This window comes from Capricornis sumatraensis, chromosome 5, assembly GCF_032405125.1.
Source record: "Capricornis sumatraensis isolate serow.1 chromosome 5, serow.2, whole genome shotgun sequence".
NCBI classification, from domain to species: Eukaryota; Metazoa; Chordata; class Mammalia; order Artiodactyla; family Bovidae; genus Capricornis; species Capricornis sumatraensis.
Genome location: NC_091073.1, coordinates 60,365,618 through 60,494,832, shown reverse-complemented (window position 1 = coordinate 60,494,832; position 129,215 = coordinate 60,365,618). Strand labels below are relative to the sequence as shown.

The 129,215-nt window shown below is 37.8% G+C and overlaps 1 protein-coding gene across 1 annotated transcript; it reads right to left on the bottom strand.

Annotated features, from left to right (window-relative positions):
- Positions 1-19,138: 19,138 nt before the first annotated feature.
- On the bottom strand, positions 19,139-95,111 carry SAMTOR (S-adenosylmethionine sensor upstream of mTORC1). The gene is made up of 5 exons (XM_068973457.1): positions 94,952-95,111; positions 79,254-79,395; positions 64,709-64,879; positions 29,156-29,270; positions 19,139-19,783 (listed from the first exon to the last, which is right to left on the bottom strand). Exons 1-5 carry the CDS (start codon positions 95,109-95,111, stop codon positions 19,154-19,156), a joined length of 1,218 nt encoding a protein of 405 aa, XP_068829558.1. The 3' UTR covers positions 19,139-19,153.
- Between the last annotated feature and the right edge of the window lie 34,104 nt (positions 95,112-129,215).

Here is a 129,215-nt window from a genome sequence, read left to right as displayed (position 1 = left end):
ATACCCAGTTTAAAATCTGACTTGTGTGTATCTAAATGGTAACTGTCTCTGGCTTAAAAACTCATCAGTTTATCCAAACAAAAATGGAGATTTGTTCCACTTATCCTATTCTAGGATTGTATGACTAGGTTGCCATCAACAAAAATTTTTCCAGAGATGGTAAGGAATTCACCTAATCTATTTTTATTCCAATAGCCAGTTTTTCAACAACGTGCAATGATGAGATATTCAACTCAGCTTAAATCTAGCAGATGGGTCTGGAATAGTGGAAAGCTAGTCAACTCAAACAAAATGAGGGACGTCATTATTACCTCTAACTTGAAAAGCACCAGTATCCAATTACAGGCTTCCCTCGTGGCTCAGACGGTAAAGCGTCTGTCTACAACGCAGGAGACCTGGGTTTGATCCCTGGGTTGGGAAGATTCCCTGGAGAAGGAAATAGGCAACCCACTCCAGTACTCTTGCCTAGAAAATCCCATGAATGGAGTAGCCTGGTGCAGGTTGCTCTGTCCATGGGGTCGCAGAGTCGGAAATGACTGAGTGACTTCACTTCACTCACGGCTTTCTTTAATAATAATCCAATAATAGCAACCATTACCACCTGCCTAAAATCCTCTACATCTTTTTACCAGTTACTTCTAAAATGCTATAAAACCTTAGTCTCAACACTGTTTCACTAATAAACTTATTGGAAGTTTAACTGTATTAAAGTTACTCAGTCACTAAAGTTGATCCATCATTTTCCCTGTACTTTTACCTCTATTAAGTTACTCTGATGATCAAACATACAATCTCTGTAGCAAACCAATTCTGGAACTTTCTAGTCAAAACTGTAAAACTGAAATGCTGACCAACATTTATTGTAAAGTAAATTTTAAAAACTATGATTTTATTTTTGGAAACTTATCACAACAGTTATTTGTTAAAGGACTCAGATAATTATTTCAATCTTAAGGACCCCTTCAGGTTGCACTTCAAACATGACATCATCAAACAAAATTATTTAACTATCTACTAGATAATTTTCTAGTATGCTATTTCAGAAAACATGATACATGCAAAGGTTTATGGTCACAATGAATATCCACTGAGAACTCAACAAGATTAAAAACTCAAAAAATAACTACTTTGCAATCAGCTTATTTCTGCTTTCACAGGACACTAAAAGAGCCAAGAGAAATATGAGATAACCTGAATTAACCCTGAATTACCCATACAGCTGCAGAAGAATGACATTGGATGACAACTTTAGGGTCTCTGGGAGGTTCAAAGTACTATTACTAACTTACAAGTTCAACAAGTATATTTTTTACAGCTAAGTTTATTTAATTAACTAAGAATTATGATTCTCCTCAATTGTATTTTCAATCATTCCTTAAGATACCACACACCACTAAAGAAAATATCTTCCTTTGGTATATTTAGGTTTTATCTTTTACTTAAGTATGAGAAACTGACACCATCTAGAATGCACTGAATTTTTAAAAACATCACTTGTACATGCTATATAATCATTCAACAAATATGCTGGAATACATGTCCTCTAAGGGTTGATGGTACAGTCTGGGTTCAAAAACTGAACACTGTGGGAGACCAAAAAAAAAAAAAATCACACACCAGACTAAATGGTTGCAACTCAACTCATGAGACATACTTCTGTGTTTCTCTAGTCAACACTCTCATTCTCTGGGGCTAGGCAAGCCTCTCTTCCCTATTCTCAAATCTCTGACATCCACTTCTGACCAAATTCTCACCAGATGACTTTGTCTCCAATGACGTCATCAAAAGGGAGATTACCTGAGTTTCCAACACCACAAACTCACCTATATCTACCATCTCCTGATTTAAGAAAAGAAGGCTCTCTGCTGGATAGAAGGCTACATCTTTTAGCTGTACATGTGACTCTTCCTCACGGTCTCTTCCAGAACTTCACACTCTCTCCTCTCTTCCAACTCCTACTACTCTTCTCTTATCCACTGGTGCTTAAACATTTGCAAAGCTCTTTTAAAAAATGATACCAAAAAAAAAAAAATATATATATATATATATACACACACACACACACACACACATATATACAGAAACAAAACTGAAACTCAATAATCCATCTCCTCCTACAAGTTCAGTCATCTGTCCCCTTGACAGCCAATATTTGATTGCTTTACTTCTCACATGAACTAAACCACGGTTTCCACCACACAACAACAAACTGCTCTGTCAAGTTCTAAAATAACCTAAATTCCTAAATCGCATAAGTACTTTACACTCATTATCTTGCACCTTCATCAAACAACCTTTGACATTTTTGACTCCCAGGGCTTCCCTGGTGGCTCAGAGGGTAAAGCATCCGCCTACAATCTGGGAGACCGGGTCCAATCCGTAGGTCGGGAAGATTCCCCTGGAGAAGGAAACAGCAACCCGCTCCAGTACTGCTGCTTGGAAAATCCCATGGACTGAGAATGGGGTCACAAAGAGTCGGACACGACTGAGCGACTTCACTTTCACCTTCTGCAACCTGCCCTCCCTCTAGCTTCCAAAGACCAGTCTTCAGAATTTCTTCCTAATTCACTGATCTCTCCTGTCTCCTTGCAGGTTCTTCATTCTGAATCTATCCTTTGGATGCTCAAACCCAAGCTTAGGCCCTTCTCTCACTATACACTTAAATGTGTATTAATATATATTAACCTGACAGAAATGAAAGCACTAGCTCTGTCCTGCACTGAGGTAAAAGCTTAGAAAAAATGTAAAGGAAAACATGTAATTAATAAAGTATAGCACATTCATAGCATGGAATATATGCAGTTACCCTGTTATGGGCCAAAATCAACATGGCAGAATATTATTTTTTTAAATGGCTAATTCACAAAGTCTTTCCCCATTTCGACCTTCTTTAAAAGACAAACATCCTCAATCAAGAGAGTAAAACAACAAAGCAGTGCAATCCTTTTCATTGGGTCTGCCAGCACAAATGATTCAGTGGGAATTACTTGACAGGCAGTTAAAAAAAGGAGCACAGAAGAGTCCACTGATACAGGAAAAGTTAGTAATTGTCAGGTTTGTTTTATAGCATCCTCTATACTATTCTAACCCTCCTTTCACCACCTATATTTAATGGTCACCAAGTCCTGCCCCCTCTTCCTCTTAGACACTTCTTAAACATTTCTACTTCTTTCCATCCCCAAGATCACAACCCCAGTTTTAGCCACCGTCATCTCATGGTTGAATGTCTCCTTGTTTCCACTCTTGCCCTTCTCCAAAAAGTATCTTTTAAAGCCAAAACTTGTCACCTCATTCTGTTATGTAAAAACCTCCAAAGGCTTCCCATCACTCTAAGCAATAAAGTCGAAACTCCTTAAAATGCCTTAGGAGGCTTTCCTCATTGGATGTGAATAACTCTCCCACCTCATCTCTTACCATTCTTTGTATTCTAGTCACAGGGATCTTTCAATTCTGAACTACACTAATGCTGTTCCCTCTCCAGGTGTACTCCTTTCTCTCCTCCAGACCCCACCAGAGGTCCTCACACCTGGCTCACTCCTACTCTTCAGGTCTCAGCTTAAATCACTTCTTAGGGCAATCACCTTGACTCATTTGTATGATCCACATACTTTCTGTAGAATAGGAAAAATACTGATTATCAACTGTTTAATATCTGCATTCCCCACTAGATCACAAGGTCTCTCAAAGTTTGTCTTCAAAACTGTACACCCAGGGTTTAGCAGAAAGTTTGATCCCAACAAAGTTTGACTCCAAGTAGATATTCAACAAATACCTGAAGAAATGAAGACTGATACAGAAGTAACTATATTTAATAACAATGTCAATCAGTTATAGGACGCATATTAATATACAAGGAGAATAAACAAGTTGTCTAATAACCCACAACTACGAAGTCATAGAGCGAAGGGAGATTGCATGAACGTTTGGCTTGTTTCTCTCTCAGCCTTACTCCAGCAGTCACTTATCTCATCCAAATTCCTCCAAACCGGCAAGTTCTCTTTTACATCCTTCTAGGGAATGGTTCACTGAGCCCAAAAAACACTATCACATGCATCGTCTTCTGACTCAGAAACTACTTACGTCCAGTCTAGGGGAAGTGTCAAAAGCTGAAAGAATCTACAGAGCAGCCAGGGTCGGGGAATTCCAGTGCTTCGGTTCTATGAATTCATGAGAGCTCTTCTTTGGACCCATCCCACATGAGGAGAAAGGCATCTAGAATATTAAACCCCTCAGCAATACGGCAGCAATAGCAATTCTTCTTCCATTCTGCTTTCTCCTAGGAGGAGGCCTAAGCAGCAACCTGGCTGTTGGGAACCACAAGTAGGCACCCAGCTGAGTGCGGAACCGCTGGGGGATACGGAGAGGCGCCCTGCCTTCCATCCTCCACCCCACACCATCAACTTCTCCCCAGGCAGATATCCCTACCTCCTTCCCGCGAGGCCGGGCGGGCGGAGCTCGGGGCCCGCACCTCGCCGAAGCCCTGCGCGCTGTCTGTGCCCAGGTCTCACCGCCCCGCCGGTGACCCCTTGTCCCGGCTTCGGCCGCTGCTACCAATGCTCTCTCAGCCCTCGGAGTCGGCCCTTGGGCCAGCAGGGGAAAGGAAGGGCCCTTGCGGCTGAGCCTGCGGTTCGGAGCGGGGACACGGCACTCCAGAGCAGTCGAGTGCCTCACGCCACACGCACTAACACAGGCCAGTCTCGTCGGAAACTTTCTCCGTTACTGGCCCGGCTGCGGCCGCCATATTCCCGCCGCCGGATTCGCGACGGTACGGAACGCCGCCGGGGTCAGGCCGCGCTACGCGCTTCCTCCGCGAGACCCGGCAGCCAGCCCCTGGCCCCGCCCAAAGCCGCCACACTGCCGCGGACCCAGGTGCTCTGCGCACTGCTCGAACGCAAATGGCTCCACCTGGGGCACAAGCCGTTGCCTTCTTAGACGTAGAATGGGCGGGGAACTGGTACCTGGACGACCACGAAGGATCGGCCGTGTCCATCAAGCATCTAGGCCGCAGCTTCGGGTTGGACGGAAACTGGGGCAGGACCGGCAGGCTGGCTACCCAAGGACGATAACTACTGTAGGAGGCGTTGCTGCTCTTTAGTATATATCGCAGAATATATGAATTTGTGTCCACTGACCGGCTAAAAGCCTAGGCTCTTTAGTCTCGCCTTCAAAGCCCTTCTGGCTTCATTTTCTAATTAAAGCCTCCCTTTAGTCCACCGGCTAGGTCTTAATTCCGCCATCAACGCTGAGCTCCCCGATCATGGCCTGCTCCATTCGCTTTCTCCCCCAGTCTCTTACACTTTAACCCGCCCCACAGCCCGAGGGTCCATCTGAGTGCACGGCTGATTCTCTTTTGTATCTGAACTCGCTGAATAAACGTAAGGGGTAGTACTCAGAGGCAGCGTTTCACAACAGCTGTGGAGCTGATGATTTGCACTCTGGTTTCTCCTATTCGTATGTGCGACCTCGGTTTCTCCATCTAAAAAATATTGTGATATTCAGGGACACTTTCCCCCCGCCCTGGAATCATAAGGTACTCAAAAAGTATGAATTCCCTCCTCCCTCTCCAAGAAGCACTTCCTGTTTGCCAGTCTTCTGTACCTACCATTATTTTCTACTGTTTATAGCTCTTGGTGGTGGCGGTTTAGTCGCTAAGTTCGTGTCCGACTCTTGGGACACCACGGAGCCTGCCAGGCTCTGTTTCACGGGCTTCTCCAGGGAGTGGGTAGCTATTTAACTTTAATCAGCACACTCCAGGGTAGGTAATTAGCATTTGAAAGATTAATCAGAACTCTTCAAAGTTGGATGCACAAGTGCCTAAAATGCTGCTGCTGCTGCTAAGTCGCTTCAGTCGTGTCCGACTCTGTGCAACCCCATAGATGGCAGCCCACCAGATCCCCCGTCCCTGGGATTCTCCAGGCAAGAACACTGGAGTGGGTTGCCATTTCCTTCTCTAATGCTTGAAAGTGAAAAGTGAAAGTGAAGTCGCTCAGTCGTGTCCAACTCTTAGCGATCCCATGGACTGCAGCCCACCAGGCTCCTCCATCCATGGGATTTTGCAGGCAAGAGTACTGGAGTGGGTTGCCATTGCCTTCTCCGAGTGCCTACATCAGTAAGTAAATCTTCACTAGAGGTATGTTAATTAGAATAAAAGATTAGAATTTTTCATTGTGGAAATAACTGGTGGTCAGGATATGTGGCTGGCTAGACTATTGGACCGCAGAAGGCAATGGCAACTCACTCCAGTACTCTTGCCTGGAAAATCCCATGGATGGAGGAGCCTGGTTGGCTGAAGTCCATGGGGTCCCTAAGAGTTGGACACGACTGGGCGACTTCACTTTCAATTTTCACTTTCATGCATTGGAGAAGGAAATGGCAACCCACTCCAGTATTCTGGCCTGGAGAATCCCAGAGGCGGCAGAGCCTGGTGGGCTGTCGTCTATGGGGTTGCTCGGAGTCAGACCCGACCGAAGCGACTTAGCAGCAGCAGCAGCAGCAGCAGCAGACTATTGGACAGGCACTTCTGTCTTTGCATAAATGTGGTATGTCTGTTGAGTCTAGCAGAGGGACACCCATCAGAGTGGCTCCTTTGGAGTCTAGACTTCTGTTTTGTACTTTGTCACAAAATATTGTCTGTGTGCTATTATTTTGTGGACCTGCTTGTTGATAAATATTTATGTAGTACTATTCTGTCTGAGATTTGCTTACATTGTAGAACACTATCTTGGGCCGAGGGAGGAGATGAGTACCTCTCACCCATCTTCAGTTGTTGAAATCTGCCAGCATTTACTAAAAGGACCTGACGATTGTGAAGGCCAAGTGCTGCTTATATTCATTCACGATATTTCTTGCATTTATCATTTCCTATCGACTTGCACTGCCACTATCTGAGCTGAGGTATTGACCCTGAATGACTTTAGTAACTTCTATGCTGGTCACTTCTCTGTCAGCCTCACCACAGCCTAACCCACCACACGGGGGCCCTGACCCCTGACAGATATACTCTGCAGACACTCTGTGTCACTTCTTGGATTAAAATCATGAGTTATACAAACTAGAAAAATTAAGCCCAAACTTCCTAATCTGGCAACTGAAGCCCTGAGGGGTATGTTCTAAGCCCCAAGCCCTCGCCTGGTGCCATTTATCTGGAAACTAGAACTAATAGGGTCAGTTCTTGGACGTCAGCCACATGGATAGCCAAACACTTAGATATGAAACAGCCACCTGGGAACTATTTCAGTGACAGAATTCAAGCTGCAGTTGCTGATGACAGTGTAATGATCCTAACTGGGACATCCATTCTTCCAACACTTGCTTCTCTGCAGGCAAGATCTGTGTGCTCCAGGCCAGGAATTTCACCAGAGGAGTTACTTCAGATTAAGAAAACCTGTTGAAAATAGAATCATAATTTTTTAAAAAAGAGGAGGGGCAGCACCCATGGCAGGGGAAATGGATGGTCTTGCCATTTCAGTCCTGTGTAGAAAGCGGGTCACAGATGGCTCCTACATTATTTCTAAGTTCTCGTTTATTTTTCTCCTACTTCTTTCAATTCTTCAATCCTGTTCTAGGGCTAAATCTCCAGTACTCTTGCCTGGAAAATCCCACGGATGGAGGAGCCTGGTGGGCTGCAGTCCATGGTGTCGCTAGGAGTCGGACACGACTGTAGCAGCAGTAGCAGCAGCAGGGCTAAATCAACTCAGGTTCTCCATAAGCAATCTTCTTGGCCTGATTCCTTTTTATTTCTGTGTAATACTTTGAGATTACAGTTATTTCACCTCAAACATATAATCAAATCTTTACAAAAACACAATGATGTAAATATTTTCATCACCATTTTATAGATAAAGTATCCAAAGTCCAGAGAAACTACACTGTCCCAGTGCAGGGACTTAAACCTTGGTCTTTGGGCTTAAAGTCCCAGGCCATCAAGTACAACTTTCTACCATTCCCCTTTACAGGAAACACAGTCTCATTGTTGCTGTTCAGAGTAAGCAGGGAAAGGATTACAGTGTTTAGTCCTGGTACACTTACTATAATCATCTGGAAGATCTGTAGCTTACACACCCATACAGTCCAGATCAATTAGAGTCTCCTCTGCAGTGAGTCCCAGGTAGATTGTGTGAGGTTTAAAAGACCCTCCCTTTCACCTCCCCAGTGATTCTAACATGAAGCAAGGGTTGAGAACCACTGAGTTATTAGTTTCGTTAGTGTCGTGATTCTCCAAGTGTTAGAAATGCAGATTATCAGGACCTACAGCCCCTCAGGTCAACTGAATCAGAAACCCAAAGCATAGACCCCAGATTTTCGGATTATGTTCAGACGTAGGTATCAGAAAGCTCATAACTGACTTCATGGAAGTTTATTTCTAGAAGTAGGTGTTCCAGAGCAGATGTGCTCCTCAGTGTTAAAGTTCCGGATTCCTTCCCCCTTGTTGCCCTTCTATTCAGGGCATAGCTCCCTCCTCAGTTCAAGATGGCTGCTTAATTTCCATCTGTCACTTCAGAATTCTCATCAACAGGAAGAAGGAAGTACAAGAGACAAGAGTATTCCCCCTCACCCCTACTTGAATGACACTTCTTAGAAGCTGTATAAGATATTTCGGCTTATGTCACACTGACCAGTATTTAGCATTTATAGAGTCTGGGAAATGTGCCATGTTTTTGAGTGGCCACAACCCCATCCAAAAACCAGAGTTGTCTTTCTGAGAAATAAGGGAGAAAAAATAATAGATGACAAGAAGCAGCCTTTTCCAGAGCTTAGCTAACTTAACTAACTTTGCATCTCCTGCCTCTCCTGCATTGCAGGCAAAGTCTTTACCACTGAGCCACCAGGGAAGCCCTCTCTACTGTATCAATGATGATAGATTTTTGATCATGTGCTTGAACCATGATTTAGTGAACGTTTTCCTTAATTTTAAAAGTTGAGGATGCATTTGCTTTTTACTATTGAAAATACTATAATGGTGAGCACTTAAGCTCATTGCATTTGTGATATTATTACATTTCTGATTATTATTTTGATAGATTCCTAGATGGGTTAAAGAATATGAATGTTTTTAGGACTCTTAACTAATACTGCTGATTTTCTTGCCAGAAAGGAATCATTCTGTGTTACTGCTGCCAATGAACTACATTTTCAGCTGCAGAATATTTTGTCTTTGAAAGTTTTTTTTTTTTTTGCTAATTTTCTTTTGACATTTAAAATAAGTTATTTTATTTTGGGCTGTGCTGGGTCTTCATTGCTGCATGGGCTTTCTCTCTAATTTCGACAAGCAGGGGCTACTCTAGTTCTGGTGCGTGAGCTTTTCATTGCGGTGGCTTTTCCTGTTGCAGAGGACAGGCTGTAGAGATTGCGGGCTTCAGTAGTTGTGGCGCACAGTCTTAGTTGCTCTGCGACATGTGGGATCTTCCTGGATCAGGGATCAAAACTTTGTCTCCTGCATTGGCAGATAAATTCTTTACCATTGAGCCACAAAGGAAGCCACTTCTTTGACATTTTGGAAATAATGCAGGGATGGGCATCACTTGCATTAAGTACTTCCATGATGAGAGATATCCATATTTAGATAAATTGCATCTAAGCTGGTTCTGAACAGTGTGCCACAATTTCATGAACAGATTTCATTGATATGTACCACTAGATGCAACAGTGCCAGGATATGCTATTCTTCAATTTAAAATTTTTTCTTTAAAGTTTTTCTGGCTTTATATTAATGCTAATGAATTTCTTTTCTTCAGTTACATTTTCAGTCCTAAAGAGCACAGACATTTATTACTTACAGTACCTAGTCTAGTGTAATAGTGTAGTAATGAAGCTTCAATTGATGAATCAAGCAAGGCTAAGGAGATGGTTTGACATTCTAACTCCTATTCTGTAGCTCATTCCAGTTGGCATCATTCTCCAGGTCACTGGGGTCCCTCCTACCTTGATAATATTTGTGCTTACACAAGCTCCAGACCTTTTGCTCTCTATCAAAGTATTATCTTCTTAACTTTCAAATTCCTGACTCCCTACTTTCCAAGTAACCTCTACTCTGGTACTTTGATCTATACTCATATTTCAATGAAACTAAAAAAACATGTAAGTTCCTTTTTACAGTCAAGCCATTAGACCCTCTGGCTCAAGTCTGTTTCCTAAGCATCTTTCTACTTATAGGCAGGCTCCAGAGATTTAGCCTGCTTACTTCTCTTCTTTCCAGCAAGCATGAATTTTTACTTCTAGGCCTGCTTTGGGAAACATGTTATCTCCTAGATTCCTAGTGAAAAGGCCTGGGGTGATTTAAAAACTATAATTGTTTCTGAATTACTTTATCTCTCCTACATGTTTCAGCATGTCTGGGCAAACTCACATCCAAACAGGGGACAGGAGTTTGAGGGAGAACTAAATTAATAATGGCCGTTGCCATGTTTGTATTCTTTTTCCTTAGAAGAAGAGAATGGGAATAGCTAAAGTGGCATTAGTTAACTGTAAGAAAGATTTGTAGGTCTAGGGTATAAATGTAAATAACTTATGGAGATCTATAATAGCCTCAAGCGGAATATATCTCTGTGACTAGTCAATCTCCTCAATATCTGAATCTCCCCACACCAGCTCAAAGGTATATGGAAAAAATGTCATAAGGAGACTATACTGATTTACTTGGTTGTGACTGCCCCTTCAACAGGTTAGATATACATTCAATTAAAAAATGTATGTGTATTATCCTGGCTCTTTGTGAAGAGTTGTAAATAGGCCCAGAGCCAAGAAACACTTTCAGGCATTGTTTTTGTCTTTTGAGTAATGTTTCCTACTACTGTTATGGTTTACATGGGCATTCGAATCCAACAATAAGAACAAATTTATGCTTTACAGTCTTCTAATTATTGATGACAAAGTCAAGAGATGGTTCTGCAAGTCATCTGTTATTGTTCAGTGGCTCAGTCATGTCCGACTCTTTGCAATCCCATGGACTGTAGCACACCAGGTTTCCCTGTCCTTCACCATCTCCCAGAGTTTGCTCAAACTTAAGTCCGCTGAGTCAGTGATGCCATCCAACCATCTCATCCCTTCTCGTCTCCTTCTCCTGCCTTCAATTTTTCCCAGCATCAGGGTCTTTCCAATAAGTTGGCTCTTTGCATCAGGTGGCCAAAGTACTGGAGTTTCAACTTCAGCATCAGTCCTTCCAATGAATATTCAGGGTTAATTTCCTTTAGGATTGACTGGTTTGTTCTCCATGCAGTCCAAGTGACTTTTAAGAGTCTTCTCCAGCACCGCAGTTTGAAGGCATCAATTCTTTGGTGCTCAGCCTTTTTTATTGTCCATCTCTCACATTCATACATAACTACTGGAAAAACCATACCTTTAACTATGGATCTTTGTAGGCAGAGTAACATCTCTGATTTTTAATATGCTGTCTAGGTTTGTCATTGCTTTTCTTCCAAGGAGTGAGCATCTTTTAATTTCATGGCTTCAGTCAAAATCTGCAGTGATTTTGGAGCTCAAGAAAATAAAGTGTCACTGTTTCCATTGTTTCTCCATTTATTTGCCATGATCTTAAGTTTTTTTGAATGTTGGGTTTTAAGCCAGCTTTTTCACTCTCTTTCACCTTTATCCAGAGACTCTTAAGTTCCTCTTCACTTTCTTCTATAAAGGTGGTGTCATCTGCATATCTGAGGTAATTGATATTTCTCCCTGCAATCTTGATTCTAGCTTGTGCTTCATCCAGCCCGGCTCGCAAGGTGTACTCTGCATATAAGCTTATAGCCTGATTCTTCATATTTTCTTTTAACTTCAAAAACAGGTTTAATTTTTGGTACTGCTGATAGGCCCAATCTTAGAAATTGTTAAAATATAATGCTTCCTTGGTAGCTCAGATAGTAAAGAGTCTGCCTGCAATGCAGGAGACCCAGGTTCAGTCCCTGGGTTGGGAAAATCTCTTGGAGAAGGGAATGGAAACCCACTCCAGAATTCTTGTCTGGAGAATTCCATGAACAGAGGAGCCTGGTGGGCTACAGACCCTAGGGTTACATATAGTCAGACACTACTGAGTGACTCTCACACACAGACACACACACACAATGGAAAACAGTTACCAATATATTCAATTATTAAAGACAATCAGTGACATTAATAATAAATGTTTTATATTATTGTAAAAAGTGGAATAGCTTTCTATTAATTGAGCAAAGGTATTATGTTTAAAAATAAAATTCACAGTTGAACACTGCTTATATAGACTCAAAATTACTACTCAGTAGTGCCATCTGTAAAAAAATTCTTATTTGAAAAATACATACTAAACTACCAAGCTCATTCTGAAACAAATCTGGGATGAAACATACATTTAAATCTGACTTTAAAATAAATTGACTCCAATTGTTATGGTTTGAATTTCTCTAAGACAAAATAATTCAAGGAATTAGATCTGGTAGACAGAGTGCCTGAAGAACTATGGACAGAGGTTTGTGACATTGTACAGAAGACAGGGATCAAGACCATCCCCAAGAAAAAGAAATGCAAAAAGGAAAAATGGTTGTCTGAGGAAGCCTTACAAATAGCTGTGAAAAGAAGAGGCGTGAAAGGCAAAGGAGAAAAGGAAAGATATACCCATTTGAATGCAGAGTTCCAAAGAATAGCAAGGAGAGATAAGAAAGCCTTCCTCAGTGATCAATGCAAAGAAATAGAGGAAAACAGTAGAATGGGAAAGACTAGAGATCTCTTCATGAAAATTAGAGATACAAAGGGAACAATTCATGAAAAGATGGGCACAATAAAGGACAGAAATGGTATGGACCTAATAGAAGCAGAAAATATTAAGAGATGGCAAGAATACACAGAACTATGCAAAAAAAGATCTTCATGACCCAGATAATCGGAATGTTGTGATCCCTCATCTAGAGCCAGACATCCTGGAATGGGAAGTCAAGTGGGCCTTAGGAAGCATCATTACGAACAAAGCTAGTGGAGGTGATGGAATTCCAGTTGAGCTATTTCAAATCCTGAAAGATGATGCTGTGAAAGTGCTGCACTCAATATGCCAGCAACTTTGGAAAACTCAGCAGTGGCCACAGGACTGGAAAATGTCAGTTTTCATTCCAATCCCTAAGAAAGGTAATGCCAAAGAATGCTCAAACTACCACACAATTGCAGTCATCTCACGCACTAGTAAAGTAATGCTCAAAATTGTCTAAGCCAGGCTTCAACAGTATGTGAATTGTGAACTTGAACAAGGTGTTCAAATTGGATTTAGAAAAGGTAGAGGAACCAGAGATCAAATTGCCAATATCCACTGGATCATCGAAAAAGCAAGAGAGTTGAGAAAAACATCTGCTTTATTGACTATGTCAAAGCCTTTGACTGTGTGGATCACAACAAACTAGAAAGTCCTTCAAGAGATGGGAATACCAGACCACCTGACCTGCCTCTTAAGAAATCTATATGCAGCTCAGGAAGCAACAGTTAGAACTGGACAGGGAAGAACAAACTGGTTCCCAATCAGGAAAGGAGTACGTCAAGGCTGTATATTGTCACCCTGCTTATTTAACTTATATGCAGATTCAGTTCAGTTCAGTTGCTCAGTCATGTCTGACTCTTTGTGACCCCATGAATTGCAGCACGCCAGGCCTCCCTGTCCTTCATCAGCTCCCAGAGTTCACTCAGACTCACGTCCATTGAGTCCGTGATGCCATCCAGCCATCTCATCCTCTGTCATCCCCTTTTCCTCCTGCCCCCAATCCCTCCAAGCATCAGAGTCTTTTCCAATGAGTCAACTCTTCGCATGAGTTGGCCAAAGTACTGGTTTCAGCTTTAGTATCATTCCTTCCAAAGAACACCCAGGGCTGATCTCCTTTCGAATGGACTGGTTGGATCTCCTTGCAGTCCAAGGGACTCTCAAGAGTCTTCTTCAACACCACAGTTCAAAAGCATCAATTCTTTAGCTCTCAGCTTTCTTCATGAGAAATGCTGGGTTGGATGAAGCACAAACTGGAATCAAGATTGCTGGGAGAAGCATCAATAACCTCAGATATGCAGATTACACCACCCTTATGGCAGAAAATGAAGAACTAAAGAGCCTCTTGATGAAAGAGGAGAGTGAAAAAAGTTGGCTTAAAACTCAACATTCAGAAAACTAAGATCATGGCATCTGGTCCTATCACCTCATGTCATATAGATGGGGAAACAGTTGAAACAGTGACAGCCTATTTTTCTGGGCTCCAAAATCACTGCAGGTGGTGACAGCAGCCATGAAATTAATAGACACTTGTTCCTTGGAAGAAAAGCTATGACCAACCTACACAGCATATTAAAAAGCAGAGACATGACTTTGCCAACAAAGGCATGTCTAGTCAAAGCTATGGTTTTTCCAGTAGTCATGTATGGATGTGAGAGTTGGACTATAAAGAAAGCTGAGTGCCGAAGAATTGATGATTTTGAATTGTGGTGTAGAAGACTCTTAAAAGTCCCTTGGACAGCAAGGAGATCCAACCAGTCCATCCTAAAGGAAATCAGTCCTGAATGTTTATTGGAAGGACTGATGCCGAAGCTGAAACTCCAGTACTGTGGCCACCTGATGCGAAGAACTGGCTCATTCGAAAAGACCCTGATAAGATTGAAGGAGGGAGGAGGAGGGGACAACAGAGGATGAGATTGTTTGATGGCATCACTGACTCAATGGACGTGAGTTTGAGTGAACTCTGGGAGTTGGTGATGGACAGGGAGGCTTGGCGTCCTGCAGTCCATAGGGCTGTGAAGAGTCGGACATGACTTGAGGGACTGAACTGAAGACAAATTAGGGTTTCAGTTCAGTTCAGTTGCTCAGTTGTGTCCGACTCTTTGCAGCCCCATGAATTGCAGCACACCAGGTGTCCCTGTCCATCACCAACTCCTGGAGTTCACTCAAATTCATGTCGAGTCGGCGATGCCATCAAACAATCTCTTCCTCTGTTGTCCCCTTCTCCTCCTGCCCCCAATCCCTCCAAGCATCAGAGTCTTTTCCAATGAGTCAACTCTTCGCATGAGGTCGCCAAAGTACTGGAGTTTCAGCTTTAGCATCATTCCTACCAAAGAACACCCAGGACTGATCTCCTTTAGAATGGACTGGTTGGATCTCCTTGCAGTCCAAGGGACTCTCAAGAGTCTTCTCCAACACCACAGTTCAAAAGCATCAATTCTTAGGCGCTCAGATTTCTTCACAGTCCAACTCTCACAAACCTAATTACTTTTCTCCCTTGGTAACATCTGGATGTCCTTCACTAAAATGCTAGCTATTGTAGCATGGTGGTTTGTTGGGTAGTATGTAATTTGTGTATGTGTGTGAGTGCTCAGTCTCATCCGACTCTTTGCAACCACATGGGCCACCACGAATAATCTTGGGGAGCTTTGTGTTCAGTGGATCATGGATTTGAATTTTTATTGTAAACTGTTATGGACGTTCTAGTTTTGAGGAAGAATAAAATTATCATGATACCAACATTCTTTGAATAACATTTGTAGTATGCTTTTTTGGACTGGTAATTTAGAGGAATGTTTTTCACCTTTAAGTATGTTATTTGCTCAGTCGTGTCCAACTCTTTGTGATCCTTGGACTGTAGTTACCAGGCTCCTTTGTCCATAGAATTCTCCAGGCAAGAACACAAGAATGTGTTGCCATTCCCCTCTCCAGGGGTCTTCCCAACCCAGGGATCAAACCGGATCTCCTGCACTGCAGGCTGAGTCTTTACCATCTGAGTTATTTGCTAATAATTTCCAACACCAAGGACCCAAATCTTGTCTACATTTCTTTTACATAGTATGTAAACTCTTGAAGAGGAATACCATTGCAGCCCTGTGATCAGAAAAGTGTGGGAAAATGGAGCAAAAGCTCAGTTCTATTTTTTCTTGCCTTTTACAATCAGAATTTTAGTTTGCACTCTTCTAGAGGGATGAACAACATATCCCTCTTATCTACAATATGTTTGTGATTTGCTAAACAGTTTTTGTCTTGTCTTACAACTTTTTTTTTAACCTTTTCAATTTTTATGAAGCAAATTAATGGAGTTAAGCAGGGGCAAAGGTATAGGAGCAGTAGGCAATCATTCCTAGATACTGATATTAACTCCATGTAGAATGCTTGTCATCGTCATTAGATCATGTTCCACGAAATTAGGGGCCTGTGAACATACCACGCCCTGCTATTTCCCCAGCATGTTGTACATGGCAGAATTTAAATGTTTCTTCCATGAATAAAGAATTCCTTCACATCATGAGAAAACCATCTGCTGCCCTAAAATAACTGATATACTTAGGTAATTTATCTTGGATGTAATTTTCAAGGAAAGTAGGATATGATATAGTTGACAAATAATGAACAAGAATTTATGTTGTTGGTTGTCCTTGCTCGTTGGTAAATAGTATGACAATAGGGAGGTCACTTTAGCTCTCTGAATCTCAGTGAATTAATTTATGAAATTAAGGGACTGGACTAGATGAAACCAGCTAGAAAATTCTAAGTCATTTAAGTTTCAAATTGCTCCCTAATTCTGAAATCACTTAGTGAGATTAGGTCAAGACCACAAAACTTTCAATTTGTAAATAACAGACAATGAATATTAGAAAATTTAAAATTTTTAATAAATGTGCTTTGTTCACAAAATGTGAAAAAATACAACAAACACAAACATACATTTTCAGGTAAGCCACCTCCCACCACTTGGCAACTACCATATAAACCACTTGATCTAGTCATAATCCTGAAGAAACCAAGCAAATGATCATTTGTTTTTGAAACATCAAATTGTTTTGGAGAATACTGTTGTGAATGTGACAGGAGGCCCTTTAACTTTATATCCAAATGAAATCATTTTCAAGAGTACCCATACAGTATTAGAAGGCTCTATGGACTTCTCTTGTCATTATGTAGAGAATCTGGCTCCAAGCCACAGGAATGCTTACACTTTAACATTTATATGTTAAATTGGCTTTGGTGGATATTATACATATTAGTTTAAATTCTGCGCCAACCTAATTTTGAAGATGAATTTACAGTAACAAATGAGATTTATATATCCAAATGAACTTATACTAAATCAGAGTATAGGTTTTTATAAAGAGATATTTCTTTAAAGTACTATTTAAAATACACCATGCACACTTTGGAGCATAAGCAGAATCAACATCTGTAAACAATCAGAAGATTTTATAGCACCAACATTTTAGCTGTAACACAAAGGCTAAACCCAAGGTCAAATACTTATACCAGTCTCTCAAAAGTACGGTTTTACTTTCAAAGCACTTTTGTTTCGTATGTTGTTTTCTTTGCCCTTAAGATGGCATTTAGCCCAATCACAGAAAATGACTGTATGCTAAAGGGGGTACTACCAACACACATTTCTATGTTACCCTGAACACAGTACTTTTTTTTTCCCCCTCCTTCTTTTGGGTGAGCTACAAGATTTGACCTGTAGTACTTAACTGGAAAGAAAGTCCTAATTTTTCTTTATAATTAAGTAATCTTAGTTATTGAAAGTAAATGCAAAACTTCAAGTTACTTCTGGCACATTTGAGCAACCAATATTTATTGCATTTACTCAACTGACTTTTAGATTAATTACAATCTTGTTACTTTCATTAATTTAGAATTTGAAATTTAATTTGAAATACTGGGTACACACACTCAGCCATTTATATCTTACAGGGTAAATTTTGATTTTCTAAATAAAGTTTGACATTCAAAGTTAACTACAGCAATTCACAATAAGCACAAAAACACTTTTACCAGAGTAAAGAAGTGCAGTTTATGAATTTAGGATCAACTACTGAAAATGCAAGTTTCCTTTAAAAACACACACACATAACATTAACCATGAAATCTGAAACTGTGATATTTCAGTGCAAAAACCTCAGTATGAGGTAATTTTAATGTAATAACCACTTGAAAAAAAAAATCCACACAGTGGCACTCTTAAAAATGATAGTTTACATGACAATTGCTGGCTGACAAGACAATGTGAACTAAATGTTCTTAGCCATTTAAACATTTAAACTGATCTTGTCTTGTTGGACATATATTTCTCCTTAATCATTTGCTTCTGATTCAGAAACACAGAAAGGCATTTATCAATGTGGAAAGGGAAAATTCCCACAGCCAACTAATGTTTATATATTCAAAGACAAATTTCTGCTAGGGCTTTAGATAGAAACTAGAATACCAAAAGGTCAAAACCATTTTATGAGATTACCAGCAGAGGGTTAATTTAAAATTTTTCTATATAGTTTCCAGACTTGTAGTGCAGCACCTCCTTAACGGAAAGGTGAGGACCCTATTAAGGTTGGTCTAGGTAGAACATAAGCTCTCTTACAAGTGCAAACCCTTTCACAAAAGTGAGTTAGGTCAGTATCGAGTATTATATTGTTCCTTGCTTAAATAGAAAATTTTGTAATGAAACCTAAATTTAAAAAAGTAAAAGTGAATTCTCACAGTTAAATATACTTACCACCAATGCCCAAATCAACAAGAAGGATATGGAAACTCTATTTTGGCAATGGTGTTTACTGTACTGTGCTAATCAAATTAGAATACATACGTTAGGGGAAATAGATCCCCAATGTCTGATGTTGCCAAATGAGCAAGAAAGAAAAAGAATCATCATCAATTCCAAAAGGTCTAGGGAATGCTGAATCATCAAAGCCAAAATGGCTTTCTATAACAGGTAACAATTTAGTTAGAAAAAAAGAATAAGATAAGTGCATCACAAAACTACTAAACCAATCTATCTCTGTCACATTTAACTTGTGAGTCATCAAAGTGCAATCTACAGCTTTCTACATACATATTTTAGTTTCTCATTGCAATGGTTTAAGTCAACACTGAGAGGATGAAAATAAAAATACATAGCAAATTATGCTTCATTTTTCACAATAGCACTAAAGAGAAAAAGGTACCTTTCTATAATATCTTAGTGCTAAATGCTAAGTAACAGTGGTTTCCGCTAGGACAGGAGTCACTCTGCATGAAACATTAAGCTTTCTCTATAAGAATAAATTTTAAAATCCAGAAGTAGAAAAAAATAGCAAACTCTGTAAACCTTTGCATTTCTTCTATGCAAACCAGGTTTTAAGTACTGAGTTCATGTTAGTATTTCTGATTAGTGTAAGCAATTAAGTTTAGGAATCTGGACTGAAAGGGTCTTTTGCTTTTATATTAACTTAAAAGTAATATGGGGTCTTCTAGCTCATAGAAAGGAATAGAGCTGGCTTGACTTTCTCCAGAATCTGAGTCATATGGAGCATCAGGGAGCTCTGTGAAACCATATGCTAGTTGTTCATCTTCTATATCTGATCGAACGTAGCAGGAAGGGTTAGAATATTCCTCATCTTCTATACTGTTGAAATCTTGAGGAATATATAACATCCCTGGGTAGTTCCTACTAACCAAGTCACTTGTGGTTTTTAGGGAGGTTTTTCTAAATGCCATCAGATGCATATGTGAAAATTTTGAATACTTGAAACGTTTAAAGCCCAGGGACTCTATAGCAATCTTCCAGCTTTTCATCATCATAGCATGACGGTTCTGATGGGAGGAATCAGGTGTGATGATAAGCAATAAACCATTTAACACTAACAGTTCATGGGCTTTCTTGCAGCAAATCCATCGCTGGTAAGGTGATGGAAAATAAGAAAGAAGAAGAGAGAAAACAACCACATGGAAAAGTTCTCCAGGAAGAGAATCAATAGGGTTTTTCAGCTGCTTCAAAAAGGCATCTATAGCATCTTGTGCAAGCTGGAGTGGTTGCTGAAGCTGCAAGTTCAAGAAGTCACATTTATATACACTCTGCAAAAAGAAAAAAACAAGGCATATTGAGAATTTTAAGATTACTTGCATCGAACTACACAAATTTTAAACCAAACTATTTCACAGCATTTCTATATAATTCAAGCTTTAAGTATGCACCTTTTACATCTAAATTATTCCACTTACACAGAGTTATTCAACCAAAACTTTTATTAGAAAAATCTCAGAGAAATTAAGCCTAGAGAATTTCTAGTCATCATTTAAAAAAATGTATTTCTGAGAAACAGTTAAAAATACTTTTAAAATATATATATATTTAAAATATTAAGGCTTTGTTTGAAATTTAACTTGGGTAAGAACTTACAGGGATGATTTATTTCTATACTTAGCCATACTTATATTCACTTAAACATTTATAGTTACCTAAAACAGGCTAGTATAAAAATAACTTTAAACAAAAAATACTATGAAATGAAGATGAACCAAAGAAGTCAGAGGACAATGAAAGTGGATTTATAAATTCATAAAAAAGCAAAATACCAAATCTTTTTAAAGTCATGTAAAGCATCTGTTCAATCCTTAACTTTAACCATCTCGAAAGTAGTTTAATAATATATCTATTGAAATAAACTACACATTAAATTTAACTGAGTCAAGTGACCCTGAAGTACACTACAAGAAACAGCACTGCATCATTTGCTGAATATTAAAATTGTATGAAAATAATCCAGAATAAGAATGCAGTTTTAAAATTAGATAAAAGTAGCTATCCTTATATAAAACAATAGTTAATTATCAAAGATATGAGCTAATACCCTAGTCCCTTGTTAGTGTATAGACAAGCTGGTCACATTAGCATCTGGACTATCTATCAAGAAAAGCAATACATAAAGTTCTATTATATGGAAAAAGATTGTTTTTCTTTTGTTTCTTTTGGAGGGGAGACTGGGATAGCTTTATTGAAGTATAATTGACGTACAACCTGAAGTAATAACCAACACATTTAAAGTGTACGTTTTTAATAAGTTTTAATGTTTATACACTTTTGAAACCACTACTGTAATCAAATTAAGAACAGATCCAACACTCTCTAAAGTTTTCTTGTGCCCCTTACACAGCCCTTCCTTTTATCCTCCCTGTTCTTTCCCGTCACTAGGCAATCACTGATGTGATTTCTATCACTATAGATCAAGTGTCTATTTTCTAGAATTTAACATAAGCGGAATAGTATAGAATAATGTACTCTTATTTTGCCTGGCTTCCTTCATACAGCACAATTATTTTGAGATTCATTCTTTTTTTTTTTCATGTATTGATAATTTATTCCTTTTTAATAGCTGAGGTATGATACTATATAAAAGATATACCACGGTTTGTTTTTCCATATACCTTTCATAGATAACTTAGTTGTTTCTAATTTTTGGCAGTAACAACTAGAGCTGCTATGAGCATTCCTGTCTTTGAACAGACATGTTTCAATTGTCCTGGCAAATATCAAGGAAAGTAGTGGCTGGATCATATAGCATGTGCATGTTTAACATTTAAAGAAACTCCAGAACTATTTTCAAAAGTGCTTACACTGAATTTTACATTTCTACCAGAAGTTTATGGGAGTTCCAGTTTCTCCACCTCCTCCTCAACACTTGGAATGGCCAGCCTTTTAAATTGTAATCATAGTCATAGGTGTGTAGTAGTATACTGAGGTTTGAATTTGGCTCTTCCTAATAAGTAGTGATGTTTACCTGGGTATCTACTTTGGTGAAGTATCTGTTCAACTTTTTGCATGCTGAAAAATAACTAGATTGTTAAAAACCTATTTTCTTGTTTAATTTTGAGAGTTCTTTATTATAGATCCAAGTTCTTAATCAGATATATTGTTTGAAAATATTTCTCTCAGATTATGTCTCTTCATTCTCTTAATGATGTCTTTTTTTTATTGTAGTATTGTTGATTTACAATATTTTATTATTAATAGTTTCAGGTGTTTAGCATAGTGATTCAGTATTTTTATAGATTATATATCCCATTAAAAGTTATTACAAAATAATAGTTATATTCCAGAGTGTTGTACAATATAGTCTTGTTGCTTATCAATTTTATATACAGTAGTTTATACTTCTTCATCATATACTCCCTATCTTGCCCTTGTTCCCTTCCCTCTTCCCCACTGGTAACCACAAGTTTGTTTTCTATATCTGTGAGTTTGTCTCTGCTTTACTATATACATTCATTTATCTTTTAGATTCTATATATAAGTGATAACATATAATATTTGTCTTTCTCTGTCCACTGTTCACTTAATCTGATAATTTCTAGGTCTATCCATGTTGCTACAAATGGGATTATTTTATTCTTTGTTATGGCTAAGAAATATTCCCATTGTGCATATATATCACATCTTCTTTATCCATTCCTCTTGTTGATGGACACTTAGGTTGCTTCCATATCTTTGCAATTGTAAATAATACTGTTATGAACATTGGGGTGCATGTATGTTTTCTAATTGGAGTTTTCTCCAAATACATGCCCAAGAGTGGGACTGCAGGATCATATGGTAATTCTAGTCTTAGTTTTTTAAGGAACCTCCAACAGAGAGTAGGTGGGTTCCCTTTTTTTCACACTCTCTCCAGCATTTATTTCTTGTAGACTTTTTAATAATGGCCATTCTGACTGGTGGGAGGTGATACCTCACTATAGTTTTGATTTGCATTTCTCTAACAATTAGTGATACTGAGCATCTTTTCATGTGCTTGTTGGCCATCAGTATGTCTTCTTTGGAACAATGTCTCTTTAGGTCTTCTGTTCATTTTCTGATTGGGTTTTTAAAAATATATATAAAGTTGCATGAACTGTTTGTGTATTTTAGAAATTAATCCCTTATCAGTAGAATTGTTTCCATACATTTTCTCCCAGTCAGTAGGTTCTCTTTGGTTTCACTTATGGTTTCCTTTGCTGTGCAGAAGCTTTTAAACTTAATTAGCTCCCATTTGTTTACTTTTGTTTCTATTTCCATTATTCTAGGAGACAGATTAAAAAAATATTGTTGTGATTTATGTCAGAGAGTGTTCTGCCTATGTTTTTCTCTAGGAGTTTTATAATATCTGGTCTTATATTTAGGTCTTTAATCCATGTTGAGTAGATTTTGTATAGATGTTAAAGAGATTGAGCATTTTTTTGAACATTAAACCAGTCTTACACTCCTGGAATATATCAAACTTTGCCATAATATATTATCCTTTTTGAAATATTGTTGGGTTCAATATGCTAAAATTTTGTGGAGAACTTTTGTGTTTATGTTCATGATGGATATGACCTATAGGTTTTTGTTGTTTTGTAATGTCTCTGGTTTTGTTATTGGGGTAACTCAGCAGTGGCCACAGGACTGGAAAAGGTCAGTTTTCATTCCAATCCCAAAGAAAGGCAATGCCAAAGAATGCTCAAACTACTGCACAATTGCACTCATCTCACACGCTAGTAAAGTAATGCTCAAAATTCTCCAAGCCAGGCTTCAGCAATATGTGAACCGTGAACTTCCTGATGTTCAATCTGGTTTTAGAAAAGGCAGAGGAACCAGAGATCAAATTGCCAACATCTGTTGGATCATCGAAAAAGCAAGAGAGTTCCAGAAAAACATTTATTTCTGCTTTATTGACTATGCCAAAGCCTTTGACTGTGTGGATCACAATAAACTGTGGAAAATTCTCAAAGAGATGGGAATACCAGATCACCTGACCTGCTTCTTGAGAAATCTGTATGCAGGTCAGGAAGCAACAGTTAGAACTAGACATGGAACAACAGACTAGTTCCAAATAGGAAAAGGAGTGCGTCAAGGCTGTATATTGTCACCCTGCTTATTTAACTTCTGTGCAGAGTATATCATGAGAAATGCTGGGCTGGAAGAAGCACAGCAATCAAGATTGCCAGGAGAAATATCAATAACCTCAGATATGCAGATGACACCACTCTTATGGCAGAAAGTGAAGAGGAACTAAAAAGCCTCTTGATGAAAGTGAAAGAGGAGTGAAAAAGTTGGCTTAAAGCTCAACATTCAGAAAACGAACACCATGGCATCTGGTCCCATCACTTCATGGGAAATAGATGGGGAAACAGTGGAAACAGTGCCAGACTTTATTTTTCTGGGCTCCAAAATCACTGCAGATGGTGATTGCAGCCATGAAATTAAAAGACGCTTTCTCCTTGGAAGGAAAGTTATGGCCAACCTAGATAGCATATTGAAAAGCAGAGACATTACTTTGCCAACAAAGGTCTGTCTAGTCAAGGCTATGATTTTTATATCCAGTGGTCATGTATGGATGCGAGAGCTGGACTGTGAAGAAAGCTGAGCGCCGAAGAATTGATGCTTTTGAACTGTGGTGTTGGAGTAGACTCTTGAGAGTCCCTTGGACTGCAAGGAGATCCAACCAGTTCATTCTAAAGGAGATCAGGCCTGGTGTTCTTTGGCAGGAATGATGCTAAGGATGAAACTCCAGTACTTTGGCCACCTCATGCGAAGAGTGGACTCATTGGAAAAGACTGATGCTTGGAGGGACTGGGGGCAGGAGGAAAAGGGAACGACAGAGGATGAGATGGCTAGATGGCATCACGGACTCGATGGATGTGAGTGTGAGTGAACTCCGGGAGATGGTGATGAACAGGGAGGTCTGGCATGCTGTGATTCATGGGGTTGCAAAGAGTCGGACACGACTGAGCGACTGAACTGAACTGAACTGAATGGCCTCACAGAATACGTTGAGAATTGAAGTCATTTGAGCCTGGAGTCTTCTTTTTTATGCGGAAGTTTTTAACTGCCAATTAAAATTTATTTAATACATTGTGAGCTATTAAGGTTATCTATTTCTTTATGAGTGAGCTCTGGTAGTATGTGTCTTCCAATGAATTTGTCCATTTAATTTGTGAAATTTATTGGTGTAGATTTTTTTTGCAATATTTATTATCCTTTCTTTTAATATTAGTAAAATATGTAGGATGTCACATATTTCTCTTTATGTCCTAATTGGTATGCTGAGTGATTTAATCAGTTTTATTGTTCTTCTCAAGTAGCATTTGCTTTCAATTTTTTTCCCTACTATATTTCTGAAAGTTTTTTATTTCATTGATTTCTGCTATAATCTTATTTTCTTTCTTGTATTTTGGATTTAGTATGGGCTTTTTTTTTTTTTTTCCTAGTTGAAAATTGATGTCATTGCTCTGAGACATTTCTTATTTTATAATAAAGGTGTTTAGTATTATATAATTTCCTTTAAGTACAGTATTACTTTATTTTTAAATTTATTTTTTGGCTGAGCCACATGGCATGTGGGTCAGTTCTCTGACCAGGGATTGAACCTACGCACCCTGGATTGGAATCATGGAGTCTTAACTGCTGGACTGCCAGGGGAGTCTCTCTAAGTACACTTTAGTGATTTTAGAGGCATCCTATGCATACCTATGTTTTTGATAGCTTATATTTTTATTTATCTTCATTCCAAAATATCTAATTTTCTTAGTGAGTTTTTCTTTCACTGATGTTCTAATTATTCCATCAGTTATTGAGAGAAAGTTGATTAAATCTTCAACTATAATTTTATAAATGTCTGTAATTGCTACTTTATCAGTTTTTGGCTTATGTATTTTGAAGCTTTTATTAGATGCATAAATGTTGAAGACTGTTTTGTACTATTGATGAACTGATCTTTTTATCATGATGAAATAAGCATCTTTATTGCTAGTGATATACTTTAATATCTACTTTGTCTGATTTTAATAGTGCCATTCTAAGTGGGATGAAGCGCATTTCCTATAGGCAACATGTATTTGAATCCTGTTTCTTTATCCAGTCTGACAATTTCTACCTTTTAATTGGGTGGTTAAGCCATGTCTATTTAATGTGATATTGGGAAGCTTAAGTTTAAAGGTATAATCTTGCTATTTATTTTCTATGTTTCCCATCTGTTCATTGTTTCCTTTCTTCTCTATATGCCATCTTTTGGATTAAAGAAATTTCTTTATGATCCTATTTTATCTCCTTTGCTAATTTATTAGCTGTAACTCTTTATTTTACTAGTTGCTTTATAATTTATAGTCTACATCTTTTACCTATCATAATATCTTACATCTTTTACCTTCACATAATATCTTACCACTTAATATGTAGTATAAAAACCTATTACTATGCATATAGTATATTTCCCTTTTTCCTCTCTTGTGCTATTGTTATTATACATTTTTATATAGATTATAAACTCAATTTTACAGTTGACTCTTGAACACACACCCTGAGTTTTCACTGCACAGGTCCAATTAGACATGGGGTTATTTTTAAGAAATATACAGTCAGTTCTCTGTATCTGTGGACAGAGAACCCAGGGAAGACCTGACTCTAAGGGCTTGAGCATCCAGATTTTGACATCTGTGGTGGCGGTGGGGTGTCCTGGAACCATTCCCCTGGGATGCTCAAGGCCAGCTCTATTATTAGCTTTTATCAAATTTGGAAGAATTCTGACCATTATTTTATTTCTTTTATTCTCTTCTCCCCCTTTTTGAGGGAACTCCAATTGTGTTTATATCTGGCCACTTGAAATTGACTCACTGTTTGCTGATGCTCTTCCATTAAAAAAAAAATGTCTGTTTACTTTTGGGTAATTTCAATTGTTATGTCCTCAGTTTAACTTCTGTAATATCTAATGTACTATTAGTCCCATTTAGTACATGTTTCATATCATACACCATAGTATCCATCTTCAGAAGTTATATTGGCTATTTTTAATTATCTCTCATGGCTCTACTTTTTATACATATAGAATATAGTTATAACATCCCCATCTTTATGTCCTTGTTTCCTAATTTTAACATCTGTGGCAGTTCACAGTTGCTTTCTGTTAGAAGACTGATCTCATTGTGGGTCCTATTTTCTTGCTTCTTTACTTGGCTGATTACTTTTTTATTGGATGTCAGGTATGGTGAATGCTATGTTGCTGTGCACTGGATTACTCTGTACTGCTATAAATATTCTAACTTTGTTCTGGGATGTATTAATAGTTGAATTATCTGGAGACAGTTTGATTTTTTTGGTTCTTGTTTCCAGATTTGTTTCATGGGACTAGAGCAGCCTTCAGTCGAAGGTTAATTATTCTCCACTACTGAGGCAATTATTAATTATTCTCCACTACTGGGCATCCCTTGTAGCTCAGTTGGTAAAGAATCTGCCTGCAATGCAGGAGACCTGGGTTCGATTCCTGGGTCAGGGAAGACCCCCTGGAGAAGGAAATGGCAACCCACTCCAGTATTCTTGCCTGGAGAATCCCATGGACAGGCTACAGTCCATGGGGTTGCAAGAATCGGACACGACTAAACCACCACCACCACTGAGGTAAGGCAGTTTTGTGTACTCTACCCAAGACACTGTGATTCTTGAGGTTTTCAGTGTGGCTAGGGGGAACAGGTACTGCTTTCCAGCCTGTGTGAGTGCACCAGACGATATAACCCTTAGACCTTTGAAGTGGTACACCCTCCAGGTTCATATAGTTTTCTCACAGAAATGTACTGGTAAGTACTCAGTTGAGTACACAAGAATAATACTTTGCAGACCTCTGGAATTTTTTCTTTGCGGAGCTCTCACATCTTTGGTACTTTGTCCATGAACCCTAGCTGTCTTGATATCCCACACCTTTCACCTCTGGCTCCATAATTCAGGGTTACCAGCTGTGCTCTGCTTGGGATCCACTGTTTGTGCCACATACTGGAAACTCTCTGAAGGCTACGTGCTGGTAAAACTGTATGCCTCATTTGTTTGTCCATCTCTTGGAGATCACTGTCCGTCATTACCTGATGTACAGTCTCTTGTATATTATTCTGAATATTTTGTCAACACGTTAGTTGCTGCAGGCAGGAGGAAAGAGGATCAGACTGGTCCCTGTCACTGCATCTTGCTTGGAAGTGTAAGTCCCTTCCTTTTGTTTTAAAATTAGTTATAGGGTTCTGGGAACTATAAAAGTCTGATTCTACTACTAAACTTATGTTCTTCTGCCTTCCTTAATGGCTTTGCAGTTGAAAATTTATAGCCCTATCTATAAACAATTTAATATTTTAAGAATAATATTTAAGCTTGAGGTTTAGATTAAATGGTTATCATGTCTTAGCAGTCACTGAAGGATATCTCTAATGTGTGTCTTGAGGAAGGAAGGGGAGAGAATCCATGTGCAAATCCACCTGCACTTTAAACTGTAACTCTGGGACTTCCTCTGTGGTCCAGTGGCCAAGATTGTGTGCTCCCAAAACAGGGGGCCCAGGGAACTAGATCCTGTGTGCCACAACTAAGACCTGGCATAGCCAAATAAATAAGTAAATATTTAAAAGAAAATAAAATAAGACTATAGCTTCTGATGGCACAGGAATTCTCTGCAAAGTATTTGTCTACCTTTATAAAGCAGAGATAATAGTAAAGGTTTCTAGCATTTTCTTGTCAATGTTAGTCATAAAGATTTTCAAGCTCATTAAAATTAAAGAATAAATTCATTTAAAAGTTGACACTTCAGGCAGGAATTTTTCAATTATAACAGCAAATTTTTCTTTAGCACTTACTATATAACAGGCCCTTTGCTAGGTGCTTTAAGTACTTTTTCTCAAGTAAACGTGACAATCTTATAGGTATGGTCCATTACAAACTTCACTGAACAGATGAGAAAACTGAGGCTCAGACAGTCAAAGTGAGATTGAAAGTAAGATTTCTTTCTCTTATTAAAGTTCGTATGGAGTACTTAATAAGCCAGGCACTCTTCTAGATCCTGGGAGCATAATGGTGGGGATAAAAAAAATCTCTGACCCTAAGAGTTTATACTGTTTACACTGTTACATAGCAATAAAAATTAGTAAAAAATTTTTTGTACCTGGTGCCATATCAAAAGTTAAGACTGCAAAAGTTATGAATTTATGTCACTGAGGGAAATAAATCTAATTTTAAAAGCAGAGGAAACATTCTTTGTAAAGTTAAAGTAGTTTTATCTACTAAGTACAAATTTGGCAGTCTCCAAGACCCTGCTCTTTACTATTCCATATTAGCTCTACATCACAGTACATTTCAGAAAGAGATGCATTTAAAAAATCAAAATAAAAAATAAAAAGCTGAAACATTACACCTATCTGGGAACTTTGCAACCTACTACAATTTCTTGACTCCAATGACAGATGATAAACAAGAAACAAAACGACAAATATGGTATTGGTCAAATTAATATTAGTTAAAGAAATGCTCAAATTTTCATAGACTATACATTTATTTTTGAATAGAAAGAGCCTCTTATCAACTTGTACATAGGAAATATATTTGCTATTTCAGGAATGTAAAGATAGTGCTTTCCTTTGTATATGTAAAATGTTCAAGTCTCAGAACAAAACAAACAGAACTATGCATACCTCTACAGCAGGTACAATGTCTATGCCAACAGTTAGAAATTCTTCAAACTTCAGAAATGGGTTAAAGCAGCTGCCAACGTCAAGTAATCTGATCTTTCCTGAGGTTTGTAGCAACCTAAAAATAGATTATTTTCAGTGTATGCCTTTTATAATATGAAATAAAATATAAGAAAAATTCAAACGTTTGAGAATAAAAAAGATACATAGACTATTGGCTTTTTGGTCTCAGGATCCCTTTACATGTTTAAAAATTACTGAGGGCCTTGAAGAACTCTTTCATTTATGCAAGTTATATCTGCCAATAATACCATGTTTGAAATTAAAACTCAGTGGTTTAAAAACATTAATTCATAATGAAAATCTAAATTAGAAAGGTAATAAAAGTGAGTTATTGTTTTACATTTTTACAAGTCTCTTTAATGTCTGGCTTAATAGAAGACGAATAGATTCTTTATCTGCTTTTCATTCAAGCTGTTGTAATATCACATGCCATGAAATTTCTAGAAAACTCAACCCTAGATTCAAGACAGACTGAAAGTAGAAAAGGCAAATGATATTTTAGTATTATTATGAAAATAATTTCCTCCCCAAAGAGACCCTGGAAGGCTCTCAGATTCCCAGATCGCATTTTGAAAACTATAGATGAGAGAATCCATTCACAAATTAATTCTCAGTTGCCAATATAATGATGTCAATGACTTAAGGAACAAAGAGAAAAGCTGTTATAGAATAGTATTTTTGGGTGGGATGATTTGGGAGAATGGCATTGAAACATGTATAATATCATATATGAAACGAGTCACCAGCACAGGTTCAATGCATGATACTGGATGCTTGGGGCTGGTGCATTGAGACAACCCAGAGGGATGATGGGGAGGGAGAAGGGGGGTTCAGGACGGGGAACATGTGTATCCTGTGGCGGATACATGTTTATGTATGGCAAAACCAATACAATATTGTAAAGTAATTAATCTCCAATTAAAATAAGTAAGTTTATATTAAAAAATTTTTAAAAAAGAAAGTGAACAAATATCTTAAAAAAAATAGAATAGTACTTTTTAAGTAATGAAAAAATTTTATTTTGTGCAGGAGAATGCCTCATTTATAAAAGTAGTAGGAAAAAAGAAGGTGACTAAACTATACATGATCATTAAAGTTAGTCAAATGTAGCTAATATGGATCTGAAGAAGTGAAGTGAAGTTAAAGTCTTTCAGTCGTGTCCAACTCTTTGTGACCCCATGGGCAGTCCATGGAATTCTCTAGGCCAGAATACTGGAGTGGATAGCCTTTCCCGTCTCTAGGGGATCTTCCCAACCCAGGGATCAAACTCAGGTCTCCCACATTGCAGGCGGCTTCTTTACCAGCTGAGCCACAAGGGATCTACAGAGCAGCAAATAAGGATGAAGGAAAACAGTGGAATTTTGTTGGTCTAGTTTTCAGATGGTAAAGCAATAATAAAAACTTACTTCAGACATATGCATTTTCAGTGATATTTAGAAAAATTTTCTGAAAAAATTATGAGTAGATACTGGAAACATAAAGGAAAGAAATATAGTGAAATAACTGAGTAAATAAATGGAATCTTGGGTTCTTTAAAGTCTATAGGGCACAAAAAAAATCTGCCCAGCTTCTGTTCCTTATACCTTGGCTAGTATACTGCCATAGGATTCATTAGAGAGGTGTTAAACTATACTAGGTTAAGCTCCTAGAAAAGGCACTATACGTCAAAATAATATAAAGATTTTTTTTCATAAATGAATGTAATAAACAGGGGTATGTTTTTAATCAAGAGCCTGATGTCCTAACATTTTGTAGAAATGACCAGAATCACCATCTGATCATAAATAAACTATACAGGATCAGTCTGGTACAGGACATGGCAGGTTATAGTACTGTAAAAACAGTATGAACGTATTAAAATATTTTTATCAATAAAATTTTATTTAAAAACTCATCTAAAGAAGGGGTTATGGGGTATAAAGAAATAAAAGAATTAGCACTCTCAGCAAAAAGAGCTGCTCCTTGGGCTCAAGAGGTAATTTTCTGTACTGCAACAAAATCAAGAAGTCAATTATTGTGTAGTCCAAGTGACTTGTATAACAATCATCTGTAAAGCTGAATTAAATTTAGTGATACTTGAAATATCACAATACCCTAGCTCCGAGGAAGAAGGTGACAAGCGAACTTCTGTGGTATAGGTTGCAAGCTGTCAAATGGGACAAAAGACTGAGTAGATATAAACCATGGAAATGCCTGGCATATAGTTGACATTTACTGCTGAATTAACAAATATGAATACTCAAATCATAACCAGTTAGACTAAATGAGAACCTGTAACAATATGTAATGCTAAATACATCACTAGATTGCCATTCTAATCTTTACATGGAGCTATGGTTAAGAACAGGAGTTCTGGAATCAGAGACTTAAAACGTGATTCATGTCTCCATATCACACAGTTCTTTATCTGTGCGATATGGAGACAACAATGATAATCACACTTAAGAGTTGTTTTCAGGATTAAATGAGATAATACATTTATAATGTTTGACCTAGTATGTGGTACATGGTAAATGCTCAAAAAAGTGGTAGATATTGTTAGCTATTAACATCCTGTTATATTATAAAATCCTATGTGGTTTGTCCACTAATGACCTTCCTAAACATAGTAAAAGCAGAATTTGCCTTACATTATTCTGATAGATCTACTAAACTGGGTAGAAAAAAAATTTGTAATAGTCTTTTAAAAGGTGCCTCTTATAAACTTTCTACCTGAATAGAGTACTCTGAATCATTGAAGTTGATTCGACATTAAATATGAAAGTGAAAGTCAGTCAGTTGTGTCTGACTCTTTGCAACCCCATGGACTATACAGTCCATGGAATTCTCCAGGCCCCTTTCCCTTCTCCAGGGGATCTTCCCAATCAGGGATTGAATCCAGGTCTCATGCATTGCAGGCGGTTTCTTTACCAGCTGAGCCACAAGAGGAGTTTCCCTGGTGGCTCCCAGGTGTGGTCAGTGCCCCTGACACTGTGACAGGCCACAGTCAACCCACGTCTCTGCCAGAGACTCCTGGACACTCACAGGATAGTCTGGATCAGTCTCTTGTGGGCTCACTGCTCCTTTCTCCTGGGTCCTGGTGTACACAAGGTTTTGTTTGTGCCCTCCAAGAGTCTCTGTTTCCCCAGTCCTGTGGAAGTTCTGTAATCAAATCCCACTGGCCTTCAAAGTCAAATGCATTGGGGATTCTCAGTATTTTTTTTTGCCAAATCCTCAGGTTGGGAAGTCTGTTGTGGAGCCTAGAACTTTCACACCAATGCGAGAACTTCTTTGGTATAATTGTTCTCCAGTTTGTCTCTTGCCCACACAGCAGCTCTTCCCAGATAGTGGATGGTGATAGTGGTAAAGGACCTGCCTGCCGACACAGGAGGTGTGGGTTCAATTCCTAGACTGGGAAGATCCTCTGAAGAAGGAAATGGCAACCCAATCCAGAATTCTTGCCTGAAAAATTACATGGACAGAGTAGCCTGGCAGGGTACAGTCCATGGAGCTGCAAAAAGACATTTTTTAATATAACTTAATATAATGGAATAACTTAATAACATTGTTCAGTCATTAAGTTATGTCTGACCCTTTGCAACCCCATGGACTGCAGCATGCCAGGCTTCCCTGTCCTTCACTATCTCCTAGAGTTTGCTCAAATTCATGTCCATTGAGTTGGTGATGCTATATAACCATCTCATCCTTTGCTGCCCTTTTCTCCTTTCACTTTCAATCTTTCCCAGCATCAGGGTCTTTTCCAATGAGTTGTCTCTTCGCATCAGGTGGCCCAAGTATTGGAGCTTCAGCTTCAGCATCAGTCCTTCCAATGAACATTCAGGGTTGATTTCCTTTAGCACTGACTGGTTTGATCTCCTTGCTGTCCAAGGAACTCTCAAGAGTCTTCTCCAACACCACAATTTGAAAGCATCAATTCTTCAGTGCTCAGCCTTCTTAATGTTCCAACTCTCAAATCTGTACCCAACTACTGGAAAAACCATAGCTTTGATTGTACAGATCTTTGTTGGCAAAGTGATGTCTTTGCTTTTTAATATGCTGTCTAGGTTTGTCAAAGTTATCCTTCCATAAAGCAAGCGTCTTTTAATTTCATGGCTACAGTCATCGTTTGCAATGATTTTGGAGCCCAGGGGGAAAAAAAAACCTGTCACTGCTTCTATTTTTTCCCCTTCTATTTGCCATGAGGTGATGGGACCAGATGTCATGTTCTTAAGTTTTTTGAATGTTGAGTTTTAAGCCAGCTTTTTCACTCTCCTCTTTCACCGTCATCTAGAGGCTCTTTAGTTGCTCTTCACTTCCTGCCATTAGCATGGTATCAGCTGCATATCTGAGGTTGTTGCTCTCAGTAATACACAATCCATTTCAAATTTCTTTGGTTTAGCTCTTCAATTTTTTTTTTTTTACATCAAACATATATTTACAGTTTAAACATTAATCACACAGTGAACAGAACATCAAATAAATACTACCCAGGTCAAGAAATAACACTCTGCATCCTAGAAACACAATCTTCCCTGACAACATCCCCAAATCCATTCTATAAAGGCAGCCAACTCTCCTGGTTTTAGTGATAAACATTCCCTTGGTTTCCTTTTATAGTCTTCCCACCATGAATGTTTTCTGAATAATAGTTTCACACTACACATTTGCTTTTGTGACTTTATTCTTTCACTTAATATAAATCTGTGAAGGTCATCTGTATTTCTATAATTTAATTCAGATTCATTGCTGTGTGGTAGTACCTTTTACATAACACATCCCATTGTGATTTTGATGAGAATGGTACTGAGTCTAAAGATCATTTGGGAAGAATTAACATCTTTACAATATCAAGTCTTCTAATGCATGGACATGCTATTATTCTCCATCTATTTAGGTTTCTTTCATTGTCTCCAAATAGCTTTAACAATTTCTCTAAAAGGTCCCATGTATATTTTATTGGATTTATATTTCTTGTTAGCTCAAGAAATTTCTTGTTAGCATCATTTTTTGATGCTATTACTGCTTTCCCCCTATGGATAAACCCTCTTATTTTTTAAAAAAATTTAATTTTTCATTGTTGGTTACAGAAATGCAACTCATTTTGTATAATGATTTGTATCAAGCAGCTTGACTAAGTTTCTGTTATTTCAACTGCTAATCTGTATATTATTTTGAGTATCCTAGTCTAGGTACATAGTTATATGAAATCTGTGAGAAACAACATTTCTTATTTCTTTTCTTGTCTACCCATCCACCCACCCACCCATCCATCTATTTTTTGCCTCACTGCTTTTCCCAGGACTTCTGTTGTTGTTCAGTTGCTAAGTCGTTTCTGACTCTTTGCAACCCCATGGACTAGAGCACACCAGGCTTCCCTGTCCTTCACTATCTCCCAGTGTTTGCTCAAACTTCAGGCCTCTAATACAGTACTAAACAGGACTAATACAAGCAGTTACTATTTTCAGTCTCAGGAGAGACATTAAGGATAAGTTCACCATTAATATATAATTCACTATTAAACGCAATGACTGCTGCAGGTTTTATACAGAAATCTTGATAAAGCTGAAGAAGCTCTTCTTATACTTTGCTAGTTTCTTTTGTTAAAAAAAAATTTCACAGAAATCTATGTTGGATTTTATGAAATGCACTCTACTCAGCTACTGAGATATGACTTTGTTTATGTGATACAGTACACTCAATTCTGTAGTGTTAAATCAAGCCTGCATTATTGGGAATAATCTGATTTGGTTTTGATAAATTATTCTTTTTATACATTAAAGGATTTGTTTTATATATGTATATATAGCTGGTTCTATCTGTGGTGGTTCTGGTCTATAAAGTCATCACAATCACTGAACCATGCTCCTAAGGGAAACAGAAGATTATGCCTCTGATTACAATACTTTAATTATCAGATCAACATATAACTTGGATTTATGTGTATTTCTGTTTAAAAATACATTATTTAATATATATTACAATGCATCAACACTGAACTCACAAACCAACACCATTATAACTCATGCCTAAGGGAGGCATAACTAATATAGTACTTTCTCTGTAAGGCATAATACAGCCTTGTTTTTAGATATACTTTGTTTATGCTTAGGGGTCATTTAAAAAGTAAAATCAATAAAAAGTGCAAAAAATATATTCTAAATAGACTGAAAAAGGGACATTTTTATACTTGAGAATTGAACAATGAGGAAGAGCTTGCCTTGCTCAACTTCAGCTAGGAAGGTGTATGTCAGATGACTTCTTTTTTTCGCCACACTGAGCATGTCCACAAATGAGACTGAAAATACCAAGGGTACTGATCTTGGAATTAAATTTTATTGATTAGGTGAATTTGCAGATATGGAATTTTTGAATAATGATGATAAACAGTGTACACACACACACACACACACATATATTTGCATCTATGTTCATAAGTGACACCAGACTATAATTTTCCACTCTTGTACTATCAAGAGTTTTCATGTAAAGGTTATGCTAGACTCTTAAGGTGAGTGTAGGAGTATTCTTTTCATTCTATTTTTAAGAGTATGTGTTAGAATAGACTTCATTTTCCCTTTAATGCTTATCAGAATTTGCTGGTAAAGCCATTTAGGCCTAGAGTCTTATTTATGAAAAGATTTTTAACCACTAATTTCTTTATTATTAACATCCACAAAATTATTCAGTATCCTTCTACTATCTTTTAATGTCTTCAGTACGTATTGCTATATTCACCCTTTTTAATATTGAAATTGGTTATTTGTGACTTTTGTTTTTTGGGATGTACCTCACCCAGAGATTTCTAATTTTAATGGTCATTATAAAAATCCAGGTTTTATATTTGTTGACTTTTTCTACCTTCCTGCTGTTTACTTTTTTCACTTTTTTTGTGGGGAAGGAGCTTATTTGCTGAATTATCTTTGACTTTTTCTTTTTAACTCTTTAAAAATAATTGTATTTATTTATTCACCTTTGGCTGTGCTGGGTCTTCACTGCTTTGCAGGTTTTTCTCTAGTTGCAGTGAGCAAGGGATCCTCTCTGGTGGTAGTGTGCAGGATTCTCACAGTGGTGGCTTCAGAGCCACCACAGAGCATGGACTCTGTGGTTGTGTTGCAGCTCTTGGGGTATAGAGCACAGGCTCAACAGTTGTGGCTCATGAGCTTAGTTACTCTGTGGCATGTGGGATCTTCCCAGACCAGGGATCGGACCCGTGTCTCCTGCACTGGCAGGAAGATTCTCTACCATTGAGCCATCAGGGAAGCCCATCTTTAACTTCTTGAGACAGACTCTTAATTCATTAGTTTTCAGTTTTTCTTTATACTATAGCATTTAAGCTATAAAATTTCCTTTAAGTGATGCTATAGCTATACCCCAAAGTTTTAATAAAAAGCATTTTTGTGACATTTTTGGACAAAAATTCTTCACAAAAAATATTATTTAGTTGAAAATATTTTTTACTTTTTATTATAATTTTTCAGCTCATGGGTTTTTTGGGGAAGGTTATTTACTAATTTCTAAACCTTTGGGTACTTTCTAATTCCCATTTGGTACCAATTTCTTGCTTAACAGCATTGTCTGTATAATTCAACCCTTTGAGTCTTACTGACATTTGTCTTTTAAATTTTTATAAATTAGTAACATTTAAAATATTTACTATAATTTTTAAATAACATTTTTGGTAAATGTTATCTGTACAGAATAGTTGAAATGAATTATTTTGTAGTTTTGGGGTACACTATTCTACATATGAGCCACTCTGGTGGCCTCAGAGGTTAAAGCATCTGCCTGCAATGCAGGAGACCTAGGTTTGATCCCTGGGTCGGGAAGATCCCTGGAGAAGGAAACGGCAATCCACTCCAGGACTGTTGCCTGGAAAATCCCATGGACAGAGGAGCCTGGTAGGCTACAGGCCATGGGGTAGCCGGACACGACTGAGCGACTTCACTATTTATTAGTAAATTCTCAAACTTAGCATGCACGCAGAGCTTAGAGTTTTTGTCACTTAGACTGGAATGGAAAGCATTTTCTTCAGAGCAGGGGTGTTCAATAACATTTCAGAGAAAGAATCAACATCTGGGGCTGTTTAAGGCAGGCCAAGGGAAGGAACTGATTGATTGGAAACAGGATTCATTCCCCGGGCCTGGTTTAACCTTCAAGTGAGCCAGGTGCCTCAGGCCAGAGGGGAGTACATGGTGGCCTCAGAGATTAAAGCGTCTGCCTGCAATGCAGGAGACCTGGGTTTGATCCCTGGGTCGGGAAGATGCCCTGGAGAAGGAAATGGCAACCCACTCCAGTATTCTTGCACGGAGAATCCCATGGACGGAGGAGCCTGGTGAACTACAGTCCATGGGGTCGCAAAGAGTCAGACATGACTGAGCGACTTCAATTACCTATTCTACATAGGGCTGTTAGGTTGTTAACTATGTTGTTCAAATTTCTACTGTGAATGTCTGCTCTCTGTTATTGAGAACATCTCAAACTTTTTTTTTTAAAAAAGCAGTAAAATATCTCTATAAATTGATAAAATAGCACCACCTTCAAACTGTTGTATAAAGATTAAATGAGTTAACTACACACTATACATAAGGACAAGGAGTAAAGAAGGAATAATTACCAAAAGTTTAGTATAGTTTTTTTAAAAAAAGGCTCTGGAGAGAGATAATAGAACTCTATTTTTACTGGTGCTTTACTACCAAGTGACCTTAGAAATTTTACTTACCCATTTTGTGTCTGTTTCCTCATATGTAAAATGAAAGGCCATTCTAATTCTAAAATTTTAGATCAGTTCTTGATAGAATAAAATATTACCTTCTTACTTATTTGAAATGTCTATATCAATATCCTGCTGAAAATAAACAAAAACTAAGACTTAAAAAAAAGCACACCTGCCTGAAACAGCCCCAGATGTTGATTCTTTCTCAGAAATGTTATTGAACACCCCTGCTCTGAAGAAAATGCTTTCCATTCCAGTCTAAGTGACAAAGAACTCCAAGCTCTGCGTGCATGCTAAGTCTCAAAATTTACTAATAAATAGTGAAGTCACTCAGTCGTGTCCGACTCTTTGCGACCCACGGACGGTAGCCTACCAGGCTCCTCTGTCCATGCGATTTTCCAGGCAACAGTCCTGGAGTGGATTGCCATCTCCTTCGCGCAGGCGGCTGCGAGAGCCGGCGCACTAGGCGCAGGCGGCTGCGAGAGCCGGCGCACTAGGCGCAGGCGGCTGCGAGAGCCGGCGCACTAGGCGCAGGCGGCTGCGAGAGCCGGCGCACTAGGCGCAGGCGGCTGCGAGAGCCGGCGCACTAGGCGCAGGCGGCTGCGAGAGCCGGCGCACTAGGCGCAGGCGGCTGCGAGAGCCGGCGCACTAGGCGCAGGCGGCTGCGAGAGCCGGCGCACTAGGCGCAGGCGGCTGCGAGAGCCGGCGCACTAGGCGCAGGCGGCTGCGAGAGCCGGCGCACTAGGCGCAGGCGGCTGCGAGAGCCGGCGCACTAGGCGCAGGCGGCTGCGAGAGCCGGCGCACTAGGCGCAGGCGGCTGCGAGAGCCGGCGCACTAGGCGCAGGCGGCTGCGAGAGCCGGCGCACTAGGCGCAGGCGGCTGCGAGAGGAGCTATCCCAGGTCTGAGGTCAGGGGCAGCGGCCTAAAGTGCCAGGCTGTGACGGTGCAGAACAGCCGAGAGGAGCTATCCTGCGTCCGAGGTCAGGGGCGGCGGATGGGAGGAGCTATCCCGCGTCCGAGGTCAGGGGTGGCCGGGAGGAGACACCACGCGTCCGAGGTCAGGGGCGGCCGGGAGAAGCCACCTCACACCCGAGACCAGGGGCGGTGACCCAGAGGAGCCACCCCGAGCCCGAGGCCAGGGGCTGCAGCTGGGAGGAGCCGCCCATGCCCGGGGCCAGGTCCGGCGGCCTGGAAGAGCATCCCAGGCGGCTGCGAGAGGAGCTACCCCACGTCTGAGGTCAGGGGCAGCGGCCTAAAGTGCCAGGCTGTGACGGTGCAGAACAGCCGAGAGGAGCTACTCTGCGTCCGAGGTCAGGGGCGGCGGACGGGAGGAGCTATCCTGTGTCCGAGGTCAGGGGCGGCCGGGAGAAGCCACCTCACGCCAGAGGCCAGGGGCGGTGACCCTGAGGAGCCACCCCGAGCCTGAGGCCAGGTGCAGCAGCTGGGAGGAACCACTCACGCCCGAGGCCAGGGCCGGCGGCCTGGAAGAGCATCCCGAGGAGCCCTGGCTGAGCTATCCCACATTGAAGCGGCTGTGCTTTGCTGGGGCAGCTGTGAAGAGATACTCCACGCCCAAGGTAAGAGAAACCCAAATAAGATGGTAGGTGTTGCAAGAGAGCATCAGAGGGTAGACACACTGAAACCATAATCACAGAAAACTACTCAATCTGATCACACTAGGACCACAGCCTTGTCTAACTCAATGAAACCAAGCCATGCCTGCGGGGCAACCCAAGATGGGCGGGTCATGGTGGAGAGGTCTGACAGAGCATGGTCCACTGGAGAAGGGAATGGCAAGCCACTTCAGTATTCTTGCCTTGAGAACCCCATGAACAGTATGAAAAGGCAAAACGATAGAATACCAAAAGAGAAACTCCCCAGGTCACTAGGTGCCCAATATGCTACTGGAGATCAGTGGAGAAATAACTCCAGAAAGAATGAAGGGATGGAGCCAAAGGAAAAACAACACCCAGTTGTGGATGCAACTGGTGATAGAAGCAAGGACCAATGTTTTAAAGAGAAATATTGCATAGGAACCTGGAATGTCAGGTCCATGAATCCAGGCAAATTGGAAGTGGTCAAACAAGAGATGGCAAGGGTGAACGTCGACATTCTAGGAATCAGCGAACTAAAATGGACTGGAATGGGTGAATTTACCTGAATGACCATTATATCTACTACTGCGGGCAGGAATCCCTCAGAAGAAATGGAGTAGCCATCATGGTCAACAAGAGTCTGAAATGCAGTACTTGGATGCAATCTCAAAAATGACAGAATGATCTCTGTTCATCTCCAAGGGAAACCATTCAATATCACAGTTATCCATCTATGCCCCAAACAATAATGCTGAAGAAGCTGAAATTGAACGGTTTTATCAAGACCTACAAGACCTTTTAGAACTAACACCCAAAAAAGATATCCTTTTCATTATAGGGGACTGGAATGCAAAAGTAGGAAGTCAAGAAACACCTGGGGTAACAGGCAAATCTGGCCTTGGAATGTGGAATGAAGCAGGGCAAAGACTAACAGAGTTTTGCCAAGAAAATGCACTGGTCATAGCAAACACCCTCTTTCAACAACACAAGAGAAGACTCTACACATGGACATCACCAGATGGTCAACACCAAAATCAGACTGATTATATTCTATGCAGCCAAAGATGGAGAAGCTCTATACATTCAACAAAAACAAGACCAGGAGCTGACTGTGGCTCAGATCATGAACTCCTTATTATTGAATTCAGACTCAAATTGAAGAAAGCAGGGAAAACTGCTAGACCATTCAGGTATGGCCTAAATCAAATCCCTTATGATTATACAGTGGAAGTGAGAAATAGATTTAAGGGCCTAGATCTGATTGATAGAGTGCCTGATGAACTATGGAATGAGGTTTGTGACATTGTACAGGAGACAGAGATCAAAACCATCCCCATGGAGAAGAAATGCAAAAAAGCAAAATGGCTGTCTGGGGAGGCCTTACAAATAGCTGTGAAAAGAAGAGAGGCAAAAAACAAAGGAGAAAAGGAAAGATATAAGCATCTGAATGCAGAGTTCCAGAGAATAGCAAGAAGAGATAAGAAAGCCTTCTTCAGTGATCAATGCAAAGAAATAGAGGACAACAACAGAATGGGAAAGACTAGAGATCTCTTCAAGAAAATTAGAGATACCAAGGGAACATTTCATGCAATGATGGGCCAATAAAGGACAGAAATGGTCTGGACCTAACAGAAGCAGAAGATATTAAGAACAGGTGGCAAAAATACACGGAAGAACTGTTCAAAAACGATCTTCACAACCCGGATAATCATGATGATGTGATCTCTAATCTAGAGCCAGACATCCTGGAATGTGAAGTCAAGTGGGCCTTAGAAAGCATCACTACGAACAAAGCTAGTGGAGGTGATGGAATTCCAGTTGAGCTGTTTCAAACCCTGAAAGATGATGCTGTGAAAGTGCTGCACTCAATAAGCCAGCAAGTTTGGAAAACTCAGCAGTGGCCACAGGACTGGAAAAGGTCAGTTTTCATTCCTATTCCGAAGAAAGGAAATGCTAAAGAATGCTCAAACTACCACACAATTGCACTCATCTCACACGCTGGTAAAGTAATGCTCAAAATTCTCCAAACCAGGCTTCAGCAATATGTGAACCACGAACTCCCTGATGTTCAAGCTGGTTTTAGAAAAGGCAGAGGAACCAGAGATCAAATTGTCAGCATCTGCTGGATCATTGAAAAAGCAAGAGAGTTCCAGAAAAACATCTATTTCTGCTGTATTGACTATGCCAACGCCTTTGACTGTGTGGATCACAATAAACTGTGGAAAATTCTCAAAGAGATGGGAATACCAGACCACCTAACCTGCCTCTTGAAAAATCTGTATGCAGGTCAGGAAGCAACAGTTAGAACTGGACACGGAACAACAGACTGGTTCCAAATAAGAAAAAGAGTACGTCAAGGCTGTATATTGTCACCCTGCTTATTTAACTTATATGCAGAGTACATCATGAGAAATGCTGGACTGGAAGAAACACAAGCTGGAATCAAGATTGCCGGGAGAAATATCAGTAACCTCCGATATGCAGATGACACCACCCTTATGGCAGAAAGTGAAGAGGAGCTAAAAAGCCGCCTGATGAAAGTGAAAGAGGAGAGCGAAAAAGTTGGCTTAAAGCTCAACATTCAGAAAACGAAGATCATGGCATCCGGTCCCATCACTTCATGGGAAATAGATGGGGAAACAGTGGATACAGTGTCAGGTTTTATTATTTTGGGCTCCAAAATCACTGCAGATGGTGATTGCAGCCATGAAATTAAAAGACGCTTACTCCTTGGAAGAAAAGTTATGACCAACCTAGATAGTATATTCAAAAGTAGAGACATTACTTTGCCGACTAAGGTCCGTCTAGTCCAGGCTATGGTTTTTCCAGTGGTCATGTATAGATGTGAAAGCTGGACTGTGAAGAAGGCTGAGCGCCGAAGAATTGATGCTTTTGAACTGTGGTGTTGGAGAAGACTCTTGAGAGTCCCTTGGACCGCAAGGAGATACAACCAGTGCATTCTGAAGGAGATCAACCCTGAATATTCATTGGAAGGACTGATGCTGAAGCCGAAGCTCCAGTACTTTGGCCACCTCATGTGAAGAGTTGACTCATTGGAAAAGAGTCTGATGCTGGGAGGGATTGGGGGCAGGAGGAGAAGGGGACGACAGAGGATGAGATGGCTGGATGGCATCACTGACTCGATGGACGTCAGTCTGGGTGAACTCCGGGAGATGGTGATGAACAGGGAGGCCTGGCTTGCTGCGATTCATGGGGTCGCAAAGAGTTGGACACGACTGAGCGACTGAACTGAAGTGAACTGAAGACTTAAAAATACTACTATCTAGTGAATTCTCTTGAGGTCTAAATTTCATGAAAATCTATTCTGTCAGATTGTTAATGGACATCTAAGAGCAGCAAAGCTCTAAGGGGCACTTTTTTCGACGTGTCATATATAGGATAAAAACTGTCATAATTACGGCACTCTGTCAGATACAATTCTAACAAACCAAAGTCTTTCACTGGAGGTAGAATGGAAAGGGACTCTTGTCACTTAGGATACCTCTGCTTGAGACTTTCTACCAGCAGTTCTTAATTTTTTGGGTAATATACTTCTTTGAGTATCTGATTAAATTTATGGCCATTTCCCCCTAGAAAACAATACATATATGATACACAAGTCACACTTTTCAGGGTGGTTCACAGACTCTGCTTGGATTATCTTGAGTTTCCATATTTATGCAGTGATGATGAAGACAAAGTTTTATAGAATCACTGTCTTGGTCTGGTACATTTTAGTGGCAAGGAACAGAAAACCACTTAAACTAGCTTAAGTAAAAGGCAAATTTATCTTAAATATGAAAAGATGCCTCATGGAATTCAACTTTAAGAAGCACAGTTGGTCTTCATGGGAACAGAAAAGGTATCAAGGAGATACTTTTTTGTCTCCTCTTTCTTTCCAGAAAACTGCCTCAGTTGCCTACAAAAAATTTCCTGACACTGATGATTAAAATAGACATGGTTCTGTTAGGTTAGAATAGGAAACAGGAGTCCAGGATGGTGGTGGCTAAAAGAAAATAGAACAAAGAGGACTGGAGAGAGGACCTCAGGGAGAACAAACAGCACTCCTGGCTAGCCCAATTTACATAGGGCAGGCCCAGGGGGAGGGAAAAACATGTGAAAAGAGGAGCCAAAGGGCCAGGGCTCCCTCCTTTCTTCAAGTCTTTTGGTTGGCATGCCCTCACGCCTCTAGGATGTATTTTCCTGCTAATTTCTAAATAAAATTGAGCTGTAACATGGAGTTGTAACACTGATCTAAGAGTTATAACAAGGTCTGTTCGAGGCCTGAGAGCTATAACACGGTCTGTCCAAGACCTGAGAGCTATAACATGGTCTGTCTGAGAGCTATGACATGCCAAGGACTCGAACGTCTGTGACTTCAAATTTTTGCTGAGACAAGACAGAACCGAGGCGAATATACTTGCCTGACAGTTCTATACCCGTGAACTATACTATTAAAGTATAACTATTTTTGATTTCAGTGTAGAGTACTTAGTATTTATATACACAGTCAGGATATGGGTTAGATTAATAAATAGCATCTGTGAACGCCTCTCTGAGTTTAGCATTCTTTGTTAGAATATGCTCTTTAAATTCCCTTCCAAGACACTTATGACTCAGATAGCCTTTCTCAGGTTATACTTTTCATGGTTTCTCTCTCTTTCCATTGAAACCTAGGACTTATTACAGCTATATCACTTTCTACTGAAATATCTCTCTGAAAATAAACATCAAATTCAACCACAATATACTATTTGCCACCGTTAAGAATGTTGAAAAGAAATGTGATGTAGGCTCTGTAACTTCATTAAACAGTTGTAATCAATTTTGTGGTCTACGGCAGCACTGCTGGAAGGTGTTAGTGTTCTCTGGAGACTACTCTGAGGCATTTCAACACATTTTTCTAAATGTGCACTAGGCTGTAAGAAAGCAAGCCTTTTTTAGACACGCCAAATGTGATTCCAAAGAGACTGAGGAAAAACAAAGTGATTATGCCTTATGAGAAACAAAACAGAAAGAAATGGCTGAATTTACTAATGTTGGTAAGATAAATATTTAGAAGATATTAATTTTTCTGACCAGGAAAATCTATAGAACATATCAACAGTCTGATCAGTCAGGAAACAACTAGTTTTCTACAGGACAGCTAATTGAAATACAGTTAGACTGGTTTCTAATTTCAATATATAGGAATCCTCTTCATTTACATTCTGTAAAGTGATAAAACATACTGATTAAAAGACAAAGTTTGGTTAGAAAGTTTGTTATGGTTTCTCTACATTTTATCGCCTCTTTCAAATGTTCATTTACATTCCTCAGTAAATTTTCACTTTGCTTTAGATAGATTTATGCAGAGAACCTTAAAACTGTATTATCTGGAAACATTTTAAAATTTAAGAATTCAGTCTTCAACTTCACTTAGTTTCTCAAAAGTGTTAAGTAAAAATCTTGCATGTAAAAATGTATAGGCTATTCATATGATAACTTCCTATTTAAATTTCTTTCCTGTGTTGATTTTTACTCAATACTGCCTTTGTTCTCTTTTCTAAATCAGTTATATTAAAAGACTGTGTTTCTTTACTCCTGTCTACCTAGGCTGTTCAAATGATAACTTTCTATTTAAATTTCCTATGTTGAGTTTTACCTAACATTGCTTTTGTTCTCTTTTTCAAAATAGTTATAGTAAAAGATCACATTTCTTTATTCCCTCCCCCTCAATTCCCATCTTGTTGGTTAAGGAGCTTAATAAGGAAAATACTGGATTTTATTTCCTACAAAATTTTCTGTCTGGCATGCTGCCAGTGTCAACAACAGAATCTTGAACACCTCAAGACACTTTAAGAGGGAGCTATAAACTCTAAGTAAAATGTTTTGCTTGTTACATAAGAAAATCTGGCAATATTTACCCAAGTATACAGTTTTAAGCAGGTTTTCAAAGTGCTCTCTTCAAAGCCATCGGTGTTTTCCAGAGTCCATTCAAGGGCCAGCAAAGACGGACGTGGGAGATACTGGGTGGTGACGACTGCTATACCTTTTGCCTGCACCACAAAGTGTCCTCTGAAGAAAATAGTCTATGGCTAAAATGCTGAAATCAATAATCCAGGCCTTGCTTATTACCTTACTGGTTTGATATAGAGGAATGGGAAATTAGATTTCCATACAGTATCTTCTTCAGGAGAAAGAAAAGAAGAAAATGCACTATTGAGAGTTAGTATGTAAAATAGCACTGTCACTCTGAATTCATGACAATCATATAAGAAATTTTTTTACAATCCAACTTTTAGGGGTGATAGATAACAAATAAGTGGGTAAAATTTATTACTAGATACCCTGGGTCACATTAAAAATCATTTAGTTCCACCCATCTTCCTGTCTTAATCATTTCTTCAAGGAAAAGCACAAAAAATTGTTAAACAGAAAACTTTTGATTCTGATTGATGGTGTGGTTTATTATCATTTATTAATATTTAGAGAATACCCAAAGCCAGGATTGAACCTGGGTCTCCCACTTTGCAAGCAAATTCTTTACAATCTAAGCTACCAGGGAAGTCCAGCATTTAGCAACTTGCTCTTAGCATTTCATATAGTCTGTTTCATTTCTATATGTATCATAAATCCTTGAAATGATTCTTAAACATTACTGATTTTGATGGCATATGTAAAACCAGACAACAGCTTCTCCTTCACATTAGGTAGTAAAGAACCAAAAAAATGTACTAGAAGGAGATTAAGTGTGTGTGTAAAGGTTGTTTATAGGCTAAACAATCTGCACTATGTAGATGAAGTCAGGCTTTAATAAAGAAAAGTGTTAGCTTAGGGAGTTAATGATTTATATCTGAAGGGACAGTTTTTCCCAAAGTGCATTTCACAAAATAGTCTCAGAAGATGCTTTTTTGTCGATAGGTCAAATGAAAACATAGTCTCTTTTTTGAAGAGCTACAGGCATGTAACCATATAATAGCTCTCTAATTAAAAAACTCAGCTTTAATGTCCAAATTTCCTTTGTTGACAAACCCGTTTTTAAATTATGTCCTACTCATTTTACAGAATTTCTTGGGAAAACAAAACTTTGAGACTGGAGATAAGGAATGCATAAGAAAGGCATGGATATCTAGTTTTTAAGGAAAACATATGAAAAAAACTGAAAGGATAACCCAGAAAATCCATATACAGAGATCACAGCAGGCTTATGAAGAAGTAAGTGGAAAGATCTCAGCCATGGCTTCACATGAATGCTTAGATTGCTGCCCTTATTGACAACATTTTTTGTGTTGCCATCATGGTGATCACTGTCATCATATAACAATAGCCACTATATCAGTAATGTAAAATTATTATGCTAAGTCGTTTCAGTCGTGTCCGACTCTGTGCAGCCCCATAAACGGCAGCCCACTAGGCTCCTCTGTCCCTGGGATTCTCCAGGCAAGAGTACTGGAGTGGGTTGCCACTGCCTTCTCCGAAAATTCTTATGAGTAGGTACGATTACTCTCATTTTACAGATGAGGGGAATGAGGCGTAGAGAAGTTAAATACATATTGAAGGTCATTTGCTAGTTAAGTGATTTCAGATGGAATTAAAATCTGATGTGTAGTCTGAGTTTTTAACAATTATGCCCACTATGTCTCCCACAGAAGGAAGTACCAGTGTGGATACAACTTAACAGTTGTCCATGCATAAAGTAAACATGCTATGGAAATATTTACTATAATTGTAGGTCCGCATTCTAAAAACAAGCTAATCGTATGTATTAGTTTTCTATTATTTTGTAATAAACTACCACAAAGTTAATTTAAAAATACAACCTAATTTTGTAGAAGTTCAGGCATTCTTGGCTGGTACTCTGCTCTGGGTGTGATAAAGCTGAAATTAAGGTTTCAGCAGAACTAGGCTCTTATTTAAGAGTTTTGTGAGGGGAGAATCCAGTTCTAGGCTTATTCAGGTTGTTGGCAGAAACCAGTTCCACGTGGATGCAGGACTGTTTTTTTGCTGACTGGTCAGCTTCTAGAGGCTACCTGTACACCATGGCTCATGGCCCACCCCATTTTCAATGCCAACAACAGCACATTTATTCTTATGCTTCAAATCCTCCTGAGACACTCTGTCCCTCTTCTCTTATGTTGCATTTGGAAAAAGTTATTTGTTTTTAAGGGCTCATGTAATTAGATTAGACCCACCCAGATAATCTTGTCTTGGTCAATTGATTGGTAACATTACCAGAAAAAGACAGATATGGAGAGGGATTTTTGCCTCCTTCAGACCACTTTTAGACTCAAGGTGCAACATCTTGCAGATTTTAGACCTGCCAACCCCTACAATCATGTGAGCCAATTCCTTAAAATACATCTGTCTGTCTCTCTATATACACTCCCAAACACTATATTAGTTCTATTCCTCTGGAGAACACTAATACACACTTCCCAACAGAATCCTATGTATCTGGTGGTCAAGATTCCTATTTTCATGTAGGGCTACCCTACATGAAATGATGAAGAGATGAGAAGGAGTTTCAAAACACAGAGAAATACCACTGGCATATCCCTACTAACTGTTCCCTAGCAGCATACCACAACATACTGAGTTTCCTTGCTCCCACATAAGTCAACAGATAGACTGAATTATTGGTCTTAATCAAACTAAACCTCATGAAAGAGAAGCTTATCAAGGTTCCTGGCAAAGAAACCCAAAGGTTTAAGATACTCTAAAAATGCGAATGCAAGGGAGTTAGAAACAACACAACACAACAGATCTGACACTTCTATTTCTAGTAAAAACATTTTCAGCTAGATTGAAGCAAAAAAAAAATTACTAAATCAGATCTGGCAAGATTAGAAAAATTCAAAATTATAAATAAATTGAAATGCAGATTTATATTCACTCATGACCTTGTCCTAAGTGATTAACCTACATTTTTTAAACACTCAAAATTTTATGACTGGGCATGATTCTTTAAAGGCAAGGGTCTAGTGCTTGAGTGAGAATATACTTTATATGTAATAGGAATCTTAAGAGTTACTATACTCTTACCTGTCTTCTTAAAAATGACTTAATACCTTTTCTTGACATGAGAGATATTCATCATGACTGTTCATCATTTTTACAGATATATAGGACTCTATTCCTACAAAAAAAATTGCCTGTTTCTAGAGTTATTTGTTTTCCTCTAAGATAGTTGTCTTTTCTCTCAGTGTCACATTTTGTTATTATGTAACAAACTCTTCTGTTTTAAGGTTTCTAATCTACTATGCTTTGAAAAATTCTCCCCTTTATTTCCTCTTTTTCATTTTTGTGTATGAAGGCCTCCTTCCATGGCAATTACTTGAACTGATCTCATCTTTGTTCAGAGTGGTTAAACTCAAGTGGGTTAAAACTAGATACATTGTCTTTTATTAACCAGGGTAAGAAGCCAAAGAATAGATAGAGATATCAGATTCTCACTGTTTTCTCAAGATATAAAGTATCCCACACAATCCCTCCACCACCTGAGCCCCCCTTTTTAAAGCCTTTTCTTAGTCTGCTTCTAACATTTTAATCCTTTGTTTTTCTTATTAAGAGCACCCATAATGTTGTATTTATCCTCCTTTAGATACTGTGGGCCAACATCAAAGTACTCAATAGTACACAGAACTGAAAAGATATTGTAGGGATAACAAGAAAATAAAGGAAACAAAGTACTACTAATTTCCCGATTCTAACCTCAATTAAGTTTTCTTTGTTCTAAAATCACAGTTAACTTAATCATGAGATTGGCACTATCTGGGGTTTTGGTTAAAATTCATTTTATAGTCTCTTTTAAGAGAATTCATTCATTCATTGATTTGATGTGTTTGCAACTCACTCCGGTACTCTTGCATGGAAAATCCCATGGACAGAGGAGCTTGGTAGGCTGCAGTCCATGGGGTTGCAAAGAGTCGGACACGACTGAGTGACTTCACTTTTCACTTTCACTTTATGTGAGTTGGGAAGATGCCCTGGAAAAAGAAATGGCAACTCATTCCACTATTCTTGCCTGGGAAATCCTATGGACAAAGCAGCCTGGCAGACGACAGTCCCTGGGGTTGCAAATAGTCGGATATGACTGAGCGACTAGCACTTTCTTTTCAATTTATGTGCAAGGTTACTGTGTTAAGCCCCTGAGTTAAAGCAGAGAATAACAGAATTTGAACATCTGCCCTCCTGAAGTACTCACTAGTACATGGTTTGGAAAATTATAATGGTTAGGAAGATTATTATAATGACCCTTGGGCAAGTTACTAAAGTGATTAACTTAATTCTTTCACAATTCTCTAATCCTTTCTTAAAGTTCTCAACCATTATTAAAGCCTAAAGAAAACCTGGCTTTTAGACACAGACACAAGTTCTCTTCTGATTTCATGACAGAGTAGATTAATTTACTGTGAATTCTGTCAAATATACAGACTTTCTCAGGTTTTCAAAACCATTTCTACCTTTGGGAATATGTATTCAATCTAGAGCTAATCATAAAAGTACCCAGATCCTGGGAAGAACAAGTTTTCCCTCTTAGCAGTCGTTAATGCAAATAAACATTGCTTAAAAGCTTAGAGATTGTGTGAGGTAGACAATGTCATTCTGAAATGCCTTACTACTCTACATTCATATTTATAGTTTAAAAGCTCTATGCTATGACCTCTACTGCTACTGGTTTAGATTAAAGTTAACATAGGTAACAATGTTTCTTTGAAGGCTAAAAACCACTGGATTGGCAAACTGAGGTAGAAAAGAATCCAGCTGGCTAAGGTTCTTCAACAACTTACATATTTCAAAGAAGGCTTCCATCCGAGGTTCACATTACATCTATGGTCATGTTCTTAAGACCACACTCTTAATTTTAAAATATTCTCCAGAAGTAAAGCAATTGTTCTCATACTTTCTATATCATATTACTCAATTGTTTCCATATTTTTCTTTCACTTATTCAAATATATACTAATTACTGTATGCCAGGTAGGACTTCCCTGGTGGCTCAGACGGTTAAGCATCTGTCTACAATGTGGGAGACCTGGGTTCAATCCCTGGGTCAGGAAGATCCCCTGGAGAAGGAAATGGCAATCCACGCCAGTACTATTGCCTGGAAAATCCCATGGACAGAGGAGCCTGGTAGGCTACAGCCCATGGGGTCGCAAAGAGTTGGACACGACTGAGTGACTTTACCTGCTATGCCAGGTATTTCATAGGTACTGATGATATAGTTATAAGGCAAAGTTACTGACCTTAAATTTACACAGCAGGAATATAATTTAGGTAACTGCTCTATTAATAAAATATCACAAATTATTTTCACATGCCTTTCTATAAGTAAAGCTGAATTGAGAATGGGAAATACACACAATATAATAAATACATAGTACTACACGAGGACTCAGTTCAGTTCAGTTCAGTTCAGTTGCCCAGTCGTGTCGAACTCTTGACTGCCACTTCAGAAAACATCGTAAATATGATTTGGGAACTGAGGTTATCTGTTCACTCCTCCACATACTGTTCTCAATAGGACTAATTTGGCTATTATCAGTATAGTAAGAATAAGCATAGTAACAATGTGTTATTAAATTCGGTGCAAGGAAATATTCAGAACTCTGTGTAACAGTGGGACTAATCTAAAGATTCCAGCTCTGTCTATGGTAGATCCATGGGTAGGTAGTTTCCATGGGCAGGCAGTTTCCATGGGCCAAGTGAAGCAAGGAAATGGATGAGAATCAGGGAAAAGCCATGCCCTCCAGTGACCCAGCAGCCTGTGGCTACAATAGCTATTGCCTGGTGAAACAGAAGTGGTCAGGCAGGAGTGGGCTGAAACTCAAGAAGGCAGTTGTTTATTGATTACAGAGTTTCAGCTCCTATTTTATCTCTTTTAAACAGCAGCTTCCCCATAAGCTTCAAAGAAGGTTTAGAAAGTCAAAGACACTAACCCTCTTTTTCACCATAAATCCTGTCTAGGCCTAAGTACTAGATCTCAGAAGAATTTTATATTTCCTTTGTTTCACTTAACAGCAGTCTTCTAATTTACCGATACTCTTGTTTCCCCCTCTTAAATATGCTTTCAAACAATATTACAGCTATACTTTCTCAAAAGAATGAGAGTGTAAGCAAAGTAGGGAAACTTAAATAACACGAGATGAAGGTATTTAAAAACTGGGATTCATGTTTTCCCCTGCACATGCCATTATCAGTTACACCACTTATTGCACTACTGTCTTCATGAAAATAACTGAAAAATTAAAATAATACTTTGATAACGAGCTTAGTTATCAGTCTTAGTACAATGGGGACAAAGATAAAATTCACTAAACCTGCTTAAAGCTGTGAATTTTCAACCTCCCAGTTTCATACTTACTGGGCATGCAAACAACAGAAAAGCTAAAATTAAACTGTGTACTCAATTTTATAATTATTAAAGAACATGTAAAACATACTGGAAATATATTATCACCAATGCTGATTAAAACATGAGGTATAATAATCTTATTTTTTAAGGGAATGGGAATGAAAGATCTCTTACAATTTTCCAACTTTCTCATATGAATCCACTTGATTCTTTTGAAAAGGAATTACCTGCCCACAAAGAGTTTCTAAGTGTCTACAGGTCCAATGCCATTGAGCACACTGAGAGTCTAAGTGAAATTAAATCTGTCCCACCTCTTTTCCCTTGCTTCTGTGTATATTTTGATGTACCAAAACTTCGAAAAAAAAATTAACACTCCTTCTTGGACAAATCATAAAACAGGGTATACTGATTCTGAAAAGCACAATATCTGTTTTTCTTATACTCAGCAAAAAAGAACTGAATTTAAATTAAAATGCAAATAAGCCAACTACTTTGGTGACTTAATACTGTTAATATTTAAAAATAAGACATGAAAAACAATGGCTTTGCTCTGGGACCACCCTATACTTTTAAACTACCAAGTAAACAACCAAGAGTAATAAATACAGAAATATGAAGCTGAAGAAGTAAGCTAAGCCACCTACTACATTTACATACATTTACCCCCCTTGGTATTATGCTATATTTTTTAAAACCTCACTTTTCCATGTATCTAGCATAGAGTTAGAAATACAGAAGCATTTAGTAAATATTACTTTTTTGAATGACTGAAAATATACCTGCTTAAGTGTTCTGGTTGCTGGGGCTACTTTAGACTTCACCCTACTGGTCACTAGTTTTGCCTTTCAAATACAGACTTTCAGACTGTGTATAATAAAATAAAAATTACAGTGCAAATTGAAGGTTAAACATTCCACCAGTTAAAATAAAATTTGTCTCAACTGACTCTCCCTCTTGGTAACTGGCTATGATGCTTCTAAATAAGACAATGAAGAATCCAACTATGTTCAATATACCTTATCATGAAATGTACTTTACTTTATCTGAAATCTCTGAAAATCACTATTATAAGTTTAACAGTTAAAATATGCAGAGTAGTATCCTTAACCATGACTTACCACAGCAATATTTTGACACTATCAAAATGCTATGACAAAGAATGAGTTACACTTAGCAAAATGCAAGTGATTTAAAAATGGCAAAGAAAACATAAGTACCATCACCCTCCAACACTCCATATAAAATTATTAAATGAAAAAAAATTAGTAAATGTTTTCTAAGATTCAATACCAAAAGAGCAAGTTATTCTAGTTAACTAGAAAAGATGGCATTAACTAACGAAAAATCCATTCTCTGAGTGTCATGAGTGATTTTAAAAATTTTGGACCAGAAAGACTTATCTACAAAAGGAGGGGGGATAAGAACAAAGCTTTCAAGTACAGCATTTCTTCTGGAGAAGTACTATAGAGGGGATTTTTATTAAGAAAGTGATTTTCCTGGAGATGAGAAGGAGGTGATGATTTAAAACTGCAGCAAAAACAACACAATTTATAATTCAACCCACTCAATTCTATATATATACATATGCCTTCTGTTAACTTTAGCCAATTGCCAGCATCTCTCCATTCTCTAATTTAGTTAATGCTATTGTATTAGCATTAAAAATAAATTCAGTTAAATTCTACGTAGGTGATTCAAGATAATAAAAAAAATTTATAGACTTAACAAATACAATATAATACATGTGTTGTAGTCATTTGGGGAAACTCCTGAACTTCCCAAAAGACATTATCCTATCTTAACCTTTTCACTTGCTACCATGGTTCTCTTAAGAACATCTTCTCAATCTGTGTCCAATTAATGATTATCTTTAATTGGATAATCCATACTGAACTATTATGTTCATTATAGTTTCCTTTTCATTCCTATTATACATAAGCACTACCTAAAGTTCCATAACTGAGGTTTCTCTCTTCCTTTCTCTCCTTCTACTATACAGTTTTTCTCCAGACTGATTCAGGTGATATTCTGTATATCCAGATGATATTATGTATTTCCAACAATCAAAATAATCCCAGATGCAGATTATATTTCTATATCTATTTTCTGATTTTTAAAATATTTTCTTTGCCTGAGACTCACATTTTCAATAATATGCAAGATAATAAATATATCCTGTTGAATTCATTTATTTAACTTAACAAGTATCTATTGAGGACCTTGTATGTGTTTTCACTATGCTAGGAGCTGAGCTGCAAGGCAGATGTAGACCTTATCTTCACAGGGTTTACAAAGTGTGGTCTAAGAGGAAAGATAAACCACAAACAGAATAAGAAAAATATAATGCATTGGAGCAGGGGTTTTCAAACTTTTTGGTCTCAGAATTCCTTTCCACTCTTAAGTTACTAAAGATCTCAAAGAACTTTTGTTCATACAGATTATATCAACGGATATTTACTGTATAAAAACAAGCTGAGAAAAAAATTTATTTAAAAAACAGCAAAAATAAAAATCATCATAGGTTAACATACATAATATTTTTGAAAAAAAAATCTACTTTCCAACATAAAAATGTTAATGAGAAAAGTGACATTGTTTAACATTTTTTGTTGGAAAGTAGATTTTTTTTTCAAAAATATTATGTAAACCTATGATGATTTTTATTTTTGCTGTTTTTTAAATAAAAAATTTTTTTCTCAGCTTGTTTTTATACAGTAAATATCCGTTGATATAATCTGTATGAACAAAAGTTCTTTGAGATCTTTAGTAACTCAAGAGTGGAAAGGAATTCTGAGACCAAAAAGTTTGAAAACCCCTGCTCCAATGCATTATATTTTTCTTATTCTGTTTATGTACACCCATGGTGGATTCATGTCAATGTATGGCAAAACCAATACAGTATTGTAAAATAAAATAAAGTAAAAATGAAAAAAATAAATCAAAAAATAAAAAAAATAAAAAAAATTGTGGGTTCATGATGAAGAATACAATGACTATTAATATAACTTGGTTTCACTGCCTAGATGCCAGTAATTTTATCTACCACTGCTTCTAAACTATCAGTACAAATAGCAACATTGTAAAAAAGGCAAATACTATTTTAATATTAACATAAAATACTTCAAACTCACAGACCTCCCCAAAAGGGCTTCAGAGACTTCTAGAGATCCATGGATCATATTTTGAGATCTGCTGTTAGTTAGAGAAGTATGTAGCTTTGTTGATGATACCGAACCTAGGAGTAAAGGAAGTTCTTCCTCAGAGTGTTGAATGTTTAAGACTATGTAAGGATTAAAAGGAAATTATGAAGGTTGAAGGGGTTAAATGCTGGCTTGTAGGAGGGAGGAAAAACACCAGGCAGAAGCTAGAATTTTATATGAATAAAAGGAAGATCAGTATTATCGAGTCATATAGTTAAAAAGAAAAGGTACTAAGGAAATGAAGGGTGCAAAGGTCAATAACGAAGGATTTTTTATGTTATGCTAAGGAACCTGCATTTTATCTCAGAGCAAAAGAAAATCCCTGAATGGTCAGGAGAGTTTGCCAAGTGAGCATCAGGTTTATGTTTCAGATAAAGTTCTCAGGTTGAACTGTGGAGAATGAATTGCAGTAAAACTTGAAACAGGAGTCTATTGTAATTGCCCTGGTGGGAGAAGAGGACACAGAGGGGCAGACAGACTGAAATGATATTGATAACTTGGAAATTATAACAGGACTTGGTGATACTAGATGTGCAAAGAGAGACAGGAAAGGAGTCAAGAATAAATCTTTAAGTTTCGAGCTTTGGCATACAGATGCATTTAATGAAAAAGGGAACATTGGAAGAGGAACAAATTTGGGTGATTCAGTAGTAAAGGGGAAAATATTAGCTTGCTCATGATACAAAGGTATCTCACAGGCTTTGTCAACAATAGGTAAATAACTCCATTGAAGTAACGCATTGATACAGAGAACTGTTAAACTTGCACTGTGCTGTGCTTAGTTGCTCAGTCATGTACAACTCTTTGTGACCCCATGGACTGCAGCCCACCAGCTCCTCTGTCCATGCAGATTCTCCAGGCAAGAATACCAGAGTGGTTTGCCCTGCCCTCCTCCAGGGGATTTTCCCCACCCAAGAATTGAACCAGGGTCTCCTGCATTGCAGGCAGAAGCTTTACCAGCTGAGCTACCAGGGAAGCCTTGAGATAGCGAAGGAGTAAAGAAAAAAATCTTTAAGTTTCTAGCTTAGGCATACAAACACATTTAATGAACCAGGGAATACTGGAAGAGGAACAAATTTGGGTGATTCAGTAGAAAAGGGGAGAATATTAGCTTGCTCATGATATAAAGGTATCTCACAGGCAATAACACAACCAGAGAAGTTTAGCAGGCAGCTAGATATGTGAAGATCAGATCAGAGCTCTGATTTGGAAATACAGATTTGGTATCATCATCATATACATGGTAACCAAAATCATGGAAGTAAATTAAGTGCCAAAGGATGATATGAAAATGAAGAGTAGAGAACACAGGAACCACATGTAAAAGGGAAAAAAGGGGATGTGCTGCTATTAGGTTGATGAAAAAGTAATTGTGCTTTTGGATGAAAAAGTAATTGTGCTTTTGGACTGTGAATTTTAGATCATTATAACTAGGCTCAAACACATCATTATTAATCAAAAGAGGAACAATTATAGTAAACTAATTTTTGCCAGTGAGAAATAAGTTTATTCCTACAACATAAAAATCTGTCCTCTGGGATTCAATGAACTCTTGGAAAGTATTCTGCTTGTTCTGGAAGCATGTTCCCTGCAAAAAGTTGTCGAGATGGTTGAAGAAGTGGTAGTCAGCTGACGAGAGGTCAGGTGAATATGGAGGATGAGGCAAAACTTCATAGCCCGATTTGTTCAACTTTTGAAGCACTGGTTGTTGTCAGGCGGTTGGGCATGGTCATGGAGAAGAATGGGGCCCTTTTTGTTGACCAGAGTTGGCTGCAAGCTTTGCAGTTTTTGGTGCATCTCATTGATTTGCTGAACACACTTCTCAGATGTAATTTTTTCACTGGGATTCAGAAAGCTGTCGTGAGTCACACGGGCAGGAGACCACTACAAGTGACCCTGATTTTTTTTTGGTGCAAGTTTAGCTTTCAGACCAAGAAGATGACTGAGCTGGTTGTTGCCGGTTATTGTATAAAATCCACTTTTAATTGCATGTCACAATCCAATCATTGTTGCTGCACAGAATAAGAGAAGATGACACTTAAAAATGACAACTTTTTTGATTTGCAGTCAGCTCATGAGGCACCCACTTATCAAGCTTTTTCACATTTCCAGTTTGCTTCAAATGAGGAATGACTGTAGAAAGGTTGACGCTGAGTTCTTTGGCAACTTCTCATGTAGTTGTAAGATCAGCTTTGATGATCCTCTCAATTGGTTGCTGTCAATTTCCAATAGATGACCACTTCGCTTCTCATCTTCAAGGCTGTCATCTCCTTTGCAAAACTTCTTGAACCACCACTGCACTGTACGTCCGTTCATTAGCAGTTCCTGGGCCAAATGTGCTGTTGATGTTGCAAGTTGTCTCCACTGCTTTACAACCCATTTTGAACTCTAATAAGAAAATCACTGGAATTTGCTTTTTGTCTAACATTATTTCCCTAGTCTAAAATAAATATAAACAGCAAGTAATAAGTCATTAGCAAAAAAACATAAAGTGAGAAATGTGAATTAAAATGACGTATAAAATAACCACATTTATTTAAGAATGTATTCTAGTATCACACAGCAAAGTTCAACAATGCAAAACTACAATTACTTTTACACCAATTTAATATTAAGAATGGACAAGAAATGGACTGATAAAAGGACATGTCCTTATATAGTACATGTATTAAGATGAGTTTTTTTTTTAAAAGATAAAGAGAAGAAATGGAAGAGGTTGACTGTTAATAACCACTAAATTATCATTAAGAATTATACAACAGGTAATAGGACATGCCTCTGTCAACCCTCGGAGCAGGCAATGGCACCCCACTCCAGTACTCTTGCCTGGAAAATCCCATGGATGGAGAAGCCTGGTAGGCTGCAGTCCATGGGGTCGCTGAGGGTCAGACACGACTGAGCGACTTCACTTTGACTGTTCACTTTTGTGCACTGGAGAAGGAAATGGCAACTCACTCCAGTGTTCTTGCCTGGAGAATCCCAGGGATGGGGGAGCCTGGTGGGCTGCTGTCTATGGGGTTGCACAGAGTCGGACACGACTGAAGTGACTTAGCAGCTGCCAACCCTATAAAGGGAATAACATTCACTGATATTTTAGGATGAGTTTTACTAGGCTTTAAGTAACTCATTCGGAGAAGGCAATGGCAACCCACTCCAGTAATCTTGTCTGGAAAATCCCATGGATGGAGGAGCCTGGAAGGCTGCAGTCCATGGGATCGCTGAGGGTCGGACACGACTGAGCGACTTCCCTTTCACTTTTCACTTTCATGCCCTGGAGAAGGACATGACAACACACTCCAGTGTTCTTGCCTGGAGAATCCCCGGGACGGGAGAGCCTGGTGGGCTGCCATCTATGGGGCTGCAGAGTTGGACAGGACTGCAGTGACTTAGCAGCAGCAGCGGCAGCAGTAACTCATTAGAAAATGGTAAATTGTTAGTTAAAACACCAAAGACCCTATTTTCTAAATTACTTTTCTGTAATTCTACATAAGTCTAACTAGCTTTATATTTTTATTAGATCAAATTCAATTCAATTCTAATTACTAAGATAATAAACTGTTTTAGATAGTAAATCTTTAATTTACTATCTATTGAGGGCATAATATACAGAACTATAATAAAAATCTTACAAACTGAGTTCAACAGAATTTGGGGGGAATGCTTTATATCTTACCAAGGAAGCATATTTAGTTTAAGAAGCCCTCCAAAAAGAATTTTTGGTCATCATTTTTATATATACAGTCATATCCATTTCATCTAAGTTATCAAATTTGTGGGCATAGTTATTTATAATATTCCTGTATTATCCTTTTACCATCCATGGTATCAGTAGTGATTGCTTTCTTTCATTTCTAATATTAGTAATTTGTCTTTTTTTCTTGGTTAGTTTGACCAGAGGTTTATTAGTTTTACTGCCTTTCAAAGAACCAGCTTTTGGTTCCACTGATTTTCTCTGTGGTTTCCCTGTTTTCTTTCAGATTTCATTAATCTCTGTTCTAATTTTCATTATTTCTTTTCTTCTTACTTTAGATCTAATTTGGTTTTGCTTTCCTAGTTTCCTAAGGTAGAAGCTTATATTACTGATTTTACATCTTCTTTTCTAATATATGCATTCAGTGTTAAAAATTTCCCTCTAAGCCTGCTTTCACTAGAGCTCTTCAACTGTGATAAGATGCATTTTCATTTAGTCCAAAGTATCAATATTTAAAAATTTCTACTGTGACTTTTTATTTGACACATATGCTAATAAGATAGTCTACAAACATTTTGGGCCCTTTGAGCTCTCATTGTTATTGATTTATAGTTTAATTCTGTTGTGGTTTGAGAGAATACCTTCTATAGAATACCTTCTAACTCAAATCTTTCTGAATTTGTTTAGGTGTGTTTTACAACCCATAATATGGTTTATTTGGTAAATGTTTTGAAAAAAAAATCAAACTTTTTAAAAGGCATCAAAGTACTTATTTCATATCATTTACAAGTATATATGTACAAGATGAAGCAGGGTTGGACAGAGCTATCTTACTATTAGAAAGAATGGCAGTAACTGGGGCTTGGGATAAAATTCAAAAAGTAACATCTTAATTCTGAACTATAGATGCTATTTAAAAAGTGACTCTAGCAACAATAAATTTTTCGTCTTCATAAAATGTAAGTTAAAAAAGACCAAAGGTATTTTTGCTATGTGAGAACTTATCTGAACCCAGAAATCAAAATGACTTTATTTTGGGTTAAGACGGGGGGAAAAGATAATCTTTGCTATCTACATTTCCAAGTAGCACAGTGATAAAGAATCCGCCTACTAATGCAGGTGGATTCAGGTTCAATCCCTGGGTGGGGAAAATCACTTGGAGGAGGAGATCCCAACCCATTCCAGTATTCTTGCCTGGAAAATTCCATGGACAGAGAAGCCTGGCTATAATCCATGGGGTCACAAAGAATCAGACACGACTGAGCAGCTTGCTATGCAAAATCACAAGTCAAACAGATTCAGATAGCAATAAGCACATATAATCCTATAATAATATCTATAAATAAACATCTGACCTTTGACTAGTTCATCTACCTCTCTGAAAGTGTTATGTTTAAGAGAGCAGAAATTCTCTTTGGGAAAACAGTATTATTTTGTATTGAGGATCATTTTATATTTAGATGCATATAGTGGTAGATTATTTATGATAAAATAATGCAGAATGATTGTTTCAATAGCATAGGAAGAGCAGTTGACATAAAAATTTTTATACTATATGGTCTCTATTGTGTAAGAAATGAGGCCTATTAAAAGGACTGGAAAGAAATATACCTAAATGTAACCAGAATTGAGTAATAATTTTTCCACATTTTCATACTGTTATCTTATTTAATTTGTAGTCAGAAAAATAATTACTTTAATACAACCTGAGAAGTACTGTAATAGAGCTATAAAAAGTTTGCTTTTGGTACCAGAGTATCAATTCTTTTGAGACGTTCAAGTTAAATTCTGAAAGGGAAGATATTTCAAATATATCCTAATGTAATATAGCAATAGTTGATCAGAAAAAGGATATACTGCAGTTGCAACTGCCAGTGAGACCAAGCATATACCACTAGGGAAATTTAAATAGTTCCACAATACTAGAATACAGGCTGCAATAAGAGTAAGAGGAATAGGAAGAATAAATATACTTGAACATACTGGGGCCAGATGCTGTATGAAATAGTTTCTAGAATGAAGAAAATCTAAACCTAGCCATCTTAGGCTAAGATGTTTCAATGCTTAACTTCAATATTAAACAATCAATAGTTAAACAATGACATTAATAGTTAAACAATGGCATATAAACAATCATATTTCTTTTAAATACTTAAAACTACTCTTTCTCCTTTAAAAGTAAACCAGAGACTGAAATTTGACTATAGCAAGGGAGAAGCTGGCAAATACACTCTTCAAGAAACAACTATAACAAAGAACACAATCATGAAAAACAACCATTTGAGGGCTCAAACATACACAAACATGTTTCTAAGTGTTAATTCATGAAAATTAGCTGAACTTGGTTAACAACAGTGGGGATTTGTGGTGCCTTTGCCTTAAGCCACTCTCATTACTTTCATCCTTTGCTCAGTTGGTATGGAAATTATTTGAGGATAGGGCTGGCTGTGAAAAAAAGCAACTTCACTTCTGGAAAGGGTTAAAGGGATTTTGAGTAAAGAGTGAAAAACACACACAGAATTAAGTAACAAACTTGGTAAGGAACAAACAGGGAATGTAAGCAGCTATGCTAGCTTCAGGTTGCAGTTTTGGTTGGCCTGAACTGTAGACTGGAAGGCTGGTTAGAAATTTAGAAATTCCACCAAGATTCCGGAAATGAGAGACACACAGAAGGGCTACAGAAACTCTTCACATAGCCTTGGCTGGTTGGGAGGCTAAATGAACATGTACGTGTAAGGGAGACCCATGAGGGCCTGACGGAAAGCAAAAGGTGAGGCAGACTTGAAAACTGCCTTAATTTTAAATGTACTCTCCCAAATCAACACACATCCACTGGCAAAGGCTGGAGGCCTCACAGGTTTAGAGAGGTGTTTGAGCACAACTTCTGACTTACCACTGACCCCTAATCTGTCTAGACACAGTTGCAACCCTAGCAAACCAGCCTAAAAAATTAAAAATAGTAATGTACAAACTACCAGGGAAACAGATCCCACAAACTAAGTGCAGGCAGACTTCTAAAAAAACCATCAGTACCCATCTTCCTTGCGGGAAAAATCCAAACAGGAGTTCCTATAACAAATGATCAAAAATATATTGGACAGTTTTCAACAAAAAGTGATGAGACATGCAGGAAAAATAGGAAAGTGTAATCCAAATTCTAGAATAACAGCAGTAAATAGAAAGATTCTGAGTGAGCCCAAATGCTGCATTTAGCCAAGACCTCAAATCAGCTATTATAGAAATGCTCAAAAAATTCAAAGAAACCATGTTTAAAGAATTAAAGGAAAATATGACAGTGATGTAACAGACAGGGTTATCTCAACAATGAAACAGAGCCTGTAATAAAGAACCATATAAAAATGCTAAGATTTATATTTTCCATATGTACCTGGTTTTTTGGTAGTTGTGTAACTATATAATTTCTTTCTCTCTTTTTTTTTGGTCACATCATGTGGAATGTGGGATCTTAGTTCCCCAACCAGGGATTGAACCCATGTCCCTTGTGCTGGAAGTGCAAAGACTTAACCACTGGACCACGAGTGAAGTCCCTATAATTTCTTACACTGGTCAATATTTTTTAAATACTTAAGAATGAATACTTGAGGTATAAGCTGTTTAGCAACTCATTATGCTTTGTAAGCTTTGTAGTAACCTTTGAATAAAGGTAAAGATCTATTCCTATAGAATTAATCAAACGCGTTAATTTTTTAGTGAAATTGTTTATATCTAACTGGGCTTTTCTGGTGGCTCAGATGGTAAAGAATCCACCTGCAGTGTGGGAGACCTGGGTCCAATCCCTGAGTTGAGAAGATCCCCTGGAGGAGGGCATGGCAATCCCCTCCAGTATTCTTGTCTGGAGAATCCCCATGGACAGAGGAGCCTGGTGGGCAACAGTCCACGGGATCACAAAGAATCAGACACGACTGAGTGACTAAGCAAAAAAAAAAAATACCCAACTAGATATTTCAACATGGTATAAAATCAAAATAACCAAAGGAAATGTTATTAAATCACAGGTGTGTAACTGTTTAAAGAATCTAATTTAATTTCCATGGTTTAGCCTTCAGTGTCTGTCAGGAATGTTTCTAGAATTATTCTAAGGGAGTAATAAAATATTACTTGATTCCACAAACTTATTCTGATACTACAATATATAAATAATTTTAATACTATTAGTAATTAATTACATTGAATACACAGTGAAATACTATTTAGTCATAAAAAAGGGGGAGATCTTGCCATTTTCAGAATACAGATGGACCTTGGTCATTACCCTAAGTGAAGTCAGACATGAAAAGACAAATACTATATGATCTTCTATGGAGAAGCAAAGAAAATCAAACTGATAGGAACAGAAATCAGATTTGTGATTGTCAGAGCTAAGGATCTGAAGGTAGGAGATTGGGTGAAAGGTATTTCTAATTAAGTTCTGGAGATATAATGTCCAGCATGGTGACTATGGTTAACAATAGTATATTGAATATTTGATAACTGGTGTTAATAAAAGTTCTCATAAGGAAAAAAGGGTAATTAGGTGAGGTGAGGTATGGTTAACTAAACTCACTGTGGTAATCTTTTTACATTATATACATATTAAATCATTTTGTTCTATGTCTTAAACAATGTTCTATGCCGACTGGTGGTGGTAGTTTAGTCGCTAAGTCATGTCTGACTCTTGCGACATCATGGACTGTAGCCTGCCAGGCTCCTCTGTCTGTGGGATTTTCCAGGCGAAAATACTGGAGTTGGTTGCTTTTTGCTTTTCCAGGGGATCTCCCAGACCCAGAGCTTAAATCCACATTTCTCCTGCATTGCAGGTGGAGTCTCTACCATTGAGCCACCAGGGAAGCCCCTATATGTCGACTATATCTCAATAAAACTGGGAAAATACTCATGTATTTATTAAATAAAATTTGTGCCTATATGCATATGTATTACCAGCAGGCAGGTTTTTATATTGACAATAAAATAATGGCAATTAATTCTATTAATAATCTATGTGTTAGTCACTCAATCATGTCCAACTCTTTGCAACTCCATGGACTGTGGCCTGCCAGGCTTTCCTGTCCATGGACTTCTCCAGGCAAGAATACTGGAGTGGGTAGACATTCCCTTCTCTAGGGCATCTTCCCAACCCAGGAATCAAACCTGGGTCTCCTGCATTGCAGGCAGATTCTTTACCAGCTGAACCACCACAGAAGCCTGATCGTCATCATCGTCATCATCATCAGTTCAGTTCAGTCGCTCAGTCGTGTCCTACTCTTTGCAACCCCGTGAATCGCAGCACGCCAGCCCTCCCTGTCCATCACCAACTCCCGGAGTTCACTCAGACTCACGTCCATAGAGTCAGTGATGCCATCCAGCCATCTCATCCTCTGTCATCCCCTTCTCCTCCTGCCCCCAATCCCTTCCAGCATCAGAGTCTTTTCCAATGAGTCAACTCTTCGCATGAGGTGGCCAAAGTACTGGAGTTTCAGCTTTAGCATCATTCCTCCCAAAGAAGTCCCAGGGCTGATCTCCTTGCAGTCCAAGGGACTCTCAAGATTCTTCTCCAACACCACAGTTCAAAAGCATCAATTCTTCGGCACTCAGCCTTCTTCACAGTCCAACTCTCACATTCATACATGACTACTGGATAAGTCATCATCATCATCTTCTATCAATTCTTTATTTGTGATTTCTTTGTTAGTGGACAGCCACTTTAAATTTAATTTAATTGGATTTTGCTGTTTTCATATTTTGTATTACCATAAATATAATTATTATAACATTTAATGAATGATTCTTTCTCAGTTTTAGTAAGACCAATCTATGCTATGGAACTATTAGTTTCCCAGATGTCCCTTAAAAGTTTATGCTACTTTCCTATGTAATAGTATTACAAATTTACATTTCTCAAACTAACACTACCAGAGAAGCAAACTGCCCACTACCTGTTGTAAACCATTATTTTACATTATTAACACAGATATACTTACTCAGTTATAAATTCAGGGTTTGTAAAGCTGAGGTTGGTTAAATGACCTTCAAGTTTAGAAGATTCATGCGTATTTAAGGCTGGGGTGGTCTTAGTGCCGAGTATAGCTCTTTTCTCATCTTTTTCAAGTGCTTTTCTCTTCCCACCATTTTGGAAATATTCTCTGCACACACTACAATGCAAAATAAAGTTATATTTTAAACAATAGGTATGGATATAAAATAAAAATGGACAAATATTACCCTTTATTAATAAAAATGGGAAATTTTCAAATTATAGTTTCATATTTTTAAAATGTCACATAGAGGTTAAGTTTGAGTACCTGTAGCACTTTCAAATTTTTAAAATTACCATACAACAAAGCATGATCATAGATTATATTTAATAAATTAGAAGTGTTTTTTCAGAAGCACAATACCAATATGTTTTGCTGAACTTTATTCTTAGCTAAAACATAGTTCCTCCAGAAGAGCTTAGATAACTCTGCTATTCAGTGACACATTCAAAAAGAACAGTAGTCACAGTTAATTTTGAGCCAGCTCTGCTGGTAGCGCAGCTGTTTTTCAGATCCCTCCTAGTTTATAAAGACAAAGGCACAAAATCAGGTTGCCAACATAGAAGGAAGAGCATAAAAATCTAGTTCAGGTAAAAATAGTATCATATTATAAAGGTATACATTCAGAAAGAACAAAGGTTTGAATATAATAGTGATTTTTATAATACCTGGAAATTATTCCTACCCATCAAGAGACCATTACTGTTTGTCCCAATTTTTATAATATAAATGAATATTAAAATGCAGATTTTTCAAGATATATTGGAAAATATAAGCCCATATCAGGTTGTTATCTAGAATCAGACACTAATGACTGGTATTAACATTAAATATTAAATGATTTTCTTCATACCTAATATGATTTTGGAGAAGGAAATGGCAACCCACTCCAGTATTCTTGCTTGGAGAATCCCATGAACAGAGGAGCGTGGCGGGCTACTATCCGAGGGGTTATAAAGAGTTGGACATGACTGAGTGACTAATACACAATACTATTTTAGGATGAATATAGTAGGGTACCATGCCTGGGTATGTAACAGGGCAATAAATATGAACCACAGAATCAACTCAAGATATTCACTAGCTATTAAAGACAAGAAACTTAAAGGAAAAAAGACTGCTGTGATTTACCTCTGGCCCTTGAGCTTATTATATGACAGGAGACACACAATTAAACAGTTAACTGATATATTTATCAAAGTTTAAAGTGAATGTGAATGGAAGCTAAACAAATCTTTCTTTACAGAGTCTTAAAGGTGGGCTTCCCTGGTGGCTCAGAGGTTAAAGTGTCTGCCTGCAATGTGGGAGACCTGGGTTCGATCCCTGGGTCAGGAAGATCCCCTGGGGAGGCAAATGGCAACCCACTCCAGTATTCTTGCCTGGGGAATCCCATGGACAGAGGAGCCTGATAGGCTATAGTCCATGGGGTTGCAAAGAGTCAGACATGACTGAGCGACTTCATTTCACTTCACTTCAAACCATTATTATTCCATATAGCTCATTCTCTGAACAAAGGTGGACTATTTTTCTCCACAGACACTGCCTGGTACAGTTCCATAAATACATAGCTAGAGAAGAACTGAAAAAGTACTTTAAAACTAATTTTTGCAAGTACAACTATGGTGTCTAAGGAAACAATGCCCATTTCTCCTCACACTTAAAAAGTACTATTAGCTCAATTTCAGTTTGCCTAAATATCTATTAAAGATGTCTTTAACTGATCCTATGGAGATTTAATTTTAACTCAAATTATATACAAGAGTTGAAACTCATTCATCATTAATCAAACATTTATTAACTACCTATCATGTGCCAGGCACACAGGTGATGGGAAAGCAAACTGAAGAAGACATTGCTGCTTTCAAGGAGCTCAAACTAGTGAAGGAGACAATTATATAATAAAGAAAATACAATTTATAAATATCTATCATCCAGTCTAAAATCAGTAGTATAAAATCTGATTTTAGAAAGATGAGGAGGAATAAATCAGGCTAGGAAGAACGTTAGTTAAGGAGGAAAGTCCTTTCCTGGTAGAGAACAGCATGAGCAAAGTCAAGGAAGAGAAAAGCATCATGGATCCTGCAGAGACAGACATCACTTCAAGGCATGTGAAATTTAAAGTGCCAGGCAGAAAACGCATTGATGGACTCATAAATGAAAAGGCCCTGAGGCCAAAGAGAGGGATGATAGCCAGGTGACACTTGGAGAGATAAGCAAACTTGAGATCATGAAAGACTGACAGGCCAATGTAGGAATGTGGCCTTTAGAAATCTTACCTAATGACAGAAGTTTACTGGTTTCTTGGAGTGGGGGTAAGGCTGACTACAAAGGTATACATCAGAGCTTTTTAGAGTGATGGAAGTGTTTTATGTCTTGACATGGTGGTGGTACATAAGTGTAAACAACTATCAGTACTTACTGAACTGTACACTAAAATGGGTGTATTTTATTGTATGTTAACTAAACCTCTGTAGGGTTAATTAAATACAGCCGTAAAACCTTGGAATTAATACTAAAAATAATACCTTTATCATATACACAAGGGTAAAAAGATTGCTTTCCTTTCTATTAGGTGGAACCATACAGAATTGCTGATATTCAATAGTTCTTGATCCACAAACACTGCAAAACTGAACCAAATTTATATGGCTCAATCTCATAATTACCCAGAAGCTAGATGGCAAAATACTTAAAGGGCTAGGATTCCAGATACTCACAGGATAATAACCACTATCTAAATACCAATCTCCATACATAAGTTCCAAAAAATATACAAATCATTAGGATAAGAGCACACACAGCTCATACCTATGGCATAACTAGGAAACTGGAATAGTACCTAATTATACATGTAATTGGAGAAGGCAGTGGCACGCCACTCCAGTATTCTTGCCTGGCAAATCCATGGACAGAGGAGCCTGGTGGGCTGCAGTCCATGGGGTCGCTAAGAGTCGGACACGACTGAGCGACTTCCCTTCCACTTTTCACTTTCATGCATTGGAGAAGGAAATGGCAACCCAATCCAGTGTTCTTGCCTGGAGAATCCCAGGGACGGGGGATCCTGGTGGGCTGCCGTCTATGGGGTCACACAGAGTCAGACACGACTGAAGTGCTTAGCAGCAGCAGCAGCATACATGTAATTTGGAGATAAAAATCTGAGGCCAACTAAGTTGGCTTTGGAATTATCCAAGTACAGAGTCAAATGAGGACTATGTAAAAGAGGAAGGTATGGTGGGATCTCTAACGTGACAAAAAAAAAACCCAAAACAGATAATACCAGCTAAGGTTTACTACCAAGACAGTCCAACTCTGAGTGGAGAAACCTTAAGAATGCAGAATGCAGTGAAATAAAGCATTAGCCACAGGGAGGCCAAAAAGAAAAAGTTTGAAAGGTGAATGAGAAGGGCTGTCGCCAAAGGTGAAAGCCTTGAGAAGGTATTATTTCTGAGGGAGAAAGGAAGCACCATGAAAAAAGCGGGTATCTCTGGAGGTGTGCTGATAAAGGGAAGGAATGAAGCAATGAAGAATAAAGAGTATACTGATATAAGTTATACCCATTAAAAAATTCATACATCAGCCAAAAGAGGACTGTATTTATTAAAGGAACTCCACTTATATATTTGTAGCAATCAAACAAGGCTCTATGGATTTAAGAAACCAAGTAAGTCACATAAACCCCTACCTATACGTCCAGAGACACTCCAACGTAATAGTCAAAACACATTAAAAAATGTCCAATAAACCCAGTAACCATACAAGTTTCTATTAGAAGGAAAGACAAATCGAAACTTTTCAGTAGATGAAAATTCTTACAAACATAAAAAATAAAAACAGCTATAAAAGAGAAGAAAATTGTAATGTAATACTTCAATGTTAATTATATATAATCAAATAATTGCAGATTTGAAAAAAACATTTCAAATCAGAGATTAACTAAAAAGCTGAGGATAAAGAACTAAATAAATAGCCAGATATTCCATGAATATGAATAGGAAGACTCAATACTGTCACTATGTTAGTTCTTCTCAAATTTATACACTCCACACAATCCCAATCAGAAGCAGAGCAAAATACCGTATCGACAAAACAAATGGCTTCTAAAGTTCACACGGATTGGCAGAAGATCCATGATAGCCAGCACGGTATTGAGGGAGAAGAACAAAGTTGGAGGACTGATACATTCTGATTTCAAGACATAATATAAAGCCATTACTATACTATTAGTAGTAATCAGGGACAGTATATTGTTGGCAAAACAATAGACAAATAGATCAGTGGGAACAGAATAGAGAGTCCAGATATAGGTACATGAAAATACACTTAACTAATCTCTGACAGAGGGGCAAAGGCAATACAGTGAAGTAAAGATAGTCTTTTAAACAAATAATGCTGAAACTGGATCCTGAATACCAAAAATGAACCTAGACACAGACAATACAACCTTCACAAAATTAACTCCAAGTGGATTACAGACTTAAATGTAAAACACAAAACTATAAAACTCCAGAGAGTTTTAAAAATTTCCAGGAGAAAATCTAGATGACTTTGGATGTTGTATCTAAAAAGTCATGGTCAAATGCAAGTCATAATCTATAAAAGGAAAAACTGAGAAGCTAGACTTAAATAAAAATACTTCTGCTCTGCAAAAGACAATGTCAAGAGAATGAGAAGACAAGTCATAGAAGAAAATATCTGCAAAAGATGTATCTAATAAAGGACTATTATCCAAAATACACAACGAATTCTTGAAACTCAACATTAAGAACATAAACAACCTGATTAAAACATGGGCAAAACACCTAAATGGACACCATAGTGAAGAAGGTATATAAATTTCAAATAAGCTTAAAAAAAGATGCTCCATGTCATATATCATTGGAGAAATAAATGCAAATTAAAATAGCAATGAGCTACTACAATACATTATTATAATGACCAAAATCCAGAACACTAACAACACTGAACGCTGTTGAAGCTGTGGAACAAAACTCTCATTCACTGCTAGTGGGAATGCAAAATGGTACAGTCACTTTGGAAGATAGTTGGTAGCTTCTTACAAAACTAAATATATTCTTCCCATATAATCCAGCAATCAAGTTTTTTGGTATTTAGCAAAAAAGGAACACTTATTTCTACAAATCACCCTGCACATGGGTGCTTATAGCATTTATTCATAACTGCCAAAATATGCCAGCAAACAAGATATCCTTCAGTTGTTGAGGTTCAGTTCCTAAGTCATGTATGACTGCAACCCCATGGACTATGGCATGCCAGGCTCTTCTGTCCTCCACTATCTCGCAGAGTTTGTTCAAATTCATGCCCATTAAGTCAGTGATGCTATCTAGCCATCTCATCTTCTGTCACCCCCTTCTCCCTTTGCCTTCAATCTTTCCCAGTATCAGGGTCTTTTCCAATGAGTTGGCTCTTTGCATCAGGTGGTCTTAGTATTGGAGCTTCATAAACAGTCCTTCCAATGAATATTCAGGATTGATTTTCTTTAGGATTCCCTGGATTGATTGCCCTGAAATACAAGGGATTCAAGAATCTTCTCCAACACCATATTTTGAAAGCAACAATTCTTTAGTGCTCAGCCTTCTTTATGGACCAACTCTCGTATCTATGTATGACTACCGCAAAAACCATAGCTTTCTCTATCCCAACCTGTGTCAGCAAAGTGATGTCTCTGCTTTTTAATACACTGTCTAGGTTTGTCACAGCTTTTCTTCCAAGGAATAAGCGTCTTTTAATTTCATGGCTGCAGTCACTGTCTGTAGTGATCTTAGTTTTTTGAATACTGAGTTTCAAGCCAGTTTTTTCACTCTGCGCCTTTACCCTCATTAAGAGACTCTTTAGTTCCTCTTCACTTTCTGCCATTAATGTGGTACCATCTGTATATCTGAGGTTGCTGATAATTCTCCTAACAATCTTGATTTCAGCTTGTTGATTCTTTCAGCCCATACATCAGTACATCACATGCACAGCAGTTAAATAGCAGAATGGCAACTATAGCCTTGTGGTGCTCCTTTTCCAATTTTAAACCAGTCCGTTGTTTCATGTCCGGTTCTCACTGTTGCTCCTTGACCTTCATACAGGTTTCTCAGGAGACAGGTAATACCAGTGGCCTGGTATTCCCATCTCTTTAAGAATTTTCCGTAATTTGCTGTGATCCATACAAAGGCTTTAGTGTAGTCAATGAAGTAGAAGTAGATGTTTTTCTGGAACTCCCTTGCTTTCTCCATGATCACCGAATGTTGGCAATTGTTCTCTGGTTCCTCTGTCTCTTCGATATCCTTCAGTAGCTGAATGGATAAATAAGCTGTGGTTCACCTAGACAATGGAAATACTATTCACCACTAAAAAGAAATAAGCTATCAAGCCAACAAAGACACAGTGGAACTGTAAATGAATATTATTAAATGAAAGATGTCATTATGAAAAGGTTCAATACTGTAATTCCAAATATATACATTGTAGAGAAGGCAGAACTATGGAGACAGTGAAAAAAAAAACTAAGTGGTTGTTTGGGGAGGAGGAAAATGGGAGTAGAATGAATTAAGAGCTGAAGCACAGGGGATTTTTAGGGCAATGAAATTATTCTGTATGACACTGTAACGGTAGACACTTATCATCACATTTTTGTCAAAACTCATAAAATATATAACACCAAAAGTGAACCCTAATATACACTATGAACTTTGGATTATAGTGACGTGTCAGTGTGGGTTCATCAACTGTAGCAAAGGTAGCACTGTATGTGGATGGTTGATAGTGGTGTGACTGCCCACATGTGGGGCAGGGTATATATGGGAACTACCTGAATTTTCTGCTCAATTTTGCTGTGAACCTAAAACTGCTCGAAAACAAAATCAAGACTATTTGAAAGGGAAAAAATGAACACAGAATAGATATCATTTGCCTCCTGATAGTACCCTAAGAAAGATACAATGTCACCTATGTGATATTCTTACTAATAAGCTTAATTTGAACCTAATTACAAAGAAACAACCATACAAATCCAAACTGAGGGACAATCTATAATTTGACTTTATAAAATGTCCATGTCATAAAACACTAAAAAAGAAAAAATCCTAAACAACCCAAATCCCTAAAGAATTTTTCCTAGATTAAAGACGACCACATGGGTAATAACTAAGTGCAATAATACACACTGAAGTACTCAGGAACAAAAGTATTGTGATTTCTTCAACTGACTTCAAACGGTTCAATACAGTAAAGGGGAAAGGAGAGGGAATAGTGGAGGTGGGGAGAAAAAGAGAAAAAAAGATACAAAATGAGACTAAAATAGCCCAACATTTTTTTCAAAACAGAAGGAAACAAAGTGAGTCAAAGGTTTTATATCTAGCCAAGCTATGCATCTTGTAACAAAACTATTTAAAAAATAGCTTTTGGTATGTAATAACTCATATAATATCATAATTATAAGATGTTTTGAAAGCATGAGCTTCATCTATGACTTCAGAGACGTTGGTGAAAAGGCTGGAGGTAAATAAAAAGCATTAAATGAATTTTAAAAGATAGTTTATAATGCTGAAGGCCACAATTCCCAATGAAGCAATGTGCTATGTATCATAGCAGCCATCTTTACAAAGCAGAAACTCCATGAAATGCATGGAGAAACAGACACAACTAAAACAGGGAACTTTAAACACATCACTGAGGTATTCTCATTTTTGCTGGTGGAATTAAATGATATAATTTCTATGGAGGGTGATGTGGCAATATCCAAGAAAATCATGTATGTATTTACTCTTTTACTCTGCAATTCCACATCTATAAAGATACAACGTCAAAAATACAAAATGAATATATACAAGGTTATTCATTACAGCACTATTTGTAAGAGAAAAAGCTTGTAAGTAACATAAGATGAGTAAGATATCTATATACTGGTGATGGTCAATTTATGTGTCAACTTGACTGGACCATGAGGTGCCTAGTCAGTCAGTCAGTCAGTTCAGTTGCTCAGTAAATATCTGTCAAACATTCTGGGTGTTTCTGCAAAGATGTTTCTAGATAAGACTAACATTAAATGGGTAGACTGAGTAAAGAAGATTTGTTCTTTTTAATGGGGTTAGCTGTATCTAATCACTGAAAGGTCTGCATAAAGGAAAAACACTGACCCTCCCAAGTATGAGATTCTTCTTGCCAAACTGCCTTTGGATTGGAACGCTGAATTTTTCCTGCCTTCAGACTCAAACCGAAACAGCAGCTCTTCCTGGTCTCAAGCCTGCTGGCCTTAGAATTGGAATTATATCACTGGTTTGGTTCTCTTAGGTCTCTGGCATGTAAAAATGAAAGGTACAAAAGAGAGTACATGACATGTACCATTTGCAGAGATAAGACAGGGTGTATCCATGTATACACATTGTATGAATTTGCGAATTTCTGCAAAAAGGAGAAAAAAGAAACAAAGAAAATGGAAGGGAGCCTCTTCTGAAAAACCCTACCTTTTTTGGTAAAGTTTTGACTTTTCAACCATGTAAATGCCTTATATTTCCCCAAGTTAAAAGAAAATAAGAAAAAATCCCATAAAACAAAGTGAAACTAACTGCATAGTAAATTGGTAACATAACTATAAACAAAAGAACTGTTTAAAGTAACTTTCAAACAGTATTCTGACTTTTAGTGAAAGTGAAAGTGAAAGTGAAAGAAAGTGAAGTCGCTCAGTCGTGTCCGACTCTGTGATCCCATACACTGTAGTCTACCAGGCTTCTCCGTCCATGGGATTCTCCACGTAAGAATACTGGAGTGGCTTACCCTTTTCCTTCTCCAAGGGATCTTCCCGACCCAGGGATTGAACCTGGGTCTCCTGCATTGGAGGGAGACGCTTTAACCTCTGAGCCACTTCATTCAGCTTATTGTTAGAAGTAAAATTGGTACTGTAATTTTGATACCATTTTATGTGAACTATAGAACAAAGCAAACATGTTATTGATATTCAGAACTAAGTCCTTCAGTGCAACAGGAGAGATAAGATAAAACAAAGAAGTTAGGTAAAAAACCTATATTACATTTGAATAGAAAATATCAGTTATGTATTTAAGACTATATATATTTTTTAACTATGTTCACTGAAAAATTCTAGAAGAAAGGACACCCCAGTAGTACATCTCGTGCCCAGATCTTAATTTCTAATTACTATTTTCCACTACAAGAAATTAAGGCTCCTTGATTCTAGGTCTTGACTGGGAAAGTAAAGATTTATCTTGTAATAGCTACCAAGACAGTGCTCAAAGGTAATGTCAATACACAGAAGCCAGCTTTGAAGAGGCTCCCACTGGCTAAATATGGAATAATTTAAACATACACATTCATAGACAAATCAAAGACTGATGGAAAAAGCAAATAACAATCCAGGAAGCTACAATAATATTCCAAAAACAAACAAAATCCACCCAAAACCAAACCAAACAAAAAAAGTCACAAAAAACTTACTTGTTACAATTGCAATCAACTATTATTGAAAACCAGTAATTAAACAGCAAGAATTACAAGTATATGCTTATTTTTACCTAGCCTTTCTATAATCATTCCCTGTTCATAAAGGAAGGTTTTTTTATTTACAGAAGAGTGACCGCTAATAAATGAAAGGAATGATATGATTAAAAAAAAACATTTTGCAACCCCAAATGGAGTAATTTATTTAATAAACAAAATAAACCTGTTACTTGAAAGACTGTTGAGAAACAGAATTGATCCACAGGCCAAAAATGCCAATCTACATATTATTTGCTAATTACAAAGGGGAAACATAAGTTTACAATGGAAGGATCTAGTAGTTACCACCGTAACCAAATGGCAAAATTTAGCATCTCCAACTGTGGAATAACCTGAATAAGAACTTGCTATCATAATGCAATATTAAGTATGCAGTCCACCTAATAAATATTTTGGCAATAATCTGAGACCTGAATCAACATTTTAGACTCAACTTTCACATTAAAAGAAATAAAAGGAGATTGAGGAAATAGTTAAATGGCACCATGAGAAAATAATCAAATAAATTCATAACAAAGACAAAAAGCTAGTTTTGGAGTAGGATACAATCACAAGAGGCCCCTGGTTGTACTATAACTAGGGGGGTGGGGTGGGGAAACCTATACAATCTGAAAAATAATGTATTAAAAAGAAACCAAGAGAACTGAGGATGCAAAGAGATCTAATGGAACTAGATTTCAAAAGGTGACCAGCCCTCCTAGGTGAAGGGATCAGAGGCACTTAGAGCATTTGCAGAAAGGGCTGGCGAGTGGTAAAGGATCAAGCCTTCCAAAGTAGAGGAATTTTGTTTGCTTAAAGGAAAGGCAGCCAAGCTTTCAATGGCAGCTTAGAATGATGTGACAGACTGGAAACTTTAAGAAACTCAAATGCAGAGACTGTTCTCCCCCTTCTCCTGCTTTCCGCCTTAGGTCTTTTTGCAAGTAAGAAAAAGGTGGGGAAGAGAAAGGACTCACTGGAGACTTGGAGCGGGACTAAACAGGCAAAATTCTCTGCACTCCTCCATGGGCGTCTTCCCTGATAGCTCAGTTGGTAAAGAATCCATCTGTAATACAGGAGACCCTGGTTTGATTCCTGGGTCAGGAAGATCCCCTGGAGAAGACATACCCATTCCAGTATTCTTGGGCTTCCCTTGTGGCTCAGCTGGTAAAGAATCTGCCTGTAATGAGGGAGACCTGGGTTCAATCCCTGGGTTGGGAAGATCCCCTGGAGAAGGGAAAGGCTACCCACTCCAGTATTCTGGCCTGAAGAATTCCATGGACTATATAGTATATAGGGTTGCTAAGAGTCAGACATGACTGAGCAACTTTCACTTCACTTCACTTCCATGGGTGTACGTCCCAGAGTCCTGCTAGACGATGGCACCTGGAATATACACACGACAGGACTCACTCTCATGGCATTTAAAGCCAGAAGTGAACTGAACTATCTAATGAGGTAATCCAGTTTCAACCCAGCTTAACTCCTGATGAGTTCAAAGTGTTCAATCTCTCATCTCAGCTGGCCATCAGAAAAAAGCATGCCCTCTCTGGGTAAATAATATTTAAATATTTACCCCAGACTCTTCTAAATACTAGGCTAGTGTATATATTTTTATGATTACCAGACAGACAATGAAGCAGGAAAAAATGATCCCTGACCAAAAGAAAAAATGGCCAAAAGAAACAGACCCACAGATTAACTTTATGTTGGAATAAGCAGATAAGGACTTAAAAATAACTATTATAAATTAAATTACATGGAGGAAAATATTAACTGATGAGATGAAAACATGGAGAACTTTAACAGAAAAATGAAATCTTTAAAGAATAGCCAAATTATTATAGAAGAATCAAGGAAGTCTTGAAAACATCTCTCTTGGTAATAATAAAATAGAATAAAAAGCCAAAAAGAAAAATTGGTAAGGATACGTAGAATATTTGAAAAATGCCAGCAATCACTTTGAACCAACAATTAAAAAAAATACAGAATGTGGTATATTTTACAAATCAACTAACATTTCTTTAAAAATTCAATGTTAGGGAAAACAAAAACAAGAACCTAAAAAAATCTAACTACCATACATGAGCCTTGATTTAGGGAAAATATTATAAAGAATGTTTTGGGGATAATACCAAAAATCTGAATTTATGAACTAGATATTTTAGGAAATTAGGAAATCACTGTTGATTGTCTTAATGTATTTACAGTATTATGGTTATGTAGAAAATGGAGATGAAATAGCATGTTATCTGCAATTTACTTTCAAATGGTTCAGGAAATGGTGTGTTTATAGTTTCCTCTGTGTGGAGAGTTAGAAAAGGGAAATTATTTTATTAAACATACAATTATAGCTTTATATAATGTTTTGTTTCTAACTTAAATACTTCATATTACAAATAAAATTTTACTCATTTTTAGAAGGAAATCTTAGGTATAAATTTCTTCAAGCTAAACAGTCAACAAAAATCTCAGCAGGGTAATGTCAGTAAGTCTTATTTCACATATCAAATTCCTCTTAAGTTTTAAGTATAAATACTGGAAGCAAACTTTTATCAAACCCCACTTAAAGTTCATCTTAGCTTTCAGACTGACACTGCCCTCTTAGAATCGTCAGTAGGGAAAGGAAATACATATAACCCCAGTTAGAATTATGGATAACTCATTTCCAAATTCTATATTGTTTGAAGTCTTTTTTCACTCCCAAGTTTCAAGTTTAAGGTAAAGCCACTATAACCTCTCTTGTGTTTACTTCCCATAGTAAAATCTTTTTAGTATATTTTGCCACTGTTCTTTTTTGGCAGTTTGATCTAAATTCTTCTTAATGTTTGTTTTTAGCAGTTTGACCTAAAAATGACCTCTTTCAGAACACATGGAGATACAATAACTATTGATAAAAACACAAATCTGAGGAAAAAGAAGGAAGAGTGAAGTGTGAGGCAGATTCATTATTCAAGAGGAAGGTACAAGTAAATGCTCCTATGAAAACACCACATATCAAAGTGGTATTTGAAATAAAGTCTAAAAGCCTGCCTGAAGTACTGGAATACTAATTTAAAAACAGTGCTGCTAAGAGCAAAGAGCTGATGGTCTTCAGTAGCGATAGTACTGATTTCCTGATTGGATCACATTATTACTTTGTGTCACAAGGGAAATGACATGTCTCAAATTGCGCTTCTTAGCTTGAAGGAGAAAATGTATAGTCTGTAGAACAGTCAGGTTTATAACCAATTTCTGCTCTAGAAGAGGCAAAAAAAACACAAGACACCCAAACATTTTAATTTCAAGCATGTCATTTCTTATGATTCTGGCTCCTTCCTTTAGTTCCCCAACTCCATAATTCTTTGGCTCCACAATCCACTGACAATACCCATTTTTTCACTGTTCCTCACCTACCTCATATTTCCAGCTCCTTTCTTACACATCATCATGATCACCACATGTATACATCAGCATTGCCCCTGCTCCTCTCTTAAGTCATTACATTCATGTGAACATTAATCCTACTACACCATCTGTCCTCACTCTCTCCCTCTCCAAGAAAACTGTTTCACTATAACTCTGTGCCTTGATTATTGTAGTAGCTTCCTAACTGGCTTCCTTACTAACATCCTTGCCTTTTCTATAGTCTATCTTAACACTACAATTAATTCTTAAAAAATTATTGACACATTTCTAAATGTTAATAAGAGTCGGTTACTTCTTCTTAAAACATTTAATGACTGTTGATCTCATGCAGCATAAAGGTCACTGACTTTATAATGGTCCGCAAGATTTTACAAAATCTAGCTATTTCTTATCTTATGTTCTACCACTCTCCCCTTTTCATTCTTCTGTAGCCACCCTGGTCTCATTGCTATTTCTGAAACATGCCAGCGAACTCCTGTCTCAAGGCCTCTGGACTTGTTCAGGCTTGCTCTCTCACTTCCTTCATGTCTTTTACACATCACTTCAGTGAGGCCTTCTTTTCTATTTACTTTATTTTATTTACTTATTTTTTGCTTTACTTTTCTCATAGCACTTATCACTATCTGACCTGTATATATTTAGTTTATGAATTGTTTCTTGCTTCTAACTCCCACTAGCATTTAAGTTCCATGAGAGCAAGCATTTTATCTGTTTGGTTGATTGTTGTACTTACAGTGCCTCTGATGTGACTGATACACAGTGGACAAACATTTAAATTATTTATTAAATGAATAAATAAAAGAACTAAGTAAAATACATATTTTTATCTGGGCTATCTGTTGAATGGATGAAATAGGAATTATTATGTAATTTTTAAATGATATTAAAACAAAAACTTTGAATAAAAAATAATTGGATTGAAATATAAACTTAAAGTTACCATAAACTTATTGTCCAAGAAGAAAGATAATGTTTTGCTTTCGAGAATTCTTAATTCAGTCAACATATAAATCTGTTCTCATAATTTTACCCCTTGAGAGAAATCATCAGCAGTGTTCTATTTTCTGATGTTTATAACATTAGAAGCTTTGCTATGAGAAAATAAACATTATCCAAAGTCAATATAAAAGTTGGAATACCCTGAATCACATATAAAAATTCAGAAACTGGAAACTTATACAGATATTTTCAGCTTTAAAGAATGGAAAATATTAATTTTTACTTGAATTCAAATATAATTATCTAAAGAAATTTCTATGCTATAACTTATGAATGATGACTCAAGTGCTAATTAAATCTCATATTTTAAATGTAGCAATACTTAAATATATTAAATGTACTTAAAGGTATACTTCTAAAAAGTTGAAACAAAAAATTTTAAGTTATATCAAAGAAAAACAATTTGATTAAAAGAGATGAATGAAATAAACCTAGAGAAAGTAAGGCAAAGGGGAGAAACTATTTAAAAGACATCATCTGTTCTAAAAATTTCTATTTTGGTACAATGAATCATATACAGCATTACTTAGACTTAAGAATTTAAATAAGACATCAGAAACCAAAAATGTTAGTTCATAGAAACACTCACCTACAACACCATTCAATACGACCTTCGCCCTCGCAAGTTTTTGCCCAATGATTATCTGCCAAATTTTTCATTGCAACAGCATATTCACAAAGAGTTTCCTCATCCTCACAATGTTCTCTCCAGATCTTATCAAAATCTCCCACTAAAAACAAGGAAAAAAAAAAGTTTACTTAAAATATGTCAAGCTCTTAAGTTTCAGCATAATCTAAAATTATTATTTAAAGATGAGTGTAAGCAAAGTCATGAAGCAAAATTTCATGAAGTTTAAAACTTTATAAAATTTGAAGCTCTTTTATGCAAATAGATTCACCATTTTAACCATGATGATTTGACAAGCAAATAAAATTTACCATTTTAAACAGATTTGTGACGCTAGAGCTCTACATATTTATCAGTGTCCTGTATTAAAAAAGGTTGATAGGTGAGATGGCAACATACATTAGCATGCAAGTTAAACGTTTGCATTGATATACCTGGATTTGCTCTAGGAATACTACACTTTAAAAAATTATATTCCTAGGGCAAAATGTTGCTAGAGAAATTACCCTGGAAACCTCTCCAAAGTTTTGAGTCTATATAAGATGAATAAAAATTGTAAGGTGACTACATTATCTGGCCACAGCATTACTTCCATCTACTACCTTTTTCTTTTTAATTAAATTAGTGATCACATTTAACATGAAATTTGAAAAATCAATGTGAGTTCTAACGAAGGTATGAAAATGCCACAGCCAAATAAATAACATTAAAACAATTACAAAGGTAAAAAAGTAAACAAAAATTATCAATGTGGCTTCAATCAATGCTCTTAGACATAATTTAGGTTCTCTTGCCATGTGCTCAAGTACAGGCAATTGTTTAGTGACACAATAAACTTAGAAACATAAATATGACAACCAAATTTGGGGGGTGATAATTATATTAAGTTCTTTCTCCAGGCAAGACAATTAGTTTCAGTAAGACTTGGGTTTTTTTTTTTTTTAAATAGAAAAGGAATTATAATAGCTCAAACTTAACAGTACTTATCTATTAAAAAAGTTGCAAACCTTTATTGGTTACTTTAAGCACCCAGTTCAGCAGGTACAGAGTTGAAAACCAAACTATTATCCTTCTAGTTTGACCAATACAAGAAAAAGCAATTAAGGGTACAAACGTGCCCTCACACACACACTGCTCAGTTAAGATGAATGTGTATCAGTCTCAAACTTGGTCTGAATATTCCTTTTAAACCCACAAAGGATGAAAAGCTGTTTCTTTTCTGTGTGAGATTATGTTCTTATACAGTAATATTTTCATTAATCACTAATACTTGTGTAGTAATAGGGCTCTCATTTGTTATATAGCAGACTGGCAATAAATGGCTATTAGAAATGGCAACCCACTCCAGTGTTCTTGCCTGGAGAATCCCAGGGATGGAGGAGCCTGGTGGGCTGCCGTCTATGGGGTCACACAGAGTCGGACATGACTGACGTGACTTAGCAGCAGCAGCAGCAGCAGCAGAAACAATACTTGTATAGTAATAGGGCCCTCAATTTGTTATATAACAAACTGGCAAAAACTGGCCATTAGAAACAAGCAGGCAAACAAACTTTTCTAAATTCTCAAAGAAAAACTCTCCAGTTTTAGTAACATCTTTCAGATGTACTTATTAAGTCTCTAAGTAGGACTACAGGAAGTACAGTCTTTGAAACAAATACACTGATTAATGATTCTTCAATATTATCTATTATGTTCATAAAACTATTCCTGACTTTACTCATCAGATTTAATGCCAAATGGTTCATTAAGGTACAGAATCATTTTCAAGATGCTTTATCATTACTTGAAATGGATATTGTCAATTCTTTTTCAATAACACAAGAGACAACTCTACATGTGGACATGACCAAATGGACAATACTGAAACCAGACTGATTACATTCTTTGCAGCCGAAGATGGAGAAGCTCCATACAGTCAGCAAAAAAAAAGACCTGGAGCTGACTGTGGCTCAGATAATTAGCTCTTTATAGCAGAATTCAGGCTTAAACTAAAGAAAGTGGGGAAAACCATTAGGCCATTCAGATATGGCCTAAATCAAATCCCTTATGATGAAACAGTGGAGGTGACAAATAGATTCAAGAGATTAGATCTGGTAGACAGAGTGCCTGAAGAACTATGGACAGAGGTTCATAACACTGTATAGGAGACAGTGACCAAAACCATACCAAAGAAAAAGAAATGCTAGAGGGCACAGTGGTTGTCTGAGGCAGCCTTACAAATAGCTGAAGAGAAAGAGAAGCAAAAAGCAAGGGAGAAAGGGAAAGATATATTCAACTGAATGCAGAGTTCCACACAATAGCAAGAAGAGATAAGAAAGCCTTCTTCAATGAAAAATGCAAAGAAATAGAGGAAAACAACAGAATGGGAAAGACAAGAGATCTTTTCAAGATAACTGGAGGTATCAAAGGAACAGTTCATGCAAGGATGGGCACAATAAAGGACAGAAACAATAAGGACTAAACAGATCCAGGAGAGATTAAGAAGAGGTGGCAAGAATACACCGAACTGTACCAAAAAGGTCTTAGTGACCTGGATAACCACGATAGTGTGGTCAACTCACCTAGAGCCAGACATCCTGGAGTGTAGAGTCAAGTAGGCCTTAGGAAATATTACTATGAACAAAGCTAGTAGAGGTGATGAAATTCCAACTGAGCTATTTCAAATCCTAAAAGATGATGCTGTTAGAGTATTGCACTCAACGTCAGCAAATTCGGAAAACCCAGCAGTGGCCCCAGGACTGGAAAAGGTCAGTTTTCACCCCAATCCCAAAGAAGGGTAGTGCCAAAGAATGTACAAACCACTAGACAATTGTGTTCACTTCCATGCTAGTAAGCTTATGTTCAAAATCCTTCAAGTTAGGCTTTAGCAGTACTTGAACCAAGAACTTTCAGATATAAAAGCTGGATTTACAAAAGGCAGAGGTACCAGAGGTCAAATTACCAACATTCACTGGATCATAGAGAAAGCAAGTCAATTCCAGAAAGACATCTACTTCTGCTTCATGGACTGCGTGAAAGCCTTTGATTGTGTGGATCACAACAAACTGTGGAAAATTCTTTAAGAGATGGGAATACCAGACCATTTTACCTGTCTCCTGAGAAATCTGAAAGTGGATCAAGAAGCAACACTTAGAACTGGACATGGAACAACTGACTGGTTCAAAACTGGGAAAGGAGTACAGCAAGGCTGTATATTCTCACCCTGTTTATTTAACTTATATGCAGAGTACATCATGCAAAATGCCGGGTTGGACAAGTTACAAGCTGGAATCAAGACTCCTGGGAGAAATGTCAACCACCTCAGATATGCAGATGATACCACTCTAATGGCAGAAAATGAAGAGGAACTAAAGAGCCTCTTGATGAGGGTGAAAGAAGAGAGTGAAAAAGCTGGCTTAAAACTCAACATTCAAAAAACTAAGATCATGGCATCTGGTCCCATCACTTCACGCCAAATATAAGGGGAAAAAGTGGAAGCAGTGATGGATTTTCTCTTCTTGGGCTCCAAAATCAACGCAGATAGTGACTGTAGCCATGAAATTAGAAGATGCTTGCTTCTTGGAAGGAAAGCTATGACAACACCAGAGAGTATATTTAAAAGTAAAGACATCGCTTTGCCGACAAAAGTCCATATAGTCAAAGCTATGGTTTTTCCATTAGTCACGTATGGATGTAAGAGCTGGACCATAAAGAAGGCTGAGCACTGAAGAATTAATGCTTTTGAACCTTGGTGCTGGAGAAGACTCTTGAGAGTTCCTTGGACAGCAAAGAGATCAAACCAGTCAATCCTAAAGGAAATCAATCCTGAATACTCATTGAAAAGACTGATGCTGAAGCTGAAGCTCTAATACTTTGGCCACCTGATGCGATGAGCCAATTCATTGGAAAAGCCTCTGATGCTGGGAAAGATTGAAGGCAAAAGGAGAAGGGAGCAGCAGAGGATGAGATGGTTAGATAGCATCACTGACTCAATGGATCTAAGTTTGAGCAAACTCAGGAGATGGTGAAGAATAGGGAAGCCTGGCATGCTGCCATGGGTTCCAAAGAGTCAGACTTGACTTATCAACTAAACAACAATTATCCATTCTAAAAGACCCTTTTGTTTGAACATGTAAGTTTCACTGTCCTATGTAATGTACATATTACAAGTAAATACATAAACTTACTATATTTTCTGGTAATAGAAGTCATTCAAACAAAGGTTCTATAATCATATATTTTTGGGAAAACCTATGTTTAACTTAAAAAGATTTCCTTTTTTCAAGACTTAGTTTAGATTCTACAGAAGGTACAACTAAGGGAGCCCTAGGAGACCGGAGTGAGGGAGTTGGGGAGAACAAGTTAAGGGAGGAGAAAATGCTAATGCAAGGATGCATAGTTGAGGCTGCTGCTTTGGACAACATGGAAGCATAGAGTGTGCCTCTGGAATTGTGCACCCAAGGGATGGGAGGCTAGAGCATTCATTTTACAGTTACTATCCCCCATTAATTAAGAGTTGCTAACAATCTGTACTTCTACTCTACACTAAGGCACTGAAAAAGGGGATGCCCTCAGTGGGCTCCAGCAGTTTTGGAAAAAGCTGAAAAGAAAGCAGCATTTAAATGGGGATTCTGTCAGGGCTAGTCCCTCTGAGCTCACAGTATCTGACCATCACACCTGAGGACCAATGTTATGTTACACTCCTAAGCCACCAAAGGCAACTACTATAAATTCTCTGAGTCCTTACTATGTCATTGTATACTGTGAAACTATATTCAAAATTCTCTTAAATGCTGACAACTTTTTATGAAGTTTTAAGGCTTACAATTAATATTTGCTCTACTAAAATTTTGAGGAAGGATTCAAATTTGTCTGTAAGCCTATAAACTCTAACTGTTTGCAAACTTCAATTTAATGTTTTCACTAACATTTAAGAGTCTCCAGATTCTCCAAGTATGTTGATACTGAGACTAACATGATTAATAGTACATTTAAAATATAACCAAGACTAAATGCAATTGTACATAATTTTCATTTTCTTTACCAGATTTGCTGAAAAAGTACTCTATGTTTAATACTACAGAGAATAATAAAGTTAATGAGCAAGCACTGGCATCAAACAAAAGGAAGAAGACATGTAATAAAATGTGGTATCTGTTCTCATAGAGATATAAACCTGACATATTCCCTATGGTTCACATAAGCCATTTCAGACCCAGAAGTTTTAAATCATGTATTTATTCAAGTTGTCAAACCCCAACTACTAGGTATGACACTATGCTGCATGTCTGGTGGTTACAAAGTTGAACAAAAAACATAGCCTTCAGTTACTAGAAAATTCCACTTTCCAGAATACCCATGAAAACTTATTTTTAAAATAAATTAATTTATTAAAAACAGAATGGGACAATCCCATGTTTTTCACAACAGTCCACTGTTTTGTTTTTACACCATTCAAAATGATGCTGTTTATGTTTTAAGTAGTATATTTTCAAAATAATTTATGATTTGTGTTCTAAAAGTCAAAAAAAGTTAAGGTTGACCAGTGAGCTGCATATGCAGAGAAGTATGGTGAAGCTCAGTTCTGAGGATTTTTTGTTGTTATTGCTACCTTTTAGTCATTACGTCAACTGGACTTAAAAGATGATCTTATTTAAAAGGATAATATTTCTTTATCAAAAGGTAAATCAAGAATGAAGAACTTCCTGAGGTCTGTGTCAAAGATCTACTCAACAAGAAATGCTTAAGTATTTTATTTAAGTTCAATCAATCAGTGCCTTTGAGTAATTAATAATTAGTCTTATAATGATTTTTATATACTGGCACTTGTGACAACTCAAAATCATTGTGATTAATAACCTATTTTCTTATTTCTTATAGGCATCTATAAAAGGAGAGAGAGAGAGAGAGAAGAGGGGAGGGAAGGAAAGGGAAGAATTGCACAGAGAAATCTGGGCAATTCAAAAATTATATTTAGATGTTCTGCAGCCTAACCTGAAATTAATCATTAATAAACATTTTCTAGTCAGACTAAAATAATAAATGTAGAGAAGACATCAGTATTCATTTGTTTAAATACATCATTTTAAGATCAAGTTAAAGCTCTGCCAAATTTTTAAAGTCCCATGATTGTCTCATAAAATTCTAAAATAAAGTTTGCATTAACAGGACTATTTATCATATTCTTTCTTTACATTTAGACTTTTAAAAACACTAATTAAAAAACTAATTAATGATTCAAAACACAAGTGATGCCAACTTAAAGTTGTGAAACCAAATTCAGCATGAAAATCAATGAATCAAATTACTCTGAAACTTGGTCTTACTCTCAAGATTAAATTGTAATTATTGACTAAACTCACCTTCATAAGCAAGCCTATGCCACAACTAAAGAATATTCAATATAAGTTACTTCCAATGAAAAGACAGTAACTAGGAAAAAATAGTACATTCATTAGTGGATTAAAAGACAGAGTTCCATGGAATATAAGAAGGAAAAAAAAAGCTCATAGATGCAGATAACTGACTGGTAGTTCCCAAGGGAAAGGGGTTGGGGAGTAGGCAAAATAGGTGAAGAAGGTCAAAAGGTGCAACCTTTCAGTTATTAAATAAATATGTCATCAGTTCAGTCAGTTCAGTTCCTCAGTTGTGTCTGACTCTTTGCGACCCCATGAATCGCAGCACGCCAGGCCTCCCTGTCCATCACCAATTCCCGGAGTTCACCCAAACTCATGTGCATCGAGTCGGTGATGCCATCCAGCCATCTCATCCTCTGTCGTCCCCTTCTCCTCCTGCCCCCAATCCCTCCCAGCATCAGTCTTTTCCAACAAGTCAACTCTTCGCATGAGGTGGCCAGAGTATTGGAGTTTCAGCATCAGCATCAGTCCTTCCAATGAACACCCAGAACTGATCTCCTTTAGGATGGACTGGCTGGATCTCCTTGCAGTCCAAGGGACTCTCAAGAGTCTTCTCCAACACCACAGTTCAAAAGCATCAATTCTTCAGCGCTCAGCTTTCTTCACAGTCCAACTCTCACATCCATACATGACCACTGGGAAAACCACAGCCTTGACTAGACGGACCTTTGTTGGCAAAGTAATATCTCTGCTTTTTAATATGCTATCTAGTTGGTCATAACTCTCCTTCCAAGGAGTAAGCGTCTTTTGATTTCATGGCTGCAGTCACCATCTGCAGTGATTTTGGAGCCCCCCAAAATAAAGTCTGACACTGTTTCCACTGTTTCCCCATCTATTTCCCATGGAGTGATGGGAACCAGATGCCATGATGTTCGTTTTCTGAATGTTGAGCTTTAAGCCAACTTTTTCACTCTCCTCTTTCACTTTCATCAAGAGGCTTTTTAGTTTCTCTTCACTTTCTGCCATAAGGGTGGTGTCATTTGTATATCTGAGGTTATTGATATTTCTCCCAGCAATCTTGATTCCAGCTTGATATTTGAAAAAAAAAAGAATTCCATTTTAAGTAATTTTCAGATTAGTTTAAGATATTATTACTTTGATAGCAACGATCTTTGTAAGAACCAAGAATAAGAAGCTAAAAAGTCATCTCTTTTTGCTCTTACTCAATAACCTCAAGAACAGTTAGATTACAGGTCCAAACTTGAGTGAACCAATGGAATCTCTACACCTTCTCTTTAGAATGGATACTATTCCTTCTTTCTGAATTAACTTCTCTCATGCCATCTAGAATAGAAAATTTCTTTCTTTCAAAACATAAAAGAATTCCCATATTCTTCAAGAGGGTTTACCTCCCTCCCACTGGATCCTCCCTGGTGGTTCAGATAGTAAAGGATCGGCCCGCAATGCGGGAGACCTGGGTTCAATTCCCAGGTTGGGAAGATCCCCTGGAGAAGGGAATGGCTACCCACTCTGGTGTTCTCGCCTGGAGAATTCCATGGACAGAGGAGCCAGGCTACAGTTCATGGGATCGCAAAGAGTAGGTCACGACGGACGGTAAACAGAATAAATGAAGTAAGCCGAAAAACTCACGACCAGGTGGAAACAAGTTCAGCAGTCTTTCCAAGACATTAAAACAAAGTGATCAGGAACAGATTATTTACAAACATAGTTAAACCACACACAGACCAGCTTTCTCAGTATTTCTGAGCATTTTATATAGTAGCAAACCTAAAGATGGCACAAAAACATCTAAGATGTTTGATGTTGATGTGTTCCTGAGAATCAAACGAACCACCTGAAAAACTTGCATATACACCTAACGTGCTGCTACTAGTCATTTCTCGGATAAGGGGAAAATCCAATATTCTAATGTGTTAAAAAGGTTGGATCTTTCATATACAATGTTATTAACAGAAATATAAGAAGCAAAGGGGGCAAAAAAAAAAAAAAGATAAAGAACAAAAGCTTCAGCAATCCTAATACTGAAGAAGAAAGACACTATAGAACAGTCTAGAAATTAATTCCAGGAACCATTCAATCTTCAATACCCCTAAATGCATTCAAGTGGTAGTAACAATTACACCTTTTATTTTTAAAAGTATGTATTTAACACAAATAATGCTTTCTATATGCCAGATACCGTTTAAGTACCTTACAAATATTAACTCATTTAATTCTAACACCAATCCATTTTGACAGATATTTTACTTTACAGATAAGGAAACTGAAGTACAGAAAGATTAAGTAACCCTCTCAAAGATACACATCGAACCTGGCAGTCAAGTGCCAAAGTCCATGCTCCTGACCACTGTACCACCTTGCTTCCCATAATGAGTTTCTAATTTATGAACTTTCATGGATATGAACAAAGCTTTGCACTGAAGCAAAGTACACTGACTCTACTAGCCACACACAAATGGTCTTTTGTCAGTCAAATGCAATTACTTAGTCTCTGGGTGGTGGTGATTTAGCCTCTCCAACTGCATTATTTGTTAGATTCCTGGCAGCGATTTCAACTCTGGCTGCACAATGGTTTCACCTGGACATATCATTTGATTGGTCTGAAGTGGGAACTGGTCATTTATTTTACTGCTCCCCAGATGAATCCACTGTGCAGTCATGGCTTAAAACCAAGGGTTTATGGCAAGACTGTAAACTCAAAAGCCTGGTGAAAAAATATATAGAGCAACTGAGGCTTGGGGCAAACTGAAGAGACAAATTTAATTCAAAAACAAAACACTGCACGGATAAACGTTTACATTTATAAATATAATCTGACCCATGGTGCATTTTCTGTTTCTTATTGCAAACATATTTATGATGAAAAGTTAATTCAAACTGTAAAACTCTGAATACACCCTATACAAGAGATGGAAAGAATCAAGAAAAGTTAGAATCAGTATCTGTTATTGCCCTGTGAAACAACTTTACCTAAATGCATATCACCACACAGATCTTGTTTAGTGTAAACAAAGGACTTATGGAGAATCTTCTGGGACTTAATTTTTATGTAACTGGGAATAGGAATTTCCATATAAATAGAGGAATTTCTGTATAAATAAGTAATACTCAGATGTCCCTGTAAATGCATGGGGTTCTAAAATAACTTGTGCAATGAGCATCAGTGATTCTACACATAAAGCACAATAAATGAGTACAGTTTACATCAGTGGTTCTCAGATGTTTAGATTTTAAAACCAGCACAAACTTCACCTCAAAAATTTGGGAAGTGAATATTGGGGTTGAAAAATTTTGTGTGTGAAGTTAGAGTATATAAATAAATACAAAGACATATACAAAATTATTATCATACCAACACACACAGAGACACTTACACCACACACAACATCCTTATTAGTTCACATTTTTTGAGAAAAAAATTTTTTTAACCTATACTCACTACTGACAGTTTTAATTTAAAAAGTGGACTGATGTTGACAATATGGACCATTTCAAAAGGCTAAATTAATCTAATACACTCATTTAAGATATGACCATAAATTCATTACAAAAATTCTGTACTGAAAATTAAAATTTAAAAATTATGAATATAAAAAGATTAGATTCAAACCACATGGATATATTCTATACCAGCTTCCTTCTTTTGTGTGTGTGCCTTAAATCTACAAGGCAAGGTGCTAGATACTAGGGACACAAAGATAAAAAGGCAGACTCCTACTCAAGGAACTAAATTTAGTGGGAAAGACAGATAACTGAACTGGTAAGTGCTAACTATTGGCTTCCCAAGTGGTTTAGTGGTAAAGAATCCACCTGCCAATGCAAGGAGATGCAGGAGACGTGGGTTTGATCCCTGGGTCAGGAAGATTCCCCTGGAGGAGGAAATGGCAACCTGCTCCAGTATTCTTACCCAGGAAATCCCATGGACAAAGGGATCGCTACAGTCCACGGGGTCGCAAAAGAGTTGGACACAACTGAGCATGCCGCAAGTGATAACTGCAATAAAGGAAAGGTAATGGTATCTTGGGAGCATAAAGGAGCATACTTACTTACGTAAACCCAGTAAGATACTACTGGTATCTTCCAAGAGTCTATCCTCCGTTATACATTATCATCACTCCATTGGCCTGTTCATCTGCCCTCAAAACTTTAACAGAGGGCTTCCAATCCTTTACTACCAAGGGATACATCTGAATTAAATCATTACCATTACCATATGACAAGCCAACGTGCCTATCTACTCTTTTCTCCATGCCTCCATCTCAACACACACATTTCTAAACTGGCTGGAAATGGCTATTTACATTTTTCCAGGCAAGAAATCTTGGCATCATCATTGACTCTTCCCTTTACTTTCACTAAAACTGTTCACTCTGACTTTCAAAAAGTATTTGACTTATCTTTCTCTATTTTCATGAACACTACTTTTACTTATACTATTATTAACCTTTAAAAAATACATTGGTGTCAGTCTCCTAGCTTATTTTCATCTAGATTCCTTCCTACTTCAGTCTATTGTACTTTAGCTAGGTGTTCAACTCCTTTGCCCACTGTCTAATCTACAGAGTTTTAAAATAATACAGATGCCTGTGCTCCACAAAGTTCCACAGGCGATACTAATGTAGGATCAAGGTTGATACCCACTGCATTTGTTGTTACATTTTTTTCCCCAAAAATCAAAGGATGTATACCAATACTGTTGATTTTTACTGTATCTTTTAAAATGTAAAAATTTCCTAAAAAGATACCTTACTACAAGGTGACTAAAAATAACAAAATCAAATAGTTACTATGTGTCCCTCACTGAGTTTATCCATGTTCCCTTTATCTTCCAGTGTTACCGATTACTGTTTTTTTTTTTCCATTTTTCTTTCCCTGCTAGAAATGCAGTTCAAACTCTCCTAGCGCAACTAGGAGAGTCTCTGTTCTGTGGACAGTTTTCAACTTACTCATTTGGTGATTGAGCAAAGATTCCATCACTAAAAAACAGGGCTTTCAGATTCTGTATCAGAATCAGAAAAGAACACGTGAAGAAAAAAAGAGTTAAACGTCACTTCATTTAAAAAAAAAAAAAAAGTAAAACAAAGGGAATCTGTTAAAGTGTCTTGGGGTCAAAGAGTTGGTCAGTAATTTAAAGCAGTATTGAAAGCCCCTAAAGGAGAAAAAAATTAGGAAAGTGCAACTAAAAACACAGTCTGTTATTCTAATTTTAAAAGTAATTTCAAAACTTTGTTTCATGAAAAAGCACTAACAATACATTTATTCTTTCACTTTTAGACCTTTTGATTTTAGTTTAAAATTATTTCTAATTCAAAGGTTTTTCCCTTCCCCCTACAATTCTCTTGTTTTAGCTGTATGCTAAGGAAAAATCAATCACAAATGAGCAGCTTATCCTAAACTGCTGTTGCAGTACCCTTTGTCTTAAACAAGGAGAATAATTTGAATAATCAATAAGAATTGAACATCTATACTAGGCTATTTAGTAGCTGACTCTTAAAATGCTGCTCAGAGCTGTTAACCTTTGTAACACAATTTTTTTTCCTGACTTAAGTCTACAAAATCAACCTATTCTGTGTTCTTCTTTTCTGTTTCAGTATCAGTAACCTATTTATTCTAACTACTTTTAAAATATTATCACTGCTACTAGTAACACTGATTTTTTTAAATGTAGGAAAGTATAATAAAGATCACTCATTAACCTATGTTTTGAGAATATCATTGTTAACAGGTTAACATGCATTTTAACTTTTTTCTGATTGATAATCTGCACGGGTCTATGTGACAAACTGTTTTAACCTGTTCTGGCATGCAGAAAAAGTAAATTCAGAGACAATTAAATTGATGAAAACTGCTAAAGACATTCACAAAATAGGTTAAAAAAAATAAAGGTTTCCATTTATATAAACTCAATCCTTTATCTATAAATGACTGACACCAGAAACACTCCTTCTCATCTCCATTGCTAAACATTTCCTGACCATTTCCTTTTGGTAACTACTTCAGATATCAGCACTGCCTGGAATACTGACCTTTATCTCCAATTCTCACTTTACTCATACAAATAGGCAAAGGATCTCTAAGTGCTGACAGAGGACAGGCAGTAAAATGGAGTAGAGAGAGGAAAAGTGTTAAAAGAGTGCATTAAACTTAACTGCTAGGCTTCACAATCTTATCCACAACCCCCAACCCCAAGCCTGCTCATTGCCACAACAAGCATCAGTTTGCACAAATGCACTGGGAAAGGTGGAGAGAAACTTTTTTCTACCAACCTTATTTTCAATATTATTCCTTCATTTTCAATTTCAATATTATTCTTTCATTTTCAATTCCACTATCAAAGATAAGCAAAGGGAAAACTGTATTATCCAACACTACACTCATTATCCAGGTCTCACTCCTGTCTTTTACTATCTAGAGAATGTTTTTGCCTCTTCCTTCATTGTATCCCAATTTATTTTCTTCTCTGCTGTCACTCCAGAAGAAACCCATGCTTCACATAGCTCTAACTCAGCAAATCATACTTATTATTCCAGGGACTGCCCCATTCTCATCAATTTACATCCTTTTACCCAACACAAATTCTAGGGCTACTTCCTGCTTCTCATTTTCCCTCTCACTCCAAGAAAATCTGGAGACACCATTAGGCTTTGAACTGGGTTGGGGGGTGGGCATTAATCTCATAAAATCTGTTAGAATCTCATAAAATATGTTTGGTGCTAATGATGAACTATCCAAATTTCAAGCAAGTTATTTTACTAGTTTTAGGACTCAGCTCACTCATGTATAAAAACGAAGGAAGTCATTTAGATTATCACTTGAAAATCTGGCTGACAAATTTCTAAGCACCATTGACAGGGGTTCTGAAACTGTACATCTGAGGTGGAATGGAGTAATTTTCTAAAAGGCACCCATATGAGTTTACTGGTTATTCATGTTTGGGAATCACTAAAGTTCCTTCTAGTTTAACATTCAAAGATTCTATGCTGGAATTTTCACTGTATTTTTTGATAGGAATATTGTTATAAAAGGAGTACAGTTTCCATAATTATTGGTATTACAGTACAGGCATGTTACTGATTAAATAGGCCTTTGTAACCTGACCTAGCACCATTTGTATTATTATATTATAACCAGAGAAGACCTGCAAATGACACTTTAATGACAGTAAGACCTCAAAGTAAAGCATTAAATTAATAAAGCACTAATTCTTTGGTATTATTATATGAAAAATCAGACTTTTTCAGGTGGTGCTTTCACAGATTTTTGTCAAATCACAATTCTTGACCTACATGTCAGAAATAAAGATAGAAAGGGGCATGCTTTTTAGGACCTTTTACTTTGCTAGTTCACTGATGGGGCTTTGTATATCATTAAAACCCAGAGAAGTCTAGATCATTGGTGGAATTCAGGGCATTAAAACACCTAAAGAACAGTCTCATTCATATGCTTACAGACTGCCAGGACTTTACCTGCCCTAAAGCAAACTGTATCATTTACTTATGAACTACATGTATCTATCCTAGCTCTGGTAACTTCCAAATACTAATTCTCCTTATAAACAAGCGTTCCCTTGGTTAATATTCAGGCTTAAACACATGCTTCAACATGCAGGAACTAAGAATAAACAGCAGACACGATGACACCTAATTTTTGAATGAATTAATAATGAATAATCAAATTATTATAAAAAGGTAAAAATGGAAATTGAATTATATGCTATCCATTTTTTTCTTTAAAAAGAAATACTTAAGTTTGTACAAAATACACGATAAAGTGTGTCCATTTATTTCCTCATTTTTCCAAATAACACAAGAACCTACTGAATGCCATTATGTAAGTGCATTCTCTCAATATCAAGAATGATGCAATCGTTGCTATAGTAACTACTCATTACTGAATAAATTGTGGGTTGGGGTTAAAGCATTCTTGAAAAAAATTTCAATGTCTCAATATGCCTGATAAGTCTCTATTGCTAACTATTAAACAATAACTATAGGTTATTTTTTAGGATTACTATTTAAGCAGCTATTAAAAAATAAGAGCCTTGAGTTGTCAAGGGGAAAAAAACTTAAAAGTTTGAAAAATGAAACACATCACCTACATTCAAAAGAACAAAAGATACTTAGTTTTACTCTTCCAGAGTAATTGAAAAGTGTTTGTAACTCAAAAGTAACATTATCTTAGCTATCTGTTCCTTCCCACTGTCATAATTTCGCTTTTAATCCAAGCTTAACCAAGTATAAGACAACCACTAGAAGACTGCCGACTTCTCTACGTGCAATTAAGCTAAAGCCAGAAGAAAGCAAGAAAAAAATTATCCCTCGTTTTGATCTTTAGAAGAAATGTCTCCTGAGCACATGAAAAAACTGGGAATTTTCACTGTCAGTTTCTTATAAAATAGTTCTGTAAAAAAGCTTGTATTTTAAAACACCAAATATAACTGTAGACCCCAACTATAAACAGTTCTCAGGCCCAAGCAAAAGCTACTATGGCTTCTCCTTTGCTCAAGATCTTCCGTAAGAGGGGTTCCCAGCGATGGCTGTTTCGCGGGGTACCCTTAGGAGGCTTAGTCGTTACATACTATTCATATCTAAAGAATATTTTAAGAATCTGCCCCAGATCTCTTTCTCTCCCGCCTAAATAAACACTAAGATCCAGCATTTAAAGAACGGGGTGGAAGGGGGGGGGCGGCCGGGGGTGGCAAGGATGGAGCCCCTCCCCCTTAGGTGAAGTCCAGTCAGCTAAAAGGCCTGCTGACTTCGCAGCCCTGGAAGCCAATGCGAGGAAGCTCCGGCCCGGGCTAAACCCGCAGGAATGAGGTAGTAAGAAGGGGGTCAAACGCGGTAACAAATCAAACAGGCTGATCAAAGCGCAGGGTGGTCAACTCGCGCTTCTTCCAGTTCATCTTTCTCGAATGAATTTCTATCTGACTTCGTGTTTGAGCTTCTAGTCTCTCGTAACGATAGACCGCCACCTCCTGTGTGAGGGTCTGGGTTCTCCTGTGGGGTGACAATGTCAGCACCCAGGCTGGGGACAGGGGATGGGAGAGGTGGGGACTCGGCTCCTCCACAGGCCTGGAACTCTCCTGAAGGGCCCTCGAAGAAAAGGGGGCGGGAGGAGGGCGCCTGAAGCCGAACCGAGGGCTCGACCGAGAAGGGGGCGTCCTGGCCTGGGAGAGCGGCCCTGGCAGGGGCTGACGTGCAGCTCCTTCAGGTTGTAATGGTGGCCCCTTGGGGGAGGGGAGAGGTTGACAAGGGGCCGGGGGCGACGAGGCCTCCCCTTCCCCCCGCTCCGTTCGCTGTTTACCTTCCCGGTACTTCTTGCGGAGCCGCCGGTGGACGCTCTTTACCACCCCGGAGAGCTTCTCCTGCTCCAGCTTCCGCTCCTGCTCCCTAGGCGGCGGAGTGCTCACGGGTCCGGCCCCGTGCTCACGAGCAGCGCTTCGGCCGCCGGGCCCCGGCTCCATATCGCTGCTGCCGCCGCCGCCGCCGCCGCCCCTCGGGCCCCCGCAGACGCCCGCCTGACGGAGGAGGTGGGGAAGGAGGAGGCAGCAGCGGAGGCAGCAGCGGGAGGAGGCAGAGGAGTCAAAGCGGCTGCCTAGGAGGTGGCCACTTACTCAAGCGCACAAGCTGATTGGTGGACTCTGGAGGGCTGGGCGGAAACGGAAAAGGCCAAAGGCCAATAGACGGAAAGCGCTAGGCCGCACCCGCTTGTTTGGGAAGGCGAGCAGCTGAAGGAGGCGGGGCTTGCAGGCTGAGGTTGCTGAGACAGTGCGAGCTCTAGGCCCGCCAGCTCCTCTCCCTTCCCCGCCGCTCCAGGGATCCTGTGCGCAGGCGCTGTGATGAGGCCACGGGAGACGCGCTGCAAGCCATGCGCTTGCGCGACTGAGTTTACTTAGGTTGGGCATCTTTGCTACCGCCCAGCTTTCTCACGTCTTCCAGCCATTTCCCCTCCTGAGAGTTACATTCTGGTGTGATGCAGTCAGGGTCCTCTATCTGAGCCTCAGCTTCACCTTGTCAGTTGTAGGTTCCCTTTAGCTGCGTGGCCCTGAGAAGCATTTAGATGACTTGGGAACACGAGAATTTTACATTTTAAGGAACCCAGGCATGGATGGTTTGGTGGGCACAAAATGAGGTCTGGCTACCAAGTGTGTGCGTCCTGAGTTGTGCCCGGCTCCTTGCGACCCTATGGACTATATAGCCCGTCAGGCTCCTCTGTCCATGGAATTTTCCAGGCAAGAATGCTGGAGTGGGTTGCCGTTTCCTACCTCAGGGGATTTTCCCAACCCAGGGATCGAACCTAAGTCTTTGGTATTGGCAGGCGTATTCTTCACCACTGTGCTACCTGGAAAGCCCAAGCACTGTTTAATTCAAGAGCCAGCAGTGAATGATGCCTCTAGTGCTAGAGTTGGGCAGAAAATCATGGGAACCGGGGAAAGGAGAGGGGCAATAAAAAGCCATGTAAGATGGAAGAGGGGAAAGGAAAGCTAGAGAGTCCATTACAGATGCCCTTGAGAACGTCTGTGGTGGCCTGGGTGTCCGAGAAAGTCTGCCTTGGTCTAATTCGCATCAGAACTCTGAGCACTTTAAATGTTGGCATGGGTAGCTTACCGCCTTTTAAATGGTTAGGTTAATCTAGGCAGAGTGCTTAAGTGGATTTGGCAACCTGTTCTACCTCCCTCCTCTTCACTCTTCTCATGGGAAGCTTATGGGGAATATGGTTATTGACTTCTGTCCCAGAAAGGAGGAACACTGCTGAGAGAGAGAGAGAGAGAGAGAGAGAGAGAGAGAGAGAGAGAGAGAGAGAGAGAGAGAGAGAGAGAGAGAGAGAGAGAGAGAGAGAGAGAGAGAGAGAGAGAGAGAGAGAGAGAGAGAGAGAGAGAAATTAGCTTCAAGTGGTACTGAGGGTGTTGGAGTTTCAGAGATTCAACCAGCTGAGGGCCCTTAATGAATTGTGTTAGGCTGTAGTGTTCCCACCCCATCCACCTCACTGCAGTTGTTGGTTACCTGATGTTTGGAAATTGTTGCAATAACAATCTGATCAGTAATTTTATAAATATAAATGAGGCCTGCATTGTGTAACCATTTTGTATGCCACCTTCTGAATAATGAAGATCTTGAAAAAGGTAGTAGCATTATACAGTCTCCAGAACATAGGAGGACCGAGAGTGTGGAAGTGAAAGGAGAAGACAGGTGAAATTTAAGATGAAAGATATGTCCCTACCCTTAGTGAAGAAGCAGATCAAACACAGATAAACTTCATAAGAACTAAGTGTAGTTATAAGGAGAAATTACACAGACATGCCTAATAAAATGAGAATGTGTGCATGCTAAGTTGATTCAGTTGTGTCAGAGTCTTTTATTTGAGAACCTGAGGACCATAGCCCACCAGGCTTCTCTGTCCATGGGATTCTCCAGGCAAGAACAGTGAAGTGGGTTGTCATGCCCTTCTCCAAATAAAATGAGAATATGGGATCTTATTTGGGGTGGGAATAGTTTCATTTGGGAAAAAGAGGAACTTAAAAAGACAACATTGTTTTGCTCTTTCCATATTTTAATATTTATTTAAGGCAAAAAGAGGTGCAAATATTTGAAAGTTATAGTAAAGAGAGCATTAAATTTCATTTGTACTGAATTGGCTTCCCTGGTGGCTCAGACCACAAAGAATCTTCCTGCAATTCAGGAGACCCAGATTCAATCCCTACGTTGGTTCAATCCCTTCTCCCTTGGAGAAGGGAATGGCAACCCACTCCAGTATTCTTGCCTGTAAAATTCCATGGACAGAGGAGCCTGGCAGGCTACAATTCATGGGGTCACCAAGAGTTGGACATGAGTGAGCAACTAACACACACACAATCATAAAGAGTATTAAATTTCATTTGTACTGAATTGTAGTTAAAAGAATTTTTCCCTCCATGCTACTACTAGCACATGAATTTTTGTGTGTGTGTGTGCACTCAGTTGTGTCCGACTCTTGCGACCTCATGGACTGTAGAGAGTCAGACACGACTAAGTGACTGAATTGAACTGTGTATAGAAAAATATCCTTGGCAAGAAAAATAACTTGTTTTCTTTGTTCAGTTCAGTTCAGTTGCTCAGTCGTGTCCGACTCTTTGCAACCCCATGGGATGCAGCACACCAGGCCTACCTGTCCATCACCAACTCCTGGAGTTTACTCAAACTCATGTCCATTGAGTTGGTGATGCCATCCAACCATCTCATCCTCTGTCATCCCCTTCTCCTCCTGCCTTCAATCTTTCCCAGCATCAGGGTCTTTTCCAATAAGTCAGTTCTTCACATCAGGTGGCTAAAGTATTGGAGTTTCAACTTCAACATCAGTCCTTCCAATGAACACCCAGGACTGATCTCCTTTAGGATGGACTGCTTGGATCTCCTTTCAGTCCAAGGGACTCTCAAGAGTCTTCTCCAACACCACAGTTCAAAAGCATCAATTCTTCGGCACTCAGCTTTCTTTACAATCCCACTCACATCCATACATGACTACTGGGAAAACCATAGCCTTGACTAGATGGGCCTTTGTTGGCAAAGGAATGTTTCTCCTTTTAAATATGCTGTCTAGGTTGGTCATAACTTTCTTTCCAAGGAATAAGTGTCTTTTAATTTCATTGCTGCAGTCACCATCTGCAGTGATTTTGGAGCCCCCCAAAATAAATGGGATTCTCTTGCCTTGAGAAACCCTGAACAGTATGTCTTCTTTGTAAGGAAACTAAATTCCCATAGACAATGAGAAGAGTCAAGGTGTAAAAATAAAGGGCATTCTATTTTCAGTATGAATTCAAAACATATTAATTGATGATGAAAAGTAAACTTGTAAAATTCACATCAAAATCTGGGTGGTGGCACTGAACTAGCAAATAGAAAGATTCTGGGCATACTTTGCAAAAGTGTACTTTTCATTGCTACATTTATTGAGTTTTCCTTTAGGAGGGAGAAGGTTTCACAATGGAAATTAGGGTTCTTTATCGAAAGCATTAATCCTTGGTATTAAAATCTTAAAAGCAATTAGGTTTTAATGTATAATAGAAGTATTTATATTAAATTTATATTTATAAAATACACAATGGTGTATAACAGTGCAAAAGACTTGTTATTATTGAAGAAAGAGATATTCCAAACTTGGCAAATATTCAGCTCACGGCTATTTACAAATAGAATTTTTAGCAATTCAGTTAAAATAAGGACAAGAAAAATAAAAAGCTGTGTTATTAAAAATATTTGTATCTTATTTTTATAGCTTTTACCTATTAATATAAAAATATCCATGAAGTTTAAGTACTTTTCTTCTAGTAATTCGAGCTTTCAAAATGTAGATGTATCATTAATTTGGTACATGTAGAGAAAATGTTGAAAAGCTTTTGCTTTTCATATTTCATTTCAAATTATATAAACTTTTTTTTGGAAAATGTATTTAATGTTTTTGATAGAAACAAACATAGCCGAGAATTGGGAAGAAAAAAAAAAAACTTCAGTGGTGTATTTTCCTTCAGCATGACAGATCATAACTTTAGATTTCTTTCTATTTATTGAAAATAAAATTATTTTCTTTAAATATTTGTTTATAGTTACTGGTATAATGTCCTCCCTGTAATTAACATATCTACCAACATAAAAATCTTTAAAATAACACAGATTAACTGTCTTTCCAGAGTTAATATGTAGAATGTGTTGACTAGCATTAATTACAGCAAGTGGTAACCATTAACTATTGCCTCACAACTGCAACTATAAAGTTCACAATATTTTTGTGAGATACTAATTATAAAGTTCATTTAATTACCACAGCAAGGCTAATGTAGGAGGAGATTTACCTAGGAAATGGGAAGCATTCTTCCAGGTGATGGATGTTGTCCTTAGAGTAGGACTGAGAGATTTTCTGAATCTTGATTCCATCTTTATGTTAACTAACAGAGCAAGGTGCTTGATTTTCTGAGCCTTATTTTTTCTCCTTTTAATGTAAATGAAGAGGTTGGATTAGCCTAGTGTTTTCCAAGTTTTTGTGTTCACCATGACTCATAGTAAAAAACACATCTTACATCACGGCTTGGGATATATGTACATATATATATCCCATATATATACACCCACACACATATCCCAAGTCCTGATGTAAAATGTGTGTATATAAATATACACTGTATATACAAATATAAATATATATTATACATATGTATAAGTATATCTATATTGTACATATACATATATAGAGACATGCATATATAATTAGGACAAATGTTTTATCACCAGACAGTACTTACCTTCCCTAAGTGCAATCCCTGGTGATATTTACAATTCTATTTTAATTTTTAAAACTTTGGAGCATACTCCATTGATTTTTATAGTGTTTTAATGAGCCATGGCTTAAAATTTGGAAAACACTGGCAATTTAAAAGATCCCTTTCAACCCGAAACCACTGTAATTCTATGACTCACATTGATTTTAAGAATGCTTTGTGAGATGTACCTTGCCATGTTGAGGCTACTCAGTGCCTTTTAAACATCATTTTTATGTCTGTGGAATTTCCACTATTATGAATGCAGGCCCAAATAAATGACTAGAGTCTGCTAATCATATTATCTGGAATGAGCTGTCTGTTCAGAAAAGAGCAGAAGGATGAAGCAGAAGCTACAGGGAAACTTTTGATTTTTTGAGGGAGACTGTGCTGGTGTGGGTCTTTTAGGAGAATAGCAACTGAAGTCCTATCTTCTACTGTCCAACATTTGCCTTTTAAGGCAAAAAACAGCGAGGTGAGAGCTAACACATTAGTAGCTGACAGTGAGATCTGACCTAGCACATTAGTCACTGGGTCTGACTTAGGTGTAGATCCAGGCTGGGTGGTCTGTAAGTCTTCCTCACTGGTCCTTCTGGAGACTGAGGGGACAACTGACATCCTTTAAGAAGTACCTTGTCTATTTGAACAGCTGGAGTGAGCCCTGTTTTTTGTATAGAAATGTCTAGTGAAGAGACATCTCAGAAGAGACCTGAAGGCAGTTTTCACTAGCCTTCACTGTGACTTTTGGTGATCTGTTCTCTACTGGGTTCCTCACCTTCCTCTACTGCCAATGATGGTGACTTGTTCTTACTTCACAGTTGTCTGAATAAAAGAAAATCATAAACTGAAAATGTTTTGAATGGTTAAAGAATTACAAAAGCAAATAAATGTGATAGGTATCATTTGTTTTTAAGGGACTTGATAAAATTTTCCCGGATGCTGGAAGCTAGATTTAGACTTTCTTTTATTGAATGTGCATCAGTCTCCCTTTAGATTTTAATAGCTTGTCACTGAATCATCTTTTGTTTTTCTTTTCCTAAAGAAAAGATCTTTAGAAAACACAGATCTCATCCATGGATCTTGTACACAGATCTCATACTAGATCTGAAATTACAAGATGTTATATGTCAAAGAAGGAAGCAACCACAATACATTTCCCAAAGTCAGCTGTTCAGTTCAGTTCAGTTCGGTTCAGTTGCTCAGTCGTGTCCGACTCTGCGACCCCATGAATCACAGCACGCCAGGCCTCCCTGTCCATCACCAACTCCCAGACTTCACTGAGATTCACGTCCATCAAGTAAGTAATGCCATCCAGCCATCTCATCTTCTGTCTTCCCCTTCTCCTCCTGCCCCCAATCCCTCCCAGCATCAAAGTCTTTTCCAATGAGTCAACTCTTCACATGAGGTGGCCAAAGTACTGGAGTTTCAGCTTTAGCATCATTCCTTCCAAAGAAATCCCAGGGCTGATCTCCTTCAGAATAAATACAATTAGAATTTTTTTTGGAAAGCCAAATCAAAAGTTCCAGCCATAAAATTTTAATAAAAATGATATTTCTAATTTACCTAGAGTTCTGAAAATCTTTTATTTTAAAACTGAACTTCAACAATTCTTCTTTTATTCAGTAAAGATGTATTCAGCCACAGGTCAAAAGTCTCAGTATTGTTAAGGATGTCAATTTTCCCTAAACTGATGTAAAGATTCAAGGTAACCCCAATCAAAGTCCAAGCCATTCTTTTGGTAGAAACTGACAAGTGATTCTAAAGTTCATATGGGGGGGAAAAAAAACAGCAAAAACCAGAAGATTCAAAACAACTTTGAAAATGGAGAACAAAGTTGGAGATCTCAAAGACTTAGTATTATATGGCCAAAATAATCAAGAGTATGTATTGGCTTACAGAGAAACAAACAGATCAATGAAACAGGAAAGAACATTGAGAAACGGACAGATACATGTACAGATAACTGATTTTTCCACAAAGTTGCAAAGCTCACTTGGTGGAGAAAGGATAGTGTTTTTGACAAATGTTACTGGAAAAATTGGACATCCATGTGCAAAACAATGTCCTTCAATCCCCACCACATACCATTTATAAAAATTAACTCAAAATAGAATACAGACCTAAATATAAAACCTAACACCAAAACTTTTAGATAAAAATCTTTATGACCTTGAATTGGGCTAATAATTGGCAAAAAGTTCATGGAAAAGTGCTCAATATCATTGGTCATTCAGTTCAGTTCAGTTGCTCAGTTGTGTCTGACTCTTTGCAAGCCTGTGGACTGCAGCCTGCCAGCCCTCTCTGTCCATCACCAACTCCCAGAGTCTACCCAAACTCATGTCCATTGAGTTGGTGACGCCATCCAACCATCTCATCCTCTGTCATCCCCTTCTCCACCTGCCCTCAATCTTTCTCAGGGTCAGTATCTTTTCAAATGAGTCAGCTCTTCGCATCAGGTGGCCAAAATATTGGTGTTTCAGCTTCAACATCAGTCCTTGCAATGAACACCCAGGACTGATCTCCTTTAAGTGGACTGGTTGGATCTCCTTGCAGTTCAAGGGACTCTCAAGAGTCTTCTCCAACACCACAGTTCAAAAGCATCAATTCTTTGGTGCTCAGCTTTCTGTATAGTCCAACTCTCACATCTATACATGACCACTGGAAAAACCATAGGTTCGACTAGATGGACCTTTGTTGGCAAAGTAATGTCTCTGCTTTTTAATATGCAGTCTAGGTTGGTTATAATTTTCCTTTCAAAGAGTAAGCATCTTTTAATTTCATGGCTGCAATTACCATCTGCAGTGATTTTGGAGCCCCCCAAAATAAAGTCAGCCCCTGTTTCCACTGTTTCCCCATCTATTTGCCATGAAGTGATGGAACCAGATGCCATGATCTTAGTTTTCTGAATGTTGAGCTTTAAGCCAACATTTTCACTCTCCTCTTTCACTTTCATCAAGAGGCTCTTTAGTTCTTCACTTTCGGCCATAAGGGTGGTGTCATCTGCATATCTGAGGTTATTGATATTTCTCCCAGAAATCTTGATTGGTCATTAGGGGAAAGCAAATTAAAATCATGGAGCTACTGCTACACATCAGTGCTAATGACTAATTTTAAAAGTTTGCCCATGCCAAGTATTGGCTTGAACATAGAGGAAGGAAAATTCTCACACAATACAGGTGCAAATGTTAAATGATGTGATTACTTTGGGAAAAGGTTTGACACTCTCTTAAAAAACTATGCATACACCTACCATATGACCCAGCCATACCACTCCTAAGTATTTACCCAAGAGAAATGAAAGCATATATCTTTATTAAGACATACATGAATGTTCACAGAAGCTTTATGTGCAAGAGTCCCAAATGAAACAAATGTCTCTCAACAGATAAATGGATAAACAAGCTATGACTTAGCCATACAATAGAATACTAGTCAGCAGTAAAAAGAAATAACTATTGATTCACATAGCACAAATTAATCTCAAAATAATAAAGCTGAGTGAAAGAACCTAGAGAGAAAACAAAGCATACTTTATTGTTTCACTTACATAGCAATCTAGAAAATGCAAACTAATCCATAGTGACAGTAAGTGGATCAGTAGTCATGATAGAAGGGATTTTGCTAAGTCACTTCAGTCGTGTCCAACTCTGTGTGACCCCATAGACGGCAGCCCACCAGGCTCCCCCGTCCCTGGGATCCTCCAGGCAAGAACACTGGAGTGGGTTGCCATTTCCTTCTCCAATGCATGAAAGTGAAAAGTGAAAGTGAAGTCACTCAGTTGTGTCCAACTTAGCGACCCCATGGGCTGCAACCTACCAAGCTCCTCCATCCATGGGATTTTCTAGGCAAGAGTACTGGAGTGGGTTGCCATTGTCTTCTCCGATAGGAGGGATTAATAGGGAGCATAAAGAAACTTCTGAGGGCAATGGATATGTTTATTATCCTGATTTTGGTGGTAGTTTTATGAGTCTATACAGACATAAACATTTATCACACTATACACTTTAAATGCATGTTCTCTATTGTATATTCTGTTAAAAATAATAAAAAATAATATATTTGGCACCTATTATATGCCAGACATTCTGCTAGGTGTTGTGTCTTCAGTTGCAAAAAAAGAAAGAGATTGTATTTTCATAAAGTTTGCAGTTACTAGTTAGAGGATGCAAACCAGTGGAATTCTTATTTATGTACTATTTATAAAATAAAGCAAGTGGAAATTTGATACAAACTAGTTATTTATGTTGCTACCTAGATAAATTTAGTTTAAAAATAGAAAGGGCTTGGCATAGCCATTAAATGAGAAGATATATAAAAGTGAAAGAGATATCAAATAATTCTTAAATATGTCCCTAACAGTGCCCATGACTTTAAGATAGAAAATGACAGGCAGCATTTTAAATTCATGATTTGGATTAATTTCTAGAAGTCAATAGTGATATAGACTGGATTTTTGTGTTGAATTAAAATATGTGCTAGTTAATTTTAGGAGAATATGTTTTCCTAAATGGAGAAGGAAAATTCCCATTAAAGTATCAGTTTAGTTAAAGATAACTAATGGCAGACTAGTTGAAGAGAAGTATGATACATTTCTGTTTTACCCTTTCATTCACTTTACATGTTTTAGAAAAAGCATTAGATGGGGAAAATCTTTTGTTTGTTAATTATTTGTCTAAGTTGATTTTAGCCTATAAAAAATTGGCATTTGAGGTTTATAAAACATAGTTAGTAATTAACTTTGCTCAATTGAAAAAACCTACAGTCAGTGACATAGCACTTTGAAGTAGAGAAATTAAGCAAAGAAAAACTGTGAACTAGATAATTTAAAGCAATATAGTTTACATTGGACACTTGGGGCTTTTATATGGTGATTTTATACTTTTCCTTTTCTTTCTTTTTTATTACATTCCCACTCTATATCCTTTCCAGCCTTTGTATCTTAAAGATATCCCTAATTCCTATCTTCCTTTATTAAAAGATGAATGCCATTAGAAGGAATATTTTGACCTTTTTTAAAAATAAATTAACCAGTCATCATATGATATGGATTTTGAGGATAAAGACTAAATGCTATGTGATGGAGAAGACAAAGGTGGGAAAGTGAATAATAGTGAAGCCATTTTGCTTGTTATAATTTTAACCCATATCAAGAAAAGAGGCAGTGGTTCATTCCAAAATTTAATGATTTAAAATAGTATCAATAAATTTTTGCTCAAAATTCCAAAATTTAGGCAGGGCTGAGGGATGGTATCAAGCGGATAGCTCAACTACTGGGAGAAAACCCACTTCCAAGCTGACCTCACTCATGTTCCTGGCAAATTGGTGCTGTTTCACCTGGGGCTTCTCACAGCATCACAGGTTCAGGGTGCGAACGTGTGTGCTAAGTCACTTCAGTCATGTTTGTGATCCTATGGACTATAGCTTGCCAGGCTCCTCTGTCTATGGGATTTTCCAGGCAAGAATACTGGAGTGGGTTGCCATTACCTCCTCCAGGGGATCTTCCTAACTTAGGGATAGACCCGCGTCTCTTATGTCTCCTGCACTGGCAGGCAGGTTCTTTACCACTAGCCCCACTGGGAAGCAGCAGGCTCAGGGTAGCTAGACTTATTTCTTGGTTGCTACTTCCTCTAGAGCATGAAAGACACTTCCAGGCCTTCTTCAGGGTTGATTGATCTAATATAATCTTGAGTAGTTCTACATCTCCTCTGGATCATTGTTTAAGCTATCTTCTCTGCCTATAAGGCCTTCCCCATGCCTTTTTGCTAACCTATGTCTTATATTTCCTCCCATATCTTACACAAGAAGCACTCTCCTTTGGGAAACCTTTTCTAATTATTTCATATTGGTATGGTAAACCTTTCCTTTTGAAACCTGGTAGCCCTTATAACCTGTAATATTCATTTGTCATTGAAAATATAGTCTTATATTATTATTTACTTTCCTAGAGATAACATATTCTTTCTCCTCAACACACTGGATAGTTCTTGAAACCACAAACCAAGGTCCATATCTCTATATCACAGTGCCCACCATATGATATATACTAAATAAAGATTTGATAGCAAGGGCAGCTGAATACTGGGGCACCTTAGCTCTTAGTTCTTTCTAGGAGATATTATACTGCTCAAAGTGATGTAGTCTTGAACTTACATAGATGCTGTGTAAAAAATTCTATTTGATGAGATGTTTACTTGTGCTACTAAAGAATATTTTTAGTTATTAGATATAATGAACTTGGATCATTTATTTTATTACTTTTTTTTTTCAATCTTTCTTTTTTCACTTTATGTCTCTTGGTCTTTCTCACTGATCCAAAGAAGCAACGGTTATTAGGATGTTCAGCATCAGTGAGGTAAGCCTGCTGCTGCTGCTGCTGCTAAGTTGCTTCAGTCATGTCCAACTCTGTGCGACCCCATAGACGGCAGCCCATCAGGCTCCCCCATCCCTGGGATTCTCCAGGCAAGAACACTGGAGTGGGTTGCCATTTCCTTCTCTAATGCGTGAAAGTGAAAAGTGAAAGTGAAGTCCCTCAGTCGTGTCCGACTCTTGGCGACCCCGTGGACTGCAGCCCACCAGGCTCCTCCGTCCATGTGATTTTCCAGGCAAGAGTACTGGAGTGGGGTGCCATCTCCTTCTCTGGAGGTAAGCCTAGAATATGCAAATATAAAACTAGTTAGCCTGCAAATAATGAGGAGAAATACTTATTAACCCAGTTGTCTTCAACTGGACAGAGGAATTTTAATAGGATACCTTTTCTGAACCACAGGCAAAGGTACAATCGGGCAGAGCTCTACTGATTTTGTCCTTTAGTAGTAGTAGTGAAGTTGCTCAGTCATGTGTGACTCTTTGCGACCCCATGGACTGTAGCCTGTGGACTGTAATCAGGCTCCTCCATCCATGGGATTTTCCAGGCAAGCATACTGGAGTGGCAAAAATACTCCCTTCTCCAGGAGATCTTCCCGACCCAGGGATTGAACCCGGGTCTCGCACATTGTAGGCAGACACTTTACCGTGTCCTCTATTACTCCATATGTTTGTAACTGTTTTGACTTGCAGAGTAAAAAATGAAACCATTACAATGAGGAAGGAAAACCGGTGAATATAAGGACTTGACAAAGAATAAGTTGGATCTATAAAACAATGAATTCAATCCAAAAAATGTCTTGGCTTATAGATGTGTCAGCATCTTCAAGAGTAGTTTCTTTTCAGGACACTGCAGTGATTTCAGTTTGAAGAAGTTTCTGAACCTTTAACTCAAGGTAATGAGCCAGTTAATAGGAGACTGGGTTTTGTGTAGGAAGCAATTACCCCGATTGATAGGAAACTTGAGAAAATGAGCACAAGCTTTAATGAGATCGACAAAAAGGTCATGTGTCTGAGAGCTGAGATGGTGTAAAAAGGAATGATGATGGGAGAAATCATTAAAGAAGATGGCATGAAAACTAGTGGAAATAAAGATGAGATATAATATCATTGGATCTACCTCTCTAAAAGGCCACAGAATTAATTTATTTAAAGATAAAGTGATCTCTAGATATTTGGGAGAAAGGAGTTCATGGTTCAATTGTACCTTTGTCAATTATTTAGTTTTCATTCAACCCAGTATAGTGATAAAATAAGTATTAATAGAATAAATCATTCTATACTGATATATATTCTAGTTTATAGATGACTTTTGGAAAGAGCAGGTCATAAGTACTGCTTCCACTTCCTCTTCTCTCCGTCACTTCTCAACCCACTGCAATCTGGATTCCACCCCCACCAGTCTACTGAAATTGCTCTGAGAGAGGTTAGCAATCATGTGATCACCAAATACATTAGCCTCTTTTCAGCTCCCAGCCTATTTCTCCTTCCAGCAGAATTTGATGTTGTTGATCATTTTTCTTTCCTGTAAAGCTCTTTCTTGACTTCTCAGACACAGTTATGTCTTATTTTTTCCATTATGTTTCTGCCTCCTCTTTATTTTCCTCCTAGTTTCATCTCTTCTGCTGGAGTTTTCCAAAGGAACCGCTATCTTTTCCCACTTTACATGATCTTCCCGAGTGATATCATGCAGTACTGGTGTTTCAGATATTGTCTTTGTATCTCTCAAATACTGATTTTTCAACCCTTTCTTGACTTTTGGATGTATCATTGGATTAACTATAACTCTTCAGGTTTCATATCACCCTTTCAAAACCTGTTTTTTGTTGTTGTTATTGTTTGACTTTTTTTTTTTTTTGTCTCAGTTATCAGCAATCATTTTACCCTATTGCCCAAGCTAGAAATCTTGGAGTAATCTTTTCTTTTTCACCTTTCCTCACTACTTATATTAAAGTTTGATCCATTCCGCCTCTTAAGGTTCCATACATGCCTTTCCATTGCTACTATTTCTATCCCAAGTCAGATTCATTTTATTTTTTTGCTTGGCATTTTTCTTGGTATTTTCTTAACTGGACTTACCTCTGAATCTAACTTGTCTCTGTTTCTTTATATTGCTGCCAGAGTTATCTTTTTAAATGATGGATTTGATCATATTACTTCATATTAAAAAAATCTTCACGTATCTTGATGACTTCAGGGCTGCCTACTTAACTTCTAAAAACATTATCTTCTATGAGCTCAGCTATTGATCCACAAGAATGGGCCATGAGAAATTATATTTATTGAATGACACTCCACTCTCTAGCTATAGTTGACTGAAACAGGAGGAGTAGATACCTGAACTGGCTCAATCTCTCTCCCTCCTGTAAAAAGGTCATACTTATGAGCAATGGAGTCACCATGCTCTAATATGTGAAATGGAGAAGAAATAAACTAGGAAAGAAAAGGAGAAATGAGTGACGATATGCATGCTAAATTCCAGCCCTTCCCAGGCTGTAACTGCTTTTCCACTCTTGAATTCTGTAAGATATTTGTATCTTTATTTTTACATCCCCTTTCATTATAGATATCACCCAAGTAGATATCTGTTATTTTGCAACTCAAAGAGTCTTAATAATTACGGTTGTCAACAAATTAAGTTCTAATTCTTTGGCAGGCATGCAGTACCCTCCAAAAACCAGCTTTCAAGTTTCATCTCTTTTCACTGCCTCCACTCTCCATTATAGCCTCAGAAGACAATACAACATTGGTTCAATCTTATGTCTCCACAGGATTGTCCTCTTCCTTTTCCAAGTATGCTTGCTTCTCAGAGGGACAGGTATTCATTGCTCTTTCTAGTTTTCTTTTTTGTTGTTAGTTTGTTTAGCTTTATCATACTGCAATCTCCTACTTTCCTCATTCCCTTCCTTGTCCAACTTAGATTCCACAGGCCATCATTCTCTCAAGGACTTCCTCAATTACCATGCTCCCTTCTCAGACTTCCCCTTTAATACTCCCTCTTTCTCTGAACCATCAGTCTCTTTGTCTGAACTAGGACATCCCCATCACTGTACAAATATGCTCTCATATCTCCTCTTGATTGAATATTTTCCTCCAACTTTCATTCCATTCTTATGCTTCCCTTCAAAACTAAACTTCTTGAAAATGTTATCTACTCCTGCTTCTTTTATTGCCTTAGCTAGTTAGTGTTAGTCATTTAGTCATATCTAACTCCTTGGGACCCTGTGGACCCTAGCCCACTGGGCTCCTCTCTCCATGGGATTTCCCAGGCAAGAAAACCGGAATGGGCAGCCATTCCCTTCTCCAGGGGATCTTCCCAACCCAGATATTGAACCTGGGTCTCCTGCATTGCAGGCAGATTCTTTACCATCTGAGCCAGGGAAAGCCCCTTGGGTGATCAGGGAAGCCCATGGTAGCCGGGCTACCAGGGAAGCCCCTTCATTGCCTTACTTCCTATTTACTCTTTAGGGCTTCCCTGGTGGCACAGTGATAAGGAATGCACATGCCAAGGCTGGAGACACAGAGATGCAGGTTTGATCCCTGGGTTGGGAAGATCCCTTGGAGTAGGAAATGGCAACCCATTCCAGTATTCTTGCCTGGGAAATTCAATGGACAGAGAGGAGCCTAGTCGGCATCAGTCCATGTGGTCGCAAACAACTGAGCACAACACCTCTTTCATCTGAATTTTGTTTCAAAAGTTCTACTGAAATTGCTTTAGTCAAGATCACCAACTTTTGTTTTATAATATCCAGTGGATACTTACTTCTCTGCCCTTAGCCCCATTGAACATATTTAATCACTTCTTCCTTCTTGAAATACTCTCCTCTTTTAGGGAGAACTTTAGATCCTCATGCTGTAGAACTCTCTGTTCCCTCTCTAGTTATTCCTTATTCCCCCTTGGTTCCTTTTCTACCTAAGCTTTAAATGTTGGAGTTGACCTATTCTTCCCCATCTATATAGTTATTTCCTCAATCCTCCCATTCTTGTAAATCTGAAACCTTTGGTCTTTATTGATTCTTCCCTTTTTCTTTCTCACATTTTAACTTCTCACCAACTCCTGTCAAACCTCTCTTCAGATATATTCATAGCAGCTCACTTTTATCCATCTGCCCCAAACTTTCTAATTCACTGCCTTTATAATTTCTCACCTGGACTTCTGTAAAAACTTCCTAACTAATCTTTAAGAAGCCTCTATTTTTGTCCACCTTCCAATCTATTTTACATTTGGAAAAAGAAATTCTTTTAATCTTTTAAACATATAAGTTGTATCATGCCATTTATTGTTTAAAACCATTTTATAGATTCATATTGCCCTTAGAATAAAATTCAAACTTTCTACCATGACCTACCAGGCTGTGAATTTAATAACAACATCTATTATTTCTCTTTTAACTTGTTCTACTTTCCATTTATGCTTTAGCCATTGGATTCTTTCAGGCCCTCAAACATGTCAAACTCTTTCCAACCTCAAGTATTTTGAACATATTTCCTCGGCTAGAAATTCTCTATGCATTTTGAATTTTTGGCTTCCTCTCATCATTAAAGCTTCTCCCTAGAAAAGTATTTCCTGACCATCAAGTACAAAACAGTGCCTTTTACCTGACCAAATTCCCTATCGCAGCATCATTATCATTTTCTTCATGATATTTATCACCAAGTACGTATTTCCCCCTGTTTACTATCTTTCTCTTTCACTAAATGGGAAGAGAATGATCATATTTGCCTTGTTTGCCACAGCATATCCTGGCACATATGTGCATGGCGCATAGTAAATACTTAGCCAGTATAATGAATTAATGAATAAACAGATGAACATTATTGTACTAGACTTTCTCTTTACCACCAATCCCAAAAGCCTGGGAATTTCTCAAATGCAGGGCCATGCCTTATTCACATTTGTGTACCTTACTCTGAGCATAATTCCTGACACATAGGAGATACTCAGTAAATGCTTAGTAATTTTTGGCTAAAATGAGTACAAATCACCAGCTATTTTTTAATAAAATAACTGCTTTACATTTCTGTGTTCTATATCATCTAGAAGAATCCTGCCATTATGAACAATACCAAGATTGTCCTTGGTTTATAATAACTAGTGTATCCTTCATCTGTACATCAAAAATTAAGAGCATAATAATGCCAGGCACTGTTCTAAGCTCTGGGGATATAAGAATGAAAAAAGAAAGAAAAATAAAACAACAAAAAACAACTTTTCCCTCATGAAGTTTTTATTTCAGTGAGAATAATAACTCAAGGATTCTGCTTCAATTAGTGAGTCTTAAGCCTTGGTATTTAGTATTTTAAATTAGTATTCTAATGTACAGCAGGAATTAAGAACCATTGCTTTAGGATGAATACTCCTTATTACTTTTTTTTTTCCCCTGACCATATACCTCTAGTGGCATTTTATTCTATCAGAGTGTGAGTTTACTTTCAATGTGTCAATATTTGCTTTTTTTTATTACTTGCTTTTTTAACTTAAAATATTTTAGAATAAAACAAATATACAAGATAAAGGACCATATTTTAATGAATTATTCTCCTTAGCTAGATACAGAATCCACCCCAGAGGAGAGGAATGATTTGAATCTCTCCCACTTAGAATGTAAATTTGAATCATGAAGGCAAAAAGAATATGAACAAGGAACAGAAAATATCTGGAGTTTCCCTTTCCCAAGTAAGCATTGTTTTGTAAGACTGGAAAATTTCTTGTTCCTTTTTTTCCCTCATTGCTTCCTATATTTACTATTTCTATTTATTGCATGGAAAACTATACTCAGTGATAATTATTCATAGATGATAATTAGATGCAACAGGTCCATGTTCTCTAATGGTGTTGAGGACTTTAAATTTTGCAAGTTAACATGTAGTCTCCAGATACTTTCTGACACCCATTTTTATTGAGGAAAACATGTATACACTTTGGTGAGTTACAATAGATGGATGCAGCCATGTAAACATCAATTCAAATAAACTATGGAATGTTTTCATCATTCTAAGAAATTACATTGCTCCCCTTCCAGTCAGTCTTCACTTCTCATATACAACTGATGTCTGAATGTGCTCACATTCCTTTGATGTGTCATCTTAGGAATATTTTTCCTGTCCTTCAGCTTCTTATAAAAGGAATCATACTGTAAATGTACCTTTGTGTCTGGCTTCTTTCAAATCAAGCCTCTACAAATTCATGCATATAAACCAGTTACTTAATTGTCGAGTCACACAAAAATTAACAGTTCTCAGAGAAATATAATGAAACCTAGAGTCTTTAGAATGTATCACCCACAATATCCAGTGTGCAATAAAAAAGGAATAGACACACCAAGGAACAAAGGATATAATCCCTAGTCAAATGAAAAAAGAATTGATAGAGATCCCAAGTTGATCTGGATGTTAAAATTAGCTTTCAAGTACTTTAAAGAAATAATTATGAAGATGTTCGTGGTTTAGGAAACAGGTGGTCAAAATGAGTGAATAGATAAGCCAATCTCAGCAGGGAAGTGAAATGATATAAAATAGCCAAATGGAAATTCTATAAGTAAAAAGTACAAGAAGCATATGAAAAGTGATACATTTCATTAGTCATCAGGAAAATGCAAATTAAAAACACAATGAAATAACATTCATATCCCCAAATTGCCAAAATTTAAAAGATGACAACCAAATGTCAACAAGGATATAGACCATCCTTTTGGAATATTACTGGTGGGAGTGTTAAATGATAGAGCCACTTTGAAAAAAGTTTTGGCAGCTTCTTATAAGGTAAAATATACACATCCTGTGACTTAGTATTTCTATTTCTAAGTAATTAATCAAGAGAATGGAAACATAATTAACCAAGTGAATGGAAACATATCCATACAAATACTTACAAACACATATATTAATAGCAGAAATAATTCAAATGGCCAACAACAGTTTAATAAACTATGATCTGTTTATACAGTGGAATACTACTAAGCAATAGGAAAAATGTATTAAAATGTATTTCCTCTAGATTATGTTGTAATGCCTCTGTATTATTCTTCTGGGGGTAAAGGATAAAAGTCATAATATGAGAATACTGAGATGTTTCTTCCAGTTGAGAATAAACTTCCTGTGATTGTCACAGTTAATAGGTGTCTCATGCCAATTATTGCTAGCTTGACCTTAAGTAGAGAGATCGATATCTTGAGGGATTTCCAATGGATACCAGATATTAAAAACTAAATCATGTTCCTACAAAATTCTTAGGTTAAAAGCCTAATCCTCGGGGCCTTTGCTGATGGTCCGGCGGTTAAGACTCCGAGCTTCCACTGCAGAGGGCAGAGGTTCAGGGACATAAGATCCCACAAACCATACAGTGTGGCCCAAAAGGAAAAAAATGCCTAACCTTCAATGTGACTGTACTTAGACATATGGCCTTTAAAGAGTAATTATGAGTAAGTGAGGTCACAAGGGTGAGACTCTAGTCCAGCAGGACTGTGTCTTTACAGGAAGAGACACCACAGCTCATTCACTCTCCCTGCAGACACATGCCCAGAGTCAAGGCCATGTGAGGATACATGGAGAGGGTGACTGACTCTCAGCAAGTCAAACAAAGAGGTCTCACCAGAAATCAAAAGTTGCCAGTGCCTTGCTCCTGGACTTCTGAGAGAAAATGAATTGTTTAAGGCACCAGTGTGGTACTTTGTTATGGTAGCCCAAGAGGTCTGATACATCAAGACTGAAACCTTCTTGACTATTCATTATTAAACTCATGATGTTAATTACTAGGGTTTCTAACTAAAAGCTATTTAGATTTCTCTGACCAGGTAATACTATCATTTTTCTTAAGGTTTCTTGTCCTCTCCCTGTTCTTTTTATTCTTAAATAATTCATATTCACAAATAAGAAGATAGGATCTGATTCTTTAGAACTCTTGAATGATTCTGAAATTCTCTAGAAACACAGACTGACAGTGAAATGCAATAAATATCTCACTGTATTTCAAAATGTGGCATCAAACTTACTTTAGATTCATATAGCGTCATGTGTGCCACTCAAGATTATCTTCAGAGGTAGGCATCACTGAAATCCAAACATTACAGAATAAAGAATCTTTTACCATCATTCCTGTGTGTACTCTTGACAAAGGGAGGGGGGATTTTTAGTTTTTCCTGTTTAGTTCACTTTCCTATATTGCTAGTATTGCTTAACAAAATAAATATTTTATCATAAGAATCTATAACCCAATATTATAATTGATTTGATGTTTTGCTTACTCTTTGTGTCTGCTCTGGGCTCAGTTGCTCAGTTGTGTCTGACTCTTTGAAACCCCACCCACTATAGCCTTCCAGGTTTCTCTGTCCATGGGATTATCCAGGCAAAAGTACTGGAGAGAGTTGCCATTTCCTCCTCCAGGGGATCTTCTTGACCCAGGGATCAAACCCACATCCCTGCGGTTTCCATGTTGACAGGTGGATTCTTTACTGCTGAGCCACCTGGGAACCCCTGAGTATTCCAGTATATGGGATAATGCTGATTTATTGTCAGTTTTTTTTTTCCAGTTCTAACTACACAAAGGAAATAGTTCAAAAATCTAAGGGAAATAATGTGTATTAGTTGCAACTTCATAGAATGTCCACCTTATGTCATCTTTAAAATTCTGAATACTTTACAGCAACCTGTTAGGCTTACCATAATGTCTCTCACCTCACATGTGTTATAATCTTATAATTAGAGAATATCACTTCATTCCTCTGTAGACCTGCCACCATAATGGGAAAATCTCATAATTACATCTTTATAGAGCTTTTGCAAATGAATGTGTATTAAAAACCTGAATTTAGTAAAGCAGCATATAAGGAGAGATGCATTTGCTGCATAACAAATTGTTGGACCATATTATTATCTGATTATATTAACATGATATATCATGGTATAGACATTGAAGTGGCTATTTTAATTTCCTAATTACATCTTAGGTTATATAGGTTAGCATCCCTGTTATACAGATGAGGAAAGTTCACAGAAGCTGTTCACAGAAAGTTCTTAAAGAAGTGAAAGAAATTATTTTTAAATTGACATCTTTCATTTCCCCATATATGAATTCAGTTGGTAGTCATTTCTCCAAGTGTATCATGTCTCATGCATGTAGAAACACAGAGTTTTCTGTTTGAAAATGTTAAATGTTTATTTCTGGTACTTGAAGATGATAAAGACTACACTATGAGAATGGTAGATGGGATTGCATTGACAGTGCAGATTACATAGCAAAAATAGCAGAATTTTTTTTAGAGAGGGGTACTAAAAAGCTAAACAAAAGCATGATCAAATAAAACAAGAAAATACCAAGCTAAATTTTAAAAAATTAATCAGCAATACTTAACAATATTTAGACATTTCTAAGTTATTGTATATGTTAACACATTAAGTTATTTTGCACCTTGAAAGGCTCTAGCAGATGTTAGATTTTGTGCATAATTTGGTAGATGTAAAACCCTTGTTTTTTCTGGGTGGTGGTTTAGTCGCTAAGTTGTGTCAAACTCTTGTCATCTCATGGACTGTGTCCCGCCAGGCTCCCCTGCCCATGGGATTGTTCTGGGTAGCATACCCTATACTGGGCTTCCTAGGTGGCGGTAGCGGTAAAGAACCCGCCTGCCAATGCAGGAGACAAATGTGAGTTTGATCTCTGGGTGGGGAGGATCCCCTGGAGAAGGGTATGGCAACTCACTCCAATATTCTTGCCTGAATAACCCTAGGAACAGACGAGCCTAGTGAGCCACAGTCCATAGGGTTGCAGAGTTGGACGGACTGAAGTGATTTACCACGCACCCATAACCTGTATATCACCATCATTTCTGATGCTATGAAGTCAGTTAGTCATACAGATACAGTAGTACCATTCAGGTTCTTTGCCGCTTATCAGAAGGCATGAATATAACTGAAAAATTACCTTCAGGATGGAAGAACCCATATAACAGTCTCATTTGTTTATGAACCTATTTGTTCATTCTTTTTCAATTTATGTAAAGCTGAAAAAAAGGACAGGGAAAGAAATGGACCGTTTTAGGGTTAGAAGCCAAATTATTATACGATGAATGGAACATGAAAAGGATGCTTCGGGAGTGGCTCAATCAGAGCAAGATCTTTCGGGTTCCTAACTTTATGTGATGACTGCAAAGAAAGCAAAGAGAATAAGACTATGGCTCTCTCCACCTCCTATAATCCCACACGCCTTAGCGCAACTAAGCCTGTGCACCACAACCATTGAGGCTGTTCTCTAGAACTGGGGAGCCGCTACTAAGGAGCCAATGTGCCAGCTACTGGAAGCCAGCGTGGCATGGAGCCTGTGCTCTGCAACTGGAGAATCAGCAGTGAGAAGCCTGTGCACCACAGCTAGAGAGTAGCCTCTGCTTGCTGCAACTAGCGAGAAGTCCATGCAGCAATGAAGTCCCAGCACAGCCAAACATAAGTAAATAAAATTATTTTTAAAAAACAGAAGAGAGTATAGACGAGATGGCATTTTTGTTGTTGTTGTTGTTAAAAATGTCAGAAAATTAATGTTGCTATTCCTTAGGGTATATTTCTAGATATAATCAATAAAGCTTGAAATTTTGATATAGATTTTATTTCAATTTCACCATATTTCCGTTGCTGAAATGTTGGCTCTTAGTGATTGAAACAACTGAAAAAGGAAGGGCTGTGTTATCCTTGGGGAGATGGCCTAAGGGAGGAAGGAAATTTGGGTTCTGAATAATTCAACTTTGATACTAAGTTGCTGAATAACTGAAAAGCTTGCTAAACCTCTCTGGGAACACAGTTTACCTCTAAAGAAGGATATTGAACTAGATATCTCTGCAGTCTTTTGCAGATTTTATTGCTAATGATTGTTAGACTTCTGTTTTCATGGCAAGGTATGGAATCAATTATTTCTAGATGAAAACATTAAATTTATTTTGTGAAGAGACCTAGAGAAGGATGATATGAGGCTGAAGCAAGTCTGATTATAATTCTGAATTAATAATGCTGGAGTGATTTAGTACTATCAAGTACACAGAAGATTTAGATTTGCAAAGTCAGGGTATTCAAATTTTTGTGAGCTAGTCTAGAGACTACATTAGATTTAAAAAAAATAATTTTTTAACAGACCTAAAAGAAATTAATTAATAAAGAGTTAATTAATAAATGTACAATGGATAAGTTATTAATGGATGGTTGTATGGGGATTAAGAAGTGACACATACCTATAAAGTTAGCAAGAAAATAAACTTTGCCCAAATGTTCAGCTATTATTTCAGATAGTTCAGGTTGCTTGGCAATGCTAAATGTGGATAATTGGAATAACAGAAATTTACATTGTGAAGGCTCTATTTTGACTGCTAATTCAGACATTTTTCAAGCCAGCAGAGTTTTTCAGGGCTTTTAGCAGAATGATCAAAGGCCCTAAACAAGCCCTTGAATATTGCAAATTCAGAAATCAGCAGAATACTCAGCATTATCTCCAGAGATTAGTTGGTAATACACCTGACAAAGAGGCTCATTGGGATGGAGAATTGGGAATGTAATAGTGATCTCAAATGACATAGAAAAGGGATGATAGATATCTCAGAAGCTTAATAAACAGCTACAAAGACGCTCATCAATGTCATGATTAAATCTGAGATTTCCTATGTCTATATTTCTGGAATATAATTATAATAATTGGGAAGGAGGATACCATGCTGAGATTATTTCCAAGCTTTCTCCTTCTCGGAGCTTTGACCCCTATGACCCCTTTTATAAATTTGTTGTAAATTGACCTAAGGAAATTTGGCCATACGTAATAATTAAGTTTTGGTATAGATAAGTAAGGTGAGACTATAGGTCTTTTCCCCCATAGCTTCACTGTGTAGTGAAATGTCACAGTGAAGGCAAGTCCAAATTTGTCACAAATACAAACATTACATAGCAATGTTTATTGGAAAAAGTTATGATGCTTTATAAACTGCATCATTTTAGGCACTCTGACAGAATCTTGCATATAAACTTCAGTATAGATGAATATGGCTATATTGTAATGCCAAATATAGCTAAACTTTTACTTAGAGTTAGGTGAGAAAATCTGCCATTAGGCAGCCAAACAATGTACTCATAAATCATAAATCAGGGCTTTCTTCTAAAAGGCGTAAGATATAGGGTTGCTTAGATATTAGGTTATGAAAATCTGTACATTTGTAGCCAATGCACATACCATGAACACCATTCATTTCACAGTGAAAAACTACTTCTGACAAAGCCTCATGTGCTGATTGGAGATAAAGATATTTGAAAGGCTAGTGTAGATGCTTCTGGATTGTTTTGATTAGAGCCATTAAAATCCAGCTGACCACCCATGTATGTTCCTTATTAGGACACTTCAATGGTAATTACCTGTTTGATGGCTCAGATAGTAAACAATCTGCCTATAATGCAGAAGACCCAGGTTTGATTCCTGGGTCAGGATGATCCCCTATAATAGAAAATGGCAACCCACTGCAGTATTCTTGCCTGGAGAATCCCACGGACAGAAGAGCCTGGTGAGCTAGAGTCTATGGGGTCACAAAGAACTGGACACGACTGAGTGACTAACACCTCTACCTACTTCTAGGGTAAAATTAAACTGAGATTCATATATATCTCCATCCACATTGGGGTATTTTAGGGTAAATTACAGACAATATAGAGCAGTTTCCTTAAAATGTTAAAAATAACAGTTACATGTGTGCTTAGTCGCTCAGTCGTGTCCGACTCTGCTACCCCGTTGACTCTAGCCCTCCAGGCTCCTCTGTCCATGGGGATTCTCCAGGCAAGATTACTGGTGTGGGTTGCCATGCCCTCCTCCAGAAACAATACTCTTTGAAGGGGGTGCCACTCATCAGCACTCAGCTTTCTCTTTCTTTCCCACAGTTTCTCTTGCACCCCCATTGAACCTTCTAATTTCAAATTTGTAACCCTTCTGTCCAGTCTCCTTCAAGCCCAGTTGAGAAGAAATAAAAATAAAGGCAACAAACTCCCTTTCCTGATAAGTCTCTCCAGCTGTGTGGCTGTCTTTTTGTAATCAGTGTTTCTCTGACAACATGAGCACCTCAATAAATGGAGAGAAGAGGTAACTAATTTAAAAAATGCATTTATTTATAAATAAATAATGAAAATAAAGAAAATAAAGACTGACCTAAAATTCCATTATGCAGGTAATATGTTGACACGTTAAATGAATAAATACTTGAATATGATTGGAAAAATACATACCATAGAAGCGTACGCTAGTGACTCAGTCATGTCTGACTCTTTGTGACTCCATGAACTGTAGCCCTCCAGGCTCCTCTGTCCACGGGGTTCTCCAGGCAAGAATACTGGAGTGGGTTGCCGTTTCCTTCTCCAGGGGACCAGGGGAGAGACTCCCTTCCCCATCTCTCTCCAAGCATCTTCACTCATAGCCACAGTCTTTTTTGTGTAAAATAATGATAGGCACCATTTTGCTGCTTTTTTCTAGAGGAAAAATAAAATCATTCCTCTTATCTCTCACAAAATGATCACTTTTCCTTATTAATTTATGAGTTCTTTGTAAATATGCTACACATATTTTTCTTACATATTCTTTGATTTTGTTTATAGTTATAATTTTAGTTTTTACCATTCAGAAGTTACTCCACATTGATTTGAAACACAACTTTAACATAATGGAAAATCTCTATGCACGCTGTGCACTACTTGACTTTTTCTGTTTCATTGATCTATTTCTTCTTATGTTCCAATCTGTTTAATTATGGAAGCTACATGACTGTCTTAAGAGCTAATAGGGCTAGCCCCATTTACTCTTCCCTTTTAGAATTTTCTTCATCATCTTTGTGTGTTTAGTTTTCCAAATGATCTTTAGTATAATTTTGTCCAGCTTAAAAAAAAAATTTGCTTGGTGTTTTGTGACAGCATTTAACCTACAGAGTAATTTAGAAAGGAAATGACAATATCGTCTCCTTTTTATACAAGTGAATAGTGTGCATAACAATTTATTTAAACTCTTACATATACTCTCCTGTGCAGTTTTACATTTAGGCATATGGATTCTGTAAATTTCCTGAAAGTTTATAGTTAAATATTTAAACTTGTTACTGTTCTTGTAAATCGGATAATTTCTTCCAGTACAGTTTCTATCTGGTTGTTTCTGAAATATTGCAAAGCTAACATTGTTTTTAATATTTACTCTGTAACCCTTGGACTTACAAATTTTCATGTTATTTCTAACAGTTTTCAGTTATCTTAAACATATACACACGCCCTGACATGGAAATGGTCAGTAGATATACGGACATATGTACCACATTTTAAATCTCCACAAAATCAGTGCTAAAAGGATAAGGTAGCCTATAAAAGTTTTTTCTCCACCTTAAGCAGAATGGACAAACTAGCTATGTATATTTTATTTACATAATGGCTATAGGGCTTCCCTTGTAGGTCAGTTGGTAAAGACTCTGCCTGCAATGCAGGAGACCTGGGTTCGATTCCCAGGTTGGGAAGATCCCCTGGAAAAAGAAATGGCAACCCACTCCAGTATTCTTGCCTGGAGAATCCCACGGACAGAGGAGCCTGGCAATCCACGGGGTCGCAAGAGTTGGACATGACTTAGCAACCAAACTGCCAGCGCCATATTGGACAAAAGAGAAAGAGAATTGTGACAGTTTACAGCATTTTACTGTGGTTGAACTCTATGTCTTGAAAAGCTTGGCATTTGTAACTATGAAACACTGAAATTTTGTGAACAGTTTGAGGAAGAAGTAATAAGTTAACCGATTCGTCAGACTTTCTGACATATTATTTCAAGACTTAAGTCTGAGAACATAACCTAATTGGTCCATTAGCCTTACTCTAGGTTTTTAGTTGGACCTTTTGAAGACAAGATTTCTTTGCTTTTACCATGGGCTAAGGGAAAAAAATGAGCACAAAATGCAAGCACCCAGGTTACAACTGAACAGAGAGAAGAGACAGCTCCTTCCATCTCCCATCAAATAGATCTATAATGTGTATGTGCTCAGTCATGTCAGACTCTTTACAACCCTATGGACTGTAGCCTGCCAGGCTCCTTTGTCCATGGGATTTTCCCAGCAAGAATACTGGAGTGGGTTGCCATGTCCTCCTCCAGGGGATCTTCCCAATCCAGGAATCAAACCCGCATCTCATGGTCTCTTGCATTGCAGGCAGATTCTTTACTGCTGAGCCACCAGGAAAGCCCAGATCTATAATGGGGAGCGGCAAATTTCAGCCTGTAGTGACTGAAATCAAGGTAGGTCTGTTGTATAAGGAGTGTCACCCAGGAAGCCTGGGTAGAAGTAGGGACCAAAAAGTAAGTCCCAGTCCCTGAGAGTCAGGCAATGGACCTTTGTAAGACCACTTCTCACCAGAACATAGGAACATGGGTTTTTTAAAAAAAATTTTCTACAGTTTTTAAAGGTTATACTTCATTTACAGTTATTATAGATTTTCGGCCATATTTTCCATGTTGTACAATACATCTGGAGGATTGCTGGATTTTAGTTCCCTGTCTATGAATTGAACCTGGGCCCTGTACAGTGAAAATGTGGAGTCCTAACTACTTGACTGCCAGGGAATTTTCTGACTCTATTTAACTGAGCTTTCTGTGTATTAATTTTCTTACAGCACTATCTGTGATCTCCTAGGTCTTTGTCCACATTTCTTTCCAAAAACCTGTTATCTTTTACTGTAGTTCAGTTCAGTTCAGTTCAGTCACTCAGTCGTGTCCAACTCTTTGCGACCCCATGAATTGCAGCACGCCAGGCCTCCCTGTCCATCACCAACTCCCGGAGTTCACTCAGACTCACGTCCATCGAGTCAGTGATGCCATCCAGCCATCTCATCCTCTGTCGTCCCCTTCTCCTCCTGCCCCCAATCCCTCCCAGCATCAGAGTCTTTTCCAATGAGTCAACTCTTCGCATGAGGTGGCCAAAGTACTGGAGTTTCAGCTTTAGCATCATTCCTTCCAAAGAAATCCCAGGGTTGATCTCCTTCAGAACAGACTGGTTGGATCTCCTTGCAGTCCAAGGGACTCTCAAGAGTCTTCTCCAACACCACAGTTCATGTTATATCTCCTTCTAGATTCTAAGAGCCTTAAAAGCAAGCCTCATATCTTGTTTACCTTTATATTTTCAGGATTTGGCTAAGTAGCTGATATAAAATAATGTCACATAAACATTTAATGAAAAAATAAGTTACTGAGATTAGAAAGAGGCAGACTGATAAAACCTAGAAGGGAAGCAAAATTCATCTTCCTCTGAAATAAGAAGCAATAAAGTTGTACATATGTAGTATTGATCCTTCATGAATATGCTTCCACCATTTCAAAGGTAAGGTAAAAAATCTTGGGAAAAAAAAACTGGTTCAGCTAATTATGAATTTGTGTCCTAAGTATTCATACTTTTATTTTGGTCAAGCTACAAATATTGATAGTTGTAAATAAAATTTTACAAGATATTCTCCATGAACCAGGGATAAATGAAGAATGTGATTCTGGAAATTAGAGAATAGTTCAATGGGGTGATTATCTTCCCATCCACTATCAGATCAGGCTGTCCTAAGGATGAAAATACTCAGCTTAATCCTATTTTAGGACTAGAATTGAGAAACAAAGAGTCTATGAAGTCTTGAATGCCTGTAATATGTAAACGTGCAGGTATCTTTTTCTTCTTCAAGGGCACTGAATATTTATTTTGGCTGAAACTTGTAAGCTATGTGATATTGTGATTAATAATAAGAAATATACATCTAGTTTTCATTTGGAATAAAGGAATAGAGCTCCTAAAACCCTCGGGATTTCCTAAATGATGAAAGCAGTCTTTGGTCTTTTGTTAAGTTCTTGATGTGATTTTTGGAAAGCTGTTGGGTAACCTAGCTTCCCAGGTGGCACTAGTAGTAAAGAACCTGCCTGCCAGTGCAGGAGATGCAAGAGACTTGGGTTCAATCCCTGGGTTGGAAAGATTCCCCTGGAGAAGAAAATGGCAACCCACTCCAGTATTCTTGCCTGGAGAATCTCATGGACAGGGGAGCCTGGTGGGTTACAGTCCGTGGGGTCACACAGAGTCAGACATGACTGAAGCAACTTGGCTGGCTAACCTAAGGCGGGGGCTGGTTGCTAAGTGAACCAACCAGGTGATCAGAGGGATGAAACTTTCTGTTCCCCCTCCTGATTTGCTGGGAAGGGAGAGGAGCTGGAGTTCAATGGCCAATGATTTAATCAATCATGTCTATGTAATGTTGCTTTTAGTCACTCAGTCGTGTCTGACTCTGGACTACAGTATGTCAGGCTTCTCTGTCCTTCACCATCTCCCAGTAATGAAGCCTTCCTAAAACTCAAAAGGATGGGGTTTGGAGAGCTTCCGGGTTGGTAAACATGTGGAGATTCAGGGAAAGTGGCACTTCCAGAGAGCATGGAAATTCTGAGCCCTTTTCCCATACCTTACCATGTGGCATCACTTTCATCAGGTTGTTCCTGAATTGTATCCTATTTAATAAACCAATGATCTAGTGAGTAAACAGGTTTTCTGAGTATTGTGAGCCACTGTTGCAAATTATTCAAACTCAGGGAGAGACTTGTTGGAGCCTTTGGTCTATAGCCCCTTGGTCAGACATACAGACAATAACCAGGGCTTGTGATTGGCATTCTTGAGTTGGAGGAGGTTGTTGGAACCTCCTGTTTGTAGCCAATTTGTCAAAAGCACAGGTAAAAACTTGAACTTGTGACTGACCAGTATCTCAGATGAGGGGAGGGGCAGTCTTGTAGGGCTGGGCCCTTAACTGTGGAATCTGAGCCTATCTCTCAATGGATAGAATCAGAATTGTAGAATACCCACCTGGTAACCTGAATCTTTAATTTTACTATTAAATGCTATATAAATAGGAATTTGGGGGCTTCCCAGGTAGTGCTAGTGGTAAAGAATTTGCCTGTCAATGTGGGAAATTTAAGACATGCAGTTCTATCCTTGGGTTGGAAAGATCCCCTGGAGGAGAAAATGGCAACTCACTCCAGATTTCTTGCCTGGAGAATCTCAAGGACAGAGGAGCCTGGTGGGCTACAGTCCATAGGGTCACACAGGGTCAGACACGACTGAAGCAACTTAGTATGCATGCACGCAAATAAGGATTTTAAAAAATAACTTAGCTACTGAAAATTCAGAGCTTATTTTCAATCACTGAAAGTATCTGGTAAGCTAGTGTGGGTTCAAAAATATTTTATCTTGTTTCCAAGTAAGCAACATTATTTTATCAATATCAAAAGTTAATATAGCCATATCACTAAGAAATATAATGCAATTTCTGAATTTGTAATTTGTGTTCTAGTAGCACTGATTTGGTCTTCCCTTGTGGCTCAGCTGGTAAAGAATCTGCCTGCAATGCAGGAGACCTGGGTTTGATCCCTGGGTTGGAAGATCCCCTGGAGAAGGGAAAGACTACTCACTCCAGATTGAATCTGTGCTTTTGAGTAACTGTGAGGACAGTTTATTTAATTGCTATAGAGAAAGAAACCATGTTATATATGTTTAAATGTATGTTATAGTCTGTTTTGAAATGAGAAGGACATGCCCTTTTAAATGATGACAAAAACAAGTACATTTATGAGTGATCTAAAGCCTGCTATACCTATTACTGAGAGAAAATGCAATTTGAGCCAAAGTATAGTGCAAATTTGGATTTAAACAAACCCTGGCTTCAAAAAGGGAAAAGAATGGGCATGAAAAAGAAACATGGTCAGAAGAGGAAATTTTTCTGCTGATTTGAAAAATGCTGTCATGTGGAAGTTATAATGGGAAATATAGGACATATTCAACCTTGGGCTCTTTCCGTCAAATCCTGTAAGGAAGGAAGGGTTAGAACTCTGAAGCAAAAAGAGTTTAGCCTCTGGGGAATTCACTAGCTAAGTCAAAGGTAGGCTGAGATCATAGATAACTATTAAAATGAGAAAAGGTGCAGTAAAATTTTAACTCCAACAGTTGAGGAAATTTGGACTTTCAAAACTTGAAAATATGAATACTCTGATTAAATCTGTAGGGGTGGAGCAGGGGAGAGAGGCTCAAGAAAAAGGTGATATATGTATAATTGTGGCTGATTTGTGTTATAGTACAGCAGAGACCAACACAAGAGTGTCACATTCCTCCAATTAAGAAATAAATTAAAAAAGAAAAAATTTTTAAAAATCTGTAGGGAATATAATTGGATTAAGGTTCATAACTGCTATATTTAATAAAGATGCTCTCAAATTTTACCCAAGTATTTGTACTTCTTCAGACTTTGATCTAAATAATCCAATCTTTAAAAACATTTTATCATAGGTTATAAATTTGTATGCTCTAAGATACACCATTTGGAAATTTGGAAAACTAAGCAGTGGCCACAGGACTGGAAAAAGTCAGTTTTCATTCCAATTCCAAAGAAAGGCAATGCCAAAGAATGCTCAAACTACCGCACAACTGCTTTCATCTCACACGCTAGTAAAGTAATGCTCAAAATTCTCCAAGCCAGGCTTCAGCAATACGTGAACCGTGACCTTCCTGATGTTCAAGCTGGTTTTCAAAAAGGCAGAGGAACCAGAGATCAAATTGCCAACATCCGCTGGATCATGGAAAAAGCAAGAGAGTTCCAGAGAAACATCTATTTCTGCCTTATTCACTATGCCAAAGCCTTTGACTGTGTGGATAACAATAAACTGTGGAAAATTTTGAAAGAGAGGGGAATACCAGACCACCTGCCTCTTGAGAAATCTGTATGCAGGTCAGGAAGCAACAGTTAGAACTGGACATGGAACAACAGGCTGGTTCCAAGTAGGAAAAGGAGTACGTCAAGGCTGTATATTGTCACCCTGCTTATTTAACTTCTATGCAGAGTACATCATGAGAATCGCTGGGCTGGATGAAGCACAAGCTGGAATCAAGACTGCCGGGAGAAATATCAATAAGCTCAGATATGCGGATGACATCACCCTTATGGCAGAAAGTGGGAAGAACTAAACATCCTCTTGATGAAAGTGAAAAAGGACAGTGAAAAAGATGGCTCAAAGCTCAACAGTCAGAAAACTAAGATCATGGCATCTGGTCCCATCACTTCATGGCAAATAAATAGGGAAACAGTGGAAACAGTGGCTGACTTTATTTTTCTGGGCTCCAAAATCGCTGTAGATGATGATTGCAGCCATGAAATTAAAAGAGGCTTACTCCTTGGAAGGAAAGTTATGATCAACCTGGACAGCATATTAAAAAGCAGAGACATTATTTTGCCAACAAAGGTCCGTCTAGTCAAGGCTATAGTTTTTCCAGTAGTCATGTATGGATGTGAGAGTTGGACTATAAAGAAAGCTGAGCACCAAAGAATTGATGTTTTTGAACTGTGATGTTGGAGAAGACTCTTGAGAGTCCCTTGGACTGCAAGGAGATCCAACCAATCCATCCTAAAGGAGATCAGTCCTGGGTGTTCATTGAAAGGACTGACGTTGAAGCTGAAACTCCAATACTTTGGCCACCTGATGTGAAGAGCTGACTCTTTTGAAAGACCCTGATGCTAGGAAAGATTGAGAGTAGGAGGAGAAGGGGACGATGGAGGATGAGATGGTTCGATGGTATCACCAAATCAATGGATGTGAGTTTGGGTGAACTCCTGGAGTTGCTGATGGACAGGGAGGCCTGGTGTGCTGCAGTTTGTGGGGTTGCAAAGAGCCGGACACAACTGAGCGACTGAACTGAACTGAAGATACACCACTATTTATTTTGGACGATTTAACTATAATATGCTAAAATATTATTTCATTTTTCATATTTAAATTTTAGTGAGGTTGAACAGTTTTCCAGTCATCATGTTATGTGAACTGTTGATTCATTCGTGCCCTTTCTTATCTGTTATTGTGATTTCTGTGTCTTTTCCTACTGATTTGACAAACATATTTGTAGGAATATTGACAGTTTGCTATATTTACACATGAAAGATAACATCATAATGTGAGTAAATGTTTTATAGAAGTAACATAATTATTGTAAATAAGTGTTTTATTTTCATTATACAATAATGGAAAGTCAGAGTTTTTGGATCTGGAAGCCATAGCCTAGGTACTCCCATTTATTGGCTGTTTAATTACAAAAATTTCAGATATGTAACTTAGAAATAACCACTAGAGGGTTTTTATTTGTTTTTTCAACTGAAAATATCTATAGTGGTAACTAAAGTTAGAGTATGAAAAGTCAATTAACTTAGAAAATATCAATGATCTTTGTACAAAATAACTTAAAATAAGAGTGTTAGACCCCCAACAGGAAAGGTAAACAATTCTCTAAAAGTTTTTTTTACAGCTTTATGATAGCATGAAATAAGGTGTTATTATTGTTATTTATATAATAAGTTCTTGAAAATAAAGATTACTCTGCAAATGAAATTTCTGAGGATAGTGTGTAGAATCAAAGGAATGTGATAATATGCTTCACAATCCATTCTTCAACTTGCTAAAAGTTTGGGTCAAATCCTAGTATAAAAGAACCTGTATAAACAATAATACTTAATATTTACACTGAACCCGATATCCCCCCCTGATTAAAAATACCATACCAGACATGTTTAAAGGTTGAGTCAAAATTTTTAGGCATCAAATAAATAAAGTTAGGTACTGCAGAATATTTCAGAGCCCATGTAGGCACACTTCTCAGTCTTAATCCTCTTAATAGTTCTGGTGCTTCCTAATCTGTCCCACTGTTGTGTAGGCAGCTTGTAGCAGATGTATTCGACAAATGCTGAGGAACCCCGGGATCATGGATGCTTCTGACCCCAAGTACATGAATAGAACTTTATCATTTCCAAATATAGGCTGATCCTGAGTTAAGAAAATTTATAATTTGGGGCGCATCATGACTTACAGTGAGGACAGCTACATTGTCATCAACTATCTTGTTTGGCTATGCCTTTGGATGACAGAAGTGTTTGTATTAAATGTTTGGTTGCATAGAGTTGGTGGACAAGTTTACCCTTATTTTTGCCTTCTCTCTCTAGTGCTCTCTTTCTCAGGCAGAAGACATAACCCTTCCACCTAGCTAGAGGGAAGAGTCAGAACATTCCACAGTAATTTATACCTCTATTAATATTCTTACTTTTGCAATAGAACATGTGCCTCCCTTGGTTGTAGAATTTCTATTTTAAAGTTGCCAGGAGTAAATTAGGGAGTTTTGCTACCTGTGACTCTCTTTTGCCTCTCTCTCAAGTTCCATTCGGTTCTATGAAGACCTACAAGAAGACCTACGAAGACCCATGAAGACCTACAAGACCTTATAGAACACCCAAAAAAGATGTCCTTTTCATTCTAGGAGAATGGAATGCAAAAGTAGGAAGGCAAGAAACACCTGGAGTAACAGGCAAATTTGGCCTTGGAATGTGGAATGAAGCAGGGCAAAGACTAATAGAGTTTTGCCAAGAAAATGCACTGGTCATAGCAAACACCCTCTTCCAACAACACAAGAGAAGACTCTACACATGGACATCACCAGATGGTCAACACTGAAATCAGATTGATTATATTCTATGCAGCCAAAGATGGAGAAGCTCTATACAGGCAAAAAAAAACAAGACCAGGAGCTGACTGTGGCTCAGATCATGAACTCCTCATTACCAAATTCAGACTCAAATTGAATAAAGTAGGGAAAACTGCTAGACCATTCAGGTATGACCTCAATCAAATCCCTTATGATTATACAGTGGAAGTGAGAAATAGATTTAAGGGACTAGATCTGATAGATAGAGTGCCTGATGAACTATGGACTGAGGTTCATGACATTGTACAGGAGACAGGAATCAAGAGCATCCTCATGGAAAAGAAATGCAAAAAAGCAACATGGCTGTCTGGGGAGGCCTTACAAATAGCTGTGAAAAGAAGAGAGGTGAAAAGCAAAGGAGAAAAGGAAA

Bases quoted from the DNA above. Each gene is read 5' to 3' on its own strand.
- SAMTOR (XM_068973457.1), bottom strand. From the start codon at position 95,111: ATGGAGCCGGGGCCCGGCGGCCGAAGCGCTGCTCGTGAGCACGGGGCC. The intron at 64,880-79,253 runs GTGAGTGTTTCT...TTTGCATTGTAG, and splicing joins CGTATTGAATGGTGTTGTAG to TGTGTGCAGAGAATATTTCC. The intron at 19,784-29,155 runs GTATGCATAGTT...TTCTTTTTGCAG, and splicing joins ACATTGTACCTGCTGTAGAG to AGTGTATATAAATGTGACTT.